The sequence below is a fragment of the Myotis daubentonii genome, chromosome 4, assembly GCF_963259705.1.
Source record: "Myotis daubentonii chromosome 4, mMyoDau2.1, whole genome shotgun sequence".
Lineage (NCBI taxonomy): Eukaryota > Metazoa > Chordata > Mammalia > Chiroptera > Vespertilionidae > Myotis > Myotis daubentonii.
Genome location: NC_081843.1, coordinates 9,516,504 through 9,653,006, shown reverse-complemented (window position 1 = coordinate 9,653,006; position 136,503 = coordinate 9,516,504). Strand labels below are relative to the sequence as shown.

At 53.5% G+C, this 136,503-nt stretch overlaps 7 protein-coding genes and 3 long non-coding RNA genes across 33 annotated transcripts; 5 read left to right on the top strand and 5 right to left on the bottom strand.

The window, feature by feature from the left end:
* Window positions 1-18,513: 18,513 nt before the first annotated feature.
* On the bottom strand, window positions 18,514-22,830 carry LOC132232726 (uncharacterized). Its single transcript, XR_009452471.1, has 2 exons — window positions 22,102-22,830; window positions 18,514-18,892 (listed from the first exon to the last, which is right to left on the bottom strand). It is a non-coding gene; the product is annotated as an uncharacterized LOC132232726 (long non-coding RNA).
* A 7,111-nt stretch (window positions 22,831-29,941) lies between these two features.
* BCL7C (BAF chromatin remodeling complex subunit BCL7C) lies at window positions 29,942-33,681 on the bottom strand. The gene is made up of 6 exons (XM_059692237.1): window positions 33,424-33,681; window positions 32,827-32,905; window positions 32,404-32,512; window positions 32,145-32,306; window positions 30,683-30,768; window positions 29,942-30,137 (listed from the first exon to the last, which is right to left on the bottom strand). Exons 1-6 carry the CDS (start codon window positions 33,513-33,515, stop codon window positions 30,012-30,014), a joined length of 654 nt encoding a protein of 217 aa, XP_059548220.1. The 5' UTR covers window positions 33,516-33,681; the 3' UTR covers window positions 29,942-30,011.
* A 2,385-nt stretch (window positions 33,682-36,066) lies between these two features.
* Window positions 36,067-41,423, top strand: CTF1 (cardiotrophin 1). 3 transcript variants are annotated; one of them, XM_059692235.1, is made up of 3 exons: window positions 36,067-36,212; window positions 37,409-37,527; window positions 39,842-41,413. In XM_059692235.1, exons 1-3 carry the CDS (start codon window positions 36,188-36,190, stop codon window positions 40,292-40,294), a joined length of 597 nt encoding a protein of 198 aa, XP_059548218.1. In that variant the 5' UTR covers window positions 36,067-36,187; the 3' UTR covers window positions 40,295-41,413. The 3 variants fall into 3 exon arrangements, with proteins under 3 accessions (XP_059548218.1, XP_059548219.1, XP_059548217.1); XM_059692236.1 differs by having other exon boundaries at window positions 36,117-36,212; window positions 37,412-37,527; window positions 39,842-41,422; XM_059692234.1 differs by lacking the exon at window positions 36,067-36,212 and adding an exon at window positions 36,683-36,987 and having other exon boundaries at window positions 39,842-41,423.
* A 9,832-nt stretch (window positions 41,424-51,255) lies between these two features.
* Window positions 51,256-53,414, bottom strand: LOC132232724 (uncharacterized). Its single transcript, XR_009452470.1, has 2 exons — window positions 53,281-53,414; window positions 51,256-52,471 (listed from the first exon to the last, which is right to left on the bottom strand). It is a non-coding gene; the product is annotated as an uncharacterized LOC132232724 (long non-coding RNA).
* Window positions 53,305-75,322, top strand: FBXL19 (F-box and leucine rich repeat protein 19). 5 transcript variants are annotated; one of them, XM_059692230.1, is made up of 11 exons: window positions 53,305-53,423; window positions 55,876-56,076; window positions 57,699-57,842; window positions 57,960-58,046; window positions 58,133-58,351; window positions 58,842-58,874; window positions 60,038-60,549; window positions 67,985-68,148; window positions 68,239-68,400; window positions 73,497-73,715; window positions 73,824-75,322. In XM_059692230.1, exons 1-11 carry the CDS (start codon window positions 53,382-53,384, stop codon window positions 74,000-74,002), a joined length of 1,962 nt encoding a protein of 653 aa, XP_059548213.1. In that variant the 5' UTR covers window positions 53,305-53,381; the 3' UTR covers window positions 74,003-75,322. The 5 variants fall into 5 exon arrangements, with proteins under 5 accessions (XP_059548213.1, XP_059548211.1, XP_059548214.1 ...); XM_059692228.1 differs by having other exon boundaries at window positions 58,842-59,003; XM_059692229.1 differs by lacking the exon at window positions 53,305-53,423 and adding an exon at window positions 53,798-54,697 and having other exon boundaries at window positions 58,842-59,003.
* A 605-nt stretch (window positions 75,323-75,927) lies between these two features.
* ORAI3 (ORAI calcium release-activated calcium modulator 3) lies at window positions 75,928-81,331 on the top strand. The gene is made up of 2 exons (XM_059692233.1): window positions 75,928-76,366; window positions 79,703-81,331. The coding sequence occupies exons 1-2, from the start codon at window positions 76,139-76,141 to the stop codon at window positions 80,360-80,362; spliced, it is 888 nt and encodes a 295-aa protein (XP_059548216.1). The 5' UTR covers window positions 75,928-76,138; the 3' UTR covers window positions 80,363-81,331.
* Window positions 81,332-83,242: 1,911 nt separating this feature from the next.
* Window positions 83,243-106,199, top strand: SETD1A (SET domain containing 1A, histone lysine methyltransferase). Of its 13 annotated transcripts, XM_059692212.1 has the most exons (20): window positions 83,935-84,079; window positions 84,645-84,809; window positions 85,020-85,115; window positions 86,834-87,104; window positions 88,374-88,495; window positions 88,725-88,954; window positions 89,671-90,517; window positions 90,671-91,450; window positions 91,902-92,078; window positions 92,183-92,270; window positions 92,953-93,110; window positions 93,238-93,349; window positions 95,359-95,691; window positions 100,473-101,486; window positions 101,905-102,077; window positions 102,166-102,276; window positions 102,448-102,567; window positions 104,065-104,202; window positions 104,275-104,449; window positions 106,065-106,199. In XM_059692212.1, exons 2-19 carry the CDS (start codon window positions 84,660-84,662, stop codon window positions 104,446-104,448), a joined length of 5,094 nt encoding a protein of 1,697 aa, XP_059548195.1. In that variant the 5' UTR covers window positions 83,935-84,079; window positions 84,645-84,659; the 3' UTR covers window position 104,449; window positions 106,065-106,199. The 13 variants fall into 13 exon arrangements, with proteins under 13 accessions (XP_059548190.1, XP_059548194.1, XP_059548195.1 ...); XM_059692207.1 differs by lacking the exons at window positions 83,935-84,079; window positions 106,065-106,199 and adding an exon at window positions 83,243-83,910 and having other exon boundaries at window positions 104,275-105,096; XM_059692211.1 differs by lacking the exons at window positions 83,935-84,079; window positions 106,065-106,199 and adding an exon at window positions 83,905-83,926 and having other exon boundaries at window positions 104,275-105,096.
* On the bottom strand, window positions 102,801-106,184 carry LOC132232720 (uncharacterized). The gene is made up of 2 exons (XR_009452469.1): window positions 106,046-106,184; window positions 102,801-105,693 (listed from the first exon to the last, which is right to left on the bottom strand). It is a non-coding gene; the product is annotated as an uncharacterized LOC132232720 (long non-coding RNA).
* Window positions 105,511-108,761, top strand: HSD3B7 (hydroxy-delta-5-steroid dehydrogenase, 3 beta- and steroid delta-isomerase 7). Of its 6 annotated transcripts, none has more exons than XM_059692221.1 (7): window positions 105,511-105,711; window positions 106,065-106,233; window positions 106,438-106,593; window positions 106,886-106,994; window positions 107,070-107,169; window positions 107,284-107,446; window positions 107,703-108,761. In XM_059692221.1, exons 1-7 carry the CDS (start codon window positions 105,511-105,513, stop codon window positions 108,155-108,157), a joined length of 1,353 nt encoding a protein of 450 aa, XP_059548204.1. In that variant the 3' UTR covers window positions 108,158-108,761. The 6 variants fall into 6 exon arrangements, with proteins under 6 accessions (XP_059548204.1, XP_059548203.1, XP_059548207.1 ...); XM_059692220.1 differs by having other exon boundaries at window positions 106,062-106,233; XM_059692224.1 differs by having other exon boundaries at window positions 106,062-106,233; window positions 107,284-107,442; window positions 107,713-107,854.
* A 103-nt stretch (window positions 108,762-108,864) lies between these two features.
* On the bottom strand, window positions 108,865-129,621 carry STX1B (syntaxin 1B). The gene is made up of 10 exons (XM_059692227.1): window positions 129,305-129,621; window positions 118,993-119,067; window positions 118,694-118,793; window positions 118,540-118,614; window positions 116,092-116,165; window positions 115,488-115,596; window positions 115,230-115,303; window positions 112,642-112,779; window positions 112,430-112,540; window positions 108,865-112,174 (listed from the first exon to the last, which is right to left on the bottom strand). The coding sequence occupies exons 1-10, from the start codon at window positions 129,332-129,334 to the stop codon at window positions 112,094-112,096; spliced, it is 867 nt and encodes a 288-aa protein (XP_059548210.1). The 5' UTR covers window positions 129,335-129,621; the 3' UTR covers window positions 108,865-112,093.
* Window positions 129,622-136,503: the final 6,882 nt, after the last annotated feature.

Sequence of the window (136,503 nt, the reverse complement as noted above, 5' to 3'; positions counted from 1 at the left end):
CTCTGGTTACTCTACTTTGTAGGCCAAGTGTGCTGGTAGAGGACACCACCACAGATATGGGCTCCCTGATCTCAGTGGGTGAGATGGGATCCAGACAGGTGAACACATCAACTGTAAAGGGTAACAAGGACCACCAGGCAATCTGATTTCTTGGCTTGCAGAGGTATTTGTCAATGAGTAATTGATCACCGTCTCCCTATATATGAAGTAGATGGGCAACCTACTCCAGGATTGCTTGATCTATTTCCTTCTTGACCCCCTGCCTGGTTATTCCATCCAAAATTGAAAGTAGAGTATTGAAGTCTCCAAATATTATTGCTGAATTGTCTATTTCTTTCTTAAATTCTGTTAGTTTTTATTTCATGCATTTTGGGGCTCTATGTTAGGTACATAAACGTTTATAATTATGCCCTCCTGATGGATCAGACAAAACAGAATTTAAATTATTATATATAACAGTTTCATTCTTCCAATACTTTGAATATGTTATCCCATTGCATTCTGGCCTCCATAGTTTCTGATAAGCAGTTAGGTGTTACTCTCATTAAGGTTCTCTTATACACGATGATTTGCTTTTCTCTTGCAGCTTTAATATTCTTTGTCTGTTGACAGTTTGACTATGATGTGTCTAGATGTGAATCTCTTTAAGTTCAGCCTACTTTGAGCTTCTTGGATATATAGATAATTTTTGAAAATTAAATTTAGAAATCTTATGTGCATTATTTATTCAAATAGTCTTTCTTCTCCTTTCTCTTCTCTCCTTCTGGGACTCTTGTTATGTGTATATTAGTACACTTGATGGTGTCCCACAGGCTTCTGGGGCACAATTCATTCTTCTTCATTCTTTTTCCTTTCTATTCCTCTGACTAAATTATCTCAATGTGCCTGTCTTCAAATTCACTGATTTTTTCTTCTGCCAGGTAAAATCTGTTACTGAGACCCTTTAGTGAATCCATCATTTTAGTTATTGTGCTTTTGTACTGTTTAACTCCAGAATTTCTATTTGGTGTACAGGATGTCCCAAATAATTATAAAGACAGTGTTTACTAAATATATCCTATTTTCAAAACTCAACTATAGCTGTTAAGGTGTGCATAAATTTTTGGGAATATATATACATATGCATATATATATATATATATATATATATATATATATATATGATATGTGTACCTATATATGTATTATATTTTAAAAAATAACATTAAAATATACTTATATTAAAATATATTATTTTAAAATAGAGACATTTGCATATTTTAATATATAAAATTATAATATTAAATATATAAACATGTTTTTACTTTATGTAAATATAACACTTCTATTTGCCTATTGGACATCATTCCCATACTTTCAATTTTTTAAAAAAGGATATATCTTTATTGATTTTTTTAAAAAAATATATTTTATTGATTTTTTACAGAGAGGAAGGGAGAGAGATAGAGAGTTAGAAACATCGATGAGAGAGAAACATCGATCAGCTGCCTCCTGCACATCTCCCACTGGGGATGTGCCCGCAACCCAGGTACATACCCTTGACCGGAATCGAACCTGGGACCTTTCAGTCCGGAAGCCGACGCTCTATCCATTGAGCCAAACCAGTTTCGGCATCTTTATTGATATTTTTTAAAAGAGATGTGAAGGGAGATGGAGAGAGAGATAGAAACATCAATAAGATAGAAACACCATCTGTCAGATGCCTCTGGCATGTTCCCTACTGGCGACATACTTTCTATTAATTCTTTAGGCATGGTTTTCCTTAGTTCTTTAAAAATATTTATGAGCCGAAGCCGGTTTGGCTCAGTGGCTGGAGCGTCGGCCTGCAGACTGAAAGGTCCCGGGTTCGATTCCGGTCGGGGGCATGTGCCTGGGTTGCGGGCACTTCCCCGGTGGGGGATGTGCGGGAGGCAGCTGATCGATGTTTCTCTCTCATCGATGTTTCTAACTCTCTGTCTCTCTCCCTTCTCTCTGTAAAAAATCAATAAAATATATTTAAAAAAAAAATATTTATGAATAGCTGATTTAAAGGCTTCCCTAGGGACAGTTTCTTTTGACTCCTTTTGTCCTTTATATGAGTCATACTTTCCTGTCTTTTGTGTGGCTCATAATTTTTTGTTGTTGTTGAAACTTATATCTTAAACATTATTTGTGGCAACTCTGAAAATCAGATTTGACCCCGCCTCAGTTTTTAGTGTTGCTGTTGCTGTTTGTTTGCTTAGTGACTTCCCTACACTAATTCTGTAAGGACTATATTCTTGGTTGTGGAGCCACTGAAGTCTCTACTCAATTAGTTTGCTTAGGAATCAACTAATGATTGGGCAAAACTTTTCGTAAATGCCTTCAACCAATAAATGTTCTAGCCTTTCCCCAGGGGCGGTGTGTATGTATGTGCACACTGCTTTAACCTCACTCCTGTTTACACAGAGCCTCAAGGTCAGCTGGAGGTGAGAGCTAGGGTCTTCTCAGGTCTTTCCTGGGATGCGAACAGCCCTCCACATGCTGGCGACCTAGGAATCCCCAGGAATGTGTCAGAGCTTGTCAAGGCCTCTACGGGCATCTCATTCCCTAGTTTTTCCTTTTAAGATTTTTGTCATCCTTCCGTTACCCCCACCTGGGCAGCTATAATGCTAAACAATTGCCAGCGATGCTTTGTAACTAGGGACTTTTCAACACATCCCTGGGAATGTGGCGGTTAGCACAGGGAGAGCTCTGAGTTAGGTCAAATAAAGATAAACCCTGGGAACACAGCTTCTCAGAGAGCTCTCAGACCAGCCGAATAGTGGCCCTTCTTTGGGGGCGGGGCTCTTGCAGAGCTTCAAACTTGATCTTCTCCCTCCAGTGGCTGCTAGCCATTGTTTCACAGCTCCTTTAGTGTAAGGCTTTTCGTTTTCAAGGTATCTGTGCACGTGGGGAGAGGAGAATGGGACTAGGGCACGTTAGAACGCCACAAAGTTCACATTTTCACTAGGATTCAGCTATTTTTCCTGAATAAATACTCCTAAGATTTTAGCTAGTTCTTGGTTAATTTCCAGAGTACTGATAACGTTGATTTTGACATTTTTTTAAAACTAGAGCTCTTGTTTTTATGGAGGAGTGAATTTTTGGAGGTCCTTACTTCGCCATTCTGCAAGTGTTTCTCTCCTGCTTGATCTATACAAGTAGAAACCCCAGGTGTGGTCGCCAAAAGCCCGACTTGCGTTGCAACAGTGGAGAGTCACAGCCTCTCACCAGTTCCCAGACCAACACCGATCATAGACCTGGAGCCTCTTCATTGAAGGTGAGGCTGGGTCTCTTTGAGGAAGGACCTCGCACCATTGCTGCAAGTGCTCATCTTAAATCTTCCTCCCAAGCCTTCCCCAGAAATACCCGTGGCCATTTTCTAGGATATCTGTGCACTGGGGCACAGGAAATGCCCAGTCTCTCCACGATGATTCAACACTGACTGTGATGGACACCTATTCCTGGAGGCCCAAAACGCCACTTGGTTCGCTAAAATAGGGGCTTACATAAGTCAGATGATAGATGGAGTCTTAACTGCAGGCCAATTCAGCGGGCCAGGTGGCTTGCAAACCCTGCGGTTATTTCCTCGATGCTCGAATCTATTTTTAGAATAGACATACTTGGCACTAATGAGAGACTCGATACTGGAAGAAATCTTACAGCACATCAAAAATGTTCCCCAAAATAAGGGGAAGGAAACCATGCCATTAAATATATATCTGAAGGACAGATCCAGAAAACCTGACATGCAGATAATGCAGTCCCCAAAGAAGAGAAAAGGACCAGTGGGAGAGGAAAATTTGAGTCTGGAGATTAAAAGGACTCTCATGAATAAAGATAAGCGTCTAGAAGACATATCCTCATGAAATTCCTGAATTTCAGAAATAGAAAAAACTTACAGGCTTCCAGAGAGAAAGACTAGGAACAAGAGTCAGGTGAGTTTAAGAGCACCCATCTGCAATGCTAGAAGCTAGAAGACAGTACAGTGCAGGCAGCTAAGAGAAAAGGAATGTAACCCAAGAAACAAGAACAGCCATCATGTCACTTCCCAACCAGGGCAGCAGAAAGACATCCGGCGCACAAGATTCAGTTCATATATCACGTGCGTGCCCTTGCTGAGGGGAGTGCTCAAGAAATTCTCAGTCGTGACTGAGAGCTTGGTTTATTTATTTATTTATTTATTTATTTATTTATTTATTTATTGAGAGCTTGGTTTAAATGGTAGAAGGTAGACTGGGAATTTGTGCTTTAAATGTTAAATAAGGATTCTTATAGAGTGATTAACTTTATTGTTTTAGAAAAATTTAATATATTTTTATTGATTTCAGAGAGGAAGGGAGAGGAGGAGAGAGATGGTAACATCAATGATGAGAGAGAATCACTGATCGGCTGCCTGATGCATGCTCCCCACTGGGGATCGAGCCCGCAAGCCAGGCATGTGCCCTTGACTGGAATTGATTTCGGGACCCTTCAGTCCGTAGGCTGATGCTCTATCCACTGAGCCAAACCAGCTAGGGCCAGAGTGATTAACTTTAACAATAATAGACTAGCACCAACAATTTTAAGCTATGTTAGTAAAACTCCAGGAGTGCAGAGAGTGGGAAAGTTAAAAGCATTCTAAAGATGTCATCTTTTAGGAGGTTGTGGAGGAGTAGGCAAATAAAACCTTTTTGTGAAGAAGTAGGATTATTACCATGTACTGATACAACAATTTTAGAATAATTATGATTATTAGGAAAGATAAGATAAACACTAGTAAGTTAACAAGGGTGGTGGAGGCGGGGTAGTAAATAGAAACTTGACCAAGCCCACAAAAGTTTTTAAAAAAGCAAGCAGGAAAACATTAATAAAAAATAAATGGTAAATGTTGCCATAACCGGTTTGGGTCAGTGGATAGAGCATCGGCCTGCGGACTGAAAGGTCCCAGGTTCGATTCCGGTCAAGGGCATGTACCTTGGTTTCGGGCACATCCCCAGTGGGGGGTGGGTGTGCAGGAGGCAACTGATCAATGTTTCTCTCTCATCGATGTTTCTGACTCTCTATCCCTCTCCCTTCCTCTCTGTGAAAAATCAATAAAATATATTTTTAAAAAATAAATAAATTAAATAAATGGTAAATGTAAAATAAGGTAGAAAAAGGATATTGGTTTTTGCAATAAATATGAACAGCCTGAATTAACCTATTATAAGACACAACCTGTCAGAGTAAATGACTTTTGAAATCTAGCTATAAGAAATTTATAGGAAGCACACATAAGATAAAGTGACAAAAATGTTTCAAATAAATAGATGAACAGAACAAAAAATACTTCAGACAAATGCACACAGAAATCATGATCAAGGGGAAGGGGTTTGCTGAGACTCTGGTAATGAGGTGATTATAAGGGTATTTTGTTTAATAATGTTATGTAAGCGGTCTATTTTTCTAGGAATGTTTCTGCATGTGGATGACATTTCATAACAGTGGTAGGCAGAATAATGGCCCTTCCGCCCATGTCCTCCAATGCCCAGGCCCTAATCCCCAGAACGGTTACACAGGACAACAACCTCAGGTCTGGGTGCTTCGTACTAAATGCTATTCTCACTAGATGTTCAAATGCAGCACAAGGGAGAGGTCAACGTTCATTAACCAAACAGTGTACGTAAGCAATGGCCACGCCTCCTCGGGGAGACAGAGCTTTGGGTGCGAATCCTGTTTCCTTTCGTTGTAAGTAACTGAAACTACCCAATGACAGCCTCGTCCTGTTCTTGAATAGAGCACCCCAGGCGGCGAACCCCTTGAGTTTGATGACAAATCTGGTGACGCAGACGGGACTCTCCTAAAAGGGCTCCCCCTGGGCCTGGTGTGGACGCCTGGAGGAGCAGCCGGCGGCAGCTCCTGCGGGGCCGCGTCTCCACTGGCCGCCGGCTCTGTTCTAGGGGAGACTCCCGCTCGTGCTGACCGCCGCACCGCTGCCTGGCCGACCTCCACAGCGGAGTCGCCACCTGAACCTGCGGCCACTTCAATCGGTATTTCTACTCCTGTTTTGGGTATAGGGTTGTTGGAAGGATCGTTTCACTTCTAGAGAGCATGTAGGTCCTGGGACTTTACAGGGAAAAACCTCTCTGTGGGGGTACTGACTGTGGTATTTCGGGGGGGGGGGGCGGGCGGGGAGGTGTGGATTTTCGGGGGATTGAAGGTCAAGAGACCTGAGACAGCCCTGGGCCGCTGCCTGGTTCAGTACTTCCTGGTGGTCATCCTGGGATTCTGTGACTGGCCTTCCCGGCGAGCTGGGAGGCTTCTTCTTCTTCTTCTATTTTTTAAATATATTTTATTGATTTTAGAGATGGAAGGAGAGGGAGAGATAGAAACATCAATGATGAGAGAGAATCATTGAGTGGCTGCCTCCTGCACGCCCCCCACTGGGGATGAGCCCGCAACCCAGGCCTGTGCCCTTGGCCGGAATCGAACCTGGGACCCTTCAGTCCATAGGTGGACGCTCTATCCACTGAGCCAGACCAGCTAGGGCCGGGAGGCTTCTTCCTGCTTGAAGACCTCTTACGGGAATAAGCACAGCACCACACCCACAGAGTGAGCGCAAGCACCGAGCAGGTCTTAGCAGGCTCCTCGGTGCCAAACTGTCCGAGAGGCTGGAAATGCCTCGAGACAAATAGGAGATCTCCCTGCAGTTCGGGTTTCGGTCCCTTGGGATTCATCCGGAAACACTGGACACCTTTGGAACATGACCCTTTAACAAGGAAACAGTGAATTTCCTTATGCAATGTCCATGCCCCCAGTATGTTTTATTGGCCTGAAAACGGGTCTTTAAATTATAATGCAACATCACAATTGGAGCTACTCTGCAAAAGAGAGCAAAAGTGGGATGAAATCCCACGCTTTCACAACGTTATGGCGTTATAACAAAATCCCAGCTTACAATAGAATTGTAAATGAGAGAGGACCCAAGGGTTGGAGTTGAGCCATCAACCAGACCCTGCCAGTCCTTGCGGCCCCCAGAAGATTGTCTTGGTTCCTTGCCCTCAGGTGCCCCGAACTGGGGGACGCTGCCAACTTCCTGGGAGGCTTGTTTCCTCTAAGCTCCCTTCGGCTTCCCTCCCAGCTGCCAGCCTCCCAATTCTTTTGGTCCCCGAATCTGGGGCCCACCTTGTATTCCCTGCTACCTGGGCTCTGCGCCCACCAAGGTCCTAGTTTCACCTAGAGGCCTCATCGTGCCCCTCAGGGGTTCCGGACGGGGGGGGGGGGGGGAATAGTCGCTGTGAGGGTCCTTTCTCGACATCAGATCTGTGTAATTGCAAGGACAATGCTAAGGGGCTTCGGGCGGATCTGGATGGTTTATTAGCTTGACTAGTGGTGCATTCATGACCCATAATCCCACCTGGGGAGATAGTCAATCCCTCCTTACACTGTCCTCACTGCTCAGGAAAAAATCACCATGCTGCTAATCCAAGGAAGAGGCTGGTAAACAACACGCCAGTCGCCTAACAGCCAGATCTGGTGGCCGGCAGAGGAGTCGGTTCCCAATCCTGATCCTCACTGGGAGCCCAGTGACCAAATAGACAGGGCCTGCCTGGAGTATCACGGGAGACCGGTGCTGAGCGGATGGACGAAGGCCACCCCATCTGGTGCCCTGCACGATGGGGCAAAGTTAGGAACATTCGGCACGAGCCAGTGAGAACCCCTGAGCCTTCTTAGAAAGAATGAAAGGATGCTTAAGACCAGACACCACCCAGACCCTGAGGACCCAGGGAGCGAAGCTATCCCCCATGCCTACTTCATATGCCCAAGTGCTCTGGATAGCCAGGGCGAGTTACAAAAGATAGCAGCGAGCCATGGCCGGAGGCTCAGGTGGTTGGAGCATCATCCTGTACACCAAAGGACTTGTGGGTTTGACCCCAGGTCGGGACACATGCAGGAGGCAACCCATCGATATTTTCTCTCACATGGATGTTTCTCGATCTCCCTTTCTCTCTAAAAAAAATCAATTTAAAAACATTAAAAAAAAAAAGATAGCAGTGAGACCTACTACTCACTCCCACCTTCTAATTGGTAGAGGTGGCCTTTAGGTTTTTAACGATAGGGATGCAACAGAAGGAAGAAAGGAAGAAGGAAAGATGAAAAAGCAATCTCTTCGGAGTTGTTGCCCTCCAGGCTTCGGGTAACCTGGGGACGAGAGGAGGAGGACCACCTTGGGTGAGTGACCCTGGTCCCCACCGTGGGGACCAAAGGCATCCAGCAAAGCCGGAGCCTAGCCAGCGTGCATACTGCAGACAAGGACGCGGGCAGGGAAAGTACCACAATCATCCAGGAGAAGGAGCGGAAGGGAAGCTCCTAATTCTTTGCAGTTCCCGAGACAGAAGATGAGGCCTGACGGGCCGAATGGGGGTTCCCCCTTTTGGCTCCGAAAGATAACATTTCCATCTCCCATGAGGATCCCCAGGCCACTCTGAATATAGAAGGACAGAAACTAGAACTTCTGCTCGATACTGCAGCCACGCACTGTGTTCCTTCCGCCCTGAAGGGCCCCCACTCCAAGAGGGAATGTGCTCTTAGGGGGTGTCAAGAACGCCAGGCACAAAGAAATGCTTTGAGCCTCTGACGTGTGAAAAAGGATCGAAACAGCTGGACACTCTTTCCTCTATGTACCTGAGCGTCCGGCTCCCCTCTTAGGAAGGACCTACTAAGTAAGTTGGGGGCTGCGATGTATTTATTTATTTATTTTTTAAAATATATTTTATTGATTTTTTACAGAAAGGAAGGGAGAGAGATAGTCAGAAACATCGATGAGAAGCATCGATCAGCCGCCTCCTGCACATCCCCCACTGGGGATGTGCCCACAACCCAGGTACATGCCCTTGACCGGAATCGAACCTGGGACCTTTCAGTCCGCAGGCTGACGCTCTATCCACTGAGCCAAACCGGTTTCGGCGGTATATTTAAATAAAGAAAAAGGTGAAGTACTGATTCCCAAGGATAAAGGAATAAATGCCATGGCCATTCTCCACCAGGCCCTGAAAGGCCAGGAACCTGTACCCACAGAAATTCTTGACCAGGTTAACCCGGCTCTTTAGGCACAAGGAAAAGTCAGAAGGACAAAGTATGACTCAAACAAGCAGGCCACTGGCCCGGGGTTAAACAATACCCCTTGAAACCTGAGGCTTGCGTCCATCCTAAAAGCACTTCTCAAACTGGGCATCCTTGTCAGCCACCTGGAGCACTCCCGTCCTTGCCCTTGAGAGCCCGGGGCAGGGGGATACAGACGTACAGGACTTAATGGCCGTGAATGAAGCAGCACGGGATGCACACTGCTGTTCTAGCCTCCACCCTGTTGGCCAGTCTCCCAGGATCTAGCAAATAGCACACAGTTCTAGAATTAAAGGATGCTTTCTGTCATACTCCCTTAGATCATGACTCCCAGAAGATTTTTATCTTTGAATGAGACGATCCTGACACCCATCGGAAATCCCAGTATCGCTGAGCTGTTTTACTGCAAATGTTCAAAAAATCTCCAACCCTTTTTGGGGAATCCCATGCAAAAGACTTGAGGGACCTCCAACTTGGAAATGGGGCTGTTCTACAATATGTAGATGACATTCTAATTGCCAGCCCTGATATAGAAACTTCCAACAGAATTACTCTTCTGACCCTAAACCATCTAGCAAAAAAGAGATACCAAGCACCCCAGAAAGAGGCCCAGATATTCAAACCGGAAGTTAAGTTCCCGAGCATGCGGAGTGCAGTAACAGCCGGCCCAGCTCTGCCAGGGACCAGGCTGCGGAATGACAGGATTCTACTGGACCTGGATCCCTGTATAACAGACCTTTGGAACACTTTTGAAAATCCAATATGGAGTCACTGTCAGCTCTGACAGTTATGTCAGGCAAATGCTATGTCAAGACTCAGGAATGCCCTTAGGAAAGGCCAAGAAGCCCCAAACCATAAACCTGGACACCCCGATAAGGACTCTGTCTGGACACTGATTTCAGTGGGACCCCTGCCCACTGTGGGCTATAAGAACTCAGAGCTCCAATTACTCGATGCTTAAGCTTGGCTATACCACGCACGGGTCAGGCTCAGAGCCCTGCTGACGGGGGAAGGGCATGCAACAAGAACAGGACCATAGCCTGGCCGGTGTGGCTCAGTGGTTGAGGGTCGACCTACGAACCAGGAGGTCATGGTTCCATTCCCGGTCAGGGCACATGCCCAGTAGGGGTCATGCAGGAGGCAGCCGATCAATGATTCTCTCTCTCCCTCTCCCTTCCTCTCTGAAATAAATAAAAAATATATTTTTAAAAGAATAGGACCACAGCTGTTTGATTATTCACCTTACTAACTGTAGAGGAGAGGTTTTCTTACAGGCCCTGGGGAACTGGCGGATGTGTTGCAAGGAGAAAAATGGCTGTAAAAAGATAACAGATGCCTCTGAGCCTGGATGGGTCCATTACTCAGAAAAGAAAATATGTGTTGAGAACAAACCAAGGACAGGACATGCTTTGATTTGGTTGCTGTGCCTGGACCTTGACCCCCTCCGGGAGTTTGCTTCAGGAATGCTGACCATTCTCCAGTCCCAGGAACAGGCGGAACTGTTCTGAACATCACAGAAAATTAACTACCTTGTTATCAGACTTCAAGATCATGGAAGGGAGACAAACAGACCACGGACCTTGCAGCCCTTAGCCTGCCCCTTCCCCTGCATGCAGCCTTTCTTCTTATCCATATGCAATCAGTTGGCTAGGAGAGGAGGTGAGAGCAGAATTTACGGGATGACCTGCTGCTCTCTCCATTCTGCCGGGTTATTGGACTAAACGCTCAGGTATGACTCATGCCTGTCCCTGTTTAATTTGGCTCACATAGTGACAAGTGGCCCAGACCCATTTCGTGTCCAGTGTCACTGCCAGATTTCCAATCCACCCCGAAGGGTGGGCCACTGGGCACTTGAGACCAACGCCCACCTCTCCAGCTGCCGACACTGCCAGCGACTGGGACTTCACCCCGACACTCGCGCTGCTTGCTTCTTTCGCATAAGCTGCCCCTCTCTGCGTGTAACCCTACCGGCTGGTTGGGGAGGGCTCCCTAACAAACCCGTGGGAAGACACAAGTGTGTGAGCGACTCCTTTGCGGGATGGTCCCCGGCTCAACAATCCCTCATTTGGGTTTTATCGCCAAGATAAACGGAAAGGAGCAGAGAATGCCCCCGTGGGGTGGGGCAAAGAGTGGCAGGATGCTTTTGAAAAACGTAAGGTGAGCCCTGGCCAGTTTGGCTCCATTGGCTGAGGGTCATCCATGCACCCAGAGGTCACGGGTTCAATTCCGAAGCAGGGCAAATGCCGGGGTTGCAGGCTCGATCCCCAGTGGGGGCGTGCAGGAGGCAGCCAATCGATGTTTCTCTCTCCCTTCTTGTCTCTAAAATCAATAAAAACATTTCTTTTTAAGTGAGGCAAAACTACAAGAAGCTCCTGCCCTGGCTTATCTGATTTGAAGGAGCCTTTTGAATTGTCTGTGTCTGAGACTCAAGGAATTGCCCTAGGAATCCTAACTCAAATGCTGAGCCTGTAAGACTTGCGATGGACTATTTTCTAAACAACTTGACCCTGGCACAAGGGTGGCGGCCCTGCCTGAGGGTAGTGGCTGCAACTTGCATGTTAATATTTGAAGCAGAAAGATTAACAATGAGACAGCAGCTGACTATAGGGGCCTCCCACCAGGTAGTCACAGTCCATGAAACCAAGGGAAATCACTGGCTAACAAAATAATTCAATGCCAGGCCATGTTGTTGGATAATCCTAATATCACTACAAAAAGTTGTCACACCCTCAAACCTGCCACTCGATTGCCAGCCTCCTTAGGGTTAGAGATCATAACGGCATTGAAATAATTGAGCAAGTGTATACTAGTAGGAAAGACCTTTAAAAGTGAGCCGTTAGCCAGCTCAGAAGAAATAGCGTTCACTGACGGGAGTAGCTTAATATTATCCAATTAGGAAAGGAAGCCAGTGGCGTTAGGAGGGCAGGGACTGCAGTGGTGTCCTCGTTCCACACCACTGAAGCAGGGGCTCCCGTGGGACTTCTCAAAAAGCTGAACTCGCAGCGTTGACCTGAGCCTGGGATTAGGCGAAAACAAAACCCTGACTGTATATACTGATTCTAGACATGCACACCCTCTATTCCACGTCCATGGGACTATTTGGCAGGAATGGGGACTGCTGACCGCTGGAAATAAGAGATAAAATGTGGACCCTCGATCCTAAGCTTATTAGAGACTATCGCAAAACCTAACGAAATTGCAGCGGCACACAGCAGGGCTGCTAGAGAGAGTACTCGGAGGCGGTGAAAAGGAATAGCCTTGCCGAAACCGGTTTGGCTCAGTGGATAGAGCGTCGGCCTGCAGACTGAAAGGTCCCAGGTTCGATTCTGGTCAAGGGCATGTACCTGGGTTGCGGGCACATCCCCAGTAGGAGATGTGCAGGAAGCAGCTGATCAATGTTTCTCTCTCATCGATGTTTCTAACTCTCTCTCTCCCTTCCTCTCTGTAAAAAATCAATAAAATATATTTAAAAAAAAAAAAAGGAATAGCCTTGCGGATGCCACAGCGAAAAGAGCAGCTCTGAACACAACGGTCACGTGCCTGGCCCTCCTTCCCAGCCTGACTAAATCAATCCACAGCAAAAATGGCCTCAAAATTTCCCAGGAAAGGGGCTTTAAGGAGACTCCTGTGTCTAAGGGGTGGGTGACAAATGAATATAAAAAAGATATTGTTCCTCACCCTGGTCGGTTTGGCTCAGTGGTTAGAGCGTCAGACTGAGGAACAAAGGGTCTTGGGTTTGATTCCTGGTTAAGGGCATGTACCTGGGTTGCAGGTTTGCTCCCTGGCCCCATTCAGGTGCACACAGGAGGCAACTGGTTGACATGACTCTCTCACATCAATGTTTCTCTCTCTCTCTCTCTCTCTCCCCCCCCCCGCCCTCCCTCCCTTCCATTCTCTGAAAAATCAATGGAAAAATATCCTCAGGTGAGAATTTAAAAAAATCCTCTATATATAAAAGCCTAAGCGACCTTTATGCATTGATGTGCACTGACCAATGCAAGAGCTGACCCCTGGTGGTCAGTGCACTCCAACAGTCAACCTCTCCCAGCCAACCAACCTCCCGCAGTCCTTCCCCTCCCCCCCTCCCTCAGCCAGCCAGTCCCAATCGGCCCTGATCGCAGGCCAGGCTGAAGGACCCCACCTGTGCACGAATTCGTGCACCGGGCCTCTAGTGTGTGTGTGTGTGTGTGTGTGTGTGTGTGTGTGTGTGTGTGTGTGTAGTTCCTCAAGGGCTAGGTTGGAAAAGAGTAAAAGAAGCTCAGGATTCCACACATTATGAAAAGTAAACATCGCATGAATGGTTAGTTAGGGTAGAGCAGAGTCATGAGAAGAATCACGCACAGACTCATGCAGACACTAGACCTCCAGTCCCACTTTCCAGGCAGGCAGGCCAGGCCCGGGAATGTTCTGGAGAGGAGGGGCAGGTAGGCTACAGTGATGCCCTCTGCTCCTGGACGATCCAAATACGTATTCGCGGGAGTGGGTAACTTTACTGAAGCGTCCCACGCAGAACCCGCAGAACCGAAAGGAGCAGTGAAGTGTAAAGGCATGGCTTAAGGAAATGCCTAAACCTGGACTCCCCGCGGCCTTTCAAAGTGGCGATGGGCCAGCTTTCCCAGCGGCTGTAATGACGGGAGTCGCGTAGGCTCTCCAAGTTAGCTGGGCCTTACATTTTCTGTGGAGACCAGAGTTCTCAGGAAAAACAGAACAATGGATCAATGCTCATAAAGAACCTGGCCAACCTGTGCCAGGAAACCCATGTGACCTGGCTTAGGTTCCAACCAATTGCCCTGACCCGGATCAGGGCAGGCCTAAAGGGATGCTTCAATTAGTCTTTTGAATTAAGGTAAGGCAGACCCTTTTTGTACTCCTCCCAGATTTTAGAGTGACCAGACCCATTTACAGAACAGGATAAACATATTATCCAATTAGGAAACGTAACGGAAAATGTAAATAAATATGCTAATCTGATTTTACCCACACCAGATACCAAACTACACCCATTCTATCCAGGGAACTGGGTATATTTAAAAACCTGGAATCAGGATTCCTGCAAGATCAACTGAATCTAATATGGACAGATCTACATTTGGTGTTATTAACAACTCATTCTTCTCTTCGCAAAGATAAATCTTCCTGGATACGTCCCTCTCAAGGGAAGCCATCAATATCCCTAGTGAGAACAAGGACCCATATCCACAGCACTCCTGCAAGCCGGGCTGACCTCAAGCTGCTCTTCAAAAGAAAAGTGATGTTCAGTAGTACATTCCTATTCTCAGGAATCCCAGAACCTAGGGGCCTCCAAGACTTTCATGAATTAGGAAGCCAGAGAATTTCACTCCTCTAATTTAAAGACATACTCCATCCATGTTAAGCTGAAAGCATGGCCTTAAGCTGAAAGCAGAAGTATGACCCTCGTCTCCATTCCCTCAAGAAGGAGGACGGAGCTCTGGCCGGATAGCTCAGTATTGTCCCCAAACACCAAGGTTGTGGGGTCAGGGCACATATAAGAACCAACCAACTAATGCATAACTAAGTGAAGCAACAAGTCTCTCTCTCCTCTCTCTCTCTCTCTCTCTCTCTCTCTCTCTCTCTCTCTCTCTTTCCTTCACACACACACACACACACACATCAATAAAAAAAAGATTTTAAAAAGAATAACAACTGAAGAATCTCAAGGGGTCATTGTTAGATAATAGGACAAGGGTCTCAAGGTCTTACTAAATGCTATTCTTGCTACACCTTAAGATGCAGCTGCAACCAGATGAGCTTGACACAAAGGCCTGAACCCAACAGATGCAAAGAAGAAATCCACGTGTAATTAACCAAACCCAGAAAAGTTTGGCTAACTCCAAGGAGAAATCAACATGCAATTAATCAAAGTCTCCATACGCAATGGCTAAGCTTCCCCCTGAGGAGGCAGAGCTTTGGATGTGAATCCCATTTCCTTTACTGACTGCACGTAAATAAAACTACCTAATGACAACCTCGTCTCATTCTTGAATAGACACCCAGGCGGCAAACCCCGTGGTAACTGTGTTGCTTCACACGGCAGAAGGCACTTTGCAGGTGTGATTAAGTTAAAGACCCCGAGGTGGGAAATTACCCTGGGTTGTCCAGCAGTCCGTGCAGTCACCGGAGTCCGTATAATTGGAGAACCTTTCCTGGCTATGGTCAGAGGGAGGTGGCTGTGGAAGGCTGGTCATAGACGCTGCTGCTCTGAGTTTAGGGGCCAGGAGCAGAGCCAAGGAATGGGGAGAGCCTCTGGCCGCTGGGAAGACAAGGAGATGGGCTCTCCCCTAGAGCCTCAGAAGACACAGCCCCGTCCACACCTTGACTTTGGCCCAAGGAGACCCCTGTCCAACTTTGACCTATAGAATTGTAAGATAATACATCTGTGTTGCTGTAAGCCACTAAATCGGTGGTGATTTCGTTACAATAGAATACTAATGCAAAAGAAGATTGTAAAAGTTTGCCTTATGACCTCTGCTTCAAATTCCTTCTCTTCTCAGTTTCACTTTGAAACTAATCTACAGTCTCCTCACTGGAAGAGAATAATTGGAATGAGAACTAAGCTTGAAGATAAGGAACCAAAGTTGTAGTTCTAGATTTGTACCAACTTGCTATGTGACTCAGAGCCTATTGCATTCCCTCTCTGAGCCTGTAACTAATTATTTTAATTGACAGTTTAATTGAACAAAATATTTAGCTAGGCATTCATTGTTCAGGGGTGTAATCCTTCCCCAATCACAAAATCTATGTATACAAAAATTTTAAATATGGATATTCATTCTTTCTGTTCAGCTTTTAGGCAACTGAGAATTTCAGACCCAGTATATACAAATTCCAAGTCATTCCTTGTCACGACCTTGGTGCTTGGAGCTGTAAAATTAAAAAGGCAGCAAATATCCCATAGAACAATATCCCTCTGTGCCAAAATAACCCAAGGAAAGAATGAATCCTAAACGTTTCAAGGAAATAAGGAAGGGTGTGTAGAATCCCCATTACTAGAGGAAGTGGTTTTAAGTTATTTAAAATGTCACGTATTGCCCATTCAATGACTGGCAGCAACAGGAATAACATCTATAGGCTTTTTCACAGGCTTACATACCCCATCTAGTTGCCGAGCGCTCATGGTGGAGTCCCACGGACACCTGGACGCCGGTCATACCTTTGAGACCCACGGAAGTAAGGGAGTCTCTGGGATGTCCTGTTCCTTAAAATTGGCACATTCCCTCCCAGCAGCGACCCCACCCCCACCCCCACCCCAGACTTCCGACATGGGCTCCCGTGGTCCCAGCTGCGTCAGTTCACTCCTTCTGGGTCTGGCTTTCCGACACTAAGGGGTTAGATCGGATCGGCTGGGAGGCAGTGGGTTCCATGCCAGTCGCTGGGATAATCGGGGTTATTTTGGCACAGGTACTGTGCCCTCTAAGAGGGATATTGTTCTATGGGAACAATAGTCCAGATGCCTTAGAGGCCACCAGGCCAGCCTGGAGGAGTGGGCCGCTCGCACGATGGCCAGCATCCCCCGGCCCGGCTGGCTGTGTGCCCGGAGCAGCCTCAGCAATCGTGACAAGCGAGTCTGCCTGTGCCTCTCAGGCCCAGGGCTGCTTGCTGGCAACACTGTGATGGAAAGGTGGGCTCCATGCCAGGCCCTGGGTTCATCGGGATTTAAGAGCAGGAAAGTGGGGCGTCGTGGCATTTGGTCCCTTTACTCAGGACTGCAGCTGTGGCTGCCACTTGAATTAGGAGAAACCCTCTCTGGTGAAAGGCCTGGAACACCTTCACTGGCGTGTCTCCCGCCGGGGGGGTTCTGAGGTGTTAGTCACTGAAACTAGAAAGAGCACTGTCCCAGCGAGGCATATTGTGAGGGAAGGGAACGGATTTTTTTTTAAATATATTTTTATTGGTTTTTTACAGAGAGGAAGGGAGAGGGATAGAGTCAGAAACATCGATGAGAGAGAAACATCAATCAGCTGCCTCCTGCACAGCCCCTACTGGGGATGTGCCTGCAACCAAGGTACATGCCCTTGACTGGAATCGAACCTGGGACCCTTCAGTCTGCAGGCCGAAGCTCTATCCACTGAGCCAAACCGGTCAGGGCTAAAACATACTTTTATTGAATTCAAAGACAGAGGAAGGGAGAGGGAGAGAGAAACATCAATGATGAGAATCATTGATCAGCTGCCTTCTGCGCACCCCACTGGGGACCTAGCTCAAAAGCTGGGCCTGTGCCCTGACTGGGAATCAAACCGTGACCTCCCGGTTCATAGGTCAACTTGGAACCACTGAGCCACACGAGCTGGGCTAAAAAATATATATATATTTAAAAAACACCATCTTCACAGTGGTCTTTGAGCTTAATTTTGAAATAAAATTTTTAAAAAGCCTGCTTTCATTAGAAAGTTGAGAGAGAGAAAAAAAAAAAAGATTTTGCAGAAAAGGAAACGGAGCCAGAGAGGGTAAGATGCTTGCTTGAGGACCACAGCCAGTCACCGTCCCCCAGGAACTCACTTATGTGGCTCTCAACTGTGGAAGGTCACTAAGCAGTTAACAGAGCCGGGGACTCGGGGCACCTGGGTTCCAGTCACTGTTGCTCCATTCGCTAGCTGTGTGATCGTGGGCCAGTCACTTCACCTTCCTAAACCTGTCTACTTGTCTACAAAATGGGGATCGTTCCTTGCTGGGTTGCAGCCAAGAACAGAGCGATTGTAAACGTGCTAGCCCACCGTGGACACTGCAGTAACTCGGAGTGGCCGTTCAGGGTCAAGGGAACAGCTGTTGGTTACCTCATGCCCCGAGGCAGGAGCTGGGGGGGGGGGTCCTGAGTGGGAGATCCTGGGCGTCAGACTCCTCTGTGGGAAGCAGAGTCCTCAGTTCCGCTCCAAGCTGCTCCGAAAGGGCGCCGGCATCCAGGGCACACTGACATGGGCTGTCAGTTACGGAGGAAACGGTGCACAGCACAGAGGTCAGGCTGTGTGGGTTCACATCTGCCTCCGCTATCCACTGTGGGGCCTCGGACAAGTCACTCCACTTCTCCGTGCCGCGGCGTTCTCATTTGTAAAACACACTTCCCTCACAGAGGTGCTGAAATGATTTTGTGAAATTCTGCGTGTAGAGCTCTTAGGCTATTACCTGGCTCAGTATTAGCTATTTTGTTTTATAGATTCCCAAACTACTCTTAGATCTAAGCTGGAGGTAAGGTTGAGATTCTCACTCCAGTTGAATAACGATGGACAGAACCTGTTGCCTCCTAAGGAGGACAGCTGCCATTAACTTCGGGGCTGGGTCCAAGTGGAATTGCACAGCTGAGAGGAGAGGACCGAGTTAATAAGTGTCGACAAAAGGATGGCAGGATTTGGTTGTTTTGTCTTCTACGTGCTACGTTTTTAAAGTTGAGGCTTAAAAACTAAGCCCTCTCTGCACTCAAGGAAAAGGAAACCAGTTTTATTGGAAATGGGCTCAGAGTTTAATGTTCTTATTCCACTTATTCTTTCAGTGGAATAAGAAGAGCTTGAGGGGAGCAGCAGAGGGTCTTGGAGAAGTTGATGACAGGAGATGGAGAGGTCCCCTGGCCTGCGATGGGAGAGAGGAAGGCCTGGTCCATGTGTGGCCCTGCTCCATGGAAGCAGCCAGTCCTGGGAGCAGGCGGCTACCTGCTGTCCCGGGGAATGTGGGATCCTACGAACTAGGAGTTTCTTCCAGCCCAGAGATTCCAGTGCCCCACGTGGTACAGGGCAGGAGGCATCGACTTTAAGGAGCCACGGTGGGCGTGATAGTGATGCCCACAGCAACCAAGATGAACCTGTGGTTCACGAACAATGAAAATACATCCTGCATATCAGATATTTACATTACGATTCATAACACTAGCAAAATGACAGTTATGAAGTAGCAACGAAAATAATATTATGGTTGAGGGTCACCACAACATGAGGAACTGTATTAAAAGGGTTGCGGCATTAGGAAGGTTGAGAGCCACTGGATTAGGCTTTCCCCGGCACTGACACCAAGTGTGAAAGCAAACACACACGCACACGCACACGCACACACACACACACACGCACACACACACACACGCACACACATGCACACGCACACATGCACAGAAGCCGTGGGTATCCAGGCAACACCTGGATCCCGGTATGCCCTTGAGGAAGAAAGTCCAACAGTGACTGAAAGAGGGTTTCTGTTTAAGTCACAAGTAGTTTTAGAGAAATACTTGTTTCAATTATTTGAATGTTGTTTGAACTCAAAGCAACTTAACTAGCCCCACATGTTTCTGTCTGGTGGCTACAGTCCTTTCTTCAGCTTCCTCGCCCATTCCTCACCCCGTTTACCTCCAGACTTGGAAGTAAATCCTTCTAATATTTACTGACCTTTAAGATAGTCTGTCTGTTACTGCAATTACCTAAGAGCTAGATGTGTGTCCAAAATTGAATAAAAGGCTGGCAAGGCCTGGGCACCAGTGGAAGGCCTTCCCCTTGAGTTGGGCTTGCCCGCCTGGCCCCAATATTTCCAAATTATTATTTCTTGTCTCGTCTCTTTCATTTGCGTGCGGCCCCTCTTCCAGATCCTGAACCCTGCACCACGCGGGACGTGGGGGAACATTCACAGGTCCGGTCTAGGTTCTGTCAGTAGCTGCATCACCCTGGACAAGCGACTGTACTTAACTTTTCTGCACCTGTTTCTTCATCAGTAAAATGATGTGTTTCACCGTAGGAGTTGTTAGAAGAGTGAAATGGAATAGAGTGGTTTCCAAACGAGGTCCTGGAGAACCTCAAATCAATCTAGTGTTTTCCAAACCTCATGCACATTCCTTAGGCATATATAACCACTCTATTATTTACTTAATCTCCTTCCTTAAAAATATCAACTCACGACCTGGCCTGGTAGCTCGGTTGGTTAGAGCATCGTGCTGAAACGCCAAGGTTGTGGGTTTGATCCTTGTCAGGGCACATACAAGAAGCAACCAATGAGCGCATAAATACGTGTAGCAAATCAATGTTTCTCTCTCCCTTTCTCTATCTAAAAATCAATAAATAAAAAATTTTAAATAAAAACTTTTTATGGAAATGAACTTATTCAAAAAGGAAACAATGTCACTACCATATGTTGGAAATACTTATTGCTTACCCTAGAGCAGTGATGGCGAACTTTTTGGCGTGTCAGCATTTTGAAAAACCCTAACTTAACTCTGGTGCCGTGTCACATATAGAAATTTTTTGATATTTGCAACCATAGTAAAACAAAGACTTATATTTTTGATATTTATTTTATATATTTAAATGCCATTTAACAAAGAAAAATCAACCAAAAGAATGAGTTCGCAGGTCACCTCTGACACGCGTGTCATAGGTTCGCCATCACTGCCCTAGAGTAGTAAAAATAAATACAACAAAATCAAAACAATGCTACTCAATTCTAGCTGGCTATGGTTATAAGCCAAAGCTCGGAGCTCAAAGCCTGGACTTCGTTTTAAAAAAATGATCTCAGTCACAAAAGGCCACCTATGGCCTTATTCTATAGACAGAAGTAGATGAGTGACAGTCCAGGGTGGGGTGGGAAGTTGGATGGGAGTTACTGCTAGTGAGCACGGTTTCTTTTGAGGGTGTTGAAATGTTCTAAACTGAGTGGTGGTAGTTGCACAATTCTGTGCATGTACTAGAACCACTGAATTGTACACTTTAATGGGTGAACTGTACAGTGAGTTACATCTCCGTGAAGCTGTTACAAAAAAGATGTTAAATCTGTTTCTTGCTCCTTGAGTAAATGAAGGGGTGTAAAGATCCCTGAGCCAGGACCGCCAGGGCTGCGACACCCCTCCCCATCATCTCCTTGTGGTAAAATTTGCCCCTTTGTGAAAGGGTTTAGCTGTAATCACTCAATGTTAGCTAATATTCCCCCAAGCAGCTCTGTCGGTCAGGTCAAACTTGGGTTTGTATTCCTCCCTGCCCAGCAACGGACCAGCATCATGACTGGAGAAAATCGGCCCGGCCCGTTTCTGTTACCTGTAAAGTGTGACAGCACCTGCCCCGGAGGGTGTAATAAAGGTGGGGGGAGATGTGTAGGTCCTGCTCCTGGCACACAGCTCTCAGCAGCGGTGAGGCAGGATGGGAAGAACCTAGGAAAATTCCTTGGCAAGTGGGATGGGAAAACTGAGGCAGGATCATTCAATAAGGCCAACAATTTGACCAATTTATAGCCAGCTAGTAAACTGCAAGGTGTAACCTTCCCTACCCAAGGACAGGTGAGGGCAAATGGTTTATACCGCCCCTCCCCCCCCACCCCCCATCCCTCGTCAGCAGACAGAATAAATGGCTTAAGTCAGCCTGGTCAGGGAGACAGGTAACAGAGACCCAATCAGTGCCATCTGTGCCAGCCAAACCCAAGGATGGATGAAGTCAAGGAAACAAATAACAAAAACCCGACAGACCCAAGACAAAAGCAAAGCCATGGAGCTAACCAAGTAATCAACATATTGCAGGACACACCTGGAAAACGAATGACTGTCCTGCTGTAACCCTCCCCTAAGACCGCACCCATGATTCCTGCACGAGAGAGTTAAAAACCCTCAGGACAGAGGGCTCTCGGTGGAGCATGGCCGTTACTTTGCGCAGGCATGAGCTTTTTACTTTCTTTCTCCTAAAATTAAAAAAAAAATGTTTTTTTGTTTTGTTAATTCTGAGGATATTTTTTTCCATTGCATTTTGGAGAGTGGAAGGGAGGGAGGTTGGGAGCGGGAAGAGAAGAGAGAAACATCGATGTGAGAGAGACACAGTGATTGGTCGCCTCTCACACCGGTCAGCTGGGGCCAGGGGTGACCCTGCAGCCCAGGAAGGTGCCCTAGCGCGGGAGCCGGACCCAGGACCCTAGCTGTGCAGCCCGAAGCTCCAACACGGAGCCAGGGCTCTCCTACAATCCTGTGTCCTCTCGACACTCGCAACCAGCGGCCGCTGGTCCTGGGCCCCCACCGGACCCCGTCCCCAAGGCCCCCTATGCTCGGACGCTCACCGGGCTGGCAGCAGCCCCGTTGGCTCCTTCCTTCCCACGGCGTTTCCAGAGCCAAAGCGGCCCTGCCCGTCCCTCCTGCTGCTCCTTCTCCCCTAAGCCCGTCCCTGTTGCACTGCCCCCAGCTGCAATGAACGGACTCAGAGTCACCAGGACTCACGCGGTGAAATATCCCTGCAGGAAATCAAGAACCCACGCGCTACCAGCCCGACCCGCTCTCCGGGTCCTTCCCCGGGACAGCGGCGCTCAGACACCCCGATCCAGCAGAAGCGGCGCTAGCGCTCCAGGCCAGTGCAGCGGACCGTGCCTCCGCCCGACCGGATACCCTAGCGGGAAAGCAGGCCTTTGCACGCCAAGGTCATCGTTCCGGGGCTCAGCCTCCTCGGCTGTATAGTGGGGACGCTGCGGAGTCCACGGGGCAAGGACAAGCACCCGCTGTCCCCGATCCTCACGCCGGGAAACCAAGGTCCAGAGGGGCTCACATGCTGCCGGGACACGTTGGCAGGGGCCCAGCCCAGGGGACCCGCTCACAGGCTGCCCGGCCAGGCTGCCCGGGGAGCCGATAGGTGCCGGCTGCGCGCCCGGCCCTCCGCGGCGGGCGTCGCTTCCGTCGGCGGCTGGAGGCCGGAAGTCCGCCCGCGGCCTCTCTAGGACGCCGGCGCGCACTCGGTGCCTTCACCCGCCCGGCGCGCCCTCCTGTGTCCGCCCCGAGCTTCACCGAGGCCGCGAGGGAGGCGGCGCCCGTCCTACAGCCCCGGCCGCGCTGACAGCCGCCGGACCAGCGCGGGCGCCCCGTTGGGGCAGTTTTCATGGATCCCACCCGTCTCACAACATCTTAAAAGATGTACATTAAATCCTCAGCTGGGGTTGGCACACACTGCAGGCGGTTCTACTTTCTTTCCTTCGGCACTGCACTTCCTAAATTTCCTAGCGGTGAGTCTAAAAGTGAAAGGTTGGAAATAATTCACTTTCCAACCATTTGGTTCACACAGCGTCTCAGATGCCGGCCGTTCCTGACAAGGTTGACAGACGGACGGCCCAGAGATGAGGAAAAGATGGTTGGCTCCATGTTTCAGAGGCCAGAAGGCCCAGTGGGGTAAGTGCCTGCCCGAGGCCCCTCAGCGCAGATCGGCCGGACCTGGAAAAGCCCATCCCCACCCTGGGTCTGGGCCCGACCCCACCACTGCTCCCTCCCGGAGCTGCCGGGAGGCGGAGGGACCAGCAGCAAAGCCACTGCCACCAGAGAGCTCCGAACAAACGCACGTGATGGAGAGGAAGCGAACAAACGCGCGGGATGGAGAGGAAGCGAACAGATGCGCGGGACGGAGAGGAAGCGAACAAACGCGCCGGATGGAGAGGAAGCGTCTGCCCCGTGCAGGGCAGAGTCGCCCACCAGACACGGCCCTGCCCTGCAGCAGTGCAGGCGCCCGTCCCGGTGTGGGGACTGCGGTGGCTGCGTGAGCCTGTTCCGCGTGCGCCTTCTGAAGGTGGGGAGCCACAGGGTGGGCCCACTGTGAGATGGGCCTGAGCTCAGGGAGGCCTGGGTCTCCAGGAGGACGGAGGGTCCAGCGCTGTCAGAGAAACGCAAGCAGAAGAGGGGTGGAGAAAGGGACATGTGCTTGTTTTGTTCTTTCATCCGTTTACCATGAATGAACACCTAGACTAGACCCCAGGAGGACAGCTGTAGCCCTCGGCCTCATTCTAGCCGGGGAAGTGAGATGGCAAGCAAAAGGGGAAGCACAGTGACTAGTCTGAGGGTCAGGGAACCTTCCTGAAGAAGGTCAGAGCTAAGCCAAGGCCTGAAAGATAAGCAGGCACTGGCCAGGAAGAAAGGAAGGGAAGTTACCCAGGCCAGGGAGCAGCAGGTGCCCAGAGAGGACTGCTTCAGTGTGTTGCAGGGTAAGGGGAGAGGAGTGAGAGATGGGCAGGGGCCAAGCTGAGCAAGTTTGGTGGGAGAACTGCATGGGCAAAGGCAGGTGTGAAAGGGAACCGTGAGGCCCCGTGGCCGGAGGGCAGGAAGTGGCATGAGCATTCTGGAACAGTAACTGAAGAGGCTGAGGAGGTAAGCAGAGACCTGCACCTGGAAGGCCTACAGTGCCTGGCTGCAGGGCTCGGATATTAGCCGGCAGGCCATGCAAATGGACATGAATGAGGACTAAGACACTAAGGAGCAGTGGGGATTGTGGCGACGGGAACACACGGGGAACACACGCTCTGTCTCTGCGGGCAGCCAGTGCTCCGCCACCCCTGGTGATTACCACGCCTGGAGGTAGCCGCAATGTCTCAGACCATCTGCTTCGTCAAAGAGAGCTGGGAGTTCAGATTTTTTTTATATGAAATCACTTGATTTTAAAAGTTTGCAATATATTCAACACCAGGTAAGCCAAGCAAATCATATCGATAGGCCAGTGGTTCCCAAACTCTGTATCACCTGTGGAGCTTTTACAAACCCCAATGCCCAAGTCACCTCCCATACCAATGAAAGTGTCTGGGGCAGGAGCCAGGTGAAATCCCAGGTAGTTTCAATGTGCAGCATTTGGAGAACCAGTGCTGTAGGCTAAGTACAGGCAAACCTCATTTTATTGTGCCTCAGAGGTGTTGCGGTTTTTACAAACAGAAGGCAAGACCCTCCACCAGCAAAAAGATTATGACTCGCTTTCTTGTGGTACTTGCTTTATTATGGTGGTCTGCGGTGGGACCCCAAAATCGGAGTACACCTGTGTGTCATTTGGGTTGCCAGGCAAAGGCAAGGTGAGCCTTGGGAAGTTCAGAGCAGGGGAGGAACAGACCAGTTTAGTTTCAGGAAAATCAGTCCTCAGGAGGAAGACAGTGCAGTCTGGGGTGAGAAGGGGGCAGTGGTGGGATCCTGCTGGGGACCAACCATCCCCGTTTGCCCAGGACTGAGCGGTTTCTTGGGACATGGAACTTGAAGTGCTTCGTCACTCATCCTGCCCCTGATATAGTTCTGTCTCCCCAGATTTCTGGGGACTGATGCCACAAACTCTACATTCTAAAAGGGTCCCTAAGAAAGGGTCCTGTGTCTCCTTGGGGTACATTCACCTGGGGCGCTGAGCCCCAGGCCTGACAGGCTTGTCCAGGGAGCTAGAAACGGAGAGGAGTTTGTGCCATCTGTTCTCCACCTGGCAGAGCGATCCGAGTCAAACCCAACTCTGGAATACCACCAAGCAATAGAAAGGGACAGACTAAGGATCCAGGCAGCAGTATGGATGCCTCTCAAACCATTATGCTAAGTGAATGAATAGATGCAAATGAGCACATACTGCATAAGTCCATGCATGTGAACATGTACAACAGGTGAACCTTCAAAACCAAAATCAGAACAATGGTTGCCTCTGGGAAGTTGGGACAGAAAGCGGGGACAAGGGCAACAGGAAGGGGCAACAGGAATTGGGGGAAGATAGTGATGTATTTGATAAGGGCTTGTGTTATACAGATGTATGCATGTGTTGAAACTGACTGAATCATACAGTTAACAACTGGGCATTTCATTATATGGATATTTTGCCTCAACAGAAAAAAAAAACAAACTTATAAGTAAACTAGAGGCTTGGTGCCTCTAGTTTGTGCATGGGTAGGGTCCCTTGGCCTGGCGGGCAATCTAATTGGGCTGGCCAGCTTGGGCGGGGGGAGGGGGGAACACCATGGGAGGTTGGCTGTGGGAGCACACTTGACCACCAGGGGGAAGCTCCTGCATTGAGTGTCTGCCCCCTGGTGGTCAGTGCGCGTCATAGCGACCGGTCATTCTGCCGTTTGGTCGATTTGCATATTAGCCTTTTATTATACAGGATATTAGTTGGGGAATCTAAGTCTGATCATGTCATCCTCTGCTCAGACCCCTTCAATAATTCTTCATCTCTTCCAGGGTAAAACCCAAAGCCCTGACGATGGCCTCCAACAGAATGACCATACACTCTGGTTACCCCAGGTTTCACCTGTTATCTGGGCATAATTATAAATGCATCTTCCTCTTTTATTCTCAGTTTGAATGACAGAATATGTGCCTGCCTTGCCTATGAGGCCCTCCCTGACCTGACCTCATTTCCCTCCACCATACCTCTCTCTCTCCTCCCGCCCTCCCTCCCTCCCTTGGCTCCAGCCACACTGATCTCATTGCCAGGCATGCTCCCCCTCAGGACCTTTGCATTGGCTGTTCCATCTGCCCAGAATTCTCTTCCCCCAGATATCTGCATGGCTCTCTCCCTTACCTCCTTCAAGCTTTTCTTTAAATGTCTCTCAGTACGGCCTTCCCTGAGCTCCCCATTTAAAATTGCAATCCATTCTTTCCCCATCTTCCTTACTCTGTTTTTTAAAAAGTAGTTATAACTTCCTACATATGATATAATTTACTGAAAGTAAGCTCCATGAGGCAGGGATTTTTTCTATTTTATGCTGTATCCCCAGGGCCTAGAAAAGTACCCAGCAAGCAGTGCCCACAATACATGTTGCTGTGAATAAAGGAATTCCCCTCCCTAGTGGAGCTCACAGTCTGGTGCCAAAGCAAACCCAGACCATCAGGTCAATAACCAGTGCTCCATCAAATGGCAGAAGAGGGGCAGGGGGCATGAAAGGAAAGACCCCTCCAGGAAGCAGAGGTTTGAAAAACAAGAAGGCATCTGCCAGCGGAAGCGGGGATGAGAGGGGCCCTCCGGACAGAGCAAATAGCATGAGCTAAGCCTTAGAGATGAAAAACAGCAAGTGCATTTGGGAGCGAGTATAAGCAGTTCCGAGGGCAGCTGTGCAGGGTGGCGTGTCAGAGTGTGGGCTCCGTCCTGCAGGGTTCTAACCCAGGGCAGCAGCGTGAACAGGTTCGGGTTTCTGAGACTGCCCACCGGCCTGGCAGAGAACGGACTGGGGGTGGGCAAGAGTGAAGCAGGGAAACCTACAGAGAGGCACCCAGGAAACAGCGGGGCCCTAGAGAAAGGGGTGTAGGGGAGGGTACTTAGAACAGAGACTTAATGGGACATTGACTGTGACTTCTGGATGCTCCCATCCAAGCCAGCTCCTGGCACTGGGGGGCTGCTTCTCTGCACAGGGGATGGTGGAAACACGGGAGAAGGCGGAGGCTGAGGGTCTGGGACATCCAGGGGAGAAGTCTAAAGGCATTTGCTCTTTGAGTCTGGAGGTGGGGGCAGAACTTGGAGGCAGAGATTCAAGGAGTAGCTGGGAGCCAGCAGGGAGAAGAGCTCCATGGAGAGAAGAGCTAGGCCAGGGCAAGAGGGATTTAAGGGATCAGGAAGAAGAGAGAGTGACGGAGGGAGAGTAGCACTGGAGCCCCAGAGCCAGGGATAGAAGAATATGGTCACGGGGAAGGGCGGGGTGGGCATGGTAAGGTGATGTTAGGGGTGTGGCTATGGAAAAGGTCGCTTTTATTCCAGGTCACTAGTAGGGGAGTAGATGCCTGGGGCTTGGGAGCTGGGACCAGGAGGAGGACAGGAATCAGGGAGACTCAAGCTTTAGCCTTTCAAGGCTGTTCAGAAATGGACTCCTCCTCCCCAGTCTTACTGATAGGCAAGTCTCTGGCCTCTATCCCTAAACCCTAGTATCCTCATCTGTAAAATGGGGTAACAGGAAAAACAGCTGCCATTTATTGAGCACTTACTATGTGCCAAGCCAAGGACTCTCTATGTATTGCCTCATTTAATACTCACATTAGTCTCACCAGGTGAATGTTACTATTATTCCCATTTTACAGATAAGAAAACAGAGGCACAGAGATAAGTCACTTGTTCAAGGTAACACAGTGATTGAATGGAGACACCGAGATTCAAACCCAGAGCCTGAATTCTGGGCCATAATACTGTACTATTGACCCATACAAGGCACTTTACAGAGCACTCTCATCACCTCATGGGGTGGTTTAGGGGAATAATGAGATGACCCACACACCCAGAAAATGGCTGAGATTATTGGTGAGGCTGAATAATGCCCTCCAAAGATGTGCGTGCCCCAATCCCAGAACCTGGGACTATGTTACTTCATCCACCAAATGAGACTTTGCAGCTGTGATTAAATTAAGGGCCTTGAGATGGGAAGATTACCCTGGGTCATCCAGGTCCAATGTCATCACACGGGTCCTTAGAAAAGGGAGGCAGGAGAGAGACAGAAAAGGAGACGTGCTGATGGAACCAGGGGGAGAGAGAGAGAGAGAGAGAGTTTGGAAGATGCTATGCTGCTAGGTTTGAAGATGAACGGAGCCAAAAAATGCAGGAGGTCTGCAGAAACGGGAGAAGTTCTCACCTCCAACTGCAGGAAGGAACCAGCCCCGCAGACACCCAGACTTTAACCCGTTAATACTTACTTTGGACTTCTGATCTCTAGGCAGTAAGTTAATAAATTTGTGTTGTTTTTAGCCACTAAGTTTGTGGTATTTTGTTATAGCAGCAACAGAAAATGAATATATCACATCACTACACACCTGGCTCCCCTGGCCAGCTCTGGCTCAGCTCAACTGCCACTACTGCAGCTGCTATCGTGAATCACCCTTATATTTTTTAATAGTTCTTTAAAGTTCCAATTTGGTTCCCTGTGAACCTCAGTCTCTTCCTTTGTTAAAAATAAAAATAGGGCTGGGCCTGGCCAGATGGCTCAGTTGATTGGAGCGTCATCCTGTACACTGAGAGGTTGGGGGTTCGATTCCCAGTCAGGGCACATACCTAGGTTGCGGGCTCGATCCCTGGTCAGGGAGCATATGGGAGGCAAACGGCCAATGTGTCTCTTTCACATCGATGTTTCTCTCTCCCTTCCTCTCTCTAAAATCAATAAACATATTTTCAGGTGAGGATTTAAAAAATAATAATAAAATAAAATATAAAAGTAGGGCTAATACACCTGACCCTAACTCTTTTGTAGGCACAGAATGAATGAAGGTGCTTTACATTATCTGGAGGTTCCCATAAACCACCGGGACAGATGAGGTCTAGTTATTGCCCCCATTGCTCAGATGAACAAATTAAGGGGAGGGATATAGCCCATGCAGAGCCACACAGCTAGTAACAGAGCCAGGACTTGGGCCAGGACTTCTGACTTCAGTTCTAACACACTGAGGTTCATGTCTCAGAGCTTAGCTCATGTGCCACCTCCTCAGAGAAGCCTTCCTGGATAGCCTCAGCCCATTCATTCATTCATTCATTCACCAAACAGTTGCTATGACAGCTCTGTGCCCAGTTTGGTGCTAAGAAAACTGGGGACCAAGTTCTGCCCTCAGAAGCCCACAATCTAGTGAAGAAGACACACAAGCCAGCCAGCCCAAACAGCCTGATAAATACTGAGGCAAAGGGAAGGAAGCACAGAGGGAGCCCCAAAGAAGGAAACCCGACTATGCCTGGGGCCAAGGGAGGCTTCCTGGAGGAGGTGGTGATCGAGCTGGGGACAAATAAGACTCAACCCCGAGTGTGGGCAGGTTCCAGGGGAGGAATGACTACGCAGAGGCAGCGAGGTACAATGCTGCAGCTTCCTGAGGGCAGCAGAGGGGTTGGGGCGTCCCGGGCCCCAAAGTCCCTCTTGGCCTCCATGTCCCTGTGTATGGATGGGAATCGTGGGCCTTGGTGCCCAGAGCTTTGGTCATTGCTGGGCCCAGGTCCCTGGATTCCTCCTCTGGCTGAAGGTCAGGAAGGGTCAAAGGTCAGGGGTACAGGGCAGGGTGGAGCGAGTGTCAGGGAGACAGGGTCCTGGCTCAAGCCCCCATTCCATATCCAACTCATGGTGTGACTATAGGAAGATCCTCTTAGAGCTTCAAGGGACACCATCTGAGAAATGGAGCAGGAGACAAAGCTGGCTCCACAGACCCTCCCCAGCCCTGACCGGGAAATGACATGACACAAAATTACAAAAGGGTCTTTATTTGTAAAAAATCAAAGGGGCCCCTGGAGCAACAGGAAAGACAGACCAGCTTCTCAGGGGTCGGGGGCATTGGGGCAGATGCGCTTGAGTGGGGGGGTGCCCTCCGAGTCCTCTGTGTCACCCTGGGCTGCCTCGGGGACAGGTGGCACTGGCTCAAAGACAGGGTAAGCTTCGGGGGCCTGGAGAGGAAGGGCGGACAGGCATGAGCTCCCCCGGACCCAGGAGTGCAGCCCCCTCGCCTCTGCCTTCTCCAAAGCCTCCACTCCACTCCACTCCCCTCCCGGACCCAGGGGTCTAGCCCAGAGCCAGGGACCCAGAATGCAGATTAAATGGGGCACTGGACACAACAAATACTGTTTTGGGGAAAGAAATTGATATTTGGTATTTCTGGGAAATACATCAAGGTAGTCCCTGTGGGAAGTCACCTTTGTGGGGGACTTTCTTAAGCTCATTGTATCGTTTAGGATTTAAAAAACAGTACTTGGAGGAGCACCATGATCTGTTCAGGCTTTTAATGGTCTTAGATCAGCCCTGAGCCGGCCCGCAGGACTGTTTCTAAGACACCCTTTCCTTTTCCGTCCCAAGATCCCAGCTCTGAGCCCTCAGCTGTGTCTGAGTCCGCATTTCCCACCCAGACCTCAAGAGTGCAGCCCCCAAGCCTTGTGCTGCCCCCGCGTCCCATTCCCTCCAAGACCCGGGAGTCCAGCCTTCTGGCCTCTCTCACCTCAGCCTCCAGCAACTCTGGGACAGGCTCCTCCTTGGTCAGCATTGGGGGTTCATCGGTGCCGCCTGCAGTGACACCCCCGGGATCTGGAACATCAAGGTAACAGATATTCCCTGAGCAGCCGCTCTGAGCCACAGCACGGGCCAGGGGGAAACAAACACCAGTCACATAAGCCCCCGGCTGTGGGAGCACCAGGAGGGAGACAGCACCTGGCTGCACCCAGGAAAAGACACGGGAAGGACATTAGCTGGGATCCTGATGGGGGAGTAAGATCTGACCAGGCAGACGGGGAGGTGGAGTGAGTGCATGTTGGGCAGAGGGAACAGACACTTAGAGAGCACAGATTCGGGGGTTGGACTGCCGGGGTTCAAATCCTAACCTTGGGCTAGTGACCTAATTTCCCCACCTGTAAAATGTAGATAGTTAATAGTAGCTACCACATGAGCCCGTGTGAGGATTAAATGAGATAATACAGGTAAAGTCCGCAGCACAGTGCCTGGCACATAGTGAACTAGTGCTCAGTAAAGGCCAGTTATTGTTTTTATTTTAGTAAAGGTCCAGAAGCACATGGCACAATCTAGACACATCCATGGGCCCAAATCATGGTGTTCCTGAAAGGGAACGAGGTCACGAGGGCATGGTTCACAAAGGGCCCAGAGTGGCAAGCTGAGAGCCACTGAAGGCTGCGAGCAGGAAAATGACCCCGTCAAACTTGTGCTTTAGAAAAAGTCGCTCCATCAGCTACGTGGAGGTGACTGAAGGAAAGGAGACCTACAGGAGGCTGGAGTTTGGTGAGGATGAGAGATGTCAGAGCCTGGGGAGGGAGAGGGAGGTGGGCGATGTTGGGAGGAGGTCCTGACCAGCTAGGGCGTTGACTATATGGAAAAAAAGAGAAGCTGAGGAGCACTCGTGCTCAAGGCTGGTGAGCTGGGCGGTCAGTCTCTCATCTATAAGTGGTGATAATAATTCTCATAGGGTTGTAGTAAGGATTAAAGGAGATAAAATAAAACATGTAAAAAGCTTAGAAGAGTGCCTGTCACACAGTAGGAGCTCAGTAAGTATTAGCTGTCATTATCACATATTATTGATTACTCTTTAAGATTAGCACTGTTATTGATTTCTCAACAAATATTTATTGAGCACCTACTATGTGCCAGGTGGTGTTCTGAAGACACAGTAGCAAACAAAATCAATATGGACCCAACATTCAGGCAGCTGACATGAGGTGGACGAGGGAAAGAATGACACTTAGGTAATCATTAAATGTACATGAAAATCCCAGTGATAAGTTATCAACAGACCAGAAGTCAAGAGAAAGGTCCGTGACCTTCCACAGGAGTCAGGAAGGCCTCCTGAGGAGGCACCAGAAGAGGGGGAGCAGCTACAGGGATAAGCTGGTGGCTTCAACCTTGGAGAGGACAAGACTCAGAAGGGAGGGCTCCTGGGTGGCACCTGGTCCTACCTCTCTCCTGACCTAGCCGTGGAGGCTGAGCGTCCTCCGGGACCCCTTCTGGTGGTCCGGAGGGTGATGCGGGGCGGCTGGGCTGCGGGGTGCCGCCAGGGCTGGGCTCAGTGCCCTTTTGCAGGGAGCCTTCCGAATGGAAACTCTGGTTACTGTTCTCATCTGTGAGAGCAAAAGTCGAGAGGGTTGGGCCTGAGGTCCCCAGTCCCCTCCTTCAATCCCATAGCCCCCCCCCCCCAGTCCCAGGATCCCTACATACCATTGAGATCAAGCAGAATGAGAGGACCACCGCCTCGGGGGCTGGCACCCCGACCCCGACGCTCCCGGCCTCGGGATCTCTCTGCCCCGCCACCTGCCCTCCGGCGCTCCTGGGGATTAGAGGGGCAAGGATCAGGGTTAGCGCTTGCAAAGCCCCCACCCTACAGAAAAGTAAGCGGAGGCGCAGAGAAGCGAAAGGCCCTGCGTGAGGTGACAGAGGTGGTGCACACGGGGTGAGGTCTTGGATTCCCGGGTCTGGAGCAGGAGAAAGGGAGAAGGGGTGGAGTTGCCAATAATTGTTAACATGTGTCTCAGCTGCTGCATTTGCGGTCTCAGAGTGGGGACTGGAGGTGGAGGCCAGGATGGGGAGGGGCTCGCCTGGGGTTGCACAGATGCGGGGTCTGGTGTGGGGGGGCTTGCTCACCTCCTCCTGGGGGTCCACCACTGGCACCCACTTGAAGATACGAAGGGACGTGTCGCCCACAGTCACCCAGCGCTTCTCCCTGTGGGAGAGTGGGGGGACTAGGTCCGAGAGGCCTGCGCTGAGAGCCTCCCTCAGCAGCCAGGCACATCTGGGGATGCCTACAGAGGTGTGGGTGGAGCACAGGGAAGGGGCAGCTCTGCTAATGGGGCGTCGTTAGAGGGAGAAAGGGGCCCGGCAGATCCCAGGGCAGCCATGGAGGTGCCTCCAGTGACAGAGAAGGGGCCATGGCTCACAGACCCTGGGGTAGACATGGGCAGCAGGCTAGGGCCTGGCTTGGGGTCGGGCACACTTTGGGGAGGAGTGTCAGAGCCGTAGGGGGCGGGGCATAAAGGGGGGCTCCTGCTCTGGACGGGCACGGCTGGGGCACACGCTTTGTAGACCCCGGGGTGTAGCCAGAAGGGGACGGAGCTCTGTAGATCCGGGGCGCCGCTGGCGGACACACCTAACACCTGGCCACCGCTGGTGAAGGGCGGGTAGGCGCCTTCGGAGGAGGAATGGCCCTGCCAGTCCCGACCCTGGCCCCGGGACAGCGCTCACCATCTCCGGACCTTCTCGATGGTCGCCATCACCTTCTTGATGTCATCCTTGGCCCGGCTCCGGGTCTCAGCCCGCACGGTCCGGCCGGCCATGCTGGCGGGGCCGGGGCCGAGGCCGAGCCCGCGGCTGGGCCGCCTCCCGTCCGGCGGGCTCAGGCGCGGCGCCAGGCCGGGCGGCGGTGCTCTCGGCCCGCCGTCCCTCCGGGAGCTGGCCGCGCCCTCCCTCGCTCCCCAACGCCTCCGCGTCCCCGCCCCGCTTCCTGCCGCCGAGCCCCGCCCCGCCCGCCCGCCCCGGCCCGCCCCCTCGGGGTGCCCGGACGCGCAGCGCCCCCTGCCCGCCGCCCGGAGGGAGGTTGGGGCAGCCCCGAGCGGGATGCGCGTGGCCGGCTGGGGGTGCGTTCAGAGCACGTGGGCGCCGGGAACGGGAAGGACTGTCTGGGTGGCGTCCTCTGCGCGTGAGCGCCTGTGACGCGCGCGCACGTGTGAGTGTGTGTGTGTGTGTGTGTGTGTGTGTGTGTGTGTGTGTGTGTGTGTGTGTGTGTGTGTGTACCCTCGCCAGGCTGCCTAGTTGTACGCTGGCCAGCCATTCCTTCAGCCATTCCTTCAGCGGTCTATTCACTGAGTGCACGGACCTGCCAGACGCTGCCTATGAGTGGGGCTCCACCCCCCACAATGGCTGAAATGAGAATGCCTGATGCACCGAGGGCAGGGGAAGAAGTGGAGTGACGGGACCCCTCGTGCTTCTGGGGGAGTGTACGTTGGTAGAGACACTTTGGAAAGCGCAGTTTTCTAGTGGAGCCCCAAATACACCCCAACCCTGGGATCCAGCAATGCCACACCCACATCATCAGAAATGCGTCCGTATGAGGACCGAGAGAGGAGGAGGGGTACGGACTGTTCATAGCGCTATGGACCATGGCCTCAGGCTGGAAGCAACCCACCGAAGGAGAGTGGGAAAGGAGCCGGAGCCCATTCACACCTTGGACACAGGAGAACGAAGTCCCGTTACACCCAACAAAGGGAATGAGTCTCACGAAAGAAGTCAGACACACGATACAAACTGTCGGATTCCCTTTCTGTGAAGTTCCAAACGGACAAGACAAACCTAGGGTGTGCGAAGTCAGCAGAGTGGGCACCCCTGGGCCTGGGAGGGGCTGGGAGGGGCTCTGGGAACTGGTCATGTTCTGTTTCTTAATCTGGTGCTGGTCCCCTGGGCATATTTACTCTGTAAAAATTCATGGATGTTTGTACTTTAAATAAAGGAAAACTTTATTTAAAAGGAGCAAGTCTTGGTTGATTTGAAGCTGTTTGCCAGATATGACGGCTAAATGTGTGTTGTGTGTGTGTGTGTGTCTATTTCAAAGATGTGGCTATTGTGTCTGTTTGTCTTGGTGAGACTAGGTCCACAGAGGTTAAGGTACAGGAAGATGGTTATGGCAGCATTTGGGGAACCAAATTGCTGGGGTAAAATCCCAGCTCTGGTTGCCCAGTCACCCTGGGTAAGTCACTTGTTTCTAATTCCTCAACTATAACACGAGGGTAAGTTCCTAAGTGTAGAGCTCTTAGAACAGTGCCTTGCACATTGTAAATACTCAGTAAATATTCCCCGTTAATAAGTGTGCGAGCCCAGCTGGAGTGGCTCCGTGGCTGAGCACTGACCCGGGAATCAAGAGGCACAAGCCTGGGTTTCGAACTTGATCCCCAGTGGGGGGGCCTGCAGGAGGCAGCCCATCGATGATGTTTCCTACACTCTCTCATCAATGTTTCTAGCTCTAGCTCTCTCCCTTCCTCTCTCTCTAAAAAGCAATAAAAACATATTTTTTAAAATGAGTATGTGATTGTGGACCCTGTGAACAATCTGGTTCCATCATACCTGCTGTGCCCTCTGCCAGCAATCCCTTTCTGTCTTTATTCTGGCATCATCCTCACAGACACAGCCTCTTCCCGGCCCCTGCAGTCACTTTACCTGCTGTTACCTCTGGTTTCCCCCATCAGACTGTGAACTCCCCAGGGAACCAGAAAGCAAGTTGGGTCATCTCTGGGTCCCAGAGCCTAGGACAGACTGGGCTTTTGTCTGCACCAGGTTAGTGGAGCTGACATGTGGGTAAGACCCCCCCCCCCCCCACACACACACACACCTGTCTCTGAAGCTTGTTCCTGTGTGAGAATGAACGTCTCTATGCAGTCAAAGCAGGTGTGTGAGCCTGGTAGGGTAGTTGAGCTGGTGTTCCTGTCCCTCTCCTAGTGGGTGCACCGGGAACAGAGGACATACAGTATCTAAGGAAGGAGGTGTGTGTCTGGTCAGGTGTTACCTAAGCCTTCGAACCCCCGCTCCCCCTCCTTCCCAGCCAAGAGAGAGCGCCGCACATTCCTGTCCTGCCGGCCCCACCCTCTCCCACAACCCTAGTTTTCTCCGAAAGGCAGCCCGGCGCCACGCCTTGTCCCAGACCCGAGCCTGAGCCTCCTCTCCTCCTCCTGGCCCGAGGCAGGGCTGCCTCCCAGCCCTGGTCCCCGTCCTCCCCGGGGTCGAGGTCCCAAACCCACCAGGCACACAACCTGCTTCCCCGCTCGGGCCCCTGCTCAACCCGGCGGAGCAGGCAGTGAACTGGACTCCGGGACAAGGAATCTCGCCCGGGGCGGGAGCGGGGGAAATTGTTTGGGGTTTGAGCCCTGATTGGCTGCGCCCGGGCCCGCCCCTACCCTTTCCCCCTTCTCCCCGTCCTGGAAGGGGGGCGTGGAGGCCACGGGATCAGCCTGGGGCCAGCATGAGCCGGAGGGAGGGGAGTCTGGGTAAGGGGCTGACTGTGACTGTCGAGTGCCCACGGGGAGCAGTGTCTGAAGGGCTGGCAGCTGGGGTTTGGGTCCCCGCTACCTTCGGGTCGGGGAAGGGAGCGGCGGGAGAGGGGGAGAGCGGGGCCGGGTGTCAGGTAACAGGCGGTGAGCTGTGGGTGAGCTGTGGGTGAGCTGTGGGACGGTGCTGGCGCCGGAGTTCGAGGAGGCGGGGGCTGTGCCTTCAGGGACGTGGGCTCAGGGGTGAGATGAGCGGTTCGAGTCCACCCTGGGGGAGGACTGGGGTCGTGGCCGAGGCTGTACGCCTGGGTCCTCTTGGAATATTGGCAAAGAATCAGAGCTGGGGCCAGAGGGAGTGATAGGGTTAGGGGGGGAAGTCTTGGGGCCACGGTAGATAGTGAATGACAACCAGAGACGAGAGTCAAGGCTGATAAAGACAGGACTAGGCGGTGGGAAACTCAGGCGGGGTGGGGGTGGGGATGCGGCGCCAGAGTTGAGAAGCCGGTACTACATTCCCCAGCATGCCCCGGGCGCGGGCGCGGGGCGTCTCGGGAAATGTAGTCCTTCCCGGGCACCACCTTTCAGCTTGTGTTAAGGAAGACGGGTCGCTGATTCAATTAATGCTGTCTGGTGCCCAGCCCAGCGCCTTGCGTAAAAAGGCTATCAGGGAGGGAATGGGATTTAAGTCTCCCAATCTGTAAAATGGGCTGAAAGGCGCATTCCGGTTTGAGGTTCTGTGTTTCAGTGATGTTGAATTCCACCAACAATTACAGAGGTACAGAGGTATGTGAGCCCTACCCTCAAATGGCTCCCAGGATGAGGCCAATTCACACGCATAAAAGAGCCATTAAAAGAACTACCTTGGAAATATGAACAAATGGCCTTAAGAAGAAGAAAGAAGTTAATTTAAGGGAAGGAGTGAATCCAAGTGAATCAAATACTAAGGAGGCAGTATTTGAATTTGGCTTTAATAGTATTTCAACAGTAATTTGAGACAGGGAACACATTTCACGCAGAAAAAACGTTTGGCAAATGTCTGGTATCTCATTTTCCCTCAGTTGGGATGGGACAGAGCCTGCCTGGCTTAAAAGTTGGAGAATTCAGAGCTGAGCTTCTGGGTTCGGGAAGGAAGGGCCAGCCCGAAGTGGTCAGGAGGGCTTGGGGCTGCCCTCATTCCTCCCCCCTTTTCCCACCAGAAGACCCCCAGGCTGACTCCTCAGTCTCACCCCTTCCCCTCTTGGAGGCCAAGATCCATCAGACACACAGCCTTGCCCGCCTCCTCACCAAATACGCTGAGCAGCTCTTCCAGGAATATGTGAGTGGGGATGGGTGTGGGGGGGCCTGGGGATCAGGGAAATACAGATCATAGGGTTATTTGACTACCTGTTTTCTCAACCTCATTTCCTAGCTGCAGAAACTGGGGCTCCAGGAGAGGTCAGTAACTTGCCCCAGGCCACACAGCACTTGGAGGAGGGTCATCTCTGTTCCCCAAAGGCCCCTTCATCCACCTAAGCTTGGAGGCTCCCTTGGTGCTTAAGACAGAGGCAACCTGAGAGTGTAGAGAACTCTGGTCTGGGAGTCAGGAAACCCAGGTTCCAGACTCTGTACGGGTTTGTCACCTCGCTTCCATGGCCTTGCTCTCACCAGCTGTCAGAGGAGGCATTTGAACAAGACGAGATGTGAACTCTGACCTGTGTTATACAGAGAGGCCAAGAAGGGGTTTCAATCCGGGTCAAAAAATCCATCCCCGGGGGACTTTTACAAAGGAGGGAGATCTGCCAATGTCTTTGGTGGGGTAGAGGGCCTGCCTAAGAACAGAAGGTATTTCCCCAAATTACTATAGTGTAGTGAAGGGGGGTATGGTTTTGAAGCAGACAGACTGTGGGCCTGCCAATCTTACTGTGACCTTGGGCAGGAATGATAACATTACAATAATGATGTAACAATGATGACAGGAGGTAGTGGGATAATAGAATCAGCTTTGTCGTCCTACCAACTTTGGTTCCGATCCCAGTTCTGCCCCTTCCTGGATGGAGGACCCAGGTCAAGTCACTGTACTTCTTCAGCCCAGAGTCCTCATTTACAAAGTCATCATAATTCCATCACACCCATTATTGGGACAATTGGGAATAGTGTGCTTAAAGCAGCAAGCACAATGCGTGAACCAGAGGCAAGATGTTAGCGAAGGATAAATAGTATTGTATGGCAGTTTTACAAATTACAAATCACCTTTAGCTTTTATCTGTTCACTCCTATGACAGTTATTCACAAAGCCCCTGCTGTGTGCCAGGCAGGTGCAGAGGTGGGAGAGTTGCAGGGGGGGCGGGGGGGGGGGGGACTAGTTCCCGTACTATCTTTCCTGATTCTCTGGAGATCCCTGGTAGGAAGACAGAACAGGGTCTGTACCACCTCCCCGCCCCACCCGCCCCCCACACACACACCTCTACAGATGAGAGGGAGGCTCAGCGAAGGGAAATGGTTTTGTAAGAAACTGAACAGTTAGTAAATGGAGACAGGATTTGCACCCTAGTGCAAGCATGTCAAACTTGCAGCCCACAGGCCGCATGTGGCCCAGCCAATATAACGGTATGTAAGAAACGTTTTATTTTTATTTTTTTTATTCTTTTTTTTAAAATATATTTTATTGATTTTTTACAGAGAGGAAGGGAGAGAGATAGAGAGTTAGAAACATCGATGAGAGAGAAACATCGATCAGCTGCCTCCTGCACACTCCCCACTGGGGATGTGCCCGCAACCCAGGTACATGCCCTTGACCGGAATCGAACCTGGGACCTTTCAGTCCGCAAGCCGACGCTCTATCCACTGAGCCAAACCGGTTTTGGCAAGAAACGTTTTAATAAAAATTTTGTAACTTAATTTTTTACAATATCCTGTTATACATAATTATTAATAACGAACTACAACGTTCGCTAATGACTGATGACTATAATCGTGTCGCATTCATTTCCCTTACATGCCTTATACGCAGGCGCACCATTTCTCTCCACTAATACTAGCAGCGAATATTTTAGCAGCCGATGGCCACATCATTAGTCTCGGACTGACTTGTTTGGTGTGCGCAACAGGAAATATTTCGCTTTCAGGGAACAAGAAAAATAGGTTTATTTGCGTGACGCTGATTAATTTGTGCAGGTGTTCAGTGTCTGGTAAGTCAGTGTTCAAGAAAAAATATTAATTTTATTAAAATGTTCTATTATTTTATGTAAAGATGACTCATTTATTTCAGCCCTTTGTATTCAGCATGTCTCTATCGAAATAAACCTACGTTTCTATGAAAGTTGGAGCTTTTGTTTTTTTGCGGCCACCTACACTTCCGCCTTGTTGATTTGGCCCGTGTGAGCCTTTGAGTTTGACATGCTTGCCCTAGTGTGTGTGGTGCCTTCCCCAGGGGCCAGGACCTGACTTGAGATTTTCACATGCTCGTAACCACCTTATGAAGTTGGCAGTGTTATTCCGTTTTAGAGATGAAGAAGCAAAGGCACTGGTGTAAGGTCGCTTTTCTGGTCGTTGCTTTGTGTATCACGGAATCTGTCCTCGGCGAGATGGGGAAACGGAGGCCCCAGGAGCGGGGGCGTCCCGGGGTCCCACTGACCGGCCTGTCTCCGCAGGTGCAGCACCAGGGAGACCCCTTCGGGCTGCCCGGCTTCTCGCCCCCGCGGCTGCCGGTGGCGGGCCTGAGCGCCCCGGCCCCGGGCCACGCGGGCCTGCCGGTGCCCGAGCGGCTGCGGCTGGACGCGGGGGCGCTGGCCGCGCTGCCGCCGCTGCTGGACGTGGTGCGCCGCCTGCAGGCCGAGCTGAACCCGCGCGCGCCGCGCCTGCTGCGGCGCCTGGAGGAGGCCGCGCGCCGGGCCCGGGCGCTGGGCGCCGCCGTGGAGGCCGTGCTGGCCGCGCTGGGCGCCGAGCCCCGCGAGCCCCGGCCCGAGCCCGCCGCCGCCACCGCCGCCGCCGCCGGCGTCTTCCCCGCCAAGGTGCTGGGGCTCCGCGTGTGCAGCCTCTACCGCGAGTGGGTGCGCTGCACCGAAGCCGACCTGGGCCAGCTGGTGCCCGGGGGCCCCGCCTGAGCGCGGCGGCCCGCGGCGCGCGGCCACCTCCTGCCAGCGCCTCCATCTCCCTCCATCTCCCTCCATCTCCCTCCATCTCCCTCCATCTCCCTCCATCTCCCTCCATCTCCATCTCCCTCCATCTCCCTCCATCTCCCTCCATCTCTCCATCTCCCTCTCCATCTCTCCACCTCACTCTCTCTGCCTCTGTCGTCTGTCTGCGCTGTACGTCCTCTCTTTTTCTCCAGGGACCTTCTGGTCTCCCGTGTGACCTCATTCTGTCACACTCTCGCTTTCTCCCCCTTTTCTCCATCCCTTGGGTCTGCCTCCCCCCCCCCCCCCTTTACCCAAGTGACTTTCGAGGTCACTGGTCTCCCTTTTCCCTCACTCTCATCTCCTCTCCGCCCGCATGAGCATGTGTGCAGCTCAACCTCAACTCCAGGAAGGGACACCTTGTCACTGTTCCCCTCCCCCCTTCCCACCCCACCCCCAGCCCTGCCCCAGCCCGTCCACTGCTGCCTCCCCCTTCCCACCCCACCCCTGCCCCCTCCCTCCATGTCCTCCCCCTTCACTTCCCTCCCCTGTCCTTGCACCTCCTCTTCCTCCCAAGCCAGGTCTGTGAAGAGAAACAATCGACACCTTAAAAGAGTTTCATTTCTGAGAATAAATTAATTTTTTGTAAATAAAATGTTAAAAAATAAAAAGAACAGTAAAGTTTCCAGTAGATGTGGTGGGTGAGGATGGGGAGATGCCTTGAGGAGAAGAGGATCCTGGGGCATCGCCTGGTGCAGTGGGTTCCTGGGAGCCCCTAGCCTAGGAGGGCCTGCAGTGCCCGAGCGGGAACGTGACCTGGCTCCTTCGTTTAAGAATGGACCCTCCACTGATGAGGAAGTTGTCACCGTGGCCACAGTCAGAAATTCTGAGCCGTAGTTGCCTCTGTGGTGCCCCCCAGGTCCCTTTCCAACAGCATAGCCGCCCCCAGCTGCCCCCGCCTCCTCCTCATGGCAGACCTTGCCCAGGGTCTGAACCAGGGGTGGGCAAACTTTCTGACTCGAGGGCCACAATGGGTTCTTAAACTGGACCGGAGGGCCGGAACAAAAGCATGGATGGAGTGTTTGTGTGAACTAATATAAATTCAAAGTAAACATCATTACATAAAAGGGTACGGTCTTTTTTTTTTTTTTTTTAGTTTTATTCATTCCAAACAGGCTGGATCCGGCCCGCAGGCCGTAGTTTGCCCACGGCTGGACGGTCTGGATGTGTGAAGGGCCGATTCCTTGCCTCCAGGTGCAACTAACTGGGTGGGACAATTGGGTCTCCATCACTCTCTCTAGACCAGTGGTTCTCAACCTTGGCTGCACATTAGAATCACCTGGGAATCTTTTTAAAATCCTGATTTTTGGGCCTCATCCTCCGGAAATTCTCTTTCTTTGTTACTAATGTTGTGGCCCCACCCCATAACAAAGAAACAGAATTTCCGGAGGATGAGGCCCAGAAATCAGGATTTTAAAAAGATTCCCCAGGTGACTCTAATGTGCAGCCAAGGTTGAGAACCACTGCTTTAGATGATTCCAGCCCCCAACTTTCAAGACTTCTAGCTGAGACCCCAAACATGGTAGACCAGAGACAAGTCATCCCTACTGTGGCCTGACTGAATTCCTGACCCACAGAAACCAGGAGAGATCATAAATGATTGCTGCTGTTTTAAGCCACTAAATTTAGGAAGCAAGAGATAACTAAAACAAGGACTGAAATATATGGCATAGAAATGCAGAGCAATGAAATTGCACAGACCCAGTAGTCATTTGCAGGAAAAATCCAGACAGTTCAAAACACAAAGTAAGCCCAGCCAGCATGGCTCAGTGGTTGAGCGTGGACCCATGAACCAAGAGGTCATGGTTTGATTCCCAGTCAGGGCACATGTCCAGGTTGTGAGCTCGATCTCCAGTAGGGGGCGTGCAGGAGGCAGCCAATCAATGATTCTCTCTCATCATTGATGTTTCTCTCCCCCTCTCCCTTCCTCTATGAAATAAAAAAATATATATTTCAGAAAAACAAAGGGGGGGTCTGACATTTCAGATTCCCTACAATTTCTTGTTTTCAACATTTCATATGCAGTCGAGCTGATTTCCCCATAAATATAGTTTGCTGCCTTAAATATATAAAAATTAACATGCAGAAGAAACTTCTGTTTGGCAAACTGAAAAAACAGGTTGGCTTTCCTGTGCAAGGACTTGAGCTTGGACAGCAAGCTTGTCAAACTCAGTGGCTAACACGGGCCAAATACACAAGGTTTAAGTTTATGTGGGCCGCAAAAAACAAAAGCTGCAACTTTCAATGTATAACTCTGGTACACTAATAGCATTATTACATATCACATTATTTTATTTTTTACTTCTTGGCAAAAATACTCCAATTCCCAATTTTCTTGGAAATTTCTATGTTCATCAGCAATTTTTCATTTATTTTTACTGCCACTTGATTTCAATAGAGACATGGCTGAATACAAAGGGCTGAGATAAATGAGTAACCATTAACAGAAAATAATAGAACATTTTAATAAAAATTAATATTTTTTCTTGAACATTAACTTACCAGACACTGAATACCTGCACAAATTAATCAGCGTCACGCAAATAAAGCTATTTTTCTTGTTCTCCGAAAGTGAAATATTTCCTGTTGCGCACACCAAACAAGTCAGTCCAAGACTAAAGACGTGGCAATTGGCTGCTAAAATATTCGCTGCAAGTATTAGTGGAGAGAAATGGCGCACCTGCGTGTGAGGCGTGTAAGGGAAATGAATGCAACATGATTATAGTAATCAGTCATTAGCAAACGTTGTATTTCGTTATTTATAATTATGTGTAACAGGATATTGTAAAGATTAAGTTACAAAACTTTTATCAAAACGTTTTTTACATACCGTTATATTGGCTGGGCTGCAAAAATATTCCTTGTGGGCGAGTTTGACATGCTTGTTGTACATGCTTTCAGTAACACTGAGTGTGCAAGGATATGTGTGAAACCATCCCTAGGCCCAACTCGCCCTCACAGTATCTACAACGCGAACTGTTTCTTACCAAAGAGAGAGCACATCCATGAACCACGAGACAGAAAGGGAGCCCTAGGCACAGCAGCCTGCGAAGTAAATACTGTGAGAATCGTATCTTACAGATGAGAAAACAGGTTCAGAGAGGTGAGCTCACAATGCCCCCCAGCCAGTGGGTAGCCAGGTCTCCAAATCAGGCCTATTTGAGTCCCGATTTTGGTGGACGAAAGGCTCCCCGGGATGCTCTGACCAAAACAGGCTCCTGGTCCCTCCTCAGAGAGTCAGTAGGTCCCAAGGAGACCAGGCGTCCGGATTTTTAATAGGGGCCGTCCCCCAGGGGAGTCCCGGTCCCACTTTGAGGGTCACTGAACAAAATGAACGACCCTATCCTCCGTACGAACCAGACCTTGCCCCCCAAAAAGGAGAAAGGGCTGGGGAACTGTTGTATATTAGAGAGACACGACAGCAGGATTAGTTAGTTATCGCTACGCGACAAGTTGCCCCCAAACCTAGTGGTTTGAAATAGCATTTATTCGCTTCTCCCAGGCAGCTCAGTTGGTTAGAGTGTCGTCTGGATATGCCAGGGTTGTGGATGTGATCCCCTGTCAGGGCACATGCAAGAAAAACCAATAACTACATAAATAAATGGAACAACAAATCTGTCTCTCTTTCTCTTAAAAAAAAAATCAATAAAAAATAAGACAACATTTATTATTTCCATTTCTGTGGGTCAGGAAACTGGGCTAAGAGGCTCCCAAAAGGCTGCAGTCAAGGTCAGGGCTGCAGTCTCAAGTGGCCGAAGAATCTGCGTCTAAGGTCACTCCTGTGACATAGGCAGGCTTCCGTTCCCAGGGGTGGTTGGTCTGACGACCTCTGTCCCCCCCCCCCCCCCCCCAGCTGTTCGTGGAGGCTGCTCACGGCTCCTGGCCCCGTGGACCTCTATGGCCTTATCCTAGAAGCGACAGCTCATCCCTTTTGCTGAATCTGTTCTTTACAGAAGTGAGTCACTAGGTCCAGCCTATGTGGAGGGGAGGGAAGGCCAGGAGGCAGGGACCATTCGGAGCCATTCAGACGCCGCCCACCTCAGCAACAAATGCAGCGCGTGGACCTGGTTTCAATAAACCAACTGTAAAGAGACATTTATGAGATAATCCAGGAAACTTGAACATGGACAATGAATTAGATTATATTAAGGAATTACCATTATTTAGTAAGATATGACAAAAGTCTGTGGTTAAGAAAAATATTCCTCATCTCTTAGAGATATAGCTGAAGAATATTACAAGTGAAATGTTATGATGTCTGGGATTTGCTTTAAGATAATGCAATGGGGATAGGGGAGGGGGATGAATGGGGGATTACATGAAACTGAGTTAGTCGTAGGCTGATAAATGTTGACATGAGTAAGCGCTACATGGGTAAGGGGTTTCATTACACTGTTCTACTTTTATGTTTTCAAAATTTTCCATAATAAAGAGTTAAAAATCAAAGTGAATTGAAACTAAAAGCTGCACACTAAAATTTAAATAATTTAAACAAATTTAAACAAATTCTAAAGCTGTTGCATATTGACTACATTTTAATTGTTAGAGAAAACAGTAAGAGAAACATATTTCAGATGGGGAAAGATAACCATAAATGTGAAAGAGAAAAAAAAAGAGGGGAGGAATGAAGAAAGAAAGAAAGGAAGGAAGGAAGGAAGGGAGGGAGGGAAGGAGGGAGGAAGGGAGGGAGGGAACCAGCCCCCTATGAGAGGCAGCTGACTCCTGACTCAGTTTAACCAAAGAAAGCAGGGAGATTCCGGTCATTCTAGTGAAAGAGCATGTTGGGCAGCAAATCTAAGTCCTTGGGGTTTCCTAGCATCTGGGAGGGAGTGGCTGGAGTTTAGGGGCTGTCCTGGGCCCAGAGGGATGGAGAAGCTGAGCCCATTTCAGAACGGGGATGGAGGCAGGAGGCCCAGAGGCAGCTGGTGTGGGGCTCTTGGCCGTGCTTTGGATGTAATGTTGTGCAGGATGCCATAGACTTACAGACCCTGCATTATGGGGAGAATAAATCCCACACCCTCATCTCTAGACAGAGGCCTGAGGTTCCCTTCTCCTTCTGGATTAGGACAGGAGTTTTACATCATGGAGGCCTGGCATGGGACTGGGCATACAAGAGGTGCTTACTGTTCATTTATTCCATCTAGTGGTAGTGGTCCTCAATCAACCATTTATGCATATTTGAATTTTCAAGAAATCTTTTTTTAAAAATATATTTTTATTGATTTCAGAGAGAAAGGGAGAGAGATAGAAACATCAGTGATGAGAGAGAATCATTGATTGGCTGCCTCCTGCACGCCCCCTACTGGGAATCGAGCCCGCAACCCAGGCATGTGCCCTTGACCGGATTCGAACCTGGGACCCTTTGGCCCGCAGGCCGATGCTCTATCCACTGAGCCAAACCAGCTAGGGCTTCAGAAGTCTTTTAACATCATTTGATTCTTTATAATTGTGTGTGATTCTTTTCTAAGGCAATGCAGTCATTTTGGAACAAGTAATTCACTTGCCTAGTTCAATATTCAAAAGGGCCCCAAAGCATCTGTGACAGGGTTTCCTCCCACCTCTGTTCTCCAGACACCCCACTCCCCTCCCTGGAGGCAACCACGCCTACTCGTTTCTTCTATGCTCAAGTACATTTATGTATATGTGACCAAATATGTATGTTTGGGTTTTGCCTTTTTAAAACAAACAGTAGCAAACCACCCACATTGTTCTGCACAAGGATTCCAATTTCTCCACATCCGCACCAACACTTGTTATTTTGTTTGTTTTTAAATAATAGCCATCCCAGGAGGTGTTTTGATTTGCATTTCCCTAATAACTAATGATGTTGAGCATCTTTTCATGTGCTTATTGGCCATTTGTATATCTCTTTGGAGAAATGTCTATTAAAGTCTGCTACTAAATTCTTAAAAATATATATTTAAAAGACTAATGACTTGCCTGGTCAGTGTGTCTCAGTGGTTGAGCATGGACCTAAGAACCAGGAGGTCCTGGTTCGATTCTGGGTCAGGGCACATCACTGGGTTGTGGGCTCGATCCTCAGTGTGGGAGGTGCAGGAGGCAGCCGATCAATGATTCTTTCTCATCACTAATGTTTCTATCTCTCTCTCCCTCCCTCTTCCTTCCTCTCTTAAATCAATAAAAATATATATATTTAAAGACTGATGACTTTATTGTTTTGGTTAAAATGATACCCATTCATTATAAAAATTCAAGCAAACCAGAAAACAAAGAAAAAAACTAACAGCCAAATTTCACTACCCAGAAATAGCTGTTACTGTATTAAGATTTGGTGAACATCATCCTAGTAATCTCATAGGTAAAGAAATAGAAAAAAAGAAACTTTAACAATCAGTTTATACTATACTAGAAGCCCAGTGCAGGAAATTCGTACACTGGGGGGGGGGGGGGTCCCTCTCCCTCAGCCCGGCCTGCGCATTCTCGCAGTCCAGGAGCCCTCGGGGGGATATCTGAGTGGGGCTAAGCCAGCAGTTGGACATCCTTAGTGCTACCGAGGAGACGGGAGAGGCTCCCACCACCACCGCTGCTCTCGCCAGCTGTGAGCCCGGCTCAGGGCTTCTAGCTAAGCAGCGCTCCTCCTGCATTGAGCGTCTGCCCCCTGGTGGTCAGTGAGCATCATGGCGACTGGTTGTTCCGCCTTTCAGTCAATTTGCATATTAGCCTTTTATTATATAAGATGTCCTATTTTAAGACAAAAACATTACATTTCCTTTATTTAAATTTAATGGGAGAAAAAGAAATGTGCGTCATAGCTACCAGTCGACCGGTTGCTTCAGCTTTTATACATATAGATAGCATTTTAAAGAAAGGATCGTGCCCTTTCCATTCTACCTAGAGGAATCCATTCTATTTTATCTGTAGTTCCTACCGTACATAATGAAAAACTTAAAAGAAATAATTAGCCCTACCCAGTTTGGGTCAGTGGATAGAGCATCCACCTGAGGACTAGGTTTGATTCTGGTCAAGGGCACATGCCAGGGTTACTGGCTCGATCCCCAGTAGGGGGCTTGCAGGAGGCAGCTGATCAATGATTCTCTCTCATCATTGATGTTTCTCTCCTCTCCCTCCCCCTTCCTCTCTGAAATCAATAAAATATATATTTTAAAAAATTTTTAAGTTTTACTTATGGCAAAATATGTGTGTGTGTGTGTGTGTGTGTGTGTAATCTAATAAAAGACAAACATGCAAATTGACTGTACCTTCGCTATGCCTTAGGCCATGCCCACCATCCAATCAGAGCGACTATATGCAAATTAACCCAACCAAGATGGCGGCCGGCAGCCACGGGGCTGGAGTGAGCAGGAAGCTTGGTTGCCCCTGTGATGGAGGAAGCCAAGCTTCCCGCCTGCTGGACAGGCTCTGAGCTCCACTGAAGGCAACAAAGTTTCAATTATAGAAGATAAATAAACCCCAGATACCTGCTTTCAGCCGGCCGTGGCCATGGAGCTGGAGCGAGCAGGAGGCTTGGTTGCTCCAGTGATGGAGGAAGCCAAGCTTCTCGCCCGCCCTGGCCAGCTCTGAGCTCCACTGAAGGCAACAAAGTTTCAATTATAGAAGTAAATAAATCCCAGAATTAAAAACAAAAAAAAAATAGGAGAGGCTGGGAGCTTCCGTCTCCGGGGGGCTTGACCAGCCTGAAAACGGCCCTCAGCCCCTCACCCAGGCTGGCCAGGCACCCTGGTGGGGAACCCCACCCTGATCCGGGACACCCTTTAGGGCAAACCAGCCCGCCCTCACCTGTACACCAGGCCTCTATCCTATATAATAAAAGGGTAATATGCAAACTGACCCTAACAGCAGAAAGACTGGTCACTATGACACATACTGACCACCAGGGAGCAGACGCTCAATACAGGAGCTGCCCCCTGGTGGTCAGTGCGCTCCCACAGGGGGAGCTCTGCTCAGACACAAGGCAGGCTGACGGCTGCCAGTACAGCGGTGGTGATGGGAGCCTCTCCCGCCTCCTCAGCAGGGCTAAGGATGTCTGACTGCAGCTTAGGCCTGCTCCCCGCTGGCAAGTGGACATCCCCCGAGGGCTGCTGGGCTGCCAGAGGGATGTCTGATTGCCAGCTTAGGCCCAATCCCCCGGGGTGTGGGCCTAAGCCAGCAGGTGGTCATCCCCCGAGGGGTCCCAGACTGTGAGAGGGCACAGACTGGGCTGAGGGACCCCTGCCCCGAGTGCACAAATTTTTGTGCACCGGGCCTCATATTCATTCATATATATATTATGCAAAGTGTCCCCTTGGCAGTTCGACAGACCGGGAGTTTGTTTGCTTGCTATGATGTGGGCTAACCACCAGGGGGCGGCGTGGAACGAAGGAAGGCCCCGGCCGGCCGGCACTGGGCCTCTAGTTTATATATACTTTCCCATCTTAGAAAAGGGAAACTTTTATGATGTCCCGAGCCTTTGCTGCAGGAACCCACTCAGAGCATCAATCGTGGTTCCCAAATGAAGGATTCCATCTGCAAAAAGAAATGTGATATTATCTACATGACCAATTTGAAGCGCCTCAGGGAGACATTCAACGTGGATGACCAGTAGAAACTCAGCTACTGTTGACCTCAACTCCTCCAGGAACACTGGCCAAAGAGCCCCGTGAACGGTTCTGCAGCCACCTGAAGCCACGCCCATCGCTGAGCAGTTCACCTCTGGGGTCTTACCCTGAGACCCACACAGCTTTTGGGGAGCTTAGCTCTTTGTGATTGTGATCTCAGGGCTGCCCATCACCCACTCACAGTGGCGTTTTCAGTTCACTTTATGTGGATATTGCCATACCATGTGACGACAAAAGAATCCACTCAGTGTCTTGTAGTGGGTGCCTGCCCGGAAAATCCTCTACTCGGTGGGACTAACTTCCCCCGGGGCCCACAGGAAGCTGTGCTTGTCATCAGGGCTGCTCACAAATATTCCAGCTCTTTTTGCGGGCGTGTGAAGAATTCTCTTTTCTGCCTCCTTTAGGTGTTTGATTAATTAACTAATTAAACATTAAATTGATGTTTAAGTTATTGCGGAACCACCATACTGCCTTCCATAGTATCTGCACCATTTTACATTCCCATCAATACAATGTGAGCAGAACTGTCATGTGTCTCTTCTGGGAAGAAGCTAAAAAACCAGTGAGCATTTCACCAAGCCCTGCTTGCCCACTCTTGTGTGATTGGATGGCGATCACAGCAGCTCATACTGAGCTTCCCTCCGCCTCACTCCCTGAGGAGCAGGCCGCCTTCCACTGACCAGCAGGAGACGTGCGGCTTGAGCAAGTGGCAGACCTTGGCTGTCACAAGGGACCTAAAACGTGCTTGTTATTTGTTGCTGCAGGAGAACCTCGCCCACCCTGCTGACACAGAAGCTATGAACTTCTACAAAGACCCAGAAGAGTCTGAGAAGGACGAGCAGCCACTGTTAAAGGAACCGCAGGATTAGTGGGCTGCTCCAGCTCCTGAATTCGGTGTGCTGTGCTCATTCCAAGGCTGCGGACAGGTCGGAGAGCAGGCAGGTGCCTTCCATTCCTTCCAGCAGCTCCTCACCAGAGCCTGAATGGGCCAGCCTGCTGCTGAAGCTGGTCTGCAGCACCACAGCCCAGGCCCTCGCATGGGAAGCCACCACTAACCAGTGGCCTTCACCCATCCTTCCAAAGATTCTTAAACAAAATGCATTAAAAAGGTTGACAGAAAACAAACATCATTTTGTTGTTGTTAATCCTCACCTGAAGATTTTTCCTTTGATTTCTGGAAAGAATGGAAGGGAGGGGGAGAAACAGAGAAAAATCTATGTGAGGGAGACACATTGACATTGATTGGTTGCCTCCCGAATGCACCCCTACGGGGGGGGGGGGGGTGGCTGGGACACCTGCAACCCAGTTACGTGCTCTTGATGGGAAACTGAACCCTCAACCCTTCAGTCCTCAGGCCGATGCTCTAACCACTGAGCAACTGGTCAGGGCCAAACACCATTTTTTGTACAAAAGTAAAGGGGCTGATGGGTGCTGTATTTCCTGAGCTCACTTATGTCTGAGAAGGTCTGAATATAGTCTTAAATTTTTAAAAATATATTTTTATTGATTTCAGAGGGGAAGGGAGAGGGAGAGAGAGAAACATTAATGATGGGAGAATCATTGATCAGCTGCTTCCTGCATGCCCCACAGCCCTCAACCCAGGCATATGCCTGTCCAGGAATAGAACGGTGACCCCCTGGTTCATAGTTTGACACTCAACCACTGAACCATGCTGGCTGAGCTGGCCTTTTTTTAAAATCATTTTTTATTTTCCAATTACAGCTGCCATACAATATTATATTAGTTTCAGGTGTATACCCCAGTGAGTAGATATTATATCATTTACTATGATCATCCCAATAAATCTCATACCCATGACACCATACATAGTTATTGGATTATTGACTACATTCCCTATACTGTACCTTACATCCCCATGGCTATTCTGTAACAACCAATTTGTACTTCTTAATCCCTTCACCTTTTTCACCCAGCCCCCTACTTCCCTATCATCTTTATATTTTAATGTCAACATGGCTAGATTATAGTATTTTCAGCTCATGTTTTCAGCATATAAATAATATCTGCTTATGGTAAAGATCTCAAACTGTAGAGTAGGTTATAAAGTGAAAAGTAAAAGTTTTCTTACATCTTTTTTAAAAATATACTTTTATTGATTTCAGAGAGGGAGAGGGAGATAGAGACATCAATGATGAGAGAGAACCATCGATCGCTGCCTCCTGCACGCCCCCCACTGGAGATCAAGCCAGCATGTGCCTTGACTGGAATCCAACCCGGGATCCTCCAGTCCGCAGGCCAACGCTCTATCCTCTGAGCCAAACCAGCCAGGGCATTTCTTATATTTTTATATGCACTCTAACTCTGCCATTTCCCCCTACCCACCCAGTTGCTAGACTTCAGGATTTAAAATTAAAAATCCATTTTTGCATGAGAATTTGTTGTTGTTGTGCCAAACCAAACATGCACATGGGTTGGATTTGATCAGTTTGCGGATGTTCCAGTAGTTATGAAGACGGACTCTGGAGTCTTGGGTTTGAATCCTGACTACAATCATCCATTCTCAGCCCAAGTTTTCTCATCTACAAAATGGAATTCTACCTCACAGCGTTCTTATGAGGATCAAATGAAATGCTGGAAGCACTTAACTCATGAAACTTATAATCCAGCAGAAGAGTCAGTAAGAGAATCTCAAATGGGAATTACAGGAAGCTTCGTTGGGACAGTGGCTTTAAACAGAGACCTGAGGGTGAGTAATTAGTTGGGTGGAGAAGTGGAACGGGAGGAGGGGAAGGGCCTAACAGGCAGAGGGAACCGTTCCCAAGCTTTTCTGAAGTAATCGTGCAAGCCGAAGCTAAAACAATGAAGACACAGGGACAATCGTTCGACAGCATGATTTCCCGACTGATAAACGTGAGCTAGGAGGAGCCTCTCAGGTCAGCCCCTGCAGACTTAGTGTTTCACACCTTACTGGCCAGCGCCAGACCCATCGAGTCTTTCGCAGGACCCTTTCCCAGGTAGAAAAGGCAGGCAAGAAGGCAGGGAGGTGGAAAGCAGTTCCGTTTGCTTTGGCAGCTGAGGTTAGGAGGATCCCTCCAAAGCTGGCAGGAGAGGAGAGGAGGCTGGGCAGTAGGCAGCGCCGACAACCTCAGATTGAAGTAGCACCTCGGTCAAGTGGAGAATGGGCGCCCCCTAGGAGCAGTGCTCGGTAGTGGACGCTGGAGGACCAGACCGAGCGGGGTGCGGGGAGAGGAGGTTCAACTGGGGATAGATAGCCTGCCCGCCAGGAGCGCACTTCCAGCGTGATGGACTCCCGGGAGCCCAGAACCACTGGGCTGAGACGGAGCTTGAAACAGGGACCACCACCACGTGCCCCATGGCGGGCCCTGAGCTGGGAACTCTCGTGACCATTGTCTTTATTCTCCTAACTCTGCTTGGAGGTGGGTAGCATTATCCCCATTTTTCAGATGTGAGAACCGAGAGTTGGTGACTTCCGAAGGCGGGGCGGGGGTTTTGCATGGCCTCAGAGCCTTCTCCCTGGAGCCCTCACGACTTGAAAGATACCGATTCCCTGTGGATGGGGAAACAAGCATCGGATATGAGGTGTACAAGCAGCATGACGGTGCTTTCGGCCTGAACCACCCCCCTTGTCGCGACAATACTAATGTGCTTTCCTTTAAGAGCCGCCCCAGAAATACTAAGTGCTCGCCACACTGGGAGGCGGACATGACATGTTCTTGGATTGCCCATCCTTCTTCCTCCCTCGCCGGCACTGATCCCACTAGTGACATAAACCCGCCCCCTCCACTAACGAGGGGAGGCTTGGGACTCCATTTCCCGGCAGAGCACCGAGAAGTGGGTACAGGGAGAGGACAACCCCAGGTTCGCGTTCGTTCGCAGTTCGGCTGGCGTGCGCTAATGCACTTTCCTGCAGCCCCCGTCCTTTCTCTGTAGAAGCCAAAGGACTACATCCCCCAGCAGGCCTTGCCACAAAGGGAGCGCGCTGAGCCGCCATCTTTCCTGTAGTCCTTTCCCCGGTTTTCGCAGGGAGTAGCCTTAGGGCGTGGACTACAAATCCCAGGTCGTCGTCTCCCCTTCCCTTCGGCCGCCATTTCTGCAGACAGTCCCCGCCCCTTTTTATTTCCATTGTCTCGACCGGAGATAATAGAAGAGACGGGAAGACTGCAACTCCCACCAGGCTCTGCGCCACCGGGAGGGGGATTCCGATATTACAGGCGGGCGAGGTGCTCAAGGTGGTAGAGTGAGGCGACGGGAAGAGGCTAGGTAACCTGCCATCTTTATGGTAGTCTCCTTAACCCCCCAGTGTCGTCATTCTTAAGGAACACTAGCAACCTAGAAAAACTACTGTTCCCATCGCACCTCATGAGATCGGCTACTAGTCAGGTTGTACGCCCCTCTGCAGCCATCTTGTTTGTAGTCCTCGTTCCTTTTCACCTTTCCATTGTTCCTGAGAAGTAGAAATGGCAGCGGGAAGGCAGCAGACGGACTGCGACTCCCGTCAGGTACCACACACGCGGAGGGTTGTGGACAGGAGGGCGTGTGAGTGCCTGGGAAGGAGGTCGGGTCGGGGAAGAAGGCCATCTTGTTTGTAGTCATCGTTCCCCCTCCATCTGCATGCTCTGCAACGGGGAGCCTCGGGGCAACCGGACTATAACTCCCGGCAGCCTCAGCGCTCAGTTTGGCACGCCCTCCGCCATCTTATTTGTAGTCCCTTTAGCCCCAGCGCCCCATTGTTCCCACGGTAGCACCAGGTCTGCAGGACTACGACTCCCGTCGTCCCCTGCGCATGCTCGTCCTGGCAAGTGGAGCGGTGAGGGAAGGAGGAGGCAGGGGGCGGGGTTCCTCTGGGAGAAGGAGGGAGTAAGGAGGAGGAGGAGGAGGGAAGGAGGAGGGACGGGAGGGGGAAGAGAGGAGGAAGGAGGAAGGAGCTCTGGAGGGATGAGAGAGGCGGCCAGGGCCCCGGGCCGAAGCTGCGCGGGGCCGGGGGACCAAGGGGGCTGAGGCACCCCGATTGTCCCCTCCCCCTTTCCCTACCTCCTTCCATCCTTTCCTTCCAACCTTCTGCTTGAGGAAGGGGATTTATTCAAATTTTATTTAAATCCCTCTCTCTGGAGGGTCGCGCGCTGGGGGAGGGGGAAAGGGCGGGGGCGTGCGCAGGCTGGGGGGGCGGGGCCGGAGCCGCTTCCTTCACCCCCCTCGGCTCGCCCGACAGTGGTAGCGCAGGGGCCGCAGTCTAGGGGAGGACCCAGGGGAGGGGGGCAGGTTACAGGGACCCCCCCCTCCCCGGGAACCGGTGGTGGGCGGGGCTTGAACCCCGGAAACGGTGGGGGGGCCCAGGCCGGGCCCTAGACCCCTGGGCAGTGGGGGCCGGGAAGGGGCCAGTTAAAGGGTCGGGGGCGCTGGGGAGAGAAGGGGGAGGGGAGCTGAGACTCGGACCCCGGACTGAGGGGGGCCCGGGCAGAAGCTGAGCACCCTGCGCCCGAGGAGCCCCCGTTGGCCTGGGGGGGCTGAGGGACTGAGCCCCCCAGAGCAGGACCTCCCCCTGGAAGGGCCGCGCCGCAGCCCGTGGGAGGGCCTCGCCCCCGGCGCCCCCCATCTCCACTCGCCGCCGTCCCGGCCTCCGCCGGAGGGAGGGGCCGAGCGCCCTCGGGGGGCCGTGGACCCCGGCGTTCTGAGCGTTCCGCGCCCCGCGCCGCCCGGCCCCCCCGCCGCCGATGGCCGCCGACCCGCCGGGAGCTGCCGAGAAGGGAGAGATGGCTCCCGGGACACGTGTGAGGTGGGTTCGTGCGGCTCCTCACCCCCAAACCTGGGCAGCTCCCACTCCCATTCATCCTCAGCCCGGCCTCTCTGCCTCCCCCGCCCCCAGCCTCACCCTCTCTGCTCCCAACTCCTCATCTCCCGTCCTTCATCCTGTTCCCTCTCAACCCTGGGGAGCTGGCCTTCCTTCCTAGATCCTGCTTCCCCTCGCAGACCCCCATCCCCGCCTGCAGTTGCCGCCCTCTAGGCCCCTCCCCCGAGCGCTGGAGGGCCCCTTCCCCACCCCCATAGATGGGTCTGCAAGTCCCTGGAAGGGGAAGCCGGGGTAAGACGGGCGGTGAAGAGACCCTCCGGGCCTGCGGGGATCTATCTGGGAGGATTCGGTTTCCATGGGAAGGACAGCCCAAGGGACTCCAGACCATTAGGGGGAAGCAGCCTGGGAAGCGGGTTGGGGACACACGGAGGAGCCCACCCTGTGTGTAGAGGTGTCAGGCTGGGTCCTAGGGTCCCAGGGGATCTAGGAGTTGCCCGGGTTGACCTGAGAAATAAATACGAAAGGAGGCGTCTCCGAGCAGAGGGCTCGGGGGAGCTAAGGAGTGGAGGTCTTGGGGGAAAGAGGGTCTCAGCCCTGGAAGTTGGGCAGCAGAGTGGATCTTCAGGGATGGGGGGGGGGGGGCAAGGATCCCACTGGGTCTGGTTGGGGGAGGAGAAATTGGGCGGCACTGTGTATGCGGGGGGGGGGGGGGGGGAGAGAAAGGTCTGGCGCCCCCACCTAGGAGCCTGGGTGTCTTGGCGGAAAATCGGGAGGATTTAGGTTGGGAGAGCGTGGGTACAGCGCCTGCGGGCGGCGGGAGCAGCTGGGGCCCCCTAATGGGACGCCGCAGACAGGAGCCCTGCTTCCCGCGGAGCTTGGGAGTGGGGATGTCAGTGGAGAGGCCGCTTCCCTTCATCCTCCTCGGGCGCGGCAGGGCGGCCTGAGGAAGCATTGGAGGAGCCAGGCTGGGCTCCAGAGGAGCCAGGTGGCTGCTGGGGAGAGCTAGGCTGCAGAGAGGGGTCCCTACGCCCTGCGGGAGGCGTGACCTCCATGTTCCCTGGCTCCTTGGGTAGGAGGGTGAGTTCTGCCTAGAAATGGAGGGAGCTGTCGGGAGTTTCAGGGCTCCAGTGGGCCCACCTGACCCTGTCGCCATTCACCCACAGCCCTCGGCGTTGCTGACGCCCCCAATGTCGTCGAGCAGCCGGGGGCCGGGGGCCGGAGCGCGCCGACGCCGAACCCGCTGCCGCCGCTGCCGGGCCTGTGTGCGAACTGAGTGCGGGGACTGCCACTTCTGCCGAGACATGAAGAAGTTCGGGGGGCCCGGGCGTATGAAGCAGTCGTGCCTGCTCCGGCAGTGCACTGCCGTGAGTTCTGCCCCCCACCCCCTTGGGGCTCCGGGCGCCCGTCCCCAGCCGGCCTGTGCCTTTCTGGGGTGGCTGGTAGCTCCTTCCTAGGGTTTACTGTAGGGTTGGTTAGTTCACTCATTTGTTCACTGGTTTGTTCAGATGTCCATTGGGCCCATCCCCCCCCCCCCCCAGCTCCAAGCTGAGGGCATGTCAGGGCACAGAGGAATCTAACCTGGTGTCTACCGTCATTCGTTCCCCGACTTTCAGAGGCACAGACCCATAGAAAGCCTGGCCCCTCGCATCCCACTCCTTAGAGCAGCGGTTCTCAACCGGTGGGTTGCCACCCCTTTGGGGGTCAAACACCCCTCTCACAGGGGTCCCTAAGACCATCGGAAAACACATGTATAATTACATATTGTTTTTGTGATTAATCACTGTGCTTTGATTATGTTCAATTTGTAACAATGAAGTTGGGGGTCACCTCAACATGAGGAACTGTATGAAAGGGCCGCGGCATGAGGAAGGTTGAGAACCACTGACCTGGAGGTATCTGTGAATACCTCTTGAGCCCCGGTGAATAGGTCTTACTTAGCCTTCTTTGGCCTCTTCCTCTCCTGCCAGAGTGGCCTTGGGTTTGAGGCTGAGCTTACCCTTTGTGTGACCTTGAGCAAATCACTGAATCTCGAAGGTACTGTCTCTGCAAAATGTTTCTTTTGCTGCGTTATAAACAGCAGCACAGACACCAAGCGCCTGCTCCAAGGCCCAGCGCACAGTAGGTTTCTGAGGAACATGGGTTTCTTCTCAGCCGGCCGCATCCTTTGAGCTTCCCAGGGCTGCGGGGAGCGGCCCTTCCCCTGCAGCCATGAGCCTCCAGTAGCATCCTGTGCCCCCTCCCCACACCATCACTTCCTTTTTCCCCTCCAGCGACTCTTACTGCTTGGTCTCTTCACCCACAGCCCCTCTCTTCTCTTTGTCCCCCAGCCCTTGCCCACTTTCCTGTTCCTTCTTCCCCCTACCTGCTTCTTCCCTGAGCCTATTTCACCACCTTTTTCCCTGATAGGACTCAGTATTACCACTGTCCTCCCCAAAGTCATGTTATCTGAAGGCTGCTCCCTTTTCCTTAAGACCAGCCTGTAGTGTTCCTAGGAGTCTTGCCCAAACCCGGTTCATGGTGAGCTCCAGAGCAACGCTTCGGCTGCCCACTGCGCACACTCAGAATCAGCCCGGGCTGCTGTCGCCTCCCCTCCAGCCCTCTCTGAGTATTCGTGTCATGTTTGCTTCTGGTCTCCCTTCCTCACAGAGCCAGCAACAGTTCCAGGGTCATACAGGCCCTGGATCTAGCTGAACGTTCACAACAGTGAGAACAAACTATGTAACAAATGCCCATCTTGCATTATCTCATTCTTAAAGAGTTCTGCACAGGAAAAATTCCTAGCCCCATTTTACAAATGGAGAAACAGGAATGAGATTAAATCAGTTGCTCAAGGTCATACTGCCAAAAAAGAAGAAATAATTCAAGATCTGCTCCAGCTTGGCCTTAGGTTCTAAACCTCCTCCAGCAGCCGGCAAGGTTCCCAGAAAGAAGGGTCTTTCCCCTGTTGCTTGCTTTCGGGTCCCTGATGCCCCCTCTCTCCCAACAGCCCGTGCTCCCACACACAGCCGTGTGCCTCTTGTGTGGGGAGGCTGGGAAGGAGGACACAGTGGAGGGAGAGGAAGAAAAATTTGGTTTGAGCCTCATGGAGTGTACAATCTGCAACGAGATCGTCCACCCTGGCTGCCTGAAGGTGATGGCCCCGGGGAACCTGGAGCCTGGGATGGGCAAATTGTCAGGGAGCAAGGAGGCTGGGAACACTGCCTCTGACTTCACTGATACCCTATCCATTCCCTGCCTCTGCCCACAGATGGGGAAGGCTGAGGGTGTCATCAATGCGGAAATTCCTAACTGCTGGGAGTGCCCTCGCTGTACCCAGGAAGGCCGGACCAGCAAGGTAGGGGCAGGACTGGGCTTGGGTGCTGGGCTCCCAGTGGGCTGGGGCGCTGTGCAGAATCTCACCCCCAGCATTCATCTCCTCAGGATTCAGGTGAGGGACCAGGCCGCCGAAGGACTGACAACGGAGAGGAGGGTGCCAGCCTGGGGAGTGGATGGAAGCTGACGGAGGAGCCGCCACTTCCACCACCTCCACCCAGGCGCAAGGGCCCCCTGCCTGCTGGGCCCCCCGCAGAGGACGTGCCTGGGCCCCCCAAAAGAAAGGAGAGGGAGTCAGGGAATGAGCCCCCAACCCCAAAGAAAAAGGTGAGCCAGGGAGCATGCTCATTACATTCAGCCCCAGGGAATCTGGGAGTGGTAGTCCTGTTCCTTTTTGGGGAGGGTGGGCCCTCTGTGGGTTCCCTCAGGGATTGTTGGGAGATGTAATTCAGGAGGTGCTGGGGGAGGATGGGGCACACTCAGTGTAGAGAAGAGGTACAGGTGAGAGGGGCAGCTGGCACTGGGCAGTGAAGCTTTGGGAGCCCTGGGTACTTTCGGGATTAGGGAAAGAGCATACTCAAAGCTGCTACAGAGGAAGAAGGAGGGGCTAGAAAGGGCCTGAGGGGGAAGAAAGAAGAGATGAGAGCATACTCACTGAGCCAAGACATTGGTTAGAAGGTGAGCATGCTCAGAGTTCTCCTTGAGGTGGGGGCTTCTGGGAATTGTAGTCCAAGAGGAGGCCATGGATCTTAGGTTTGTGGACAATGAGGGGCTAAAGGTCTCTTCCTTTCCCTATGTCTCCCTCTTTCCCTGGTAGGTGAAAGGAGGCCGTGAGAGGCACCTGAAGAAGGTGGGTGGAGACGCCTGCCTCCTCCGAGGATCGGACCCAGGCGGCCCAGGCCTTCTGCCCCCCAGGGTTCTGAATCCAAGCCAAGCTTTCTCGTCTTGCCACCCTGGGCTCCCTCCCGAACACTGGGAGGTGTGCCGGGGACCTCCTCCCTCCCTCTCCCGTCTTTCCTTGCCCCACCCTCCACCCTGGAGACAGATCTGTGCTTTCCTGCTCACCTTGTCCTACCCCTGCCCCACTGGGCCACTATGGGCATCTGGACCCTGGAAGAGTGGAGGGGGAGAGTGGGTTGGGGCCGGGGCCTCAGGAGCCCCTGACTTTCCAAGAACCCTTTCTAAACCTTAAAGGGGAAAGAACTGAGTCCAAATCTCTGCCTGCTGACTTCTTGTGTGGTCTTGGCAATTTGTCAGCTGCTCTGAGCCTCAGTTTTCTCATTTGGGAAATCTACCTTCCTTATCTGCCTATCGCACTATTTAAGTCTACTGAAAGTAAATGGACTTTGTAAATTATAAAACTTACCTAGATTCGAGGAAAATGAGGTCCAGAGAGGTTAAAAGACTGGTCTAAGGTCATACAGCAAAGCTCGGAATCAGATGTCACTTTGCATGGACACACTAAACCTGCCTGATTGCATTCAAATCCTGCCCCTGCCATTTGTCACTTTGGCGCTTAATCTCTCTGAGCCTGTTTGCCTCATGTCTAAAATGAGTGACCCAGGTTGCCACTCCATTCAAGCACTGTGAGGATGTGCCGGGTCAGCTAGGGGGATGCTCTGCCTGGGGCCAGGAGATCTTTGTAATTCTCACATCCCTGAATGGACACTTGGAATTGTCTAGTCCAGCGCCCCATGTTGTAGATGGTGAGATAGGGGCTTCCCAAGTTGATGGCCAAGCCAATACTCAAATCTGGACTGTTTTCATAGCATGCTGCTTGTGGAAATTCATGAGCGACTGGAACCCATAAGGTGTTTAATTCTTTGAGCCAGTGCCTTCATGTGACATAAGGAATGTGAGGTTCAGGCCTGGCTTGGCTAATGCCTCCCATCGCTCAGAGCCAGGGCTGGATCAGGACTATCCCTTGGACTGTTCATCCCCTGGTGGCTCCTCGAGGGCAGGGGGTGGGAGGGTGTGTGTCGGACCCTAGAGCCGTCTCCTATCTTCCTGCAGAAACCAAAGCCACCTTTGGCCTCTGCCGAGGGCCCAGCGGTGCCGTCCCCGTCGCCACAGAGGGAGAAGTTAGAGCGTTTCAAGCGGATGTGCCAGCTGCTAGAGCGGGTGCCTGACACCTCCTCGTCCTCCTCGGACTCAGACTCAGACTCCGACTCATCGGGCACATCCCTGAGTGAGGATGAGGCCCCTGGCGAGGCCCGGAACGGGCGACGGCCAGCCAGGGGCAGCTCAGGCGAGAAGGAGAACCGCGGGGGGCGACGGGCCGTTCGCCCTGGCAGTGGGGGGCCCCTCCTCAGTTGGCCTTTGGGCCCTGCCCCACCACCCCGGCCCCCACAGCTGGAGCGTCATGTGGTACGGCCCCCACCTCGAAGTCCTGAGCCCGACACACTGCCTTTGGCTGCTGGATCCGACCACCCTCTGCCCCGTGCTGCCTGGCTTCGTGTCTTCCAGCACCTGGGGCCCCGAGAGCTGTGCATTTGCATGCGAGTCTGCCGGACTTGGAGCCGCTGGTGAGTGGCCTGCACAGGCCTAGGTTCCATTGCTGACACCCTCCTCACTTTCTGGGTGGCTCGTCACCTGTTCCCTATCCTTCCTCCCTGGTCACTGCTACTTCTGTAGTGTCTGCACACGACAGCACGATACTTCTGCATTTACTGTGCATGGGCTGCTTTCTATTTTGAGCTCATTTAATCCTCATAGCGACTTTGTGAGGTAGGTACTATTACTCCCTTTACAGATGAAGCTGAGGTCAAGATCATGTGGACAGGAAGCAAGAGAACCAGGAATTTGAACCCAGCCCCTCTCTGCTGGGTTCCCGAATCTTTCCTCTTAACAATATCATTTCTGAGTGTTTAGTATGTGCCAAGCACAGTGCTGACTGCTGTATATGCATCATCTCATTTGCTTTTCACACTTCCTCTTCCGAGGACAATCGTACCTGCTCCATTTACACATGAGAACACTCCTGGCTGCGCCGGCCGCTGCCCTCTCACGGGCAGCCATGCTTGGCCCTCCTGACCCCGAGTAACGCCTTCATGCCCCAGAGCCACCACCAGCTCCCTCTGCCTGTCCGCCCCCATCTCCCCACTGCTTCCTGAACCTTGTTTACTCAGAATCTCCCTCAGCTTCCAAACCCCTGGCCTTCCTCCCCCAGTCAAACTCTCGGAACACTCTGTTCCCCTCACAGCTCATGGAGGGGATGAGCCTTCATTCATTTGTTCATTTTCATGTTCTAATCAGTTGCTGGGGTGGTGCAGATACTGTGTCTGTTTTATCTTCATGTTCCCAGCACGAGACAAAGGGCAGTATAGATGCTCAAGAAATATTTTATTACATGAGAAAACCAGGCTCTTTCTCAAGCACGTACTGTGGATTAGACACCCTGTTGGCCACTTTGCAAATGTTGGCTGATTTTCCTCATGATAGCAGCCCTGGGAGGGTAGGAGGGACTCCTGAAGTCACAGTGCAAGGTAGTGGCTGAGCTCGAACTCTGATGCTTTTCCTGTGGACTCTGGGTGCCAGTTCATGCCTGCTGGCGCCTGGAGGTCAGTGCCTGTGGTTCAGCCTGACTTCCTCTCAGGAGCGTCTGCCGTTGGGCCAGTTTCTTAGCTGCTTCTGGCCTCCTCTTCTTCACCTGTTAACCCAGGACCAGAACGTTTAAGTCAGAGTTGTTGGCGTGGTGTTTTTAATTTAACTTGTTGTGTTGACATTGATTAGTAAGATTCTATACTGCATTGTCTGTATACCTCATGGTGTTTTGTAGCTGAGGGCAGTACCTGGGAAAAAGAAACTACTTGATGCCTTAACCATCATCATTACTATTCACTCAGCTACAAGTAATTACTGAGAGCACAGACTTTCACATCCTCAGACATAGCTCCACGTCAGCCTGCAGCATAGAAGCAAATAGTGAGAGCGGTTGCTGGGGATGACCACCCCGGCCTCATGTGATAGTTGAGGAAGTGCTGGCTGAGGCCTCTTCATCAGGGCCAGCTCTGTGCTTGGTACATGGGGTTCAGAACTGAAGGGGACTTGATTTCAGCCTCAAGGAGATAACGTGTGAGCAGAGGTAGAGAGAGGCTGGACTCACAGTGGTTTCCAGCTTAGGCCCTGGAGTTTGGTCCTTATGTGTTTCATCAGCTGTGACTCCGGCACTTCCTGGATGTATGGCCGTGGTTGGACAGTTCTACCGATCAAGGCCTCAGTGTTCTCATCCACTATCTGGAGTTCAAATTAATACTTTGTAGGGATTAAATGAGATGGTTCTTGCAAAGTACTTAGCATCGTTCCTGGAGGGTACTAAATACTCAGTGAAATGGTGGTTTTCCATAAGAGGCAGAGGGTAGGGCAGAGCAGGGACCCGTGGGGCACAATGGGAACACTCAGAAGGCTCTGTAAGGCCTGTGGGCAGAAGCAGGGGCAGGGAATGGAGAGAAGTGACTCAGGTTGAGAACTTTTTTAAGAAGCAGAAGAGCCCTGGCTGGTTTGGCTCAGTGGATAGAGCGTGGGCCTGCGAACTGAAGGGTCCCAGGTTCGATTCCGGCCAAGGGTATTGCAGGTTCGATCCCCAGTAGGGGACGGGCAGGAGGTAGCCAATCAGTGATTCTCTCTCATCATTGATATTTCTATCTCTCTCCCCTCTCCCTTCCTCTCTGAAATCAATAAAGATATATTTAAAAAACAAAAACAGAAGAGCTTGGATTTGGTGACTAAGTGGCTATGGGGCCGCAGGGTGACTCAAGTGAGTTCCTGGGCCACTAGCCTGGCTGGACAGCAGTGCCAGTCGTCACGTTGGGGAATACCAAAGGAGGAGAAGCAAGTTGTAGGGGAAAGGGAAGCACACAGATTTGACACGTGTGGTCTGGAAGGTTTGTGGGCCAGTCGGAGCTAGCAGGGAAACAGCTGGATGTACAAGTCTGAGGCTCAGGAGAAAGGTCCAAGTTTAGAAACCAGAGACACAGCAGTGAACAAACAGCAGGAGAGCAGGCAGTTGCAGGGTGTCCTGTCTGGTGGCTTCTGTCTTCTCTTAGAACTAGAAGGTGAAGTGATTTACCAAGAGAAAGATCCAAGTTTGGGAGTTTTAATCTATAGATATCAGCTTCCAGGAAGAAGGCAGAAGACAGAATGTCAGTATTTGTGAGTTAGAGAAAGAGCAGCCAGAGACTTGGAGGGAATCAAGGGTGGAGCTGCGCTCTAAGGGAGGGAGATGGAGGAAGGAGTGAGTGCTGAACAGTGTTGCATGTTGGCAAACGGAGATCAAGGACCAGAGTGGCGGTTGCGTTTTGCTACAAGGAGGCCTTGGTGCCCTTGGCTGTGCTACGTGGGGATGGGGAGCCCGAAGCCAGGTCACACAGGGTCAAGGACATCAGCTTCTAGGACAGGACTTGATGGCTTGGTGCTGTGCCTCGTTTCTAAAATGGTACCTGGCATACAGTCGGTACTAAGGAAATATTTGTTGAATGGATGAAAGACAGTGAGAAAATCAGGATGGAGTGTAGAAAGAGGTGGGGAGAGAAATTTGTAGGTGGGGAGCAGGAAGTTGCAGGCTTTCCTCTCTAGTGACTTCTATCTTTTCTTGGAACTGGGAGGTGAAGTGACCTGTCAAGACTGAGGGTAAGCCCTGGCAGGGTGGCTCGGTTGGTTAGAGTTGTCCTGATACGCCAAGGTTTGGGGTTCGAGCCCTGACCAGGGCACATACAGGAAGCAGCCAATGAATGCATAAATAAGTGCAACAATAAATGGATCTCTCAAATCAATTTTTAAAAAAGGAGGGGAGAGAAGGCAGCCAGAAGTGTTGAAGTTGTTGAGTTGCAGGGAAGAGGGGTGGGACTTTGGAGAACATGGGCAGAGAGAGTGGCAAGGAAGGGACTGGAACACAGGGTCAAGGCCAGCTGGGGTTGGAAGTAGAGGCTTAGAGATGACAGATTGGAGGACAATGGAAGCATCAGGGAACCGCGAGCTGAGAGGGAAGAACTGGCTTTGACTGGCGACCAGGAGGCTGTTGAGCGCCTTACAGGTGGCCGTTGGGGCTGCTCCATCTCTGTCCCAAAAGGGCCTCTGCAAGAGGGAGGTTTAGGACTGCATTTTAGGATTTTTGAGGTGGGCTTAGTAGGGGATGTCTCGGGGGGTAGCTGGAGTTAAGGGTAAAGTGAATGGTTTAGAGAACTTGACATGAAGCCCTGACCCCCCCAGGTGATGGCGTGCTTTATCCCTGAGGGGTTCTTCCTGCTTTTTGCCTTAGTGTCATTCCCCCGCTTAGAAAGCACCCATCCATGGCTCCCTGCTGCCCTCACAACGAGCTCCCACAGTCCGATTGGACACGAACAGTGCCCCAGTGGCTGCAGTAAACACTTCCCCTGTACTCTCTCTTTGTCTTTGCAGCAAACCTTTGAATTAAGTGTTGCATTTAATTCCTTTTATAGTTTGGAGAATGGCCCAGAGAGGGCAAGTGACTTGTCTAAGGTCACACAGAGCACAGAGGTGGCAGAGCTAGGATTTAGTACCCATGCCCTTCACCTCTGAGCTCTGTGGCCACAGCACTTCAGCTTGGCATTCTAGTCCTTCTTTTTTAAAAAAAAAAGGGTTTTTTATTCTATTTATTTATTTACTTATTTATATCCTCACCCAAAGATATTTTTTAAATTGATTTTAAAGATAGAGGAAGAGGAGAGAGAGAGAGAACATTGATTGGCTGCCTCCCACATGCACCCTAACCGGGGCCCAAACCCTCGACCCGTTGGTGGCCAGGGCCATTCTAGTCCCTCTTGACATGTCACCCCTACCCTAGGCCTCCTCTGTAGCCTCAACCTCTGCCTCTTCCCTACTCACCAGAGTTCAGGATCCCGATCCAGACCCTGGCTCTGCTACCATTTAGTAGCTGTGATACAGTAGCTGTGATACCTTGAACAAGTTTCTTAACCTCTCTGAGCCTCATTTCTCTTTACTCTAAAAAGGAGATAATAGTATTTACCTGCTAGGGCTATTGTGAGGTTAAATGTTTAATACATACAACAGTACCTGGCACATAGTAAACCCTTGATAAATAGTAGTTATTAGTGCTATAGTCGTCATCATCATCATCATCATTCTTATTATTAGGAGATGATGAATTGTCCTTTGTTCATGCTGCCTGACTTCTCGGAGCTCTCTGTGTTCTCTCTGTATCCTGGACCTGGGTACTGGTTCTTCCCCGTCTGGAATGTACACTGGCTTCCTACCCACTCACTCCTCACTGGAGTAGTGACTGCTGTCCTTCAAATCTCATCAGGCATTGTCTCCCTGGGCAGCTCCCTGTCTCAGCCTCCTCATTGACTCTTATCATGTTCTTTGTTGCTTCAGTTTCTGTGGACTGGCTGTGTCTCCCCCACTTCCTGACTGCTTTGTGCCCAGTGGAGGCTGGACACTATCAGTAGGGCCCTCAGTGACTGTTGGCTGCTGCTCTGAGGTTCAAATCCAGTTTCCTGGTCATGCAAGAGCAAAGGGATCCATTCGCTCCAGGACAAGAAATGTTAGGGGAGACTTCCTGGAAGAGGAGGCACTGGCGCTGAGCCTTTAAGGATCTGGGTTGGTTGGCATTTCCAGCACAACGTATGTGCCAAAATGTGTTGGCACCAGACAGCCTTGTGTGTCTGTAGGCTGTGGTTGGGCCTGGCTCTTGTGGAGTACGATACAGAACAACTGTGTACCTCCAGGGGGAAGGGGTTCCTTTCTAGCCATGGAAGATCCAGGAGGAGCTTCAAGGTGAGGGTCGCAGTTGAGCTGTGACTCTGGATTGGGTCAGAGTGGGGAGAGAGAGGTTTGGGATGGAATGAGATTTTGCTGAGTAGAGAGAAAGGGCAGGACCTAAGGACAGAAGTTGTGTTGAGGGTGGGGTTTTTGTTTTGTTCTTTTCCTTTTTAGAATTGGAGAGATTTGCAAATGGTAGTGGTTGAGTGGATGGAACCAGGAGCGGGAGAGGCTGGAATGCCAGAAGAGGGAGGAGTGGTAGGAGGTGATGGGGCAGGGAGGTGGAGTTGTTGGGATTGAAGCCTTAAGGTCTGGCCTCCAGACTTCCCTAACATGTCACCCAGGGGCTCTGAGGTATGCCTGGCAGTTTTAAGTAGCACAAAAAGGCTTAATTCTTTTATTAATTTTGAAAAGGAGGTCTCTCCATTGTGTGCTGTTGCATCTTTAATACCTTTCTTATACTCGTCTCCCTGTTTAACAAAAAGTCTTTAGGTGGTAACCCAAAGCTACATCGACAACTGGCTAGAATTTAATAGCCCTGGTCTGTGTTTATTATATTTATTTCTATGGTTAACACATTTATGTGAAACAGTGTTGGTTTCAAGTGCATAGAGGGGATCAATTTAAAGATAAATTCATGTTCTGCAGATAAGTGAATAGCAAATGACTGGGGTTGGAGAAAAAGTCCTTCAGAATTGGGGGACAGGGAGAGATACATCTTCCTGAGCCCTCTCCACCCCTGCTGCTTCTGACACAGCTCATCTAACCCAGTAGGAAATTCCTGACATGCCCTCAAGAACTGCATTAAGAAGAGTTTTCAGCCCCAGCCAGTTGGCTCAGTGGATAGAGCACTGGCCTGCAGACTAAAGGGTCCCAGGTTCGATCCTGGTCAAGGGCACATGCCTGGATTACAGGCTTGATCCCCATTAGGGGGCGTGCAGGAGGCAACCGATTAATAATTCTCTTCATTGATGTTTCTATCTCTCTCTCCCTTCCTCTCTGAAATCAATAAAAATATAAGAAAAAAAGACTTTTCAGAGGGAGTCTCAAGGAACTCTTAGTGCACCGCAAAGTATTAATAGATAACCTTTGCTGGGGAAGGGTTCCCTGATGAAATAAGTTTGGAAAGCCCTTTCCCAAAGGGCATGTCAAGGCTGTCAGAAATGCTGGGATCAGGAAACCTGCTTTACCTTTGTTCAGACCTCATTCATCTTTGTAGCTTCAATACCTGGGACCTGCCAGGTCTTCCATAAACATTGACCGGGTGAATACATGAAGAGCTGTAACTGCAGTGTGTGTGAGCAGTGCTCATGGAAGCTTGGCCCCATTCGTTACAACAAATGCGCAACAGATAACCTGCCTTGCCCGTGGCACAGAGCTGGGTACTGGGGAAACCAAAGGGAAGAGGCCAGACGTGCCCTGTGGAGCCTACATTGTAGTGCATGGGACTCAATAGTCAACTAACAAGCAACCAGGGCTGTAAGTCAAGCCTGAGGCAGCTGGCCATCAGGGTGGGCAGATGTGGATCAAGAGCAGAAATTGGCATTGAGAAGACTGTTTATCCTTTTAAATGTATTCATAAAGTCAGCACATTATATTGTATTAAAGGATAGGAATGATCCAGAATAAATCTTCAAAAATATACTTTATCATGAACTATAGTGGCATCTAATTGAAGAACTCCAGGGTTAGTGGTGGTAAAAAAAAAAAAAAAAAAAGAGCAGAAATTGGTAGAGGAGAAGTGACCACAAGCCAACAACATAACTTGGTGAGCAGTCCCAGGTGGGGGCTGGGAGTGCTGAAGCTCCCGTTGGTGTTACAGCAACTACAGTATCTAGGATGTTTGTGTCTTAAAGCTGTAAGGTAAGAAAACCAGAATGACCTCATTTGCTCTTACAGCAGCCCTGAGGGGCAGGCCAGTAAGGACCATTATCTTCATTTTCTAAACTAGGCCCCTGAGGCGCAAGGAGAATTGGAGTTTCCCAGGAGGAAGACTGTTCGAAAACTTCTTAACTAAAATAGTTTTTAACGAAACTTGCATCTAGTTTAGTAATGGGTTTGAGACCCAAACTCAGGCCTCTTGGCCTGGGTCCCGGAGCCTCCAGCAGCCCCCTCCTCCCACCCTCTGTGTGGATGGGGAGAAAACGGGTGTGCCACTGAGCGGGGAGGGCTGCGGGCTCCCTGAGAGCTGAGGGCTGTCTACCCTCTTGTGGCTGCCAGGTGCTATGACAAGCGTCTGTGGCCTCGAATGGACCTGAGCCGGCGGAAGTCACTCACTCCCCCCATGCTCAGTGGTGTGGTTCGTCGCCAGCCCCGAGCCCTGGACCTCAGCTGGACAGGTGTCTCCAAGAAGCAACTCATGTGGCTTCTGAACCGACTGCAAGGTATGGCAAGGTGGTGAGGTTGGACAGAATGACTTGTGGGGTGAGCCTGGCTCAGAGCCCTCCCAGCACCAGCTTCCTAACTTCCCCCAGGCCTGCAGGAACTGGTGCTGTCTGGCTGCTCCTGGCTCTCTGTCTCTGCCCTGGGCTCAGCCCCACTGCCAGCCCTGCGGCTCCTGGACCTGCGCTGGATTGAGGACGTTAAAGACTCCCAGCTCCGAGAGCTGCTGCTGCCCCCGCCAGACACCAAACCAGGTGCAGCCTCCGTTGGCTCGTTTGTAGAACGGGTTGGGCAAGGTGGGGTTCTGAGGCCCATGCAGGTGTGAAAGGGTGTGAAGAAAGGATAGAATACTTGAGTTTGAAAAGGGAGGCCCTGCTTGGCCATTGTTCATTCACTCACCTACTGTGTGCTGGGCCCTGTGATAGGCTGGAGGGAACAGGATGAAGAGGATGTAGTCCCGGGCCTCCAGGGGGAGATAACTATGGGATGAAGCACCATGGAGGACAGGAGGACGACACTGGATTCTGGGAAAAGCCAGGGGGTCGGAGTGAAGCCCCTGGGTCCGGTGGGCTCCACCGGACAGCCTTCTCCAAAGGGAGCCGTGGCTACTGCTGTGGAAGGATGTCACCTCTGTGGCCAGTCCTGCTTGTCAGGAGGAGCCAGGAATATGTATTTTCTGTAGCATATCCTGGTTTTTAAATGATGGAAATTAATTCAGATTCTTTTAAAATTCACGTGTGGATCCAGTAAAAATATGGCTGAGCAATAGATTTAGTCCCTAGACTCCCTTGCCCTACAGTCAAAAGATACGATTTTCCTAAGGGAAAAGAGCAGAAAGAGGGAGCCGATTGACTTGGAAGTTTGCGTGGAGTGGTAGTATCATCTCCCCAGTCAGACCAGCCACCTCTTCACTGGGGTCAGGCCCAGGTACCCTGCCAAGTAAAGTCAGGTTTATTGTTGAACACATTTTGGGCCTGGGCCTGGGCCTGGGCCTGGGCCTGTATAGGACCCTGGAGACCTCAGCCTGAATCAGCCTCATTCCTCACCGTGGTGGAATCCCAGTCATGCAGAGAGAGGGAGGCTCAGAAATAGAAGGTTATATAGCATGATGTGGTAGGCTAAGGGCTGTGGTGGGGGTGAAGGAGCAATGCAAGAAGCCCCCCTTAAAGGAGCTAAACTGAGTCCTGAAAGGGACAGGGTTTTTCCAGGAAGTTTGAGGCAGAATAAGTAGTTTTGTGGGGCAGGAGGCCTATATTGACTGAGGGGGATGCTGGGAGCTGAGGCTGGTCAGGTGAGCAGTGGTCTGGTCACCTTGGGGGTCATACGAGGTGTGGGGTCCTGAGGCCTGGGGCCTCCTTGTCTAGCCAAGAAATAGGATGCTTACAGTAGCATCCTCTCTGGTCTGCACCAGTCTGTTCTTCACTCCGAAGTCAGGGGAACCATCCAGAAAGACAAATGTATCCATTTCACTCCTGTGCTGTAAACTCCTTTTGCTGCTTCCTGGTGTTCTTTGGATAAAGATCAGTGTTTTACTGTATTCACTAAGGCCTGCCATAGTCTGGTTCCTGCTCACCCATGAGGTTCCTGCATTTTAGCCACCTCAACCTCCTGGCCAAGTTCCCTCCAGCCCCAGGGCATTGCCTACTCTTCTTTGCCTAGAATGCTCTTATCTTCCTTCATCTGATTAACACCTAATCACCTTTCAGGCTGCAAGGTAAATGCCACTTCTTCCTAGAAGCCCTCCATGATTCTCTTCCCCATTGAACTCAGGTCCCTCTTCAACTTTGAGAGAGTTCCTTCCCAGTATAGAAGTGATTTGATTAAAATCTTTCCTCTCACTAGGTTCTTAAGCTCTGTGAGGGCAAGGGCTAGCTTTCACAGCTCTTTCATGGCTCCCTTCTTCCTACCCTCCTCCACTGCACCCCTTCACAGCAGCCTTGGAAAAGAGGTAGAGAAGCAACTAGGATTCTTTGCATTTTCTGGATGAGGTACCAGAGGTCCAGAGGGGTTGAGTGCTGCAAGTCACACAGGCAAAGCCAGACCAGAGCATTCACCCATTGCCCACTCTGACTGGAACTGGACTGAGCCGGGAAGATGTGGGCTCATGTAAGGGTGGGCATTGGGAGCAGTGCATTCCATGGGGCGATGAAGTGCTGGTTGGCTGGCAGACTGACCCCATCTCCTTCTGCCTGAATTCATTTCAGTTTAAGCGCCTTTATCAGGAGTTTGCAAAGATGAGCCTTCTGGGCCCTCGAGGCCTATTGTGCATGTTGGAACTCTACACCTACTTTTCTGATCTTGGCTGCCTGGTTTGTACAGCATTCCTGGAGCAAAACTTAAAGTTCTACTTCTTGCTTTTGCCCCTGCTATTTTCTGCCTGGCGTACTCTTCTCCCACCTCTCCACAGGGTTAGTCCTTGAAGGCCCAGCTTAAATGCTGCCACCTCAGCGAAACCCTCCCTGATGCTTCCTTTTCCCTGTCCAAGCCAGGGTCCCTTTCCTCTGCTTTCCTCTAATGGCTTAACCTGCGGCCCAAGGTTGATGGCATCTGTAATGTATTCCCTCTCTAAGCTCTCAGCTCCTCAAATGAAAAAAAGGAGTGGCTAGAATTCAGAGCTTGCCAAGTCAGGTACTCACAGAGGCAGCAAGTGATGAGATTGGTGCAGGACATTAGGCAGTAGCCTCTAGCAACCCACTCCCAGCCAATTGTCAGGTGAAAGGGTATCCCAGTGATGTCAGATCTTACAATTTTCAAGGAAAAGCTCAATATCTATCTCTTTTTTTTAATAGATTTTATTGATTTTTCACAGAGAGGAAGGGAAAGGAATAGAGAGTTAGAAACATCGATGAGAGAGAAACATCGATCAGCTGCCTCCTGCACACCCCCCACTGGGGATGTGCCCGCAACCAAGGTACATGCCCTTGACCGGAATCGAACCTGGGACCTTTCAGTCCGCAGGCTGACGCTCTATCCACTGAGCCAAACCGGTTACGGCAATATCTAAATTTATATAATATTAAAGCCAAGCGACCAGAAATACTGGCACTGCAGCCAGCCAACAGTCCAGTGTGGGGGGAGGGGGGAAGGCCCTCCCCCCTCACCGGCCCCACCCACCCCCAGCCCTGCACCCACCCCATCAGGGACAGGGTGGCCAGCCAGCCAACCAGCCAACCTTCCTCGGCCCCGGCCAGCCCTGCCCCCGATTGCCCCCTTACCCCCATCAGGGGCGGGGCAGGCCTGCCAACCTCCCGTGTCCTCTTCCCCACCCTCCATATCCCCCCTCCCTGCCAGCCTGGCCCGATTGGGACCCCATGGGGGGGCCAGCTGGACCCCACCTGTGCACAAATTTGTGCACCGGGCCCCTAGTTTCTTTATAAAAATGTCCTTTGCCCTGGCTGGTTTGGCTCAGTGGATAGAGCATTGGCCTGTGGACTGAAGGGTCCTGGGTTCAATTCTGATAAGGGCACGTGCCCGGGTTGTGGGCTCGATCTCTAGTAGGGGGTGTGCAGGAGGCAGCCAATCAATGATTCTCATCATTGATGTTTCTCTTCCTCTCCCTCTCTGAAATCAATAAAAAAACAAAAAAAAACATTTAAAAATAATTATAAATGTCCTGTAGGCCCGGCCCATGTAGCTTAGTGGTTGAGCATTGACCTGTAAACCAGGAGGTCATGGTTTGATTCCCAGTTGACACATGCCCGGGGCGGGGGGGGCGGGGGGGGGGGGGCGAGATGCAGCCGATCAGTGATTCTCATTGATGTTTCTATCTCTCCCACTCACTTCCTCTCAAATCAACAAGAAAAAAATATGTATTTTTTTAAATGTCCTTTTGGTAGGCTTAGTCACTTAGAAAATTTTTAGCATATGCAGATTCCATAAAACACTCGCGTAGGCTAGGTTCATGAGTTTGTGGCATCTGATCTAGTTTATCTAAGGGCTAGGCTGGTGCCCGGGAGGTATATACCATGGTGGTAGGTGTTTGGACTTGGAGCCACCAGGCCTGCTGTCCTAGCTTTGTTACTTCATAGTCATGTGACTTTGGACAGATTGCTTAATGGTTTGAGCCTCCATTTTCTCATCAGTAAACAGGAATGATTATCAGAGAGCTTATCTCCCAAGGCTGTGCTCCTTAAAGCATGGTCTCCAAACCAGCAGCTTCAACATCACTTGCTAGAAAAATAAACTCTGAGGCCCCAGCTTAGAGCGCCCAAACTCTGGGGGCAGGGCCAGCAATCCATTTTAACTAGGCTTCCAAGGGACATGTTTGAGAGCCACTGGCCTAGGGGCAGGCAGGCAGCCATTTGGCCTGTGTCTGGCGCACAGTGAGTGCTCAATTAGTGGCTGCTGGTGTACCATAGGCGTTTAGTTTTTTTAAAAACAGAAACTGTAATGCCAGGAATATGGTAAATTTAATAAAAGGGAAGCAGACCATGCGCTTTGGGTGCAGAGTTGAGCAGTGTAAGCTCATGTACCCCGGAGATAAAGGAAAAGGCTGAGTTCAGACCTGAAAGCCAGTGACACTGGCCAGCAGAGGACTGAGCACAGGTGGCCACAGGAGAGTCTCAGGGCAGGGTCACTGTGGAATTGGGTCCAAGTGTTTGGGGGTGAAGGAGAGGATGAAGAACTGAGAAAGAGATAAGACCTTGTAGGAGCTGCAGTGTTCCACCAAGGAGATTGAACTTTTTTGAGGTGCTCTCAGATTTTTTAGCACAGAAGGGATGTTGGCCCACCTGTATTTTAGAATGGCTCTCTTTGGATTTCGGAAAGAAGAGCCGAGACTAGAGTGAGTGAGGAGGCTGGGGCAGGAGGTGAGGCAAGAGTGGTGTTGACTCAGAGTGGTGACGGGGGAATGGAGAGAAAGGGATCCAGTTGGTGACTTTACTAATCATGGAAGGAGAGGAACGTGGGAGAGCAGCCTACAGTGGCAGTCCTGGTAGGGATGTCGTTTGTTAGATGAGTGACTATATATTGAGCACCTATGTCCCAGTTGTTGGGGTTAAAGCAAGAACAAGACAAACAAAAATTCTTGCCTTCATGGAACCGACACTAGTGGAAGGAGAGGGGAAAAAATATATGCCAGATGGTGGGAAAGCAGGGAAAAATAATATTGTGGAATATTAGTTTCAAGTGGAGTAATCATGGCAGGCCTCACTGAGGAGGCAGTGTGAGCAATGAACAGATGAGATGAGGACAAGAGTAAGCCACGCAGAGAGCACCAGGCGAGGCTCACATAGTGGCAGCAGATTTAGGGGGTGGTGAGGAATATGGGTATGTAAACATAGCTGGTCTGGGGGCCTAGGTGCAGGAATGGAAGCAGAGGGGTGTGCTGACCTTTGATCTGCCTGCCCAGGGCAAACGGAGAGCCGTGGGCGGCTGCAGGGGGTAGCAGAGCTGCGCTTGGCAGGCCTAGAGCTGACGGATGCCTCCCTGCGGCTCCTGCTGCGCCACGCGCCCCAGCTGAGCGCCCTGGACCTCAGCCACTGCGCCCATGTCGGGGACCCCAGTGTTCATCTCCTCACGGCCCCCACCTCCCCACTTCGAGAGACCCTGGTACACCTCAATCTTGCTGGTAAGCATGGTCCCCTGTCTGTCCATCCCGCTAGCCTGTTGATTCCCAGGACCAGTGCCCCCACCCTACTCACTCTCCTGGTGTTGGCTACCATTACCCTATCCCCAGGTTGCCACCGCCTCACTGACCATTGCCTTCCGCTGTTCCGCCGCTGCCCTCGCCTACGCCGCCTAGACCTGCGCTCCTGCCGCCAGCTCTCACCTGAAGCTTGTGCCCGGCTGGCAGCTGCCGGGCCCCCTGGCCCCTTCCGCTGCCCAGAGGAGAAGTTGCTTCTCAAGGACAGCTAGTTGGGCGCCCCCCCTGCCCCCAACTCTTCAGGAACCTGGACCTCTGGCCTTCATTTCACTCCTGCCAGGAGCCAGGTTACCCACCTCATGACTTGGGATTCCTGAGTTTTCCGACTTGGGATTCCTGCCCAGGGACTTGAGCCAGCCTCCCCACTCTGCCCCCTGCACTGATATTTCTGGGGGTCTCTTTCCCCTCCCCTCCCCCTTCCACCTGCTTCATTGTCCATCCCCTGGGGGGAGTGGGTCAGAGGTACTGGGGTTGCTGAGCCAAAGGGATGGTGGGCGGGGGGTCAGGTGCAAGTTTGAGGGAGGGAGAATGGGGGAAACACATCTGCATACAGGATACTGGGAGCCAGGGGCTGGGGGAGGTGGAGGATGGGCTGGGGGAGGGGGGCAGAAAGCAGACCACCAAGGGTGCAGGGAACAGACCAGATACTTGGAGTTGGGGGGTGGAGGGGCAAAAGGGAAACCAGAGGAGCAATTGGGAGTCCAGGTGTCAGAGGTGGGGATACTCGGGGAACCAGGGAAAGCCAGGGCTAAGGAAGGGGTGAGGGGCGAGAGCAGGTGTGGGGGCAGTAGCACTCCCTCAGGGGGTTACTCCTCCTCTTACTCCCCAGTTTCAGTTCCTTCCCCCAACCCTGACTCCTTGAAAGTCACTGACAATGGCAGCTATTGCGAGGAGTGGGGGCCAGCTGGCCTATCTGCTGTTCAGCGTGGCCCAGGGGAGTGGTGAGGGGTACCCCAGCCCCCTACCTGCCTCCCCGTTCAATACTTGAACATTCATCTGTACTGAAGTGTTACTTGAACCTGGGGAATCTCGGACTCGGGGGAGCTGGAGTGTGAGGGCCGGACCGCTTGGACTGAGACTGGACCGGTGGGCGCTGCGCCACCACCAGGCTCTTTCTTGCTTTACTGTATTGAGCAGTTCACCCCTCCTGACCTGCAGTGGAGTGGGGTGCCATCCCAGCGATGGGGAAGATGAGACTCCTTCAGTTTGGCTCTTCCCACTCATCGTCATGGAAACTTGTATCCCATTTGCCCAGGGAACTGCCACTCCTGGTTGCCATGGAAATAGCAGCCAATGGACACGTCCCAAAGCCAGGGCTAAGGCTGGTAATGGCCCCTCTTGGTTGCCGTGGGAACTTAGTAACAGTCTTGGCCCACCCCTGCCCCTTCCTCCAGTGTGGGGGCGGGGTTAGGGGAGCCAGGGCCCGCCCCTCAGCCCAGGCCTCGGGGTAGCTGGGTTGTACCATGTAGGGGAGGGGGGAATTTATCCACATACCTCAGGTAACAGGGAGGTGCGCGGGTGGGGGGAGGGACTGGGCGGATCAGAGGTCGACGGGAGGGGGTCCTGGGGGTCGCGCAGGCTTGAGGTTGGGGCCGCTTGGGGGAGGGGAAAGAGGCAGCCCGGCGGGGGGCACGTGGGGGACCCAGCCGGGGCTGGGCCCCGGGTCTGTACTATATGGTTTGCTATAAAACTCAAAATCTTCCAGCTGGGGTGTGAGTTCCTGTGTCTGCGGCGTCGGGAGAGGGGGTAGGGCAGGGAGGACCTGAGTGCTTACCCTTGGGGGCTCTCGGAGGCAGGGCTGTTGGGGTGCACCTGGGAGCCTTGGACCTCCCTGGCTCCCGGAACTGAGTTCACAAGGCCCCCTCCAGCAGATGGGCTCACCTTTCCCGAGTTTACAGTTTTGGTGGAGGACCGGAGCTCTGGTATGTCCCGATGTACTCGGCGTGGTCCAGGGTCCGGGAACTCCCAGGCGCAGGCGGGGCCGGTAACCTCAGTGGAGCTCGGGCGCCTGCATGACATTCTAGCTGGACTCGTGTCACAGGGGTCCCTTGAGATCTCCGCGGACGCCCCTGGGCTCCACCCCATCATGTGGCCGCCCCGGCTCCGCCTCTGCCCCAGTTCCTGTTTCGGCCTCTGCTGTCCCGCTTCGGCCCCTGGGGCTCCCGGCAGACGCCTACTCTTTCTGTTCAGTCCCGACTGCCTCTTCCTGGGCACCTGCCGCCCACATCTCGGCTCGCCCCGCAGGGGGATGGGGTCTCCTCCCGGCCTGGACCGACCCTCCTGGACGCCCCGAGGCTACTCGACCCCGCCCTGACTGCCCAGGCCCCCTGGTGCTGCCGCCCCCCAGGATGAAGGGCGGCCAGGGGGACGCGGGCGAACAGGCCCCGCTGAACCCGGAGGCCGAGTGCCCCACGGGCTCCGCCACGTACCGAGAGTTCGTGCACCGCGGCTACTTGGACCTCATGGGGGCCAGTCAGCACTCGCTGCGGGCGCTCAGCTGGCGCCGCCTCTACCTCAGCCGGGCCAAGCTCAAAGCCTCCAGCCGCACGTCTGCCCTGCTCTCGGGCTTCGCCATGGTGAGGGGAGGGGTGGGGCGCACAGGGTGGGGGTGAGGAAGGGGGCCATAGGCAAAGTAAACGGGTACCCAAGGGAGGCTGGGCAAAGGAAAGGGAATGACTGGGTTTTAAGGGGGGAACGAACAAGTTCCCAAGGAATGACAAATCCCTTTTTAATTGGGGGGGGGGGGGGCGTGTGAACAGACCCCTGGCACACACTGGGCCACAGGGAGGATAAACAAGCGCTAAAAATGTCATGGAGGATACAGATCACGTCGTGGGGATAGATAACCCACCAAGGGGGCTGCATGTGCACGGGTGGGACAAAGGTCCAAAAGCCTGGTCCAGGCAGAGAGGTTACTAGACACCACTCCCACCCCGGCCACGAGAGGTTCAAAGGCAAATCAGAGCTGGGGAGGGACTGTATCAACAGCTGGGGGTGGGGTTAGAGAAAATAAACATGGGGTGGTCACCCAACTGAAAGTGCGGCCCATCCCAAGGAAGGCATCTACCCAGCAGGTACAAAGGGTGCTGAGTGTAGCCCAGGAAGCTTTGAGAGGAGAGGATGCCTGTGAGGAAGTCTGTGGGGGAAGAAGCTGATTAGGAAACTGATTACATGACTCCCGAGCTGATAAACTGGTGGTGTGGGAAGATGATGTCAGCTAACGGTCCCAGAGGAGGCCCCGGGAAGTGGGACTGAGGGAGGTCCCCGGGCGAGGAGTCAGCTCGTTCCTGCTCGTGGCCGTGGCCGGAGACCCTGGGCAGGTCTCCCCCGCTTTGCAGGTCAGTGGGAAATTGGGAGATGGTGGAGGGTGTGCCCTCTAGTCTGCCAAGTGCCTGTCCTAGGATGAGCTGATTCTTGTCCTCAAACCCTAGATCTAAGCATGTTAGAGCAAGATACACATCAAAGATGGCTCAGACTACCTGTTAATTGGCTGGCAGGAGAGAGGTGTTCGTGTCTGTGTGTGGGGGGGCATCCTTATAGGAACCTGTTTTGGGGGGGCAAATTGAGATGGGGATAGAAGAGTCAGAGCACTAGGTGATTTGGGTTAGTCCCTACCCTTCTCAGTGCCACAACCTCTGTATTTAAAATGATCAGAGGGAAAGTCGCTATTCCCAAGGCTCATTCTAGGTCTATGATTTTTTTTTTTTTTAATGTGGGGGCCCAGGATCCACAGGCCAGTCTATCCTTCCTAACATGGAGTCATCTAGGGACAGGGAGTTGGCTCTCCTTCCCCTGTACAGTCTGGAGAGGAAGAGAGGCAGTCTCATGGACCCATCTAAGGGAGGTCCCCACCCCCATCCACCCCATGGTTCAGTCTGGCCTGCTGCGGGACTTGCATGTTGCTGGGGTGACCGCTTAAAGGCCAGGATCTTCTCTGCAGGATCCAGAGGCCAGATGAGTAGGTTCTGGGGGCAGGACTGGCTCCGGTCGTGCCCGGAGAAAACAAGCCTGGGTCAGGCTATGGGAGAAAGCAGGAGTAGGCCTGGCCCAGATGCCCGTCTGTGGGAGACACCTGCTAATACCCTTCATGGCCCAGTTTCCCAAAACACTCATCCTTGTCTTTCTATCACCACTCTCCAGGCTCTTCACCTTCCTCCTTCCCTCAGCCCAGAGCAATCTAATGGGTCCTGCAAGAATTATTGGGAAAAGATCCAGACTCTGGAATTCAGGTGGCCTGGGTGAAAATAACATACAAATAGTATTAAACTGTCATTAAGTACCAGGCACTGTGCTTAGGGCTTTTATGTGTGTTATCTACTATCCTACGAAATAGGTACCACTATTAATGGTGATTTTGCAGATGAGAAAACAGGACCAGAGATGTTATATCACCTGCCCAGAGTCCCACAGCAAGCAAATGGCAGGATTTGAACTTTGGCAGTCTAGTTCTAGAGTCCACATTTATACAAACCTTGAACAGGATCCAGGCGGGTAATATGGAAGCCAAGTTGGTTTTGTGGGGACTGTGGCTATAAAGAGACCCTGCCCTGTCCAAAGGCGGCAGCCATGACTCAACTCTAGCTGATAGTGGTCATGGAAGAATGCGGACCGGGTGTAACCAGATCCTCCACATTTTTAAGAGGATCTGGAAATTGGGATATTTCTATGAACTATCTTGGGTTTTATTTATTTTTTTATCCTCACCCGAGGATTTTTTTTCCCCATTGATTTTTAGAGAGAGTGGAAGAGAGGGATGAGAGAGAGAGAGGGAGAGAAAGAAATACTGACAAGGGAGAGACACATGGATTGATTGCCTCCCTCCTGGATGAGGTCCCTTTCCGAACCCAGGGGATGGAACCTGCAACTGAGGTATGTGCCCTTGACCCTTGACCAAGAATTGGGAATCGAACCTGAGACCTTTGGGTCTCTCTAACCACTGAGCATCCTGCCAGGGCAAAATCTCTTGAGTTTTAAAAATTGGCAACTTAATTCTTGGGCTCATGGTGTGCCAATTTGCAAACTGGCCTTGGACTTTATTGTTAACTCTAATAATAACAGCAAACACTTAGTGCTTACTATGTGCCTTGCACTATTCTTATCATTTGATGTCTATTAATTCAATTTTCACAATTTTATAAAGCAGATAGGTGCTATTATCAATCCTCATTTTCCAGATGAGGCAATTGAGGCACAGCGAGACTAAGTCACTTGCTCAAGACTACACAGCTTGTAGATCTGAGAACGACCCCAGGCAGCCCAGCTCCAGAATCTGCTTTTTAACCCCTATGTTTATAACAAGGTAAGATTGTCAGAAGAATGTCATCCAGCTGTTTTAATAGCGAGGTGGGGGAACTAAGGCCCAGACAGGCCAGAGCCTTCCCAAGGCTGCCCATTCGTGCACTCGGCAAAGACTGAGAGTCTTTTTTTTTTTTTAAATCTTCATCCAAGGATATGTTTTTATTGCTTTTTAGAGAGAAGTCTATGCCCATACCACCTGGAATGGGTCCGATCTCATCTAATCTTGGAAACTAAGCAAGGTTGGGCCTGGTTAGTACTTGGATGGAGGAAGATGGGAGAGAGAGAGGAGAGAGAGAGAGAGACAGAGAGAGAGAGAGAGAGAGAGAGAGAGAGAGAGAGAGAGAGAGAGAGAATGTGAGAAACTGCTATTGCTATTGGTTGCCTCCCGTATGCACCCCAACCAGGGATCAAACCCAAACCTAGGTATGTGCCTTGACCAGGAATCAAACCTGCAACCTTTTGGTGTATGGGACGACACTCTAACCAACTGAGCTACCTGGCCAGGGCGAGACTGAGAGTCTTTCTGCCAGGCACTGTGCTAGGTCCTAAGGATACAGCCTTGCTACTGCTCAGGAAGTTATAGGCACTCAGTCCATCCCCTCTTGTCCCCACAGGTGGCCATGGTGGAAGTACAACTGGAGAACAACTACGAATACCCACCGGGCCTGCTGGTGGCCTTCAGTGCCTGCACCACCGTGCTAGTGGCTGTGCACCTCTTTGCACTCATGGTCTCCACGTGTCTGCTGCCCCACATCGAAGCTGTCAGCAACATCCACAACCTCAACTCTGTCCACCAGTCTCCACACCAGCGACTCCACCGCTACGTGGAGCTGGCCTGGGGCTTCTCCACTGCCTTAGGCACCTTCCTCTTCCTCGCTGAAGTTGTCCTTGTTGGCTGGGTCAAGTTTGTGCCCATTGGGGCCCCCATGGGCAAGCCAGCGCCTGTGGTACCTGCCTCCCAGGTGCCTGGGACTCTGCCACCAATGGCCACTTCCCTGCGTCCAGCTTCTAATCCACCCTCTGCTTCAGTAGCCCCTCCACAGGCTGTGCCATCTGAGGCCTGCCCACCCCAGCAAGCATGTGGTGGTAATGGGGTTCATGGACCAGGATGGCAAGCAGCCATGGCCTCCACAGCAATCATGGTACCCGTGGGGCTGGTGTTTGTGGCCTTTGCCCTGCACTTTTACCGCTCCTTGGTGGCACACAAAACAGACCGCCACAAGCAGGAGTTAGAGGAGCTGAGTCGCCTGCAGGGGGAGCTACAGGCTGTGTGACGGGTGTGTTAGCCACCAGTTACAAGCACTGCCTTCTTCAGGGGTCGGCCGGAGGCCCCTGGTCTAGACCCCTGCTCCCTGACTGCCTGGGAGGAGCAAGGGAGAAAGTGGAAGGTCTTCAGTCTAAGGTTCATACACTAAGTGGAAGAAAGGCAGGGAGACCCTGGTCAGACCTGTGGTGCTGACCCCTAGCCACTCGCCCCTATACAGGATGTGGAGGTCAGATTACATGCCCACCCAACTGCCCTAGAAGGCAGCCAACCCTCCCCTTATTTTTATTTGTTAATTTTTAAAAATCCTCACCTGAGGCTATTTTTTCATTGTTTTTTAGAGAGAATGAAAGGAAGGGAGGGAGGGCGAGAGAGAGACATCCGTGTGAGACAGACCCATTGACTGCTTGCCTCCCACACTTGCCCCAACTAGTCAGGGATGAACCTGCAAGCGGTACATGCTCCTTTTTTTCCCTCTTCCTTTTGATTTCAGAGAGGAAGGGAGAGGGAGAGAGAGAGAGAAACACCAATGATAAGAGAGGATCATTGATCGGCTGCCTCCTGCACACCCATGATCTCCTGGTTCATAGGTTGATGCTCAACCGCTGAGCCACTCTGGCCACACCTATCAGTCTTGATGGGTTTCACACTCTTGCTTTAGTTGTTCTAGAGAGGGATTGGGTGTTCTGCCCAGGCATAGGTCCAGCCTGTTCTAGGAGCCTCCCTATTTTTGGAGGTTCAAGTGCCTGTCCAACTCTCCAGACCCACAGTTAATGCTTCTACATCTGCTCTCCCTCTTCTGTGCCAGTCTTGGGGGTCTTTGGAGACTGAGGGCCTGTGTTCCCAGCTTGACTCCCTGGCAAGGGATGGGGTGAGGAGGTTTTAAGGGGGGTCCAGTCCCTAACCCTTGGAATACAGAGCTATTCTGACACTGAGTTTTTGATGCACCTTGTTTGTATAATAAATTGTGTTTCACAGATGTGTCTGTGGCTGTGAATGGAGGGAAGGGGAGGCTTTCTTAGGATCGGGCGCCTTGTTCCTAAGAGACCAGTAGAGACTGGGTGCTGGGCAAGGGTGTGGGAGAGTAGGTTCCAAGTGTGACCCCCTTCTGGCCAGTAGCTTCTGAATGTAGAGCCTGAGTCATTCCAAGGCAAAGGGCTTTTGCGCTCTTGTTCCTGAGCCCAGGGTCTCTCTTCCATTGAGAGTCTAGAACAGGGGTGGGCGAACTTTCTGACTCGAGGGCCACAATGGGTTCTTAAACTGGACCGGAGGGCCGGAACAAAAGCATGGATGGAGTGTTTGTGTGAACTGATATAAATTCAAAGTAAACATCATCACATAAAAGGGTACGGTCTTTTTTTAGTTTTATTCATTTCAAACGGGCCGGATCCGGCCCGCAGGCCGTAATTTGCCCACAGCTGCTCTAGAAAGACTTAAGTTTTTTCCTTTGTGTGACTATTACATAGTAGGGGCTTTTCACAGGTTATCTCATTTAAACCTCATAACCACCTAAAGAGACAAGTCCTTCTTATTTCCATTTCAGAGGTAAGGGACCTGGGGTCCAAGAGGCTGAGGATCTTGCCCAGAACCACACCGCTCATCAGTGAAAACTTGGGTTACCTTTGCCATCACACAGGGAATCTCTTTCTGTTTGACTTGAGAAAAGGAGCCAATACCTTTCAACTTGGACGAGAAAGCAGTATGATCTCATCACCCATGCTTCCATGTGAATTCATTTGTTCAGCCTCGTTTTCCTGGAAAATTTAAAAGGTCCCAGTCCTATCTCTTCTATTCTTATGGTGTGACATCTTGAACAAGTACCCCCTTTTCTCTTTTCCTATTGCTTAAAATGATAAATGTGCATGGACAAGGCTTCCAGGGCCTTTTCTATGCTTTTTTTTAAAAAATATATTTTATTGATTTCTTACAGAGAGGAAGGGAGAGCGATGGAGAGAAACATCGACCAGACAGAAACATCGATCAGCTGCCTCCTGCACACCCCCCACTGGGTATGTGCCCGCAACCAAGGCACATGCCCCCGACCAGAATCGAACCTGGGACCCTTGAGTCCGCAGGCTGACGCTCTATCCACTGAGCCAAACTGGTTAGGGCTGCTTTTTTTTAATGCCTACATTAATCCTGCGTGACATCAATATCCATTTCAGAGTAAGGATCTGAAGCTCTGAGAGGTCAATGGTTTGCCCAAAGTAATGCAGCGAGAGATGTAGACAGAGATGTCTGGGACCTAGCGCACCCTCAGCTCAGGCAGAGGGGCCTCCTGGGTATGCCATTACCTGGAGACCAGAATACCCTGCGTCCAAGACAGAAATAAAGGGTGCCCAGCCCCGGGCGACCGGAGGTCCCGGGTCCCACCGTAAGCCTGGATCGGTGCTGCCCTCGAGCGGCGAGACCGCGGAAGGCTAGTCCCCCCCACCCCCCGATCCCGCTGAAAACGGCGGGCACTGGGACCACGATGCGCCCCGCTCACCTAGTTCCTGTAAAACCGAGTTTACTTTTCACAGGACCCACTCGAGGGTCTGCAAGCCCCACCGCGTTTATCATCCAACTTTAAGACTAGTAGTGGCCGAGTGCAGGCAAAAGGCGGGGCCCTCTGCAGGTCTCAGTCGCCCCATCTGCCAAGTGGGCATCTTAAGCAGCCAGTGGCCCCAGGGGGATCGCGAAAGGAAAACGCTCCCTGCGTTATGTGCGGCGCCAGGCCAGCAGCCTGAGTCACCGCTCTTGGTTGTCGTTTCCATCTCACGGGCGCCCCTCCCCGGCCGCCCGGTTTCGGTGGGTCCTCCAGGAAGAGCCCCGCGACGCCGGGCCGCACGCTGGCCACGCCCTCTGCGCAGGCGCCGCGGCCCCGCCCACAGGCTCGCAGATTCGTGAGGCCGGCTCCCCGGGATTACTCGGGCCCCGATGCTCAGCCGGAAATCCTCATCGGACTTTGAGGAGCTTTGGGCCATAGCCACCTTCCTCGGGTCGGAGTTGGGCAGTCCCCCTAATTGTATGGGAAGAAAATCCAGAAAAGTGGCTGACTTGCCAACAGGGCTTGCCTAAACAGGCATTATTTTCTTGACTTCACCCAAGCGGGTAAAGGGAGGCAAGAGCTGGGGCCAGAACCTGTGGCGAATCTGCAGCCTCTGGGACGTTTGGCCGCGCAAGGAAGGGGCAGGCAAGAGGAGCAGAGGAGCCCGCGTCTCGTCCACCCATTCGCCCCGCCCGCCTGACGAATCTGCGCCCGTTCAACGCGCCACTCAAATCTCCCCAGCTCTGCCCGGCCGCCTCCCCTTCGCCCCGCCCCCTTTCCTCGGGGACTAGCCGCTGCTTTCGTCGCCGCCGATTCGTCAACGGCCCCAGGCCAGAGCAGCTGGACAGCCGTGGGGAAGCCCACTCTCCGGGGGATGCGGCCAATCTCCAGGCCCCCTAGGCTGCAATTCTCAAGCCTCCTAGGGCGCCGGCCGAGGCGAAACCGCTATCCTCGGCCCCGTTGGTCTCCCAGTGGCGCCCGTGGCGAAAGTGCGAATGTCGACGCTGTGCCTGCTGGGCCTCGCGCAGGTGGCGGTGGTGTTTGGTGCGCGCGCCGGGGAGGTGGTGGTGGGGGGGCGCCGCCGCCGCCACCGCTGCGGGGCCGGGTCTCGCGCTGCCGCCGCCGCCGCCGCCGCCGCCTCGCGCCACTAAGGTGCCGCGCGGGGTGGGGGGAGGGGGAGCCGCTCGCCACGAGCGGGTGAGTGGGGCCGCGCCGCGCGTGCGCGGGGATGGGGGGGGCAGAACGCACCGGGGCGGGAGGAGAGGGCAGCGGTGCGCGTTCCCCTACCCCCCCCCCCCCCCGCCCAGATTCGGGGCCGAAGCCGGGTCTCGGGCTCGGTCTCGCGGTGTTTCCAACGCCCCGAATAGGTGCCACCTCTTGGCGATCGGGGCGCGGGGACCCGAGCGGGTGTGTGGGAGCGGGAGCCGGGCTTGGCCCGGGCCGCTGGCCGGTGAGGAGGCGGGAGGGGGCGGGGCCTGCCAGGGGGCGGGGGAGGGGTCTTGCTCGGAGGGCAAGGGGGGCGCGCGCTGGGTAGAGCTGGGGGCACGAGATGGGCCTGGTGGGCTGAGGGCAAGAGTTGGGAGGTGGAGAGAATGTGTGGTTACGGTGGGAGAGTGTACTTGGAAAATCCGGGGGAGCCACGGGTCCTGGTGAGGTGCGGACCCCGGGGTGATCAGCGAGCCTGGAGTCGCGGCTAGGCGGTGAGGGCAGCAAGGGAGTCGGGCCCCGATCTGAACCCCCTTGCGGGTTCCTCTCGTCACAGTGTAAATGAGCAAAGATGGATCAGGAAGGTGGGGGAGACGGGCAGAAGACCCCGAGCTTCCAGTGGCGCAACTACAAGCTCATCGTGGATCCTGCCCTGGACCCTGCCCTGCGCAGGCCTTCTCAGAAGGTGTACCGCTACGATGGGGTCCACTTCAGTGTCAACGTGAGTGCCCAGGCCTTTCCGCCCCCGGGAGCCCCCAGGCCCCTTCTCCTGGGGGCTGCTCTGCGCCCAGCACTCCCATGTCCAGAGCCTGCCTCCGAAAAAGTGGTTCGCCAGAACCCAGCTCCTTTGCATATGGGTCTCCAAACGGGCTTAGCGCTCAGCCTGTGGTTTCACCTTGAGCTGTCTTTCTGTTCCTGCTTTCCTTCCTAGGACTCAAAGTATATTCCAGTCGAAGACCTGCAAGACCCCCGCTGCCATGTCAGGTCCAAAAACAGAGACTTTTCCCTCCCGGTCCCTAAGTTTAAGGTACGTGTCTGCCGAGGCCGTGGGGTGGTGGCCCTGGGAGGGAGTGGAGGCTCCATCCTGGCCGTCTTGTCTTAATGTCGCTGAATTAGAGCGTTTCCCAGTGACAGGATCACTGCCGGTCTGACCGTCTGTGCGGCTGTGGGACTGAGTTGTTCTGGACAGGAAATCTATTTATCTTCCAGAAAGGCGTGGGTGAGGTGTCCCAAGCCGGGGGCTGACTCCTGGAATGACATACAGACGTGTTTAGCTGCTGCACTTACCACTGTGTGTTCCTGGACAGCATATGTATTCCTTGACAGTGCTCTGGCCTGATACCCCAGTTTCCCAACAAATAAGGGGGTGATCAGGCCAGGGGCTCCATCCCTGGAGTCCTGTTCCTCCCCTCTCCTTTGGCCATTTGATCCTCCACCTTGTGTCAGAGGATTCCATGTCTCTGTCCAGGCAGGATGCTCATCGGGCCTTGGGCTGGGCCTAGAACACGGGTGGTTCTGGTTCTCCTCACTAATTCTTTCTTCTTCACTTTTAAATAAATCATTTGCGGGGCCCCCTTACCCCTTTTTTCACTTTGTGCACTTTCCCTGGACAATCTCTTTCACATTCATGATTTTGACTGTTACCAAAATGTGCATGACTTCTAAGTCTGTTTCTAGCCAAGGTCAGTCTCGAACTTCGAACGTGTAATGCCAGGTAGTGGGAAGCTCCATCTGGAGGCCCCACAGACATCTCAGGTTCGAGATGCCGCAAGCAAATGATCTTCACCCCTTTAATCCTGCGCTCGCTCCACCTACTTAGCTGCACAAGCTAGAAACCTGGCAGTCACCCTAGGATTCTCCTTTCCTTTATCTGCCGCATAGTCTGTCACAAAGTTCTGCGACCCTTTTTCCTAAACCATTTTATCTGAATTATTCTATTTCCATTGCTGTATCTTTCTCACATACTCTTGTATTCATCTCACCTGGTTTCCTTGCTTCCATTCTCTTCATTTCATGTTCCACCTGCTGTCATTGTTGCTGTAATTTTACTATTCTCTTATTTTACATTTGCTGCCAAGTCCATGTTTTTGTGCATTGACATTTATGATTATTGAGCTGGTCAAGCCTCATCTCCTGCCTTGATGCTGCTCACCTGTGTTCCATCCTCTATACACTCCTCAGTTTCTAGGAAATGCTAAGTTATTTCATAATTTCATGGCCTTTTACCAGTAAGCCCTTGTAATTTTGGTGAACTCCTGTTTATCCCAAAAGCCCAGTACGAATGACACCATCTGTGTGAATGCTTCCCTGCTCCCCTCTGGACTCCCAGACGCACTCTGTACCCCTCTGCCGACACGCACCGCCGTGGCATAATTGTATGTGTCTCTGTCTTGTCTATTTTTCTGACCAGGAATCTCCTTTTTTTTTTTTTCATCTCTATATTCCTTGTGCCCGGTCCATGGTAATTACTTAGTAAAAGCAGAGTTAGTGAGATTTCTTTACATCTGGTTTCTTCCATGTGTGTTTATTTCTCAGTTCATACCTTTCTTTTCCTGGTTCTTGCCATTATTCTGTGGTGAAAGAACTCGAGAGAGAGAGGAGTTGAGACTGATGTATCCCTTGTTGGGGTCCCCTGCCCTTGCCCCTGAGTTTTCCAGTCCTCTCTCTCTCGATCTCATGGGTCTCTCTAGTTTCCCAAAGGAAAAAGTATTCCGGCCCCAGACTTTGCGCTTGTCCCCTCCACAGCTGGATGAGTTCTATATCGGGCAGATCCCGCTGAAGGAAGTGACGTTTGCCAGACTGAATGACAACGTGCGGGAGACCTTCCTGAAGGACATGTGCCGGAAGTATGGCGAGGTGGAGGAGGTGGAGATCCTGCTGCACCCCCGCACGCGCAAGCACCTGGGCCTGGCCCGCGTGCTCTTCACCAGCACCCGGGGGGCCAAGGAGACGGTCAAAAACCTCCACCTCACCTCCGTCATGGGCAACATCATCCACGCCCAGCTCGACATCAAAGGTGAGGCCCCGCCGCTGCCCGGCTGGCTCTGGCAGAGGTCGGACATGCGCCTGCCGCTTGGGGTGAGCTGTGATCAGGTTCACGATTCCTCATCGGAAACTCTTGGGGCCGGATGGGTTTCTGAAATCAGAATTTTACAAACGGATTGTGGTACACGTGTTTTTTGTGTGTATTTGGCATTATTTGGGCTGCACCGGCATATGACTGTTTTTGTAAGAAAGTGTATGCAGGGTCACACTAGGTTGGACAAAGAAAAACTAGAGTAAATAGCCCTGGCTGGTTCAGCTCAGTGGAAGGGTCTCCGGTTCGATTACCGGTCAATGGCATGTGTCTCAGTTGCAGGGCGTTTGTGGGAGGCAACCAATCGACGTATCTCTCACATCGATGACTATCTATCTATCTATCTATCTACCTATCTGTCTATCTTTCTCCCTTCCTACCTTTCTCTTCCCTCCCTCCTCTCCCTCCCTTTAACTCTCTTAGAAAAAAATCAATGGCAACTATATCCTCAGGTGAGGATTAAAAAACAAACTAGACTAAATAGCTTCAGCTCAGGTCAGGTTTTGACACTAAATTCCCCAAAATCCTAGGTTTTGAAACTTTGGATGGAGAAATAGAGACCTGCATGTATACTAGTAGGTGAGGGAAGGAAGCAGTCTGTTAGGAACATGGGGAGGGTTGTGGCGTGCTGTAGCACAGTGCCATCTAAGGGAGACAGCGGTTAGTTGGCATTAGCCAATGTGCAAGTGGGAATGAGGACGCATATTGCCAAATAATCTGTGTGGTTTTTTTATTTTAAAGCAAGAAATCAAGGTTTTTGTATCATCTCATGATTTAAAAATGTTACATCTCCCCAAAATAGTTTTCAGTGATTATGTAAGGCAAATAAAAGTTGATTTTTGCAACCCTCAGTCTATAGGATGAAGAATACGATAGGATCTAGCATTAGACAAGCTGGGTCTGAATTTGAGTTCTGCTACTAACTGACTTTGTGCAGGTCAATTTTCTTTAAACCTGTGAAGTAGTTGTACTGATGCTTTCCCTTCTGGTGATCGTTCAGGGTAGTGACATGTAGAAGAAACTGTGTGTCGTTTGTAGTAGTTGTTACGTGGAGATGAGGTAGAACGTCCCAGATACAGAGATAGGGAAGAAGAATTGAAGTCCCCAAACCCAAGATCAACTGGAGGCCTGAGGAATAAGTGGGAAAACCATATTAGGAAGGAGTTGTTTTCTCTCTGACTCTGTTGGCTCCCATTTCTCTCCCTCTAGGACAACAACGAATGAAGTACTATGAACTGATTGTCAATGGCTCCTACACCCCTCAGACGGTGCCCACTGGGGGCAAGGCCCTGAGTGAGAAGTTCCAGGGCCCTGGTGCGGCCACCGAGACGGTGAGAAGCTTGTGGTTGCCACAGCCCTAGCCATTGGGCACAGTCCTTGATGCCAGGACCAGGCTTTGGGAGGCTCTGGACTTCACTGCTAAGTATAGGAAGAGCCAAGAAAAGAGGCCTAGATGCTTTCACAAGACAGGCAACGGGGATTCTCAGTTTGGGGAAGGGTGAATTGTTAAGTGGTAACTGATCTCTCTTCCTTTCTCCCTGCTCCACTCTCCCCCTCCAGACTGAGTCCCGCCGCCGCGCCTCCTCTGACACAGCTGCCTACCCAGCAGGCACTGCTGTGGTGGGCACTCCTGGCAATGGCACCCCCTGCTCCCAGGACACAAGCTTCTCCAGCAGCCGACAAGACACCCCATCTTCCTTCGGCCAGTTCACCCCTCAGTCCTCCCAAGGAACCCCCTACACGTCTCGGGGCAGCACTCCCTACTCTCAGGACTCTGCCTACTCCAGCAGGTACCGAGTGAACACCCTTTGGGACCCCCAGATTCTGGGAGCTGCCACTGGAAAGAAGAAACGAAGTCGAAAAGGGAGTTGGGAAGAATTTGTCCTAGTTTGTCTGTGGATTCAGCCAACTAATCCCTGTTCTCAGGGAACGCACTCTAGCTAGGAGCCCCACAGCATTTAGATCAGGGGCCCTCAAACTACGGCCCACGGGCCACATGCGGCCTCCAAAAACATTCATCCGGCCCGCCCCGCCGCGTGTGTTTGCCGCCGCTGCCTGTTGCTTAGCAGCCGACTAGTTTTTTTTTTTTTTTTAAAGTATATTTATTGATTTTTTACAGAGAGGAAGGGAAAGGGATAGAGAGTTAGAAACATCGATGAGAGAGAAACATCGATCAGCTGCCTCCTGCACACCCCCTACTGGGGATGTGCCCACAACCCAGGTACATGCCCTTGACCGGAATCGAACCTGGGACCCTTGAGTCCGCAGGCCGACGCTCTATCCACTGAGCCAAACTGGTTAGGGCCCAACTAGTTTTTTTTTAAACTATAGTCCGGTCCTCCAGCGGTCTGAGGGACAGTGAACTGGCCCCCTGTTTAAAAAGTTTGAGGACCCCTGATTTAGATCTTCCTGTCGGGACAGCGTAGAAGGGCTCGGGGACAGAATTGGGACCCTAGGGGTGGTCACACAGAGCTGAACCCAGCTAACTCCTGCACCTCCTCTCCAGCACCACTTCAACCTCCTTCAAGCCCCGGCGGTCCGAGAACAGCTACCAGGATTCCTTTTCCCGTCGCCACTTCTCTGCGTCTTCAGCCCCCACGACCACCTCTGCGGCCATCCCTGCCACCACTGCAGCCAGCGCCACCTCCGCCACCTCCTCCTCCTCACTGTCCTCGTCCTCCTCGTCCACTTCTTCCTCATCCTCCCATTTTCGTGGTTCTGACTCCAACTACCCAGCATATTATGAAAGCTGGAACCGCTACCAACGCCATTCTTCCTACCCACCCCGCCGGGCAACGCGGGAGGAGCCCCCCGGGGCACCTTTTGCTGACAATACAGCTGAGCGCTTCCCGCCTTCCTACACCTCCTATTTGCCCCCTGAGCCCAGCCGCCCCGCTGACCAGGACTACCGGCCTCCCGCCTCCGAGGCCCCGCCCCCGGAGCCTCCAGAACCTGGTGGAGGCGGTGGTGCCGGGGGACCCAGCCCTGAGGGAGAAGAAGCTCGGACCTCCCCCCGCCCAGCCTCACCTGCCCGTTCTGGCTCCCCAGCCCCGGAGACCACCAACGAGAGTGTGCCCTTCGCTCAGCACAGCAGCCTGGATTCCCGCATTGAGATGCTGCTGAAGGAGCAGCGCTCCAAGTTTTCTTTCCTGGCCTCTGACACGGAGGAGGAGGAAGAGAACGCCACCACAGGCCCTGGGGCTAGAGACCCGGGGATTGAGGTGCCTTCTGGCTCAGGTCACGGGCCCTGCACGCCGCCTCCAGCCCCAGCTAATTTTGAGGATGTGGCACCTACAGGGAGTGGGGAGCCAGGGGCGACCCGGGAGTCTCCCAAGGCCAACGGCCAGAACCAGGTGAGGTTGGGGTCGGCCAGCGGGGATACCTGGGATCAGGGAGGCAGGGTTGCGCCCAGGGGGAGAGGGAAGGGAACTAGCCGAGAACGGATTTGAGGAAAAGCCCAGGGAACAGGCAGAAGCTTTCTGTGACCCTCCTCTGCACCCCTACAGGCGTCTCCATGCTCTTCTGGGGAGGACATGGAGATCTCCGACGACGACAGGGGCGGCTCACCCCCTCCGGCCCCAACGCCCCCCCAACAGCCTCCCCCTCCTCCCCCACCACCCCCTCCTCCCCCTCCCTACCTGGCTTCCCTTCCCCTTGGTTATCCCCACCAGCCTGCCTACCTCCTCCCACCCCGACCGGATGGGCCACCGCCCCCTGAGTACCCCCCGCCTCCTCCGCCGCCCCCCCACATCTATGACTTTGTGAACTCCCTAGAGCTCATGGATCGACTTGGGGCTCAGTGGGGAGGAATGCCCATGTCCTTCCAGATGCAGACCCAGATGCTAACTCGGCTCCACCAGCTGCGGCAGGGCAAGGGCTTGACTGCTGCCTCGGCGGGTCCCCACGGCGGGCCCTTTGGGGAGGCCTTCCTCCCGTTCCCGCCCCCACAGGAGGCGGCCTATGGCCTGCCCTACGCTCTGTACACGCAAGGGCAAGAAGGCCGAGGGGCATATTCCCGGGAGGCTTACCGCCTGCCTTTGCCCGTGGCAGCTGAGCCCCTGCCCTCTTCAGTCTCGGGAGAGGAGGCCCGACTACCACCAAGGGAGGAAGCAGAGCTGGCAGAGGGCAAGGCCCTGCCGGCAGCGGGCACTGTGGGCCGCGTGCTGGCCACCCTCGTCCAGGAGATGAAGAGCATCATGCAGCGAGACCTCAACCGCAAGATGGTGGAAAACGTGGCCTTTGGCGCCTTTGACCAGTGGTGGGAGAGCAAGGAAGAGAAGGCCAAGGTGAGGGCCGGTGCCTGGGACTGGGGAAACTTGGGGCTCCACACAGCTCAAGACAGGAGGAGGATCAGGCACGTAGGCAAGGGTGGCACTCTGGTTGGACGGGACTGGGGCACAGAGAGCAGTGGGGAAGCATGAGCCTAAGAGCCTGAAGAACTGTCCTGGCCCCACTGCCTCCTTGCAGTGGACAAGGCCCCTGAGCGTCTGTGGGCCTCTGTCTTCGTGTGTAGAGTGGGAGGGATAGGAGCTGCTTCCTAAGACGGATGGGACGGAGTGAGCAGACTTGTGAGGAAGTGCCTCTGCTGGGGCTGGTGCCGGGGAGGTGGCACAGATGTGCATCAGAGGGAGGAGCGAGCAGATGCCGTTCTCTTTTCCTGCGGCCTGGGCGTAGTGCCAGGCAGGGGGCAGGAGGGAGCACCTGGGTTCTGAGGCTCAGCCCCGCTCCCGCCTGCAGCCATTCCAGAACGCAGCCAAACAGCAAGCCAAGGAGGAAGATAAAGAGAAGACGAAGCTCAGAGAGCCAGGCCTGCTGTCCCTCGTGGACTGGGCGAAGAGTGGGGGCACCACCGGCATCGAGGCCTTCGCCTTCGGGTCAGGGCTGCGGGGGGCCCTGCGGCTGCCTTCTTTCAAGGTACCAGGACTGGTCTTGCCCGGGAGGGTGGGGACGGGGCAGCCCCCTCCTTGGGTACAGGGAGTGTCTGAGGTCCAAACGGCTCTGTGTCTCCCCTCCCGCAGGTCAAACGAAAAGAGCCTTCAGAAATTTCCGAGGCCAGCGAGGAAAAGAGGCCGCGGCCTTCCACTCCCGCTGAGGAAGATGAAGATGGTGAGTGGGAAGGTCGGGTGAAGGAGAAAGGGGAAAGGTTATTTAGATTCTGAAAAGGAAAGCGAGAGGCAGGGGTACAGGTGTCTTAAAGGCAAAGAGCCAGGTGGAGATTTGGTAAAAGGTTAAAATAAAGCAGTTTTGAGAGATGAGAAAAGCTTCAGATGGGACAGTCCTGGATTTTAGTTACGGTTTTTACACTGGTATGTTGATTTAAGTTTTCTGTATTTTAATTTTCCTTTTGTAAAATAGAAATAATAGCTTTCACATCTAAAGATCACAGAATTTCAAGGTTAAATAGGTTAAGCTCTTGTATGCCTTCTTACCAATTTGCCTAAGTTTAAGCTATTGGTTGACACTTTGTGTCTGGAAAACTTCCTCATTGAGTCTGATCTGCTTGCCTGGAAGCCCATTGGCCTTAGCAGTATTTTCTTGGGCCAGGCATCTGCCCAACCCAGAAAACAGTGAAAGGTGAAATGAGTGTGATATGTTTAAAACTGTAAAATATAAGGTATTGCTGAGGGTTTTGTGCTAAACTTCAGCTTCTTGTCTATAAAACGAGGTCTGCCTGGTGGGCCTGGGGGAGGATCAGCGACCGCGTGTGCACAGCCCCTCCCCCAGGGCCCAGCACTGGCAGCTCACTGCTGATGGTACATTGTCCTAACCACCACTCACCTGGGCCTAGACCCTGAGCGAGAGAAGGAGGCTGCAGAGTCAGGACGTGCAGGGACCAAGCCCCAAAAGCGAGATGAGGAGCGAAGCAAGACCCCGGGCAAGCACCGCAAGTCCTTTGCTCTGGACAGCGAGGGGGAGGAGGCGTCCCAGGAGTCCTCCTCGGAGAAGGTGAGGAGCCAGGGCGCCCGGCCCCGCCAGGAGCCTACCTCCTGTGTCCTGTGCCCAGGGCCACTTCCCTGTGGGCTGGATCCAGGCGGCTGTGCCTTCTGGAGGACCAGTCGCCCTTTCCTGTTAGTCCCTGTTTATCCCTTTCCTTGAGGAGGAGGAGGAGGAGGAGGAAGATGAGGAAGATGACGACCATGAGGAAGCCATGGGTACTGCAAAGAAGGAGACAGAGGCCTCAGATGGTAAGCACAGACAGTACCGTTGAATTCTGGGGGGGGAGAAAGGGCTTCTGCCACCTGCCTCGTCCTTTTCTGAACCCACGTGTTGCTGCTGGATTTGTTGGCCACCGTTGTCCTCACCCAAAACAACTACTCTTTGGTACCCTCAGCCCATTGTAAACAACGTCCCCGACACCCAGAAGGTTCTCTCCTGCTTACCTCTGCTCCTGAAACAAGGCTTCCCCCGAAGACAACCCAGCAGAGCCTGTTTCTTTTCCCAGGCCCTTGAAATAGAGGCCGCGTTCTCTTGCTGCCCTTCGATGCTGTCAGAGCGAGCCTTCCCATCTGTGAGCTCTGCTCTTCCTTAGGGCTCAGCCACTGAGCCAGGCCTCCCTCTTCTCCCTGCCGCTGCCATTACCAGACACAGTTGTGCTCTTCGGTGGAACACCTGTTTGTTCCTCCACATTTATTGAGGCTTGGGTACATGGTTTAGTCTTTCTTTTCATTCCTTTGTTTAGAAATATATAGGTTAGGGCCGTGGTCAGCAAACCGCGGCTCGCGAGCCACATGCGGCTCTTTGGCCCCTTGAGTGTGGCTCGTCCACAAAATACCACGTGCGGGCGCACACGTACAGTGCGATTGAAATTCGTGGCCCATGTGCAGAAGTCGGTATTTTGTGGAAGAGCCACACTCAAGGGGCCAAAGAGCCGCATGTGGCTCGCGAGCCGCGGTTTGCCGCTCATTGGGTTAGGGGAAAAGTCAGGTTTACAGTTGTTTGTACGGAAAGTAATCCAAAATAATAATGAAAGAATAAACTGTGCTTCACGTACTCGCAACTTGTAAACCTACTTTTGATCCACCCTGTACATTGAGCCCCTGTTCTGCCAGGCACTGTCCTCGGTGTTGGGGACACATCAGTGACCGGGAGGGGGAGACATCATAAACAAGTGAACAAATAGTAGCACTTGAGATACAGATATGTGTTTTGAAGAAGATCGAATAGGTTAATGAGGCAGAGAGTAACAGGGTGGGAGAACTGGAGAAAGATGGTGCCATTTCTGCAGAGGCCAGATCGGGGGGACTGATGGTCTGAGAGCCTCTTTTCAGTAAAGTGCGGGCAGAGTTCCCTGCCAGGAGCGCGTGTGTGCGGCCCCTACACATCCACTTGGCCCAGACGCCTTCCGGTTTCACCACCTCCGTGTTTCTTGAATTGTCGCCTGAGCCCTGCTGGCCTGCCTTTCTCACTGAGAGGCTGCAGCGGTTTTGGATGATTTTCCGTCTCCGTTTCCATGCTTCCCTCCATTCCCAGCCATTTTCCAGCCTGTCGGTGGAAACGCACACTGGCCTCTGTTAAGTCCTTTCCTGGCTCCCCGTGTCCACAAGGCGACTCCTCAGCCCGACACTGTAGGCCGCTTATAATCCAGCTCTTGCTTATCTGTTTGGGGTCATTTTCCAGACCCTCCCTGGCCACCGGTACCTCTGTTGTAGTTTACCCAATTATGTTCCTCAAAGACTGCAAAATTCTTAATTTCTTAGAGCCCGGCAATGCATTGTCATATCCTAGAAATGCAGAGCATGTAACAGCCCTGAGCTGATTCTGCCCTGGACTCCACTCAGTCTGTTGCCCAGGAAGTGTCTGTAGGAAGCTCTGTGGGAAAAGCGTCGGTAGTTTGAGAGGACTGCTCACCAGCTCTCAGTGCCCCATCTTCTCTTAACCTTTGACATCCCTGCTTAGCCCCACGTCTGATTGGTGAGCTCCTACTTGTCTTTCTTGACTTGGGCATCTCCTTCACAGGGATGCCTTCCTTGACTTGACCCTCCAGGCAGAAATCAGGGTTTCCCTTTGCCAAGCTCCCCAGCCCTTCCCACTGAGGCTGACCACACTCTGAACCAATTGTGTGCTTACCCAGCTCCTTGAGGCGGGGGCTTCCCAGCACCTAGCACAGAGCCCAGCACTCCACAGTAGTGAGTCAGTGACTGAGCCAAGTGAGGGATCTTCCCATCTCGCCTGATTGCCCCTTCTGGATTTCCAGGCGAGGACGAGGGAAGCCTTCCGTCCTCCAAATGTTCTCTGTATGCTGACTCAGATGGTGACAATGATAGCGCCTCGGACTCAGAGAGTGGCAGCTCGTCCAGCTCCTCGTCTTCGTCTTCCTCCTCATCCTCATCCTCGTCATCCTCATCGGAGTCCTCTGAAGAAGAAGAAGAGGAAGAAGAGCAGCCAGCAACCATCTCCTCAGTGTCACCGCCACCTAGAGACGTCCCTGTGCCCCTGCCAGCACCTGTGGAGGAACCCAAGCCAGAGAGGATCGCAGGCTCCCCCGTCACACTGATCCCTGAACAGAAGTCTCCAGCAAGGCCTGCAGGTAGGTGATGAGAGCGACTACATTCAGCAGGTAGTTGGGTCAGCAGAGCTGAAGAAAGAGCAGTAGGCTGGAAGTGAGGTAGATATCTGAGAGTAGTGAAAGTATGGATGTGAAAATATGTGTGCCCTAGAACAGCCGTCGCCAACCTTTCGGACCTCACGGACCACCAGTTGGCGACCGCTGCTCCAAAGGTTTCCTTAAACCAGCGGTTGCCAACCTTTCGGACCTCATGGACCACCAGTGGTCTGTGGATCACCGGTTGGCGACCGCTGCCCTAGAGGATGTTTGGGATGAGAGAAGGGGGCCAGAGCCTTATAGTCTTATAAGAGACAGGTGGGCGCCCTAACCGGTTTGGCTCAGTGGATAGAGCGTCAGCCTGCGGACTGAAGAGTCCCAGGTTCGGTTCCAGTCAAGGGCATGTATGTACCTTGGTTGCAGGCACATCCCCAGTAGGGAGTGTCCAAGAAGCAGCTGATCGATGTTTCTCATCAGTGTTTCTGCCTCTCTATCCCTCTCCTTCCCTCTCTGTAAAAAATCAATAAAATATATTTTTTAGATAAAAAATAAGAAGAAAAAGAGAGAGAGAGACAGGTGGGCAAAGGGGAGCCAGCAGAGGCTGAACAGGAGTGATCAGATCAGATGGGCGGGAAGGAAAGTGGGAAGCTTGGAGTTTCTGAAGGAGGGAGTGGCTTGTATCAGCAGGTCACACGAGAGTCTGTAAGATAGGAAAGATGTCTGTTGGATTTGGCAGTTAGGTCACTGGTGACCTTATCAATTTCATAGAGTGGATCAGACTGGAGCCAAGTTATGGCTGTGAGGACAGGCAATAGAGATAACCGATCTTCTGCGAGGGTAGACTAGTCTTGTGAACGAAAAGAGAGTTGAGGGTTGTAATTATATTAGCATTTATTGAGTAATGAGCCTGGCACATTGCAATTTTATTTGCTCATTCAATTTTCATAACATTCTTTTTTAATATATTTTTATTTATTTCAGAGAGGAAGGGAGAAGGAGAGAGAGAAACATCAATGATAAGAGAGAATCATTAATCGGCTGCCTCCTGCACATCCCTTACTGGGGATAGAGCCCAAAACCCAGGCATGTGCCCATGACCAGAATCGAACCCGGGACCCTTCAGTCCGCAGGCTGACACTCTATCCACTGAGCCAAACCAGCTAGGGCTTTTTTTTTTTTTTAATTATTTTATTTTTAATCCTCACCAGAGGATATTTTTTCCATTGATTTGCTGAGAGAGTGGCAGAAAGAAGGAAAGACAAAGAGAAACACCAATGTGAAAGAACCACATTGATTGGTTGCCTCCTGCATGTGCCCCGACCAGGGCGCGGGCTGGGGAGGAGCCTCCAGCCTATGTACGTTCCCTTGACCAGAGTTGAACCCGGGACCCTTTGGTCCACAGGCCAGTGCTCTATCCACTGACCCACATCAGCTAGGGCAATCCTCACAACATTCTCATTCCCATTTTACACCTGAGGACTTCGAGGTTCAGTGAGATACTCAGGTTACCCAGCTGGGATTGGAGAGACAGCAAGCAGCAGGGTTGTGGAGGGTTAGCTTTACAAAGAAGGTGAACTTGAGCATGTTCATGCACTGAAGGGAACAGGGAGCAGGTAGATGAACCAGGAGAGAGAGGAATGCTTGCTGGATTAGCATGGGGGGAGCGGGGTACTCTAGGTCTGAGGCTAATCTGTCTGTAAATAGGAGGTAAGGAGATGTGGGGTTTCATGCCTGAAGGCTCCTTTTTCACTTTGCCGTAGGAAAGTAGGACATTTTCTGAGGCTGAGGGGCTGGGTGGAGTAGGAGCCTTGGGAAGAGAAGAGAGTGGGAGTGAGGATGAAAGCTGACTGGATTTGCCACAACTCGGAAGCCCTGCTGAGGCTGGGGGTTCTGGGTCAGGGAGGAGAGAGGGCCGGTGGGGTAGAGTCAGGATTGGGGGTCTGCAGGGTAGAGGTGGGAGAAGGACGTAGGAAGTTCTGTGAAAGGAGAGGACAAAGTGAGGGCCCTGCACTAGGGCCAGAGAAAGAAAGACGCTAACTTAGCAGGAGGGCGATAGGCTGGAGGGAGGTAGAAGGACGGGACATTGAAAAGGTCCAGTGGGCCCTGGCCGTGTGACTCAGTGGTTACAGCGTCACCCCGCACCAGAGGGTCTCGGGTTCGATTCCTGGTCAAGGGCACGTACCTGGGTTGCAGGTTTGATCCTTGCTCAGGGTCAGGGCGCATGTGGGAGGCAATCAATTGATGTAGTCTCTCTCAATCGATGTTTCTCTCCCTCTCTCTCACTCTCCCCCCACCCTCCCTTCCACTCTCTGAAGAGCAATGGAAAAAATACCTTCAGTGGTGAGGATTAACAAAAAAAACAACAAGAAAAGGTTCAGACTGAAAGGACCTGGGAATGTGGTCAGAGGGTAAGGAGTGTAAGTTTCAAGGTGGAGCTATTCTAGAAGGTGACAAAGCCAGGTGTGTGACTGGAGGGTAGCTGAGGAGGAAGGAGGTTGCTGGAGATGTGAAATTGGGTAAGTAGGTGGGATATCAGAGTTCCGGAAATAGATGGCAAGGGTGGGAGAGGAGAAGGCAGATCCCTTAGTTTTTAGGAAATGATAGGGAAATGCAAGTTGCCAGGGACACACCGATTAGAGGACTGTGTGGTCCGATGGCAGGAGCCTGGGACAGGGTTTGGCTGGTGGAACCCGAAGACGGACCTGCTGCCTTTAGGACCTGCTTTTCTTCTGTCTTCCAGTCTGGTTCATTCTTCTTCTGCAGATGGACTTCTCTGCCCCACAGGCAGACCCACTCCTGCCCTAGAGCCTTACTCTCAGGGAAGTTTCTGGTTGGGCTGGCGTGGGTCGGGTAGCCATCAGTTAATGAGGGTCAGTCATGCAGTAGAAACTGGCTTCTGGGAGTTGTGTCCACTAGGAAGGTGCCCCAAAAGCTCTCTCCCTAAATGGAAGGCGTGGCCCGGGAAACGTGTGCAGCAGCTGAGCGGGGAAGGGCCTTTCCTCTCCGTAAGAGCCAGGCTCCTGGGGGAGGGGCCGGAGGGGAGGCTGTCCCAAATCGCTGGAAAGAGGTGATGCGAGGACTCCACCTGGAGAACCTGGGACGAGCACCCCAGGGCCTGGCTAGCTTCAGAGTGGACACCGGGCGGTGTCCAGAGCCTTGGGACATGCAGGCTGAGGGCTTTGCTGAGGTTGCCAGACTGGGGAACATCTGTTCAGGCGTTGGACACGTGTGATAACTGCCCGCTCGGGCCGGGCCTGGTGCCGGCTGCCCTTTAGCTCTGAGTGGTGGAGCTCGATGTGAAACCACTGAGTCCCAGTGCAGAGCGTCCAGGTCAGCGTAGGGCCGTGGGGAAGAGGACAAACTCAACTGCCTGCCGGGGGGTAGATCTTACTCTGGCATTTGCTGGCTGTGTGACCTCGACGTGTTACTAACCTCTTGGCCTCAGTGTCCTTTTCTGTCAAATGGGGTCAACAACAGTACCCATTCCCTAGGGTTGTTGTGAGAATTAAATGAGTTAATATATGTAAAGGGCTTGGGTCAGTGCTTGGCATCAAATATGAGCTATTCATGTATTGCAGCCAACCAGAGGACAGACCATGGGGAACCACCCGTCTTCTGGTTCTGAGAGGAAGGTGTTACCCATGTTTGAGGAAGTCAGGGAGCCTTCACAGAGGAGGTGGCATTGAGCTGGGCCTCGAAGCTGCATGTCAGCTTTCCCAACAGGCAAGGGGAGAGGCATTCCAAACGAAGGGAACCTGTAAGCAAAGGGCCAGCGGTCGGACAGGCCATGCTGGGGTGGTGGAACCTGGATGAGAGGGCAAAGCGTGAACTGGCCTCCTGAGGATTGTCTGATGGGTCAGATCGGCAAGACGGCTGCCCGGGGAAAGGCTGTGTGTGTCGAGACCCCTGCGTTCTGCAGCAGACTTTCGGGGGGGGGGGGGGGGGCAGCAGAGGGAGGGTGTGCTCCTCCTGTGCGGTTGTTGGGGAGACAGCATGGCCTGTTCAAGGATCCTGTCCCTCCCTGACTGCCCCGCACCCTTGGATCTCAGCGTTACCTTCAGCTTCTCCAGGGGCACTTCCTGGCCTCTCCTCACTTGGGCGAACCCCCAGCGATGTTTGGGGGAAAGTGGGAGGAAGGCAAATTTTATAAAATATTTTACCACAAAGATTCTGCTTCTTATATTGTACCTTTTTCACCTCACTAAACAGAGAATACTGTTTGTGGTTGAAATGATGGGTACTTTAATTCAGACCTGGCTCATTGTATCCTCGTAAATGCAGCTGGCAGAAATCGTCTGGGTCTGTGTGCCTGCTTGTCGGATGTAGTTCTGTCACCACCAGTCTTGTAAAAAGGCTAGAGTCCGAGTGTTCGTCGCCGTAGAGCCCCACCCCACCCCCACTCCTCACAGTTTGGCTGTGCATCGTTTCATGTCATCGTGTCCATTGCACTTAACCTCCGAGTGCTGTGCAAGTGTCTGCTCCACGTGCTCTCCATACCTGACACAGGCGGTGCTCAGGGCATGTGGGATGTGTGAGTGACAGGTGTAGAATCCCTCCTGGCCGTGCAGGCGAGAGGCCGGCAGCGTGGTCCCTGAGCGCGGGTGTGTCTGCTGGCAGCCGAGGGGAGCATGAGTGCGGCCTGTTGAAGGGCAGCTGGGTGTGGACTCCCGGTGAGGCTGGCCAGCCTCAAGCTCCTAATGAATCTCAGTCTCATGATGTTGGGCCAAGAAGCTGACCCTCTCCCTTCCCTGTGCTTCCTTCCCTAGGTGCCACTGAGGAACCAGCACCCAGTGTGCCCCAGCCTCCCCCAGAGCCCCCGGCTGGGCCCCCAGCCCCTGCTCCCTGCCCCGACGAGCGCCCCTCCTCTCCGATCCCCCTCTTGCCTCCACCCAAGAAACGCCGGAAAACCGTCTCCTTCTCTGCTGTGGAGGAAGTGCCAGCCCCGGAACCTTCCCCAGCTGCCCCACAGCAGGTCAAGGCTCCTGGCACCATCTCCCGCAAAGCCGCCCGGGGCGTGGAGCGGACCATTCGCAATTTGCCCCTGGACCACGCATCTCTGGTCAAGAGTTGGCCCGAGGAGGTGTCCCGAGGTCGGAGCCGGGCTGCAGGCCGAGGCCGCTCTCCCGAGGAAGAGGAGGCTGAGCCAGGGACAGAAGTGGACCTGGCGGTGCTGGCCAACCTGGCCCTGACCCCAGCCCGACGTGGGTTGGCTGCCTTGCCTCTTGGCGATGACTCAGAGGCCACGGAGACATCGGACGAGTCAGACCGCCTGGGCCCCCTGCTCAGCCACATCCTCCTGGAGCACAACTATGCCCTGGCCATCAAGCCTCAGCCCTTCGCACCGTCCCCGCGGCCGCTGGAGCCAGTCCCTGCCCCTGCAGCCCTCTTCAGCTCCCCGGCAGATGAGGTCCTGGAGGCCCCTGAGGTGGTGGTGGCTGAGGCAGAGGAACCAAAGCAGCAGGAGGGTGAGGAGGAGGAGGAGGAGTCCGAGTCGTCCGAGAGCAGCAGCAGCAGCAGCAGCAACGGGGAGGGGGCCGTCCGACGGCGCAGCCTCCGATCCCACACTCGGCGCCGGAGGCCACCACCGCCACCCCCTCCCCCACCGCCTCCCACCTTCGAACCCCGCAGTGAGTTTGAGCAGATGACCATCCTGTATGACATTTGGAACTCGGGCCTGGATTCGGAGGACATGGGCTACCTGCGGCTCATGTATGAGCAGCTGCTGCAGCAGACGAGCGGGGCCGACTGGTTGAACGACACCCACTGGGTCCATCACACCAATATCCTGAGCCGGAGGCCGCCTTCTCAGGACAGGAAGAGGCCCGGGAGCGGGGCGGGCTTCCTGAGGGCACTCGGGGGGCAGTGTTCTCTTCAGACGCCTTCTGGTGTCTGCGCTCCTCTTCCCCCCTGTCCGCTTCTTTTCGCCACCGACCTTCGGCCTGGGTCCTTATCCTCTGGCTACCTGGGTGTTTTCTCTCTGCCGCCTGCCTCTTGTCTGCCTCCCAGAATTTTTCTGGCAGAAAAGGTGGCCTCAGACTTACTTCTCTCATCTTTCTGTCCTCCTCATACCAAGTATGCTCGGGGCTCCAACCAAGGTCAGTTACCCTTTCCTTGGGCTGGGACTGGAGGGACGGGGGAGTGGGGCCCCAGGGACCTGGCCAGCGCGGAGCCCATTCTCTTCCTTAACACACCCCGCACTCACCAACCTGAGCGCCCCCAGACGCAAGCGGCGGCCCCAGGACGGGCCCCGGGAGCACCAGACGGGCGCGGCCCGCAGCGAAGGCTACTACCCCATCAGCAAGAAGGAGAAGGACAGGTACCGGGACGTGTGCCCTGTCTCAGCCCGGCAGCTGGAAGGGGCGGACACTCAGGTGAGCCCTGCCCTGGCATACGGCCCCCCGGCACCCCCTTCCCATTGCTGCCCCGTCACTTACCTCCTCCTCCGTCCGGCTCTCGCAGGGGACTAACCGTGTGCTTTCGGAGCGCCGATCTGAGCAGCGGCGCCTGCTGAGTGCCATTGGCACCTCCGCCATCATGGACAGTGATCTGCTGAAGCTAAACCAGCTCAAGGTGAGGGGCGGGGGCTCCAGCAGGGGAGAGACTCAGTGAAGGGCAGCATCGTGGGGTCCCTCGGGTGCGGAGGGGTGAGTGGCTAGAGCACCCTCCCGCCTGGAGAGCTGCAGGGAAGCCAGGGGACAGGTGGGGGGGGCACCCAGCAGCAGTCTGCCTTTTGCTCTCTAGTTCCGGAAGAAGAAGCTCCGGTTTGGCCGGAGCCGGATCCACGAGTGGGGTCTGTTTGCCATGGAACCCATCGCAGCTGATGAGATGGTCATTGAGTATGTGGGTCAGAACATCCGCCAGGTGAGCAGCCCCACACCCAGCTCCCAACCCACCGGCACCCTGGGATGCTGACACGAGACCCATCCAACTCTGGACAAAGCCCCACATACCCTCCTGCCCAAGGCCTAGCCATTGACACCACTTCCTCCCTCCCTCCTTCCCTCCCTCCCTCCCTCCCTCCCTCCCTTCTGTTCTAGTAGTGGGCACTAGTAAAGCAGTAAACTGGATGTTAATGATGCAGCAAGAGCCAAGGCTAATAGTATCTCTCCCTTTAAGGACCTCAGTTTAGTGGGGAAGACAGGCATTGAACAAGTAACTACAGTAAAGGATGGCGTTTGCTTGTTACAAAAGGGGAAGTTCGGAGAGACTGGGTGGTTGGAACACAGTGATGTTTACACCGGGAGCCTAAAGGATGTTGAACTCCCCGGGCTCAGGTGAGGGAGGCACAAGGAGGGCGCTGTGGCTGATCGGAAACTTGGGTCAGGCAGGGACATACAGCAGGCGGGGCAGGGGAGGCCAGGCTCCCCAGAAGTTAGGAGCCACATGAATGAGTTTGGACCGATGGTGAGAGAGGAGGAAAGTTGCTGTGAAGTGTTAAACAGGAGAGGACTTGGGAGGTTGTGGGCTCCCTCTGGCTGCAGTGTGGAGAGAGAACTAGAGACAGCAGTGCGGTGGGAGTGGGGGCTGTGGCAGATCCCCGTCAAAGGTGGGCTTCCTGGGCTACGCAGCGGCAGCCAAGGTAGCAGGAGTCTGTGGGTCCAAGACAGGCAACCCCGTTGGCTCTGCAGAGTGAGAGCAAGGGGGGCGGTGAGGCCGTTTCTCAGGGCGCTGCCTCTAACAGCTGGGAGCAGGAAGGGCTGCCAGTGAGGTGGGGCGTGAGGAGGAGCAGATGTGTGATTCAGATGAGTTCCGATCGGAGCTTGTAGAGGAGGCACCAGCAGCTCCCCTGAGGTGGCTCTGGCTGCAGAGGGAAGCTGGGGAGGAGTCCCGCACTGAGCCAGCCGCCGAAGCCCTGGGAGAGACCACCCACGGGAAGGGCGCGGAGGTTGTGGCGCCCGTTTTCTGGGAAATAGCAGTTGCTCCTCCTGCAAGAATCTGGGTCCTAATGTGGACAACCAGCAGCAGCCAGTGGGAGTCTTTTTTGGAGAGAGGGTCCTGGGAGGAGAGATGAGTAGAATTCAGTCCGTGAAATGACCACTCATCTTGGGAAGTGCCACAGCCCCACGGTAGACTGGGGGCCAGGCAGACACTCCAGGAGCAGCCAGTGCCCATGTCCCTGGGGTCCTCTTGGGTGGCTGATAATGGCAGTGAAGGTGTAGGGTTGGCCACTAGAGGGAGGGCTCCTGGAAGCCAAGTCAGGAGTGTCCACAGGTGGGGTTAGTGGGAGCCAGAGAGAGAGCTGCAGACCCAGGACAGGTCATTGTGGCCCCAGGATGGCAGCTGAGAGACTGCAGACCCCCAGTCACAGAGGCTACCCCCCGAAGGGCAGTCCCTGACCGTCGCGCCCCATCCCACCAGATGGTGGCCGATATGAGGGAGAAGCGCTATGCGCAGGAGGGCATTGGCAGCAGCTACCTGTTCCGGGTGGACCACGACACCATCATCGATGCTACCAAGTGTGGCAACCTGGCGAGGTTCATCAACCACTGCTGCACGGTGCGCTGGGGCCTGGCCAGGGCGGTGGGGTCCAAGCAGAGGGCACCCAGCTCACTCTGCTCCCTCCTGCAGCCCAACTGCTATGCCAAGGTGATCACCATCGAGTCCCAGAAGAAGATCGTGATTTACTCCAAGCAGCCCATCGGCGTGGACGAGGAGATCACCTACGACTACAAGTTTCCGCTGGAGGACAACAAGATCCCGTGTCTGTGCGGCACCGAGAGCTGCCGGGGCTCCCTCAACTGAGGTGGGCAGACGGGCGCCCACCCCCCTATTTATTCCCCTTGGTGCCCTGAGCTCCCAGCACCCCAGCCTTAGTGGGCTCAGGAGGGCCCACATGCCCCCATCTCTGAATATGGAGTTGGGCCCCTGAGCCCTGCAAGGGAGCCTCAGTCCCTTAAGGCAGTGTCTGCCTCCCCTGTCACCCCTGCCGCCCACCCCCTAATTTTTTTCTTTGCGGAGAAGAAGCTGTAAATGTTTTGTAGCTGCCAGAGCTGTTTCCTGTGGAAACCTGGGGTGCCAGCCTGTATAGATCCTGTTCTCGGGGCTGCACAGCCCTCTCGCTTTGTGTTCATGGGGACTTCCCTTCTGTGCCCTGCGTGCACCCCTCCCCAGTTTAGGGGTCTCTAGGGGCAGTGGCCATGTTCTCCCCCTGGGGAGGGGGGCCCTGTGCCTCCCAGTCCTGGGGACTCCGTGCCTGGAACCCTGCCTCATCTTCTGTTCCTGCCAGACCCTGTGGGTCACCCTTCTACCCTGGTGTCTAAGCTCTGGTTGGGCCAGGCCAGGATGGCGGGGGGAGCGGGCCCTTCCTGTTGGGCTGGATTGTACATATGTTAATAGCGCAAACCCAATGCCACATTTTTATAATTGTGATTAAACTTTATTGTACAAAAAGTGCTTGGTCAGTATCTTTGGGAGAGTAGGGTGGGATGGGGGTTGAGGACAGGGTGGGGCAAGTGAAGAGGGGGAAATGGGTGGCCTGGGGTTGGGGTGGGTAGAGGGGCTATGGGGCAAGAACCCAGACCCGCAGACAGCCACCATTGCTCTGGGCCACCTGATAGGCTGGCACAGCCCCCTAGAAATCCCCCAGCAAGGCCAGCCAGACCTGGCCAAGGTCAGGCCTCCATTCCCAGAACCACAGCTGCTGCTGGGCTTCTGGCCTCCTGGGAAATCCAGTATGAGGCAAGGACTGACATGCAGGAGTGAGGTCACTCTGCCTATTCCATCCCTTCCCCCAAGCCCCTCAGTGTCCATCCAGCAGGTTTTGGCTTTCCCGACCCTCTTCCCCAAGTTCTTGGCTGGAACCGGATGCCAGTGGAGCGCAGTGGCCACCAGGGGGGGCCCTGTGGCAAGAGAGTAGGAGAGGAGGGGTGGAGGCTGGGCTGGTCTGTTCCTGGAATGGCCAGGAGGGAGGAGCAAGCGGAAGGGGACAACCATTTATCGCTGGCCGGAAACGAGAGAAGACCGGCTCTGGTGGCTAGTTTGGGCACCCTGGGACTGTGGCTGCAGGTAGGCAGAGCTGATGTCTGAGGTCCCCTTCCCTAGCCCCAGCCCTGCCCACCTCCCTCTCCTCTCCCTCCTTCCCTCCCTCCCTCCCCCACTCTGTTTTTATCCCAGAACCGCCCCTCCACCTCAAACACTGAGTCCTTCCTGCAAGCCCTCACCATATCTCAGTAACCAGTTAGCAGGGTCAGAGGGCAGGTAGCCTGGCTGCTCACCCACCAGGAACAGTTGTGGCCCCTGGTCACTGCTCCAGTCCACTAGGCTAGAGGCCCCTTCGAGGAATAAGCAGTGGGCTGCTGGTGCTGGGGCAGGTCGCACACCGCAGGCAGCTCAGGTGAACCAGGGTCTCTCCCTAGCAGGACATGGCAGACTCGGCACAGGCCCAGAAGCTGGTATACCTGGTCACAGGTGGCTGTGGCTTCCTGGGGGAGCATGTGGTCCGAATGCTGCTGCAGCAGGAACCCCGGCTCCGTGAGCTGCGGATCTTTGACCTGCACCTGGGTCCCTGGCTGGAGGAGCTGAAGACAGGTGATGGTGGAGGGGAGCCGGGGGGAGGGCGCGGACTCCCTTCGCCGTGGTGGAAAGGGTGATGCCTGTCTGTGTTCTCCAGTGCGCAGGAATGGGGTGAGTGAGTCACACTGGAAGCATGTGGTTCCCAGGGGTGTGGGCTGAACCAAACAGCTGATGTGGGCTCAGCTCTGACGTTGCCTCTGGCTGCCCTACCCCTACCAGGGCCGGTGCAGGTGACTGCCATCCAGGGGGATGTGACCCAGGCCCACGAGGTGGCAGCGGCTGTGGCTGGAGCCCATGTGGTCATCCACACAGCCGGGCTGGTGGACGTGTTTGGGAAGGCCAGTCCTGAGACCATCCATGAGGTCAACGTGCAGGGTGAGATATCCCCCCGCCGTTCTAATAATGCGCGTAATACCGGCCCATGGCCTGATCGTAACTGTGTGTGTCCCTCCCCCCGCTCTGACCTTGACCTCTGTGATTCTCCTGCGTCAAACAGTCCTGTGTGCACTCCTGTCCCTGTGACAGAAGGCCAGCCCTCGCCAACCTGTGTGGCTTTCCCTGGGCCTGGGGAAGGAAGCCATACGCCTTCATCCAGATGGGGGATGGGAAGGGGAAAGGTACAGAGAGGGAGGAAGCTTCAGTTTGGACACACACCCCGCCTCCCCAGGCACGAAGAATGTGATTGAGGCTTGTGTGCAGACTGGAACACAGTTCCTGGTGTACACGAGCAGCATGGAAGTTGTGGGGCCCAACATCAAAGGCCACCCCTTCTACAGGTGAGCTGGGGTTCCCCCCCAATACCTTCAGAGCCCATCTCCCCTCAGCATTAAGAGTCTTCTCTCCCCCACTAGGGGCAATGAGGACACCCCCTATGAAGCAGTGCACAGACATCCCTACCCTTCTAGCAAGGCCCGAGCTGAGCAGCTGGTCCTGGAAGCCAATGGAAGGAAGGTGAGGCGAGGAGCTGCAGAGCCACGGCCGGCTGGCACCTCCCTGCTATTTCCAGCTTGAAGAGGGCAGGCCGCTGGGTCCTAGGTCTCAGCAGTGCCTACCTTTTGTTGCCAGGTCCGTGGGGGGCTGCCCTTGGTGACATGTGCTCTGCGTCCCACCGGCATCTATGGTGAAGGCCACCAGATCATGAGGGACATCTATTACCAGGGCCTGCGCCTGGGAGGCCGGCTCTTCCGGGCCATCCCAGCCTCTGTGGAGCACGGACGGGTCTATGTAGGTGAGGCCCGGGCCAGGCAGGGGGAGGCTAAGAACCTGCATGGTTCTGGGAGGGGTGCCGTGTGTACCCTGCAGAGAAAAGAGCCTGTACATGGGCTAGGGTGGACGAGGAGGTGTGGGCCACAGGGAAAGGGTATCCTTGCAAGTTGGGAAGGTCATAGGCAGAGGGAGAGGAGGGGGCAGCATCTACATGGGCCCAGAGGGGAGGTGGCTTGTGTGTGGGCTGGCCAGGGAGAGCAGCAGCTACATGATCACAGGGACACTCAGGGGCATGTCCTCCCGACTCCCTCTGGCAGGCAACGTGGCCTGGATGCATGTGCTGGTGGCGCGGGAGCTACAGCAGCGACCGGCATTGATGGGTGGCCAGGTGTACTTCTGCTATGACAAGTCACCCTATAAGAGCTACGAGGACTTCAACATGGAGTTCCTGGGCCCCTGCGGACTACGGCTGGTGGGCACCCGCCCGCTGTTGCCCTACTGGCTACTGATGCTTCTGGCTGCCCTCAATGCCCTGCTGCAGTGGCTCCTGCGGCCGCTTCTGCTCTATGCGCCCCTGCTCAACCCATACACCTTGGCCATGGCCAACACCACCTTCACCGTCAGCACTAACAAGGCTCAACGCCATTTTGGCTACGAGCCCCTGTTCTCATGGGAGGAGAGCCGGACCCGCACCATTCGCTGGATGCAGGCCATGGACCGTTCGGCCCAGTGACAGTGGAGCTGGGCCCGGAGCTCAGCGTAGCACATCCATCCGGGCCCCGATGGAGAGGGAAGGCTGCACTCTAGGGCTGGCGGGTCCGGAGCCAGACCGGCTGTCCTGGGGCCCTCATGCTAAGCCATGAGCACTGCGTCCGTGTCCTGCTGCCTCCGTTCTAGGGCAGGATGTCTTCGCTCTCACCCCAGGCCTGCTGTCTGGTTGGCGGGGTCGTGATTTCCCTGATGTTCTCACTGCCATCCCGTTGGCTTTCCCAGCAGGAAGTGAGTACAAGTTCCACAGGCCTCCTGCTGGCCTCCTGCTGGCCTCCTGCCGCCCAAGCAGGACCCTCGGCCGGGGCTCAGAACGAAGAGACTTTCTGGCTCCCCCTACCACCTCTGTCCCTCCGGGAGGGTCATAGCCCCATTATTGTAAAACATGTATCACCTTAAGGTGTTTATCTTTTCATTCTCCTCAGTGAAAGCTGAGGAAATCTATATTTTCACTTCTTCCCACCCCGCTACCCAAATGTAGGCCCTGCGATATTGTGAGGTCTCTGCCTGAGGGTGCCCCAGAAACTCTGTGCCTGCCCATGCCCTGGATTAAAACTCCTTTATCTACATCCGTGTCCAGTGCCTGCCCAGCTCCCTGGCCTGCCTCCCCGTGTCGCCCCTCCCCGCGGCGCCCGTCCCATTGGGGACAGAAGGAAGTGAGCACGCAGCACGCCCGCTGTTGGATTGGTTGCTATTTCTCCCGTTCCACGGGGCCCAACCCGGCCCAGGGTGGGGGTAGGGGGCTCTGGGGACAGGACATGCAGGGCTGGGGAGAGAGGGCAGAATTTTCCTGTGTTTTATCCATTTGCAACTTGGTCACCAATAGAGAGAAATGGGTCTCTGAGGGCGAACAGGAGAGGGCGGCCTGGCTCTGGGCCCCCAGCCAGGCCCCGAGAGTCCTGTCCCCTCTGGAGAGGCGAGGGAAAGAGCTCTAGAAACCAAAGGAGAAACAGAGGGGGCGGGCTCATGTCAGCAAACACAGCTACATCACGTGACACGCCAGCGACACGGAAACACACGCCAACGCACACGGCTGCACAGCGGGCAGGGGGCAGGTGGGTGGAAGGGAGCCGGGGGCCACCATCTTGTCCTTTGCGGGGCGGGCTGGGGGGCAGGGTGAATGCATAGAACACATCATGTACACACGCTCAAGGCGTGGCATGAGCGTGCATCGACCCACAGGCACATGGGATGGACACGCGCAGTGTGCTTTGTGAGAGGCAGAGCCAGGGCGAAAGGGGGAAGGGAAAGGGAAGCGGTGAGCCCTGGCCAGGCCGGGACCACCCATGGGCACACATGGTTGTAGGTGTGGAGGGTGGGCAGCACACACTCCTCCAAGACCACGTAAAAGACACCCCCCCAGACAACACTCCAGAACACACGGGACACAGCAGCCAACACGCAAACACATCATATGAGGCTGGGACTTGTGGGGGCTGGTGCACAGCAGACCTCGGGATCCTCTGGTCTGACGCTGGGATGGGCAGCTGTGGGCCTAATACCACGCAAGGAGGCAGCTGCCTGGCTCCAGCCTCCTGGTGGCCCCCAGGCTGTGGGAGTGCGGGAAACACCTGGGCGGAAGGGTGTCCTGGCCGGGCAACCGGAAGGAAAGGCGGGGGGGGGGGGGGAGTGCTATGGTCCTCTCTGACGTCCCCAAAGAAGTGAAAAGGGAGCGGGAGGGCTGCCGGCAGACACAGGGCCACTTCCTGTCCTGCAGAAGGGCATTCTGGGAATGCAGTCAGGCGCCCCTCTTCAGGACAGCACAGCTTGGGGTTTGCACGTATTGGCCACACACAAGCAGAGCCCAAACAGCCCGGCAGGGAGGAGCTGCCATGGGGGTGGGGAGGGTACTGTGTCCCAGGTCACATCTGCATTGTCACACGCACACACACACACACGCACACGCACACGCACACACACACACTTCACATAAAGCGGAATCCTGGGAAATGATCTGCACACAACCCTGAGTCCTTTGCCCTGTGCACATGGATGCCCACCCCGACGGCAGGGCACATTCCTGTACTTGTGTGTTCAGTCCTGTATATGTGGGTCCATGTTCCTCAGCCACGGAGTGCGGGGGCTTCTGACATTATCCTTTGCTCATGTACCTCCCATCAGCCACCAAACGCACGAACCCACCTGTGCATGTGTCGCCTACACAAGGGAGGAGCTAGCCCTTTTCTCACCATCAGAAACCCGGGCCTGTGCCCACCCTCAATCTCACCCTAGTTGGGGAGCAGCGATGGCAGACATTTCAGCAAATGTGTCCAGGGGATGGATCCCGGGACTTAGCCCATCCCGAGTGGCTGCTGCCACACTGGCCACTCCAGTGCACCTGCGACAAACAGCTCCCCAAACCAAGGCCCCTGAGACGGAGCCCAGAGCATCAAATGGGGCGAGGGCCCCATATTCTGAGATAAGTGTGCGGAAGGCAGGAATGCTCTCATTCCCTTGCTGTCTGGGGTGACTCTCCACACTGGCCTCCTCACGCTGGCCCTTCCAGGAGGCATTCATGTGCAAATGGGGGCAGGCCTGTATGGGCGCCATGCCCGTGGTAGCAGGCACGTGTGCTCCAGTGTGCTGCTGTGTGCCTGGGTGTGGTCACCTACATGAGGCCTCCTGAGCCGGGGCATGAGTGAGCACACGTGTCCCAGCCCTCACGGGTGCAGGCCTGTCCTCTGGCCGGGACACAGAGGAAGAGAAAGGGCTCTGACACCTGGCAGGGCAGAATGTGCCAGTTGCACAACGTTGATGTTGCAGCGTGTGGCCGTGACCAGATGCTGGCAGCAGCTCCGGGGAGAGAGGGAGGGGCAAGTCAATCTGCATAGACAAGCCTGGATGGGGCGCGAGACCTTAAAGAGAAACGTGTGCGCATATATAAACGGGACAAACACCGTGGAGCAAGCCTCCGTGCCAGTGCGCACACACGCTCACACGGACCGTCCAAACCGCTTCCTGTGCCCGCCCAGCCGTGTCCAGGGCGCAGCATGGATGCTCTCTCTGTCTGGGGAGACCTGCCAGCACTTCGGGCAGATCCTGAGACACACACAGTTCTCGCATCACCTGCTGGGAAATGCACATGTATATACAAGCCAAGCGAGGTTATTTATACTGTACGCTTCCACTCACGTTGGCTCAACTCCAAGGCTCACAACACACACACACACACACACACACACACTCTCTCTCTCTCTCTCTCTCTCCCCCGGGACCCAGGCCTGGGGTGACTAAACTAGGAAGATTTGCGCCACATCTCGGTGGGGTGCCTGCCATGGCCCGTGAACTTGGGCCTACCTGGATCCTCTGGGAAGGACCATCTGCACACGCACAACCTGCCCCGTTTATAGCAGGTGTGGGGGCGGGGGTGTCAGTGGAAGAAGTGCTATTGCATTAGATTCAAACACTCAAACACAAAATTCCATGTACACAAAATTATGTGTCCACAGATCTGTGGACACACACACCTATTCACAGAAGACAGAGCAGGAGTTGGTGGGCTGCTGTGTGATCCCGGCCACAGTCTACACAACAACCGAGCAAAGGGGAAAGCTAAGACGACACACAGACAAGGTGGGGGCAAGAAGGGTGCTGTGGTGCTTCTACACACATCTGTGAACGCACACACACAGGCTGGGGTGTCCACTCGTCTCGAGCACGTACCGGCGGCATGCATGTTGGTGTGCATGTGTAATCACGCCTGCTGCTATTTATGTGGGGGGAGGGTCCATGGTGCAGTGAGGTCCAGGGACTCCAGGGTCTGATGGGGGGGGGTAAGGAGAGGGCTGCCTGGGTCTGTCTTGGGGGTGAGCCTGGAGCAGGGGATGGAGTGAAAGGGGTCGTGGGGGTATTGCTCCCGATGTGATGGGGGAAGGGTCTGGGGGAGGTAGGGGTGGTGGGCCTACAAGCCCAGCGTCCCCCCAATGGATGACGCCAAGACCACCCCCAGCACCACACAGCAAATGATGATCATGATTTTCTTCTGCAGGCAGAAAGGGCAATGGGACAGGAGGAGGCGAGAGAGGCAGTTTAAGAGAAAGAGAAACAGACAGAAAGATGGGGGGAGGGTGTGAGGGAAAAGAAGAGGGGAGAGAAAACAGAAAAACCAAGAGGTCAGAGCCAGAGATAAGGCCTTTCAGAGAATTTCATCACTTGCCTCAGCCCTGGCCAGAGCCCCGCCCCACCCCGCCCCCCAGCTCCAGCCCACCGGCCCACAGGCCCTCCCTGCCCCGCTCACCCTCCGGGCCTTGCTCTGATATCTCACGGCTTTCTTCGTGTCAGACACAGCTCGCTCCACGTAGTCCACGGAATGTTCCACGTTGTACTCAATTCGGTCAATCATCTCGCCCTGCAGAGGGTATGTGCATGGGGGGGGCGTGGGCTGGGCTGGAAGAGGGAGCCCAGGGAGGGGGGCGGCTTCCACATGGTGTGGCAGGGCAGAGGCCGTACCTGGCTTTCCACGAGCATGGCCATGTCCACAAACATGTCGTGCAGCTCGCGGATGCTGGTTTCCAGTTTGATGATCTCGTTGTGCCTCGTCTCGATCTCATTCAGCGCCTGCTTCGTCATCTGGGAGTCCATTTTGATCTAGGGTGGTGGTGGGGGGGGCGGCTGCTGAAGACCACCCTTCACTCCCGTAACAGCTCAGAGCCTGCAGCCAGAGCGCTGGGTCCAACCCTAGCTGTCATTCACTAGCTGCAACCACGGGCAAATGATCTAACCGCCCCGGGCCTCAGTTTCCCCACCTAGAAGACGTGGATAATAATAGTGCCCACCTCATGGTCGCTGTGAAGATCAGAGGAGTTAATATGTGTACATTGGTAAGAACAGTGCCTGGCATACAGGCAGCACTGAAGACAAGTTTGTTAAATTACAAGAAATAACACTTGCCCCCAGCCCGCCCCCTTAAGCCAGGGCTGTCCCTATCACACACACCACAGACGCTCTGGGAAGGGAGACAGTGTCCAAGGCCCCACCAGTATTCGGGCCCCTGTCTGGTCAAAGGAAGATAGAGAAATGGAAGAAGACACAGCAGAGAGAAAGGGGCGGGGGAGGGGGGAGAATTGCAAGCAGAGGAGGCCCAGGTGAGAAGGCAGGGTGCCCACAAGCCCCTGGAGACTATGCCATGAGAAGGGGAGAAACAATGAAGGGGTGCACTGACGCCTCAAGAGTCAGTGGAAGAGAGACTCCTCCCCACAGATGCCTGGCCTGAGCCAGGCCGCTCCCTTCAGAGATTCACTGTTTAGACCACATCGAACCACTCCTCGGCTCTGAAACCTGCCAGGGCTCCCCTATCCATAGGGTACTCACCTTTATCTTTTTAAAAAATATTTTTTTTACTGATATCAGAGAGGAAGGGAGAGGGACAGAGAGATAGGAACATCAATGATGAGAGAGAATCATTGATCGGCTGCCTCCTGCACACCTCCTACTGGGGATCAAGCCTGAAACCAGGGCATGTGCCCCTGACCGGAATCAAACCCAGGACCCTTCATTCCGCAGGCCGATGCTCTATCCACTGAGCCAAACCGGCTAGAGCCACACCTTTATCTTAGCAGTCAAGGCCCGGGCTCCTTTTCTACCCTCATCTCCTGCTATCCAACAGGAGCCAGAATCACCCAATGGCTGTTTGGCAAGTGGTCCACTCTCCCTGTCTTTGTCCAGTCTGTTCCTTTGTCTAGAGCAGTGGTTCTCAACCTGTGGGTCACCAACCTGTGGGTCTCGACCCCTTTGGGGGTCGAATGACCCTTTCACAGGGGTCGCCTAAGACCATCTGAAAACACATATATAATTACATATTGTTTTTGTGATTAATCACTATGGTTCTCAACCTTCCTAATGCTGTGACCCTTTAATACAGCTCCTCATGTTGTGGTGACCCCAACCATAAAATTATTTTCGTTGCTACTTCATAACTGTAATGTTGCTACTGTTATGAATCGAATGTAAATATCTGATATGCAGGATGTATTTTCATTGTTACACATTGAACATAATGAAAGCATACTGTCGCGGCCCACAGGTTGAGAACCGCTGGTCTAGAGTGTCCTTTGCCCATCTCCCCCTGTCCAAACGCTCCTTGTCTCTTAAGGCTCAGCTCAATGCCACTTCCCAGGAAGCCTTCCCTGACTGTAGAAGTCAGCTACCACAGCGCCTGTCTGCACCTTGCACAGCCCTCAAGCAAGGTGTCAACCACCCTGCACTGGCTGGTTAACTGGCAGGGCTCAGCTCTGCCTTCTTAGGACCACTCACCAGCTTCCCTCCGTCCTCAGACAGACAGACAGCCTAGCCGAGCTGAGAGCTCCAGGCTAGCTGCCCACAATCAATTTGCTCGAAGCTAATTTAACAAAGGCCAGTTATCTAAGGAACAAAATGCTAGAAAGTCCCTGAACATACTTTAACTTGGTCTAGAAGCCTTACATAGAGCCACTCCACCACCAGAAGCATAAATAGACAGAACTGGCAGGCCAGGGTAAAATTCAAAAGAGAAAGAAGAACTACAGCTGGGGGAAGCCCATCCATTCACATACAAGATGACAAGGGCAGGACAGTGTGCAAAACTAAAACAGGGTTTTTTAGAAATTTTCAAAAGGCAGGCACACTAGTCATTGGGTGAAAGAGCCTGCGTCAGTAGGGCGTTCTGCATCTTAGCACCGAAGAGTCCCGCTCTGTACTTCCACCGTGGATTCCAATACTGGCTCTGCCCCCAGCTGTGTGACCTCACCTAGTTACTTAACCTCTTTGGGCACCATTTCCTCCCCCGTGAAATGTGGCTCCCTCAGAGGACTGTGGTGAGGACTGAATGAGGTTAGTAGGTAAATGTGAATGTGTAAAGTGCTTAAAACAGCGCCTGGCACACTACTGTTTGCATTTTATGGGGGTGCCTTCCTGCTCTGCTCCCATGGAATTCCCCAGCTCCAGACCCAGGCCTTGCGATGCCAGCTATTCCAGGTGGACTTAGGCCCTTCAGTCTAACCTACGTTTGGGGAGGAGGTGCAACTGCTTTACAGAACAGACCCACCCCCACCCGCGCTCACATCATCAGTGAAGATGGCCAACTTCCCGCTCTCCAGCATGTCTTCCAGTTCTTCGTTGGTTGTGGTCCTTCCGGCTGTGAGGAGGAAGGACTCCATGCTCAGGGGCTGGGCCAGCCTGCGCTGAGGCGGTGGGATGGGGCAGGGACCCGGGACACCACCCTCCCCTGGGGCCCTAGGCCAGGCGCCCCTCCACCGAGAGGAAGCGCCTGGAAGGAGGCTTGGGCAGGCCTGGGGAGTCTGGAGGGGAGGCGCACGCACTGATCTCCAGCTGCCGCTGGATCCTGTCCTTGCAGCGGTCCCTGTACTTGGACTGGGTCGCATTATATTCGGTCATTACTTCCACGAACTTCCGGGAGAGTGTAGAATGCTGGGGTGGGGGTACACACATCAGGAGGCAGGGAGCAGAGACCAAGGGGGAGCCGTTAGTGCACAGGTGGAGTGGAGAGGAGGGGTGATCACTCCCCACCCCAATCCCTCACCAAGCACAGTCCCCTGCCGCTTGGCTCCCTATCTTACAGCCAAACCCGCGGGCAGGGCATTTTAGGATGTGACCCGAACCCGCGCTCGGCTGTAACCCCGCCCATCGCCCCGCCCCCGCTGTAGCCACGCCCCCACCAGCGCGACTCCTCCCCGGCTCCGTCCAGGCCCCGCCCCCCGCTGTAACCCAACCCCGCTCGTCGTCCCCGCCCCCGCTGTAGCCACGCCCCCACCGGCACGACCCCTCCCCGGCTCCGTCCAGGCCCCGCCCCCCGCTGTAACCCAACCCCGCCCATCGCCCCGCCCTCCGCTGTAGCCACGCCCCCACCGGCACGACCCCTCCCCGGCTCCGTCCAGGCCCGCCCCCGCCCGGCCCGCCTCCCACCTGGGTCTTGCGGATGCGCAGGTCCGCGGAGGAACGGTTCAGCCCCTCCTCCTGCTCGATGCTTTGCTCGATCGCTGCGGGAGAGAGGATGCAGTGACGGGCCGCAGACCCGGGGCGTGCGGGGCGGGGGTCCGGGACGGAGGAAGGGCCGACACCCCGAGGCAGGCCCCAGGCCTGTGAAGAGATGTCACACCCGTGGCGAAGGCAGACAGTAAAGGATCCATGGTGAGGGGCAGGAGGCCGAAAAGTAAAGGGACAGGCGTTTGAGGGGGTCGGGAGGGCAGGTGGGAGGGCGGTTGAGGGCCGCGGAGTCGCCAGACCGAAGGGCACTACTTGTTCCGTCGTTGGCTTGGGCCTTGGAAAGCCCGTAGCTGTAACTCCGGCCCATTCCCGCGAGGGAGTGCGGCCCGGGCCATGTGAACGGCCGCGTGCAGGGAGCTCGCTCGCCGCGTGCTCGGGAAGGGGCCGGAGCCCACCCCGGGGTTTTCCGTGGAGGCGAGCACTGCCAGGTGGCTCAGAGGCCACCATTTCCTTGGCAAATTCTATGTGAGTGGATGGAAGCTCCATAGGGAAAGCAGCTCTCCCGCTGCCCTACCAGGTACCCTGTCCCGGGATTCCCACTTCTAAAGGATTCTGGAAAAGCGCACAGATTAACTGGGGTTTCTGCTTCCGGATCCTGCCCTCCTGACACTTATTCAGATTTTCTAAGAAAGAGCTTGTGGTAAGATGTCCTGGGCTCGGAGATGCAGCGGGATGAATCGCCACCGGGTCCCCTCAGCCCTGGAAGGGCCTCCAGCCGGGCCCTGAGGACATCGCTGGCAGCAGGGACCTACGGGGCTGGACGGCACCCCGCTCCCTGCAGCAACGCGGGGCAGTGACGGAGGCAGCTTTGGCCCAGCTGCTGCAGGAAAAGCACAGACACGCCCCGGGGAGGTCAGACTCCGTCCAGACCCGGATCCTATTGCCCGTGGGACTGGAGCCCAGCCCTGGGCGCAGGGGTCCTTTACTTGACAGCCTCACTGACTTCTTACAAAAACCCCGGGAGGTCAGTGATGTGATCCCCGTTTCAGACAGAAACCGAGGCTCGAATGGGCAAAACAACTCAACGCCGCACACAGAACCCAGCTCGGGCCGCCACACAGAACCGAGCTCGGGCCGCCACACAGCTGGAGGAAGACGGAGAGAGAAGCTCCTCCTTCTGGGGTCTGGAAGGTCAGCTTCTAGAAGCTCCTGCCACTTTTCCTAGGTGCTTGACCTTTTCCTGAACCCCTAAGCCATGGAACCCTCCTCATGGTCTAACAGAGAGACTATTAAGGTGAGAGCTTGACGGGCCCAAGGAGATCAGGGAGCCCAGGGACTTATTTCTAAGTTGTGTTCCATGGAACCCTGATTTTGCGAAGGAACTTGATGGGAGTGTTCCAGCCCCAGTCCGGCCAGAACAGCCGGCTTTTTATGTATATACTGGGGTTCTTTGTAAGATTTCATTTGGGAAGAAAGGATTTTGCTACAAAAAAAAAAAAAGCCAGCTTTGAAATTGCTTCCATTTTTCTTACTGAGGGAAGGGTACTTGTCCAAATGAGTGATGGTGTCAGCTGGGCTCCCTCTGCCTGGATTTGTACTGCATGTGCTCCCAGTTTAGGCCATTTTCCTTTCCCGCACACTCTCCTGAGTGCAAAAGGTTTGTGTGTACAGATCAGCCCTGGCTAACACACGGCCTCCTGTTGAGTCCAGGAGGGCATCAGGTCTCCGTCCTCCTCTCCCCGGACCGAGGTCACAGCACGCAGGCCCAGGCATCTGCCGCGGCCCCCGTCCCCCACAGCCCGGCAGTGTGGCTCGGGCAGAGGAGGCGCTTGGCCCATGTTGTCTGCTGCTGGATTGCCATGAGCAGACAGAGCAGCATCACGGTAGCACTGCTATTCCCCTGGCACCGGCCGGCAAGGAGGTTCCCAACCCACAATGCCTTGGGGGAAGGTGGTTATTACCAGCACCCAAGTCCTTAAATTAGAGTGAATACATGAGCATTTGGCAAGTCCCTCCTGAAAGCTTGCCAGCCCCTGATGTCAGCCACACAGTCCAATCTGTCCTGAGCCGAGGATACCAATTCAGAAGCATTTGCTGAACCCACCTACTGGGTGCCTGGGACCATGCCTGGCACCTGTTCCGGGGAAACGAGGCCTGAGTGAAGCTAAAGCCAGTTGGGAGGCTCTGGTTTTCTGATGGAACCGGCAGAGCTCATGTACAATCTGGACAGCTCGCCCCCTCTCCCTCATTTCCCTGTCGTGTCTCTTTCTTCAAGGAATCTGGAGCAAGGAGGGAAACGGGCTGTGTGCTTCCTCACTGTGCAAGAACCTGGCTCCTAGAAGCGTGCAGACATTCCTGACAGGAAGGTCTGTCGGCCACCGGGAGGCAGAGCCCTTTTCCTCCTTCGGGGGGGATTGCAGTCCTCACCTTTCAACTTGGACCGCACCTTGTTGGCGGTCTTCTTGATGTCTGCGGTGAGGTCCTCCAGCTCCTGTTTGGTCTCTGAGGAGGGGGCCAGAGTGAGTGAGAAGTCTGGGTGGAGCCCAGCCCCAGCCCCCGGCCGCCCCGCGGCACCACTCACTCTCATCCGGGTTGGGGGCGGCCAGGATGGCGCTGTGCTGTTTTTTCACTTGCTCTACATCCTCCGACAGCTTCTCGATGCAGCCCCGGATCTCCTCCACCTGGGGCGGCAAATTGGCGATGCCCAGGCAAGTCTTCAGGCCAGACAGGGCATCCACGGGGCTCACTCGGGGTTCAGGGAAATGGGCAGACCCAGAGGGACTGGTAAAAGGCCAAGGGGTGGAGGGCTAGAGAGTGGGGAGGGGGGAGTTGTTGGCTGGGGGCCAGGTTCTGGGCCTGGGGTATTGGAGACTCAGTTACCTGTTCAAAGAACTCATCCATGAAGTGGTCCCGATCCACATGGACCACCTCCTCCTCATCGTCACTGTCTTTCGCCTGGCGACAAAGCAAGGTGGAGACCATGAGCAGGACCAGGGTGGGGCCCTGCTGCCAGCTCCAGGCTCAGAGCAGGAGTCTGGGAGGGGCCATGGGCAGGGTGCACATCCAGCCCCCAGGCAGTCAGGACGAACACTGGCCATGGGGTGGAACAGCACAGCAGAGGCCAGGTAGCTGATGGGAATGAGCTAAAGGCGCCTCTGGGGTGGATGTGGCCCTGGGAACCACAGCACCTGCTATTAACCAACCAGCACGGAGGTGTTTCAACACTGTAACAACCAGCTGAATGTCGGCCTTGCAGTGATCGGCTCTGGGCTCTGAGAAGGGGTCTGGAATGGAGGCCCAGGAGCCGGACCTCCCCACCATCCCTCAGCCACTGGGCCAGGCCTCACTTTGCTGCCTCTCCTTCCCGTCCTGCGTGCCCCCTCCCTGCCATGTCCCCTGTACAAGGTCAATTCACTGCCGGCTGCGGGGCGGTGCCGGGTTGAGCAAGCAGTCAGGCCCCATGAGGGCTGGAGGAGACACAGCAGCACCCCGACCTCCCTCCCTCCTGTGTCTTCCTCCTCCTGCCCACCCGCACCCCTCAGCTTGCTCTGCCCCCGCTGCCCTGCTGACTCCCCGACTCTCCTTGGTGGATTCACTTGCTTTCATCCAGCCTCTTCCAACTTCACACCCACCTACTCTCACTTGCTTGGATTTCCTAGTTGCAACCTGCAGCTGCTCAGCCCTCCACCCCCAGGGCTCACAGACACAAAGGGATTTACACACCCACACCTCCACCGAGAGACCAGTGACACACACCAGGCACACAGACAGGCCCACTGACACCCACACGGAGACACAGTAACAGGCTGACGTTCACCCACACGCAGACCCAGGGCAGAGCTGCGTGCTGCTACGTGCGGACACCGCGGTCACCCGCACCCCGGGGCATCTGGGAGGCCCCCCGAGCTGGTCTCCCAGCCTCAGAGCCTCAGAGCCTCACGTCTGCACACTCGTTCGGAGCTGGGAAAAGGGGAGGGGCAGGGAGGCTCGCCGGTGCTACCCTCCTGACTCAAGATTCTCTGCGTGGGGCAGAAGTCTGAGGGCAAAAGCTGAGCCCTCCCAGCTTAACTACACCTGCAGCCCTAACCAGCCCCACGGGAAACTTAAAGGGTTCACCCTGAGTCCCAGGAAGAACCACTCAGAATCTACTAGTCAGTTCCAGAGCCTGAGTGAAATCAAGACAGGATCCAAAAAGCGTGTGCCTAGCGGGGGCCGGGGGCGGGGGGTGTCTAAAGAGAAGAGCTCCCATGGAACCTCAACAGGGTCCAAGCAGATCGCAGACAGACCCGGGCAGAACCAGACGGGCTCAGACCGAACCAGACTCGGCACAGACAGATGCCAGACAGCTCAGATCGAACCTAGACAGCCAGATGGGACCTAGCTGCAATCCAGACAGCGGGTGAAGGCGGGATCCGCAGAGCCCGGATGGCCCTGGAAAGAACCGAAAGCCCAGGGAAGACCCAGCCGGACTCTAGAAGCCACCAGCTTCCTGCCCACGCCCTGCCCGGAAACTCCAGGAATTCTCCCGCAGACGGGCCCACACCATGTCGGAAAGTGTGCTCCGCACTGACATTTAATTTCCAGAGAATCCCAAAATCCACCAGGAAAGGGAGGCTCCTCCATCTCTGCCCACAGCTGCCCCAGAAGACGGGTGGCACCAGGTAAGGCTTGGGACTCTGATGGGTCTCAAGCCCCCACCTGACCCGGGACCACCCCCACAGACCTTGGCCCTTAGAGACTTGGGGTGCTTGGCTCGTCTCTGAAGCCCCACCAGCCTCCCATGATGCTTTGTCCTCAAAAAGCCAGGTGTCACCCTAGCCGGCTTGGCTCAGTGGATAGAGCCGTCAGCCTGCAGACTGAAGGGTCCCAGGTTCGATTCTGGCCAAGGGCACATGCCTGGGTTGTGGGCTCCATCCTCAGTGGGGGGCGTGTAGGAGGCAGCCAATCCATGATTCTCTCTCATCATTGATGCTTCTCTCTCTCTCCCTTCCCCTCCCTTCCTCTCTGAAATCAATAAAAATACATTAAAAAAAAAAAAAAAAAGCGAGCTACCCCATGAGGACTCCTTCCCCTGGCACCAAAAGCCAGGCCTCTGCCCCTTCTCTGCCTTCAAGCACTCAACTTAGCCCAGCTGCCCACAGGTCGCGAGGCCTCCCTTTCCTGTTCTCTCTCTTTCCCTTCCCCATGCTGACTTAGACTTCCTGAAGCCCAATTTCTGTCTCTCCTATTGTTCCCAGAGCCAGTTCCTTAGCTTCTGCCCTGAGGCACGCGACCTGCCTATTTCCCTGTCCTTGAGACAGGAAAAAAGACAGAGGCCCCAAGTATGACCTATTTGGTGTAATAATTACAGAGAGCCGAGCGCTAACAATCCGCTACCGTTCACAAACACTTCTGCATCGATAATCCCTTTTGATCCACATAGCCCGGCTGAGAAAGGAAGAGCAAATACCACTGTCCCCATTTCACAGATGAGGGAACAGGAGTCAGAGGGGAAAAAGGAGAGTGGCGCCCAGGCTGAAAGGAGTGGGGAAACCTAGGCATCTAAGACAGGCCTCCCCCACACGCCTCCACAGCTGGAGACTGGGCCACCTCCTGCCAGCCCTTCTGCCCCAGCTACCTCCCTCTCAAGGTCCAATCTGGGGGAGGCTCTGTGCCCTGAAATCCTGGCAAAATGTTGCCATTTAAGAGCACCTTTGCATAGACCTTACCATTTTGTTATCTCATTTAATCTTCATTAAAACTCCATGAGGACCATTGACCAACATTTTAATCATGGCAAACATTTACACAGCACGTTATGGATACCATTCTATGCACTCCGCATATATTTATCCATTTGATTATTTTTTAAATATATTTTATTGATTTTTTACAGAGAGGAAGAGAGTGGGATAGAGAGGTAGAAACATCCATGAGAGAGAAACATCGATCAGCTGCCTCCTGCACACCTCCTACTGGGGATGTGCCCGAAACCAAGGTACATGCCCTTGACCGGAATCGAACCTGGGACCCTTCAGTCTGCAGGCCGACGCTCTATCCTGAGCCAAACCATTTAGGGCCATATGATTATTTTTTTAAAAATATATTTTATTGATTTTCCACAGAGAGGAAGGGAGAGAGATAGAGAGTCAGAAACATCGATGAGAGAGAAACATCGATCAGCTGCCTCCTGCACACCTCCTACTGGGGATGTGCCCGAAACCCAGGTACATGCCCTTGACCGGAATCGAACCTGGGACCTTTCAGTCCGCAGGCCGACGCTCTATCCACTGAGCCAAATCGGTTTTGGCTGATTATTTTTTTAAAAATGTGTTTTATTGATTTTAGGGGGGGGAGAGAGAGAGAGAGAAAGAGAGAGATCGATGTAAGAGAGAAACATCAAGCAGCTATATATGCACCCTGACTGGGGAGCTAACCTGCAACCTAGGTATGTGCCCTGACCAGGAACCAAACCTGCAACCTTTCGGCATGGGGCGACGCTCCAACCCACTGAGCTACACTGGCCAGGGCTCTCCCTCTAATTCTTACACACAGCCTCCTGAGGTAGGTATCATCGCTCCCTTTTGTAGATGGGGAAACAGACAGAGAGGCCAAGGAATTTGCCCAAGTCAGTAGCTAGAAGGCCACATGGCTTCTCCCCTCTGAGCCTCAGCCTCTGCATTTGCTGGGTGGCAATAATGTCTGCCCCAAATGGGGGGCAGGAGGGCAATGAAACCAGGCGGGGTGGGGGGGAGGATGCCCCATCTGCCAGAGAGAAAATGAACGCTAAGCGGGGGCTGGCTATTACCCCTTCCCCTCCCAGGTTACAGGTGATGAACAGGCTCAGAGAAGCTGCCTAACTGTCTAAGGCTTCGCAGCAAATAAGGCCAGAGGTGGGGCCTCAACTGTCCGGTGCTAAATGCCAGGCTCTTTCCCCTCCATCCTCCCTTCCTACCTGGCCTCAGAGAGTCCGTTCTGCTGTGTCCTCACTCCTGCCGAACTCCCGTGGCCAGGACAGCAAAGCATAAGAGGTGCCTGGCGGCAGGAGGAGCTCACACAAGGAAGCCAGGCATTCTCGCCTCCGCTCGACTCGCTGTGTGATCCTAGGAGAATCTCAGCCCCTCTCTGGGCCCCAGCTCAGCTGTGAAATGGGTGGGCTGTACAGGTGCGCAGTCCTTCCTGCTCTGGGGTTTACATGTTCAATCATGAGCACAGCCTCCATATCTGGAAGCTGGCCAGCCTAAAAGAGTGAGACGGCGGGCAAACGAGACGACCTAGGAAAAGAGGATCAAATGTGCCTGATCCTCTTTACTGGACAATCCAAGCCTCTGTTTCCTCATGAGCAAAATGAAGATAAGAATTATATGCATCTCGCCCCGGCTGGTGTGGCTCATTGGTTGGAGCAGTGTCCCGTGCACCTAAAGGTCATCGGTTTGATTCCCAGTCAGGGCACATACCCAGGCTGTGGGTTTGATCCCCAGCCAGGATCCGTGTGGGAGGCAACCAATTGATGTTTCTCTTTCTTTCTCCCTCTCTAAAATCAATTTTTAAAAATCATGTCGCCCTGACCAGTTTGGCTCAGTGGATAGAGCGTCAGCCTGCAGACTGAAGGGTCCCAGGTTCGATTCCGGTCAAGGGCATGTACCTGGGTTGCTGGCACATCCCTGGCAGGGGGTGTGCAGGAGGCAGCTGATCGATGTTTCTCTCTCATTGATGTTTCTAACTTTCTATCCTTCTCCCTTCCTCTCTGTAAAAACTCAATAAAATATATATTTAAAAAAATATGTTTAAAAACCATGTCCTTGCCCTAGCTGGTGTTGCTCAGTGGTTCGAGTGTCAGCCCCTGAACTGAGGGGTCTTGGATTTGATTCCTGGTCAAGGGCACACACCTGGGTTGCAGGTTCCATCCCAGCTCCAGTTGGGCAGTGTGCAGGAGGCAACCAATCGATGTGTCTCTCTTTTCCCTCCTCCCTCCCTTCCACTCTCTCTACTGGTAAAAATCAAAGGAAAAAATATACTCAGGTGAGGATTAACAAAACAACAAAAAATAGTATGTGCTTGTGTGAGGATTTTGCTCAGTGGATAGAACAGAACGTCGGCTTGTGGACCGAAGGGTCGCAGGTTTTTTTTGTTTGTTTGTTTTAATATATTTTATTGATTTTTTACAGAGAGGAAGGGAGAGGGATAGAGAGTAAGAAACATCGATGAGAGAGAAACGTCGATCAGCTGCCTCCTGCACAACCCCCACTGGGGATGTGCCCGCAATGAAGGTACATGCCCTTGACTGGAATCGAACCTGGGACCCTTCAGTCCGCAGGCCGATGCTCTATCCACTGAGCCAAACCAGTCAGGGCAGGGTCCCAGATTTGATTCCGGTCAAGGGCACATGCCTGGGTTGTGGGCTTGGTCCAACGTGCAGGAGGCAGCCAATCAATGATTCCCTCTCATCATTGATGTTTCTACCTCTCTCTTCCTCTCCCTTCCTCTCCGAAATCAATAAAAAATATATTTAAAATAAATAAATTAATTAAAATTTTATTAAAAGAAAAAAAGAATTAGCCCCCGCCAGTGTGGTTCAGTTGACCTACAAACCAGGAGGTCACGGTTCAATTCCCAGTCGGGCACATGCCTGAGTTGCGGCTCAATCCCCAGTGGCGGGCGTGCAGGAGGCAGCCAACCCATGATTCTCATCATTGATGTTTCTCTCTCTCCCTCCCCCTTTTCCCTTCCTCTATGAAATCAATAAAAAATATTTTTAAAAAAGAATTATATATCTCTAGTACATCTAACACAACACATATGTACTGATTAGCAGCTGGGCCCTGTTACAAGTGCTTTGAACTTCTTGTTTAATCTTACAGCCACTCCATGAACTAGAAACTATCCATATTCCCATTTGACAGATGAGGAAACTGAGGCATGGGGAGATTAAGTAACTTGCCCAAGATTATATAGCTGATGGGTGCTGATAGGGCGATGCCTAGATTTGAAGCCAGACACTTTGATCTTTATGGCTCAACACCCCTCAAGCGCTTGAGCATGGAATGAGAGAGTGGAGTTCCTGGGCACCCCGGGAGCTGCCTGGGGAATAGGGGTAATCGGATCGGATCCAAGCCTCCAGCTTCAGTCCTTCCCCAGTAGATACCACGGGCCCCTGTGTGGGTGTCAGCAGTAGGAGACAACATAGACAGATGGGGAGATGGGAGGAGGAGAGGGACAATGTGAGCCAGCAAGTCACTGACCAAAGCGACCGGTGGTGACAGGGTGACTAAAACAGAGGTGGAAAGAGACGGGAATTGGGTGACAGAAAAGTCACAGAGTGTGTGTGTGTGTGTGTGTGTGTGTGTGAGTGAATACACATGGGCCCATGTACACACACGTGCTCACACGTGCTCCTCAGGGGTGCAAGCATCGCTTGATCTAGAGGCAGCAGCCTGTCTCCCCCCTTCTGCCCATCTGTGCCCTGACCTGGGCCTCTCCTTCCACCAGCATCTGGGCTAGCCCCCCCACCCCACCTCTGTCCCCTGCCTTCCCTGCCTTCCCACTTACTCCCTTCCGCATCCTCCCTCCGCCCCACTGAGTCACTCATTCATCGAACCAGGATGTACGATCGGCGCCAAGCTCTCTCCCAGGTGCTCTGGGAACAGTGGTGAAAGAGACAGGAAGAAGGTGCTGCCTCCAGGAGACAGACAATGAAAACCGATCAAGACAATGTCAGGCTGTGCTAAGGAGCAGGGGAGAGAGAAGCCAGGGGAGTGATAGAGAGGCAGGAGCCAGGGGCGGCTTTACACCGGACGGCCAGGGAGGGCCTTCCCGGGCCGGCCCCTGAGCTAAGTCCTGAGGAGTCCACTGTGCCACAGCCTGGGGGACAGAGTTCACGGCAGAGGGAAGCGTGTTCCAGGCAGAGGGGAGAGCGTGCAACAGAGGGACCCGCACTCTGGGCCGAGGGGACAACAAGTGCAGGGTCCTCAGAAGCAGGGCGGTGGGGGGGCAGGGCGGGGGGGGGGGGGCTTGCTGTTTGCAGAGCAGAAAGAAGCCCCGCGCAGCGGGCTGGCCCCGGCTGGGCACCCAGGGCGCTCTGCGTCTCAGTCCCTCTGGCACAGACGGGGCTACTCTTCCCTGTTCTCTCAGGTCTGCCTTTCCAAAGCGCCTGCTGTGCCGGTCCACACCTGAGCGCTGCAGGTAGGACTCGGGCCGGCCCTCCCCTCGGGCACAGGACTGGTCCTCTAACAGCCCCCATTCCCACCAGGCCTCAGAGTCCAGCCTCCCTCAGCGCAGGCCTCACCCTCCTCCATTTCCCAGTCTTCCCATTCCTCAGCCCACAGCGTCTCTCCTGGTGCTTTCTCTCTCCCACCAGCCTTCTCTGTCTCCCTTGCCCTCCCTCCTCTCCTCTTGAGCCCCGTCCCTGGCCCGTTTGTGGATCCTGGGACACCAATCCAGCCGATTAACCCCGACTGCAGCCTCCATTCCAGCCAAGCACCTCCCAGTTCCCAACCAAAGGGGTGTGGTACACGGGAGACAGAAAATCCTGGTTTGACCCTGGCTCTGCCATTAACAGCTGTGTGACCTTGAGCAAGTCAGGTTACCTGTGTGGCCCTCAATTTACTCTAAAATAAATTAGGGTCACATCCTGCCCATCTCAAGGGTTCAAGAGAAATAAACAAGTCAGCTGTGGAATTACAAACATTCATCGAGTGCTGCTGGGCACCAGGCCTTCTTCTAGGTACTTTTTGCATAGTAACTAGTTTCAGCCCTTAGGATAACCCTGCAAATTGTCAATGACTCTGATTTCACACATGAAAAAATTGACCATCAGAGAGGTTAAGCAACTTACCCAAGGTCACACAGGAAGTAGCAAAGTCAGGATTTGAACCCAAACCGTCCGACTCCCAAATCTGTGCCCTCAACTGCTATGTGATAAACATACCCGACAACCCCTTGGGAACTCTGAAAGCACTGTCGGAAAGACAATCACCTGCTGGGCGGACATGCCCTCCCACCACTGCCCCATCCGTCTCAGCTCCCAGGGAGCCCTTTCCCAGGCCTCCCACGCCCTGCGCAGCTTCTCCTGCTTCCCAGCCTCCTTGCTCTTAACTCTGGCAGGAGACCCTCAGCACTCCTTGCATCTGGCAGCTTCTTTCCTCTCCACCCACCCCCTCCCAAATCTCCAGTTTCCCAGAGCTATGACTAACAGCAGAGCCACCAGCAGGCACCCAGCCCTTCACCCTCCATACCACTTCCCACCCCTCCCGCCTCGCTGCCCCAGGAGCCCGAGTGACAGAGTCCTCACCTCTGGGCGGGGTCCCCTGACCCACTCAGATGAAGACTCCCATCCCCTGCCTCCTCCTCCATCCCTTCCCCCTCCCTCCTCCTCTCTCTGATTCCACCACAGTTCCACCACCTCACCCCAACCCACTTTCCATTTCTCTGGATTTTGGAGTCACGGATAGTCTTAGCAGCAGGGGCTCTGGGTTCAGATCTGCACTCCTCACTTGCTAGTTGTGCGTGTGGCCGTGGGCGAGTTGTTTAACCAACTGCGGGCTTTAGTTTCCTCAACTATGAAATGAGGGAGTCTCTCAGTCTACCCGCCTTTCCAGGAGGTGGGCGAGGGTCTAAAAAATCATGGACGGCAACCTGTTTGGGATGAAAACGACTTCTTGAGAGAAGGACGGTTTAGAGCCCGGATGGAGCCCCTGCCTGGCTGCCTTTTATTAGCTACGTGACTTCGGTTAAGTTACTTAACCTCTCTGGGCCTCAGTTTCCTTATCTTTAAAACGGGCTAACACTAGTTCCAGCCTCCTAGAGTTGCTGTGACAATCAACATGAGTTAATACGTATAAACCTTAGAACAGTGTCTGGCACATAAGTGTTGGTTGTTTTTTATTATTGCTATTTTCCTGATGCCTATTCAGTAAGTTTAACAAAGACATAAACCTTCACCATTCCCTCCCTTGACCACCAATTCCTGCTTCCTTCCCACTTGCCAGCCCATCTCTCCCCAGAGACAGCAATCACTGGCCTCTACCTCCTGTCTTAGGAACCTGTTTTCCCACCTCCAAATCCAGGGGGCTCTCCAAAGAGTTTTTACCCCCCCCCCCCCACTTCATGTTGAGACTCTGTTTCAAAGGCCAAAAAAGCAGAGTCCTGTGTCAACTTGGCAACCAGGAAACCCACATTCCAGGCTGACCCTCCCACTCACTTGCTTGGTGACCTTGGGCAAGTCCCTGCCCATCTCTGAGCCCGGTTTCCCTGACCCTCAAACGGAGTAAAGGAGCTGGGGCGGGTGCTTCATTCACCACAAGACCCGGGGCCACAGCAGGTCAGCTCTCCAAATCCCCAGCCTCCTCCCCACCAGACACCAGGCTCATCCAGGTCCCTCTCCCAGCCCCTCCAATCGGCAGCCTTCACTGCAGACACCAGCCCCCCAAGCACAACTCGCCGCCGGGCCAGACTCCGGGGCCTGGCCTCTCAGGCCTGCAGACCGGGCCCAGGGCCGCCGGCCCGGCTCTCAGGGGCAGCTCCCCCGCAGAGCACAGTCCATGTCAGACAACCCAGTTCCGCCGCCCTGTGCCTGGAACCTCCTCCTTCTCCTCTGCAACCCCACCTCCAACCTCCGGGGTCACCCCGGCTCAGGCCCGGCCCTCTGGCCGTCTCCCGAGGCAGCCCCTTCCCTCCTGAGTCTGAGGTGCCCCCTTCTCGTGGAGCAACACGCACGTGCGCACGCACACACTCACGCACACACTCACACACACACTTCACTCCCGGCCAGGTGTGGGCACCTCGGTCCCAACCTGTGTCCTTCCCCAGAGCACCCCCCGCTCTGGTCCTGCTGGACTCAGCCTGGCCCAGTAACAGCCCAGCCTTCCGATCCCGAAATCCGCTGCCGGGCGGACAGCCCCCTCCAGTTCCCTCCTGACATTCACTCTTCCCATCCCAGGTTAGACCAGGGCCCCCCTGGGGATGGGGGTGTCCAAGGCCCTGGAGCCTCTCCGGCCCCCGGCGTCTCACCGGCCCCCAGCACCTCCCAGCCACTGTCCCCCAAATGCAGGTTCGCTGGGGAACATCAGGTGCCGCCAGAAATCGTGGTGCCCCTGCCACCCGCCTCCAGTCTCCCCCGGCGCCCCCACAACCCAGCACCTGCCCCACTCCACCCCCACGCGCTCCCCAAATATCGGGGTCCCTCCCCCCATATTCCCCCCACCCCCAAGCTCACACTCCGCAGCTCCTGAGTCCGATCCTTCATCCTGCGACGGCTCCTCCTCCTCCTCGTCCTCCTGCCTGGGCTGCCGCTCCTACCTTCAGGCTGGGCGCGGGAGGCTGGGGTCTGGGGGCGCCGGGGGCGCAGCAGAGCCGCTGGGGGAGGCGCCGCGGGCGGGGGCGGGGCCGGGGGCGGCGGGCGGCGGGCCGAGCAGGGGCAAGGGCCTGGACCGGCTCGGCTCTGCCGGGGCTGCGGTGGCGATGCGGCTGCGGCACAGGCTTGGATGGAGGGATGCGGGAGCCGAGGCGCGGGGGAGGGGGGTGGAGGGAGGTGAGGAGCCCGGGAGGGAGGGGGGAACCGGGAGGGGGCGGGGAGCAGGGGGCATGCGCAGCACCCGGGTCTGGGGGCGCCTGGGGGTTGTAGTCCGGGGAGGGGGACCCAGGAAGAGGAGAAGGGAGAGTCCTCGAGGAGGGGCGGGGGGGAGCGGAGCCAGAGGAGCCGGAGAGATGCGGAGACGGGAGGTGCAGCGGCGGCTGCGATGCCGGGGAGGCGGTGGGGGCGGGGGCGGAGCAGCGAGAAGGGGCGAGAGAAGGAACACCCTGGGAGAGGGGCTGCGAATCCGACAGCAGGCGGGACGGGCAGATTTTATGTTTTGTGTCTGGGAGTATCAGTGTGAGCCTGTGCACGACCCCCTCTGCGTGTGTGTGTGTGTGTGTGTGTGTGTGTGTGTGCGCGGGTGTGTGTGAGTTTGTGCGCGCGTGGCCCTGCAGGAGACTCTCTGGACACTAGAAATAGCAAGACTGACCCTAGGTGGCTTTTGTGATGTGAGGAATCAGCCAAGCCTCGCTGAGAAGGACAAGGGGCATTTTTTTTTTATTTTTTTTTTTGCACAGCCTTTCCCACTCGAAGTGTGAGTCCCTGGGCAGCAGGGAGTCTCAGAGCTCTGCTTGTCTACCTCCAGGGACGGGGTGCTCGCTACCTAACCAGACCTCCTGGCCGACCTTTAAGATAGAGCTGCCTTTTAAAAGGAAAATTCACCCACATTGGGAGGGAAATCCCGACGCCCCTGACCATCCAGGACCTGCATCCCTCTCCTTGGCGCCCACCTCTCCTCTTCTGTCTCCCAGCCTCAGCCTGACCGCACCCCTGTGCTCCTTCCTGTGATGGGGCTTTGGCCCCAACAGGCCTTGGACCTGTTTTTGCCAAGCACCAGTGAGCTCTCTGATGGCAGATCCATTGATCACCTGTCAGGCCTCATCCTCCAGGATCTTTCAGGGACGTATGACCCTGATGACTTCTCTCTCCTTTCTTTCTTGATTTTTTAAAATATATTGTTATTGATTTCAGAGAGGAAGGGAGAGGGAGAGAGAGAAACATCAATGATGAGAGAGAATCATTGACTGGCTGCCTCCTGCACACCCCCTACTGGGGACCGAGTCCACAACCCAGGCATGCGCTCTTGACCAGAATCGAACCCAGGACTCTTCAGTCCACAGGCTGATGCTCTATCCACTGAGCTAAACCAGCCAGGGCTCTTCTTTAAACCCTCTCCTTAGTTCCCAGCCTATCTCCTGCCTCTACCCCCCCCCCAAAAAAAAAAAACACACACAAACCTCTGGATGTTGTTTCTCAGCCTCCTTCCAGACCCCTCCATTCTCCCACACCCCTCAACAGCGGGTTCCCCAGGCCCCATCCCATCTTCTTTCTTTACCCTCTCACCTCCCCGGGCTCGGCTGTGTGTCTACATGTCCACAATATTGACATTTACGCGCAAGCCAGATCCTGCTCCTCAAAGGCAGCGCCTGTTGCGTGCCTGAGCCCTGGGCTGGGCAGAGGCAAAAGGTGCGATCATGGTCCGTCCGCAACGCCAGTGAGCGAGGCCAAGGCCTCCATGTCGGAACCGGCACACGTGCTGGCCGCGCCTTCCCCGAGTGCTTCTTCCTGCATCCCCCAGCAGCCATGGCACCTCTGTGCCTCCTGACACTCAAACCAAACAGAGAGCTGTTTGGGGCACCTTCCCTCACCCATCTGAGCATCCACCTTGTCCCAGGGGCAATGCTGAGCCGTTCCCATAATCCTCCCTCCTTCACGGCAGCTGCTGCTATCGTCCGGGGTGTACGGATCGGGACACTGAGGCTCAGAATGGTTAAACACGGAACCCAGGTTCACAAGACTAGGAAAGGCCAGGGCTGGGGCTCTCACTGCACTTTTTCCCACTTGACCTAAAATGTAAGTTAAATAAATAATACAAATAAACAAAGGTGGGAAGGGACAAGGAAGGGCCAACATGGCAAAAAGTCCACGGTTGGTCAGAAGGCCCAGCCTCTCCTCATTTCAACATTCTCGACTTGCACTCTCCTTTTTTTTTTTTTGGTTAATCCTCACCAGAGGATATTTGTTCCCATTGATCTTTAGAGAGAGTAGAAGGGAGGGAGGGGAGAGAGAGACAGAGAGAGAGAGAGAGAGAGAGAGAGAGAGAGAGAGAGAGACATCAATGTGAAAGAGACACATTGATTGGTTGCCTCCTGCACGCACCCCGACCAGGCCCAGAGATTGAACCTGCAACCTTACGTGCCCTTGACTAGGAATTGAACCCGTGACCCTTCTGTGCATGGGCCAACACTCTAACCACTGAGCAACACTGGCCAGGGCACACCTCACACTCTTGAGGAGGTGTCGGTAAGAGTTCATCTTCTGGGACTACATTTGTACTAGTTTCCACAGCAGCCCCGGCACCTGACCTTGTGGAGGGATGGTGCAGGGCACTCAGCTGAGTCTCACTTGCATGCTTGGATGACAAAGCCCATTCTGGGGAAGAAACCACAATGTTACAGCTTCGCCTGTGGCCAAACCCGGAGCTGCCTCCTGGGTCCTCTCCACTGCAACCACCGTGGGTCAGTCTAGGCCAGTGATGGCGAACCTTTGAGCTCGGCGTGTCAGCATTTTGAAAAACCCTAACTTAACTCTGGTGCCGTGTCACATCTAGAAATTTTTTGATCTTTGCAACCATAGTAAAACAAAGACTTATATTTTTGATATTTGTTTTATATATTTAAATGCCATTTAACAAAAAAAAAAATCAACCAAAAAAATGAGCTCGCATGTCACCTCTGACACGCGTGTCATAGGTTCGCCATCACTGGACTAGGCCCTCATCTGCTCTCCCCTGGGCCCGAGGGAAAGCCTCCTATCTGGTCTTCCCACCTGCGGACGCTTTCCTTCACATCATACTTCATCCCCGCTGCTAGCGTGACGCCCCCAAACCAATGTGATAATATCCACCCCCTGCACCCCCACCGCCCCCTGTTACACTCAGCAGCTTCTCTGGCCTCTGAAATCATACCGCCATCACCTCGTCTCTCCCACTACTTCCTTCCCTGTGCCACAAACCCAAGGCCTTAACCACACAAAAGGGTCCCAGATCCCAAATACCTCCAAGTCTGTCATTGTGCCATTTCCTCTGCTTGGTACCTGTTTCATCCCTTCTCTGATGGTCACTTTCAAAGCCCAGTTCAAGCCTCTCCCAGCAGTCCAGGCAGACAACGTTACGAGGTGGGGGCTGAGGCTGCTTCCCCACTGGACCAGACTGGGCCTGACTCATGCCTGCTTCTCCCCAACAACCAACACAGGGTCAGGCACAAAGTACATGTTCACTAAAAATCTAAGTGGCTGAGTGAGTGGATGCCATATTCCCTCCCACCTTTACCCAGGCATACAGACAAGGAAAATAGCTCCATGAAGACAGGCATTTCCATTTGTTTTGTTCATTGCTGGCTTTCCAGTGGCACTAAAGCACTTGGCACATAGTAGATCTATACTAATAAAAGGGTAATATGCTAATTAGACCGGACATCTTCCAGATGACCTTCCGGACATCCTTCTGGACCAAGCCCCAGTGGTGGGGCTGAGGCAGAGGCAGTTAGGGGGATCAGGCCGGCAGGGGAGGGCAGTTGGGCGCGATCAGTCAGGCAGGCAGAGGCAGTTAGGGGGCAATCAGGCAGGCAGGCAGAGGTGCTTAGGGGTGATCAGTCCGGCAGGCAGAGGCAGTTAGGGGTGATCAGGCAGGCAGGCAGGAGAGCAGTTAGGAGCCAGCAGTCCCAGATTGTGAGAGGGATGTCTGCAGGAATTGGGTCTAAACCGGCAGTCATACATCACCTGAGGGGCCCCAGATTGGAGAGGGTGCAGGCCAGGCTGAGGGACACCCCGCCCCTGTGCACGAATTTCATGCACTGGGCCTCTAGTGTTCAGTAAACATGTATTTGCTAAACAAATGTATGAGTGAAAGGTGTGCAATTCAAATCTGACTACGGCTGAAACCGGTTTGGCTCAGTGGATAGAGCGTCGGCCTGCGGACTGAGGGGTCCTGGGTTCGATACCGGTCAAGGGCATGTACCTGGGTTGCGGGCACATCCCCAGTGGGAGATGTGCAGGAGGCGGCTGATCGATGTTTCTCTCTCATCGATGTTTCTGGCTCTCTATCTCTCTCCCTTCCTCTCTGTAAAAAATCAATAAAATATATTTAAAAAAAACAACAACAAAAAAACAAATCTGACTACAGTTCTAAAGATGGACACAGTCACACGATGCGACAACAATGGTAATTCTTCTCATTGTTCAGTGATTTTGAACTAATTGCATCCATGACCACTTAAAGTCCACCCCAGAACTCTGTGAGGTGGGATGCCTGGACCACACACCCACCTCCTGTCCAGTCTCCTGCCTGCGTGGCTTTTCTAAAGCACCAGCCCCTGTTCAGAACCTCCCCGGCCCCCCAAGGCTCAGATATTCTAACTTGGCTCCCCACGTTTGGGCACAGCGCCATCCTCATACCCTGATTCCAGTCCCTGCATTTCCCAGTCCCATGTGCTTCCTCGGGGTGCTCCTGAGCCCGGCGCACCTATCCTCTCATACTTCCAAACCCAACTCCTCCTCTTCCTTCAGAGTTTAGCTGTTGGGATTTTCTTGACCCTCCTGAAGCTGGGGGGAAGCTGGCTACACGTACAGATTGCGGGGCCTCCACCCTGGACAGTCTGATTCAGGAATCTGGGATGGAGCCCAGAAACCTGGGTTTTCACAACCACCTCTGGCCAGTCCTATTTTCAGTCAAGTCTGGGTTTATCAGGTGGCAAGGCTAAGGCTGGGCTACGCTGTGTAAGAAACACCCCCCAAATCTCAGGGGCGCCTCGCTACAAGGCTCGATTTCTATTTTTGCAGCAGGTTGGGTTACTTCCCAGAGCATCTGCCCTTCGGAGAATCTCAGTGCTGCAGAAGGAGAACTTTATACACAGCTTAGCAACATGCTGGCCTCGGAGAGCCTCGGATTCAAGGACCCCATCTCATTCATCTCTGCCTCCCCGTGGTACCCGGCACAGGACCGATCACGCCTGCTGTGCTCAGGAGAGGAATGAATACCCGTTTGACCTGTTCACCCATTAGCTCGTATTTAAGGACACTACTCTTTGCACCAGGATTATGCTCTGATGCTGGAGACACAGTGATGAGCAAAGCAGACATCAACCTGCTCCATGGAGCCAGCCACCTAGCTTCTCTAAGCCCTAATCTACAAATCTGTAGAATGGGCCATATTCCTCACCCCGCAGGCACAGTGTGAGAGGATTTACTGAGAAAATGAGCATGGAAGCCATTTGCAACTTGAAAATCTCAATGCCAGCGGATGCCAATGGGCACTGGTACCCTGGTGCGTGCCCCTAGCTGCTCCCCCAGCCCACACATCCCATTTTCAGGTTTTATTCCTTGGGCCCCTGGAATTTAGTAGCACAACCCTCTGCTCACTATTTCCACTTCCCCTTCGAATCATCATAAACCTGAAGCATGAATATCCTATATAATAAAAGGCTAATATGCAAATTTCCCCCTACCAGGAGTTCAACCAAGAGTTCAACCAGGGGGCAGGGCAGGCTGGCCAACCACGGGCTGCCCCTCCCCCTGGCCTGCCCTGCCCCTGATCGCCCCCCACCCCACTGCCACCCTGATCAGGAGACAGGCGGCCAACCACCCACGGCCCCTCCCCGCATCAGGCCCGACCTTATCACCCCTGACTGGGGTGGGCCAGCCGGACCCCACCCATGCATGAATTTGTGTACTGGACTCTAGTAATATTAATACTAATAGTGATAATAATAGATTTTTTATTTTTTAGAGAGCAAGGAGAGAGCGAGAGAGAAACATAAATTTGTTGTTCCACTTATTTATGCATGCATTCGTTGTTTCTTATGTGCCCTGATCGGGGATCAAACCTGCAACCCCGGCATATTGGACAATGCTCTAGCCAACCGAGGCACCTAGCGAGGGCAACAGCGCAGTCTTACATAGTACCTATCATGTCCCAAGCTCTGTGTTAAATGTTTTATTTCTATTAATTCATTTAATCTTCATAACGACCATCTGACGGTACCACTATTCTCTCGGTTTACGAACCAGGAAACTCAAGCACAAAGAGCTTAAGTGGGTTGCTCAGGGCAGGAGCTGGGGTCCCCTCCAGCAGAAGTCCTGGCTATGGACTCGTTCTCAGGGTGAACTGGTTATCTGCCTCCCGGGAGGCTCCTTCCAGCCCTTCTCGCCACCAAAAAACACAGTCAACATCCGGCAGCAGAAACACGGCACTGACTTCGTAGATATATTTTGGGAGAACTAAGTCATTAGGACACTGAGTCTCCTATCCCAGTGGTTCTCAACCTTCTGGCCCTTTAAATACGGTTCCTCATGTTGTGACCCAACCATAAAATTATTTTCGTTGCTACTTCATAACTGTCATGTTGCTACTGTTATGAATCGTCATGTAAATATCTGATATGCAGGACGGTCTTAGGCGACCCCTGTGAAAGGGCCGTTCGACCGCCAAAGGGGTCGCGACCCACAGGTTGAGAACCGCTGTCCTATCCATGTACATGGTATATCTATCCATTTGTTTAGGACCTCTTTAAAGTCTTTCAATAACATTGAAAATTTTTTTCACGTAAAGGATATTAACATATCTTTAAAAGACTTGCTCAGGTACTATATACTTTTGTAAATGCTGTTTTTACATTTTCTAAAAGTCTGTTGCTGTGATTTAAAAAGGCAATTTATTTTAAGGTATTTCTCTTATTCCAACAAACTTGCTTCCGAGTTCAGCCAGAGCCAGAGACCCAGGCGTGATCTAGGACCCGCCCACTCCCTCAGCAGCACTTCCCGTCGGCGCTGTGTCTGACGGA

Bases quoted from the DNA above. Each gene is read 5' to 3' on its own strand.
- CTF1 (XM_059692234.1), top strand. From the start codon at position 36,960: ATGTTGAATTCCACCAACAATTACAGAG. The intron at 36,988-37,408 runs GTACAGAGGTAT...TTTTCCCACCAG, and splicing joins TTCCACCAACAATTACAGAG to AAGACCCCCAGGCTGACTCC. The intron at 37,528-39,841 runs GTGAGTGGGGAT...CTGTCTCCGCAG, and splicing joins AGCAGCTCTTCCAGGAATAT to GTGCAGCACCAGGGAGACCC.
- BCL7C (XM_059692237.1), bottom strand. From the start codon at position 33,515: ATGGCCGGCCGGACCGTGCGGGCTGAGACCCGGAGCCGGGCCAAGGAT. The intron at 32,513-32,826 runs GTGAGCAAGCCC...TCTAATCCCCAG, and splicing joins TGGTGGACCCCCAGGAGGAG to GAGCGCCGGAGGGCAGGTGG. The intron at 30,769-32,144 runs GTAGGACCAGGT...TTGATGTTCCAG, and splicing joins ACGGCTAGGTCAGGAGAGAG to ATCCCGGGGGTGTCACTGCA.
- FBXL19 (XM_059692228.1), top strand. From the start codon at position 53,382: ATGGCAGCGGGAAGGCAGCAGACGGACTGCGACTCCCGTCAG. The intron at 53,424-55,875 runs GTACCACACACG...ATTCACCCACAG, and splicing joins CGGACTGCGACTCCCGTCAG to CCCTCGGCGTTGCTGACGCC. The intron at 57,843-57,959 runs GTGATGGCCCCG...CTCTGCCCACAG, and splicing joins TCCACCCTGGCTGCCTGAAG to ATGGGGAAGGCTGAGGGTGT.
- ORAI3 (XM_059692233.1), top strand. From the start codon at position 76,139: ATGAAGGGCGGCCAGGGGGACGCGGGCGAACAGGCCCCGCTGAACCCG. The intron at 76,367-79,702 runs GTGAGGGGAGGG...TTGTCCCCACAG, and splicing joins TGCTCTCGGGCTTCGCCATG to GTGGCCATGGTGGAAGTACA.
- SETD1A (XM_059692212.1), top strand. From the start codon at position 84,660: ATGGATCAGGAAGGTGGGGGAGACGGGCAGAAGACCCCGAGCTTCCAG. The intron at 84,810-85,019 runs GTGAGTGCCCAG...TTTCCTTCCTAG, and splicing joins GGGTCCACTTCAGTGTCAAC to GACTCAAAGTATATTCCAGT. The intron at 85,116-86,833 runs GTACGTGTCTGC...TCCCCTCCACAG, and splicing joins TCCCGGTCCCTAAGTTTAAG to CTGGATGAGTTCTATATCGG.
- STX1B (XM_059692227.1), bottom strand. From the start codon at position 129,334: ATGAAGGATCGGACTCAGGAGCTGCGGAGT. The intron at 118,794-118,992 runs GTAACTGAGTCT...TTGCCGCCCCAG, and splicing joins TGGATGAGTTCTTTGAACAG to GTGGAGGAGATCCGGGGCTG. The intron at 115,304-115,487 runs GTGCGTGCGCCT...TCCTCCTCACAG, and splicing joins CCAGCGGCAGCTGGAGATCA to CCGGAAGGACCACAACCAAC.
- HSD3B7 (XM_059692220.1), top strand. From the start codon at position 105,511: ATGCCAGTGGAGCGCAGTGGCCACCAGGGGGGGCCCTGTGGCAAGAGA. The intron at 105,712-106,061 runs GTAGGCAGAGCT...GTCTCTCCCTAG, and splicing joins CCCTGGGACTGTGGCTGCAG to CAGGACATGGCAGACTCGGC. The intron at 106,995-107,069 runs GTGAGCTGGGGT...CTCCCCCACTAG, and splicing joins AAAGGCCACCCCTTCTACAG to GGGCAATGAGGACACCCCCT.